Source organism: Chiloscyllium punctatum, chromosome 3 (assembly GCF_047496795.1).
Source record: "Chiloscyllium punctatum isolate Juve2018m chromosome 3, sChiPun1.3, whole genome shotgun sequence".
In the NCBI taxonomy this organism is placed as follows: domain Eukaryota; kingdom Metazoa; phylum Chordata; class Chondrichthyes; order Orectolobiformes; family Hemiscylliidae; genus Chiloscyllium; species Chiloscyllium punctatum.
In genome coordinates, this window is record NC_092741.1 from 120,171,719 (window position 1) to 120,315,897 (window position 144,179).

The window sequence follows — 144,179 nt, forward strand, 5'->3', positions numbered from 1 at the left end:
AGAGAAAGGCAGAGAGAGCATCATTTAAATGGTGATAGATTGAGAGAAAGGTTGATATACAAACACGGTGAGATTGTAAACCACTGGTGTACACAACTGCCCTGCATCACCAGTCATTGAAAGCAAGCATTCAGGGCAGGAAGCAGTTAGGAAGGCAAATGATATGATGGGCTTCATTACAAGAGGATTTGATTACAGGAGCGAAGAAGTCTAACTGCAGCAGTACAGAATCTTGGGTGAGACCAGACCTGGAGTAATTTGTACAGTTTCGGTCTCCTCACCTAAGAAAATCCATACTTGCCATCGAGGGAGTGTAGCAAATGTTCATCAGGTTGATTTCTAGGTTGGCAGATTTGTTGAATGAGGACAGATTGTGTCAACTAGGCCTGTACTTTCTGAAGTTTAAAAGATGAGAGGGGATCTGATTGAAAGTGTTTAACTCTGACAGAGCTGGGCAGGGATGCAGGGATGATGATTCACAAGCAAAGATGGTCCAGCACAACTGGTCATGTTTCAGGATATGGGGTAAGCCATTTCAAACTAAGATGAAGAAATTCTTTTCATTCAGAGGATATTGCGCCTGTGGAATTCGCTACCACAGACAGTTCTGGAGGCAAAGTCACTGAATATATTTAAGAAAGAGACAAGTGGATTTTGAGAAGCTAAAGTTGTCAAGGGGTATGGGGAAAGAGTGGACATGGGCATAGGGATGGACGTCATGATCATGTTGAATGACAGAATGGAATCATTGGACCAAATGGCCTGTTTCTGTTCCTATTTTCTAAGTTTTTATGTCTTAGCCTGTATTTTAGTGCACAAGGTCTTTAGTGCCTAATAAAGGGCAGCAAGTCTTTGCATCTTAGTCTTTTTTTTAGTGCAGAGGCACTTTAGCACTGAGTTACAAGTAGCCAACCTAGGTGGACTAGCTTAGCTTTTTGTACCGATGAAGAGGCAGGTAGTTTGTGGCGGTGGGTTCACTGAAGAGTAAACGTTTCTGTTAGATGGGGTGCGGGGCTGGGTCGTTGGGTGTTGGTGATGGTGGACGTGTGGCTATATTGCACTGTGCTATATCAAGGTCAAACTGAAGCTGAGAGAGCATACATACTGCATGTATTTTCAGTAAATTTCAATGTGTGGAAACTTTTTAAAAATTAGTTCACAGGACGAGGACAACATTGACTACACCAGTGTTTATTGTCCAGAGGGCAGTTAAGAGTCAGCCACATTGCTGTGGGTCTGGAGTCACATGTAGGCTAGACAAGGGTGGCAGTTTCCTTCCCTAAAGAATCAAATGAGCTTTTCCACCAATGGATTCATGGTCTTGGAGTCTTATTTCCAGATTTCTTTATTGAATTCAAATGCCACCATCATAGGATTTGAACCTAGGTCTGCCAGGACATTATACCTGAGTCTCTGGATTACCAGGCCAGTGACAATGCCACTAGGCAATCACCTGCCCAACTGGAGCTAGGGATAATGTTTAAGAACTAAACATGTGTCTATGGATCTTTGGACCATCAGGACCCACATAAGAATGGGAAGCAGAAAATTTATATTAAAGTTATTTCTCCCAAAACTATTGAGATAAAACAGTGTTTGATTCTTAATTTGACAGATAATATTATAATTAGACTTGGATTTGATAGTGATACAGTTATCAAGTGGAATTAGGATGTATTTCCACTCACATCACATGTGGTATATTTGATTGGGGGAATTGAATTATATCTTTATGGATGAACTGAAGTGAAAACTTGGATATTAAAAATTTCCAAAATTTAATCTAAATTCTTTTCAACTCTCGATTCCAAACAGAGGATTGTTTGAAGGTTTGTTTAGCCAAGACTGAAGATGCTTCATATTGAATGGAGTCTAGACCATTGTGCACTTACACTGTCAGTGGATGCCCAGCCTATGTGGCTCTGCCAAAGATGAGTACATTCTAAGTGCAGACATAGGTATTTTAAAACTGCCTTGAAATGAGCAACTTTCAGTTTCCTGCCAAGTGCTGACGAAACCTCAGATTTAATGATTCATTCTGGTTTGGTCATGTGCTTATGCAAGCTGTCTCCAGTTGCAGGAGCAGGAAGTTGAGAATTGTTTAATTCAGCCGATGAAATGAAACAAATCTTATGGTTGGAGAGACTGTAGAGAACAAAGAACAAATTAATGGATGTGGAAATGCCCCTTCCAACTCTGTCGCCTGCTGTCCCTGCCTTTGTGAAGCTGGGGTTGACTGTTGCTTACACTGCCTTTTACTCATTACTTTTTATTTTTGTGTATGTACAGCTCTGGCTCATTCTGCACTACAAACACAAAAGGTTTAGTTACCAGACGGTATTTCTCTTTCTCTGCCTGCTCTGGGCAGCTCTCAGAACTATCCTTTTCTCATTTTATTTCAAAGATTTTGTGCTGGCTAACTCATTTGGCCCCTTTGTTTTCTGGCTACTTTACTGTTTCCCAGTTTGCCTCCAGTTCTTCACCTTAAGTCTGATGAATCTATACTTCACTCAGGTGAGTACTGATGTCTTTGTTTTCTTACCTACAAAAGATTGCCAGTTGTTAAAATGGATGCCTATCAACTTTCTGTTGAAATATGTTTTTCAAGATTTGTTTTCTAAAATTGGTCTGTTGAGTGGGAAGAAATTAAAGTTGTTTTTCAAATACATTTTCTCTCTTTCTCATGACATTTCAAAAACTATCTCGCTCCTGTGAATCGGTTTGTGAGAAAGTTTGTAACTGATCAAGAGACAATAGGCATACAATGAGCAGTGTAACTGGTCTCACTGTGCCGGAGACTACGGGTTAAATCACGAGGCCCACAAAATTTATGCAACATGAGTTTGTGTCTGAAGAAAGTTTGCACTTCAATAGCACCTTTCGCAACACTTCCATAACACTGTGTAGTAAATTAAGCTCTTTTGAAATTCAGTTACTGTAGTAATGTTGGAAATAATGAAGCCAATTTGTGAAGCTCCCACAAACGGCAATGAAATAAATGACCAGATTCTGATTGAATGCCACCAAGAGAGTTAACCTTCTGACTGCAAATAATTGCATGGGATCTTTTGCCAGACAGGACCTGCCAAACATATGTTTAACGCCCCATCTGAAATATGGCATTTCCATTATAGTGCAGTGGAATAACAGTCTAGATTCTGCTCTGAAGTTTCTGGAGTAGGTGTTCAATAATTTTCCAACACAAAGGCCTGACTGATGCCATGAGCTGCAACTGCAGTCTTTCACCAACTGATAATTTCCAAGACTAGAGGTTGGACGGGAGATGGGGTGGGGAAAGCTGCAAGGTAGTCAAGAAGACAAACCCAGGAGACAACCTGCCCAGATCACCCTCTGAATATGAAACATCGTCTATAAATTTATTGATAAATATTTCCAGTCCTTCACCTGTGCTTCTTTCTAAGTTTGTGTCAGATGAAGGTTACCTTGCACTATATCCTCTCTGACTCCACATTTTTCCATGATGTCTCCAAATGAAGCTGCCCTTGTTAGCAGGATAGTGAACAATGATTCAGATGCCCACTGACATATACCATATCAGTCTGCTTTCATACCAACCTCACCCTGCCAGGTATGGATTCTCCAGTTTATTAGTTTTGTTGGTTGTTATGGTGAAAGTACGAGTGTCCGAAAAGTAAGCAAACAGATTTGCATCCCTGACCTTCCTGATTACTGAAGGTAGTAAATGGAGAGAATGTGTGATGTGACCACAGGACTGTAGGATTACAACATATTTCGTACTGATGCTGAGATGCAAAATGACAAGACGTTTGTGGTTTTTGAAAGATTGCATGTAACTAACTGCAAACCATTTCCAGTACTAAAAAAATTAAAAACTGGATTTTCTTTTAATTGGAAAGATAAAGACATGTAGATTGTGAAATTGATAAAGGTGAGGAAGACAGTGCAATAATAAGTTGTATTTAAAAAGCATTTCAAATTAAGAAAACAGCCTGAGGCATTTTCACAGGAACGTAATTAACAGGAGATGGCCAGAAACTTGTTCAGAAAGAGATAGGTTTTAAGGTTAAGTCATAAAAACAAATAGACTGAGAGGTTTAGGGAGGGAATCTAGAGCTTTGAGCCGATGCAGCTAAGACACAGCACTAATGGCAGAGTGAAGGATGTGGTGAGTATGCTACATCAACTCAAACTGGAGAAGCAGAGTTATTTCAGAGGAATGGGGGATGCAGAGGCATGGGGAGAGAGGTGAAGGGGGGAGGTGGTGGGATTTAGAGAGTTTTAGTTTATGGTGGTTGAAGGATGGGGGTTGCTGGCCTGGACAGCATTGATTACAAAAGTATGGTTGAGTGTTTCAAACAGCATATGAGATAAGGCAGGATGAAAGAGGAATGCTGTTACAATTCTGGTAGTCCTGGTGATCTAGGGGATATGGGGTTGGAACTTTAGACCGAGGTCAATAGGATGCTGAAATTGCTAGAAGTCTCAGATGAAGAAACAGTAGCTGGGGATGGATTTGGCTACAGAATAATTGTGGAGAGGCCACTAAATTGCTAAAAGAATAGTGTATAAATGTAGGAAATTGCTGCTGTGACAGAACAAGGCATTAGTGAGACTGCACTTGGTGTACAGTTTTGGTCCCCTTACTTGAGGAGGGATGTAGTTGCATTGGAGGCAGATCAGAGGAGCCTTATTCCAGATTGATTCCAGAGAAGAGAAATTAAGCAGTTTAGGCTTACACTCTGCAGAGTTTACAAGAATGCAAAGTGATCCAATTGAGGTACGTAAGATGTTAAAGGGAATTTACAAAGTAGATGTAGAGCAGATGTTACCCCCTATGAAGCAATTTAAGCTGAAGGTCATAGCTTTAGGTTCTGACGTAGCAGATTTAAAACAGAAATAAAGAGGAATTAAATTCCGTCTAAGGGTCATGAACCGGTGTAAAATTCACTATCTCAGTGGCAGTGGATGCTGGAACACTGAATAATTTAAGGAGAAGATAGACCGATTTTTAATCAGTAATGGGTTATTGGGGAATGGACAAGAAAGTGGAGTTGGGGCTGAAATGAGATCAGCCATGATAGTATCAAATTGCAGAGCAGGGTCAAGGGGTTGAATTTTCTATCCCTGCTCCTAGATCTTAGACAACGGCTCTGATCTTCCCAGTGTTGAAGTGACTCAGTGAGGGGAAGAATATTAATCTCTCAAAGCGAGAATACCTCACTTTTAACAAATTTTCACAGTTCCTGAAACTGCAGGAACACTTCTCTATTTCAAATATTGTATACATGCAGATTATACTCACTGTAGTAACATAATCTCAAACTTCCTGTTGTTTAGACTGAGGCCTACACTGTACTCTGAGAATAATATTTGAAGTCTGGTAGAGGGAATCTGGCACTAATAATGTCATCAATGGTAAACAGACCTGTAAATCTATTTGTTGTACTGTTAGGTAAAGTGGAGAGGAGCACACTTTGTTAAGGGCATGTGTATGCCTGCAAGAAAGGACTACCTAATTTAGAGAATAAAAGATTAATTTGCGCAAGCACAATGTTAAAGAATTTTCAAAGCCCTGTAGCTACATAAAACCAGTCTTTAATAGCTAAAGCTGATCCATGGAAGGAGAAAATATCACAAGAAAGTTATGGCAGGGTTGAGTGATAATGTTGTCTAGATTCAAACTTCCCACATTGTCATTCCTGCCAATAATTGGCAATTGCTACAACAAGGGCTATTAACATAGAAAGAACAAGCTGGGGTCTGCAGTCAGGTATAGAGGATAGTTAGCTTGGATAACTGGTTTGCAATGTAGAGTAAGACCAACAGTGTAGGTTCAATTCCCGCACCATCTGAGGTTACCATGAAGGACTCTCATTCTCAACTACATCTCCTCATGTGAAACATGGTGACCCTCAGGTTAAACCACCACTGGTCATCTCTTCTTAATGAAAGAGTAGTGCTATGATCTGCTAGGACTATGGCGACTTTACTTTTACAAGTATGTCAATATAATTAGAAGACCTGAAGATGTAAGTATGGAACAGGTTGAAAACGCTTGTGAAAATCATTAAAGAGCTTTGGTTTTATAAACAGACTCATATGGTATAAAAGGGTTAAAAAACACTGTGCCTCGGCTGGACTTTTGTGACCAGTTGGGCTATTGCACTTTGGGAAGGATGACAAAGCTCAGAGAATGTGTAGAAGAGATTTACTGGTATGATAGGGGACAGGTTAGACTTCAGTTATGTGGAGACATCAGTGATTGTTCTCATTATGGCAGAAAATGTGAGGGTAAATTGAGTAGAAAGTTATAAAAGGTTTTAAAAGGGAAAACTTGTTGTGAAGACAGATTTAAGGTAAATGTATTTTGGTGGAATATCACTTGGGGAAAGAAAGCAGAAGTTTAAAGTAGGTTTTGGCATTTCTCCAATGTCAAGTGATTTCAGTTCTGTTTTGTGTCTTCTGTAGTCTGTGGCGGACCTGTTTAGCTGCTTAACGTTGAAAATCATTTCTGCAGCTTGAGGACACCTCCCCTAGAGCCACTAGAGCTGGCTACTAATTCTAGTAAGCACGCAACAGTCCAAGTTGTTATTCTTAGAATGAAGTGTTGAACTCTTCCATCAGATAAATTCCCCCAGCACCTTTTGAAAAAGAGTAGGGCTTCTGGTCAGCTGACCAACATTGCTCCCTCAACAAACATCAGATGCAAGTTCACTTATCATTTTTCTCATTATTGTTTGCTACACATTTAAGACTATCTGTGCAATATCATTCATTTCATTTGAAATGCTTCTGGGGATTTTCCAAGTTAAATAATTAATGGCAGATATTCTTGGGGAATTCCACATTCATTGAATTCCATTTTACAACAGTGGTTCTGGTAAATAATATCATTTAATACTGTTGATTACATAGCTATATGTCACAATGGCAAAGGGATTACTGGGAATTTTGGTCTGACATTTCTACTGAAAACAGAACAGGAACCCAAATGAAAACCTTGTCAGAACCTTACTGACAACCAATGGGAGCTCCTAAACTTTAGTCACATGTCCTTGTGTACCTGGTTGCTAGCCTCAATTTCACATTACCCTTAACAGTTGATCAAAGGAGCCTGGCAAAGTAGATGACATTCCATAGGGCAGCTTGTCTTGATGTGAAACCCTTTTCATGGCCATCCTAGGCCATTACAACGTGTACATGAGGTGATAAAACCAGAGATTTATTGGTAAAGCCTTGATACAAACATTGAGACCACACAACCCACAGGCCAAACAAACTCTGAGAGTGGTCTAACTTATTTTGTGAATCAAGTGCGAATACCAAGCTTCATCAGCCTGGTTCAGTAGATAAATTGTCCTCACTGAGTCAGAAAGGCTGTGTACATTATCCAGGCTGTCATGTATAACTGACTAGATGAGAACAGGGAGAGTGGTTTTCTAGTTTTCCACTCATTTGACTGCAATAGATTTAAAAAAATTTTTTACTTCTATGAGAAGGTTATGATCATGATTCAGTGAATGCTTAATTGTTGATGTATCATTACAAAAGACACAGGTAGGTTTCTTGAGTTTCTTAAGAAGAATAGATAGGTTAACTCCAGGAAGGGTAAGAGAGGTAGGCAGCTAGTGCAGGAGTCTTTTGTGGATATACCCATTTCAAACAGGTATGCTGTTTTGGAAAATGTAGGGGGTGATGGATTCTCAGGGGAACGTCGCACGAACAGCCAAGTTTCTGATATTGAGACTGGCTCTAATGCAACGAGGGGTACGTTGGCTTACAAGAGATCAATTGTGTTAGGGGAGTCTGTAGTCCGAGGTACAGATAGACGTTTCTGTGGCCAGCAGAGAAAAAGCAGAATGGTGTGTTGTTTCCCTGGTGCCAGGATCAAGGATGTCTCAGAGAGGGTGCAGAATGTTCTCATGGGGGAGAGGGGCCAGCAGGAGGTCATTGTCCATATTGGAACCAACGTCATAGGAAGGGAAAAGACTGAGATTCTGAAGGGAGATTACAGAGATTTAGGCAGAAATTTAAAAAGGAGGTCCTCAAGGGTAGTAATATGGATTGCTTCCAGTGCTACGAGCTAGTGAAGGCAGGAATAGGAGGATAGAGCAGATGAATGCATGGCTGAGGAGCTGGTGTATGGGAGAAGGATTCACATTTTTGGATCATTGGAATCTCTTTTGGGGCAGAAGTGACCTGTGCAAGAAGGATGGATTGCACCTAAATTGGAAGGGGACTAATATACTGGCAGGGAAATTTGCTAGAACTGCTTGGGAGGATTTAAACTAGTAAGGTGGGGGGGGGGGGGGGACCCAGGGAGATAGTGAGGAATGAGATTGATCTGAGATGGGTACAGCTGAGAACAGAAGTGAGTCAAACAGTCAGGGCAGGTAGGGACAAGGTAGGGCTAATAAATTAAACTGCATTTATTTCAATGCAAGGGGCCTAACTGGGAAGGCAGATGAACTCAGTGCATGGTTAGGAACATGGGAATGGGATATCATAGCAATTACAGAAACATAGCTCAGGGATGGGCAGGACTGGCAGCTTAATGTTCCAGGAAACAAATGCTACAGGAAGGATAGAAAGGGAGGCAAGAGAGGAGGTGGAGTGGCATTTTTGATAAGAGATAGCATTACAACTGTGCTGAGGGAGGATATTCCCGGAAATACATCCAGGGAAGTTATTTGGGTGGAACTGAGAAATAAGAAAGGGATGATTACCTTATTGGGATTGTATTATAGACTCCCCAATAGTCAGAGGGAAATTGAGAAACAAACTTGTAAGGAGATCTCAGCTAACTGTAAGAAAAGTAGTCTAGTTATGGTAGGGGATTTTAACTTTCCAAACATCGACTGGGACTGCCATAGTATTAAAGGTTTAGATGGAGATGAATTTCTTAAGTGCGTACAAGACAATTTTCTGATTCAGTATGTAGATGTATCTACTAGAGAAGGTGCAAAACTTGACCTACTGTTGGGAAATAAGGCAGGGCAGGTGACTGAGTTGTCAGTGGGGGAGCACATTGGGGCCAGCGACCATATTTCTATTCGTTTTAAAATAGTGATGGAAAAGGATAGACCAAATCTAAAAGTTGAAGTTCTAAATTGGAGAAAGGCCAATTTTGATGGTATTAGGCAAGAACTTTCAAAAGCTGATTGGGGGCAGATGTTTGCAGGTAAGGGACAGATGGAAAATGGGAAGCCTTCAGAAATGAGATAACAAGAATCCAGAGAAAGTATATTCCTGTCAGGGTGAAAGGGAAGGCTGGTAGGTATAGGGAATGCTGGATGACTAAAGAAATTGAAGGTTTGGTTAAGAAAAGGAAGTAAGCATATGTCAGGTATAGACAGGATAGATCGAGTGAATCCTTAGAAGAGTATAAGGGAAGTAGGAGTATAATTAAGAGGGAAACAGGAGGGGAAAAACTGGGACATGAGATAGCTTTGGCAAATAGAATTAAGGAGAATCCAAAGGGTCTTTACAAATATATAAAGGACAAAAGGGTAACTAGGGAGAGAATAGAGCCCCTCAAAGATTAGCAAGGCGGCCTTTGTGTGGAGCCACAGAAAATGGGGGAGATACTAAATGAATATTTTGTATCGGTATTTACTGTGGAAAAGGATATGGAAGATATAGACTGTAGGGAAATAGATGGTGACATCTTGCAAAATGTCCAGATTACAGAGGAGGAAGTGCTGGATGTCTTGAAACGTTTAAAGGTGGATAAATCCCCAGGACCTGATCAGGTGTACCCGAGAACTCTGTGGAAAGCTAGAGCAGTGATTACTGGGCCTCTTGCTGAGATATTTGTATCATCGATAGTCACAGGTGAGGTGCCAGAAGACTGGAGGTTGGCAAACGTATGCTACTGTTTAAGAAGGATGGTAAAGACAAGCCAGGGAACTATAGACCAGTGAGCCTGACGTCGGTGGTGGTCAAGTTGTTGGAGGGAATCCTGAGGGACAGGATGTACATGTATTTGGAAAGGCAAGGACTGATTAGGGATAGTCAACATGGCTTTGTGCGTAGGAAATCATGTCTCTCAAACTTGATTGAGTTTTTTTGAAGAGGTAACAAAGAAGATTGATGAGGGCAGAGCAGTAGATGTGATCTATATGGACTTCAGTAAGGCATTCGACAAGGTTCCCCATGGGAGACTGATTAGCAAGGTTAGATCTCACGGAATACAGGGAGAATTAGCCAGTTGGATACAGAACTGGCTCAAAGGTAGAAGACAGAGGGTGGTGGAGAATGGTGGTTTTTCAGACTGGAGGTCTGTGACCAGTGGAGTGCCACAAGGATCGATGCTGGGTCCTCTACTTTTTGTCATTTACATAAATGATTTGGATGCGAGCATAAGAGGTACAGTTTGTAAGTTTGCAGATGACACCAAAATTGGAGGTGTAATGGACAGTGAAGAGAGTTACCTCAGATTACAACAGGATCTGGACCAGATGGGCCAATGGGCTGAGAAGTGGCAGATGGAGTTTAATTCAGATAAATGCGAGGTGCTGCATTTTGAGCAAGCAAATCTTAGCAGGACTTATATACTTAATGGTAAGGTCCTAGGGAGTGTTGCTGAACAAAGAGACCTTGGAGTGCGGGTTCATAGCTCCTTGAAAGTGGAGTCGCAGGTAGATAGGATAGCGAAGAAGGCGTTTGGTATGCTTTCCTTTATTGGTCAGTGTATTGAGTACAGGAGTTGGGAGGTCATGTTGCGGCTGTACAGGACATTGGTTAGGCCACTGTTGGAATATTGTTTGCAATTCTGGTCTCCTTCCTATTGGAAAGATATTGCGAAACTTAAAAAGGTTCAGAAAAGATTTACAAGGATGTTGCCAGGGTTGGAGGATTTGAGCTATAGGGAGAGGCTGTACAGGCTGGGGCTGTTTTCCCTGGAGCATCGGAGGCTGAGGGGTGACCTTATGGAGGTTTACAAAATTATGAGGGGCATGGATAGGATAAATAGACAAAGTCTTTTCCCTGGGGCCGGGGAGTCTAGAACTAGAGGGCATAGGTTTAGGGTGAGAAGGGAAAGATATAAAAGAGACCTCAGGGGCTACTTTTTCACGCGGAGGGTGGTACGTGTATGGAATGAGCTGCCAGAGGATGTGGTGGAGGCTGGTACAATTGCAACATTTAAGAGGCATTTGGATGGGTATATGAATAGGAAGGGTTTGGAGGGATATGAGCCGGGTGCTGGCACATGGGACTAGATTGGGTTGGGATATCTGGTCGGCATGGACAGTGTGGACCGAAGGGTCTGTTTCCATGCTGTACATCTCTATGACTCTATGACTCTAAGAGAATAACTTTGACGAAGGGTCAGTTAGACTCGAAACGTCAGCCCTTTTCTCTCCTTACAGATGCTACCAGACCTGCTGAGATTTTCCAGCATTTTCTCTTTTGGTTTCACATTCCAACATCCGCAGTAATTTGCTTTTGTAGAGAATAACAATTGTTGTAATTAACATGATTCAGAAAAATAAGAAAATGTTCCTCTTTCACAGACATACTCAGAGTTCACACAAAAGTAAATGATCGAGCAACAGAATTAGGTTAAGCAATATAAGGTCAAGTAAAATAAAATGGAATATAAAGAACATTAACAATAATTTTAAAAATCTTGAAGATCAGTGACTTGGCTGACTTCATGTTGAGCTCGGATGTCCTTCTGAAGTCAGCATCAGGGTGGTTTAGAAAAGATGTCGTCAAATGATTTATCTGGTTGTTTGAAGATAACAGTTTCTGGGTTGAGTGCTTTTTAAAAAATCTGTTTCGGCACACTTAGAGTCAAAAAAATAGCAAGCAGGGTGAGAAATTTTCAAGTTATAAGGAGAAAGAAAGTTCCATAGAATCATGATTTGGAGATGCCGGTGTTGGACTGGGGTGTACAAAGTTAAAAATCACACAACACCAGGTTATAGTCCAACAGGTTTAATTGGAAAGCTAGTGTGCTTCCAATTAAACCTGCTGGACTATAACCTGGCGTTGTGCGATTTTTAACTCCATAGAATCATATCATCATAGAGATGTACAGTATGGAAACAGAATCTTTGGTCTAACTGTTCCATGCCGAACAGATATCTCAAATTAATCTAGTCCCATTTGCCAGCACTTGGCCCATATCTCTCTAAACCCTTCCTATTCATATATGCATACAGATGCTTTTTAAAAGTTGTAATTGTACCAGTCACCACTACTTCCTCTGGCAGCTCATTTCATATACGCACCATCCCCTGTGTGAAAAAGTTGATCCTTAGGTCCCTTTTAAATCTTTCCCCTCTCACCCTAAACCTGGACTTCCCCAACCAGGAAAAATATCTTGTCTATTTACTCTGTCCATGCCCCTCATGATTTTATAAACCTCTGTAAGATCACCCCTCAGCCTCTGACCTTCCAGGAAAAACAGCTCCAGCCTATTCAGCCTCTCCCTATAGTTCAAACCCTCAAAACCTGGCAACATCCTTGTAAATCTTTTCTGAATCCTTTCATGTTTCACAACATCCTTCTGATAGGTGGGAGACCATAATTGTACACCATATTCCAAAAGTGGTCAAACCAATGTCCTATACATCCGCAACATGACCTCCCACCTGCTATACTAAATGCTCTGACCAATGAAGGAAAGCATAATAAATGCCTTCTTCATTACCCTATCGACCTGAGATTCCACTTTCAAGGAAAATGAATGCACTCCAAGGTGTCTTTGTTCATCAACACTCCCCAGGACCTTACCATTAAGTGTATAAGTCCTGCCCTGATTTGCCTTTACAAAATGCAGCACTTCACATTTATCTAGATTAAACTCCATCTGCCACTCCTTAGCCCATTGGCCCATCTGATCAAGATTCCATTGCACTCTGATTTGGCCTTCTTCACTGTCCACTACACCTCCAATTTTGGTGTCATCTGCAAACTTACTAACTATGCCTCCTATATTCACATTCAAATTGTTTATATAAATGATGAAAAGCAGTGAACCCAGCACTGATCCTGGTGGCACACACTGGTCACAGACCTCCAGTCTGAAAAGCAATCCATGATTTCCCATACACAAAGCCATTTTGACTCTGCCTAATCAGTCTTTGCCCAACCAAATCCATATAAATCCTGTCCCTCAGGATTCCAACAACTTGCTCACCATCGATGTCAGGCTCACTGGTCCATAGTTCCCTAGCTTGTCCTTACCACCTTTCTTAAATAGTGGCACCATGTTAACCAACCTCCAATTTTCTGGCACCTCACCTTTCACTATCGATGATCCAAATATCTCAGCAAGGGGCCAGCAATCACTTCTCTAGTTTCCCACAGAGTTCTAGGATCAAGTCCTGGGGATTTATCTACCTTTATGTATTTCAAGACAGCCAACACCTACTCCTCTATAATATGGACATTCTTCAAGATGTCATCATCTATTTCTCCACATTCTCTATCTTCTATGTCCTTCTCCACAGTAAACACTGATGCAAAGTACTTGTTTAGTATCTTCCCCATCTCCTGCAGTTTTACACATAGGCTGCCTTGCTGATCTTTGGAGTCCTATTCTCTCCTTAGTTACCCTTTTGTCGTTAATGTATTTATAAAATCCCTTTGGATTCTCCTTAACTTTTTTAATGCAAGAGGCCTAACAGGCTAACTTCTCCCCAATCAACTTTTAAAAGTTCTTGCTTAGTACCATCAAAATTGGCCTTCCTCCAAATTAGAATTTCAACTTTTAGATCTGGTCTATCCTTTTCCATCATTATTTAAAACTAATAGAATTATGGTCACTGGCCCCAAAGTGCTCTCCCACTGACACCTCAGTTACTTGCCCTGCCTTATTTCCCAAGTGTAGGTCAGGTTTTCCACCTTCTGTAGTATGTACATCCACATAGTGTATCAGAAAACTTTCTTGTACACACGTAACAGATTCCTCTCCATCTAAACCCTTAACACAATGGCAGTACCAGACTATGTTCAGAAAGTTAAAATCCCCTGCCATAACCACCCTGCTATTCAGGTAACTGAGGTCTCCTGACAAATTTGTTCCTCAATTTTCTGCTGACTACTGGGGGGATCTATAGTACCATCCCGATAAGGTGATCATCAGTTTCTTATTTCTCAGTTCCACCCAAATAACTTCCCTGGACATGTTCCGAGAAATATCCTCCCTAAGTACAGGAGGATATTTCTCAGAATATCCTTTATCAGAAATGTGACTCCCCTTCCTTTCTTTCTATCCTTCGTATTACATTTGTATCCTGTAACATTAAGCTGCCAGTCCTGTCCATCCCTGAGTCATGTCTCTGTAAGTGTTATGATATTTTAGTCCCATGTTCCCAACCATGCCCTGAGCTCATCTGCCTTCCCTGTTAGGCCTCTTGCATTGAAATAAATGCAGTTTAATTTACCTTGTTCTCTGCTTTGTCCCTGCCTGTCCTGTCTATTTAATTTGCTGCCTTTCCCAATAGTCCCAGTCTCAGACTGGTCTCTTTCCTCACTACCTCCCTGGGTCCTACCCCACCACCTTACTAGTTTAAATCCTCCTGAGCAGCTCTAGCAAATCTCCTTGCCAGTAAATTAGTCCCTTTCCAATTCAGGTGCAATTCGTCCTTCTTGTACAGGTCACTTCTATCCCAGAAGAAATTCCAATGATTCAACAATGTGAACCCTTCTCCCCTGCACCAGCTTCTCAGCCAATCATTTATCAGTTCTATCATCCTCTTCCCATCCTCACTAGCTTGTAGCACCAGGAGTAATCCAGATATTATTATCCTTGAGGACCTCCTTTTTAAAATTTCTGCCTTTGCAGAGAAAACAAGTTATGAAATAAAGGAGTAACTAACTTGTCACATGCCCCTCTCTCCAACTACTCAGTTACCCCAAATATGATAGTTGTACATTGAATTCCAGCTGTGCGGTTTACAGGATTAGATGAAGATTTGATAAATTCCTTCCATAGCAGGCATTCCATTGTCCAATTTGTTAAGTCTAATGTAGAGATAAAGTACAGCTGATCCTGGAGATCTGAAATAGCAACAGAAAGTGCTGAAAAAACTCAACAAGTCCAGCAGCATCTCTGGAGAGAGAAACAGAGTTAACATTTAAATTCCAGTATGACTTTTCTTCAGAACTGTGTCTAATATTTAGCCCTCCACCATGACATCCCTCATAGCTGATTCCAGCCCCATATTATCGTGCGCCATTCCTGAATAATTCCTCACTCAGTACATGTCCATTGAAAGACTGGCATCACTTGTGCCTGTGCTATCTTTAAAAGCCCACTGTGCACCTAGTCAAACACTATCAGTCTAGAGCTGCCCTGCATGGTTTTTGACATCTGCCCTCAACCTGGAAAAATTGTCCACTTTCCAGCCAGGAACCCAGAGGTCCTGCTGCATGAGGTAATGCAGAGGCTGGACTTCCTCTTCCCTGGGGACTGGCAGTAGAGATCACATGCAGATTATGTCAGCCTGGTCTGAGTTTACCACCTGGGTTAATGCAGTGTCAGCTATCTGGGGAAACGTCCAACAGTGTGAGAAAAAAAGCTAATGACCTTATCCATCTCACCAGGTTAAGTATCTTCTCTTCAATGTTCTGCAACAGTCGAGTTCTGCAACTGCACCCACTTGCCACCAAAGGCTGTGCTCTACCACTCTCACCATTGCCTGCAACATTTTTCGTCCCTTGCTCTCACCCACCCAACCCTGACACCACTAACACTGCATGTCATCTGCAATGTCTACTCATTCACTCAAGCATGTCACTTCCTTACCTGCCCCAAAGGTGACAGCTATGACACACTTACTTTCAACTCTCTTAAGACCTGCCTATCTCGTTCTAAGATGAAAACAGCTCACAATATGGCAGAATGGGTCACGGTGGGCATTGTGCTGCCCGACATTTATCTCTTCCTTATGTAGATAGGATCCTGACTCTGATGAGCTTAGCAGTTGTGTCACTAATACCAAGTTCCTGCACTGGTGTCTGAGTCTTCCCTTGACTTACTGTGCTGGGTGCAAAGCTTATCTCCTTTGACTTGTTTGACTGTAAGATCATAAAAAATAGGAACAGGAGTGGGCTATTTGGCCCCTTAACCTTGCTCTGCCATTCAATAGAATCATAGCTGATCCAACACCCCTCACATCCACTTTCCTGCCTTTCCCATCACCCTTGATTCCCCTACTGAACAAGAATCTATCTATCTCAGCCTTAAGTATATACAAGGACTCTGCTCACACAGCTGTCTGGGACAAGGAGTTCCAAACACTCTCAACCCTCTGAGAGAAGAAATTCCTGCTTGCTTCCCTTAATCCTGAGGCCTATACCCTCTGTTTCTCATGAGGGGAAATATCCTCTAAGCCTTTACCCTGTCAAGTCATTAAGAATCCTAAACAGTTCAATGAGACCACCTCTCATTCTTCTAAATGCCAGTGAGTAAACCTGTTTAATCCCTGTGTTCATAAGACAATTCCTCCATATCAGGGAATCATCTTTGTAAACCTTCTCTGAACTGCCTCCACAAAATAATATCTTTTCCTTAAAGAAAGGATGTTGCCAGGGTTGGAGGATCTGAGCTATACGGAGAGGCTGGACAGGCTGGGGATTTTATCCCTGGACGGTTGGAGGCTGAGGGGAGACCTTATAGAGGTTTACAAAATTATGAGGGGCATGGATAGGGTAAATAGACAAAGCGTTTTCCCTGGAGTTGGGGAGTCCAGAACTAGAGGGCATAGATTTAGAATGAGAGGGGAAAGATATAAAAGAGACCTAAGGGGCAACCTTTTCACGCAGAGGTGGTATGTGTATGGAATGAGCTGCCAGAGGATGTAGTGGAGGCTGGTACAATTGCAACATTTAAGAGGCATTTGGATGGGTATATGAATAGGAAGGATTTGGAGGGATATGGGATGGGTGCTGACAGGTGGGACTACATTTGGTTGGGATATCTGGTTGGCATGGATGGGTTGGACCGAAGGTTCTGTTTCCTTGCTGTACATCTCTATGACTCTCTGACTCTAAGTGGACCAAAACTGCTCACAGTACTCCAGATATGGTTTCACCAGAACCTTGTGCAGTTGCAGTAAGATTTCCCTACTCTGATAGTCTAACCTTTTTGAAATAAGGGCCAACATTCCCTTAGCCTTCCTGATTATCTGCTGCACTTGAGTGCTAGGTTTCTGTGTTTCATACACAAATGCCTCCAATTCACCTTGTGTTTCAACTTTTTACAGTTTCTCTCTGGTTACCTGATACTCTTCTTCTGTTCTCCCTTCCAAAATGAATAACTTTATATTTTTCCACATTATATTCCATTCACTAACTTGCTGCCTAGACAGATAACCTAGCAATATCTCTCTGTAACTTGCTTGTATCTCTCTCACAACCTGCCTTTCCACCTGTAAATGCGTCTTCTTCAAATTTGGCAACAGTACATTCACTTGCTTCCTCAAAGTCATTAATATATATTCTAAATAGTTGACATTTCAGCACTGATCCCTGTGGAACCATACTGGTTCCAGGTCATCAACCTCAAAAAGAACCCCTTATCCCCATTATCTGTTTTATGTCCATTAGTCAATTCTCTGTCTATGCTAATATACTACTTTCAATACTATGGAATATTTATCTTATAACTTAACTTTTTGTGATGAATGTTAGCCAATGCCTTCTGGAGTCTAAATACAACACGTCTACTGGTTACCCTCGATCCACTCTGATTCAGACTTCGTCAAAATCTCTAATAAATTAGTCAGACATGATTTCCCTTTCATGAAGCCATGCCTGATCTGCTTGATTAGATTATGATTTGCCAAATGTTCAGCTAATGCTTCCTTAGTAAGGAAACCTTTTCCAAAACGTTTCCAACAATAGATGTTAGGCTAATCAGCCTATAATTCCACACTTTTCAGCTTCTTCCCTTTTTGAAGAGGAGTGTCACTCTCTTAGAACCTTTCCTCCTTACTGGTTTACATTTTTCCTTAAATGTTTGCCATTGCTTGCTTACTGTCATTCCTGCTAATCTAACCACTTTAGCTAACACTATCCTTATTTCATTGTAATTCTCTTTATTTCAGTTGAACACAATTGTTTTCGACCCTTGTTTCTCACTCTCAAACGGAATATTAAAATCTATCATGTTATCAGAGAATCCATGCAGTGTGGAAAACAGGCCCTTTGGCCCAGCGTCCACACTGACCCACCGAAGAGTAACCCATTCAGACCGATTCCCTACTACTCTACATTTACCCCTGACTAACCTACAGATCCCTGAACACTATGGGCAACTTAGCATGACCAATTTACTTAACTTGTACATGTTTGGATTGTGGAAGGAAACTGGAGCACCCAGAGGAAATCCACGCGGACATGGGGAGAATGTGCAAACTCCATACAGTCGCCTGAGGCTAGAATCGAACGAGGGTCCCTGGCTCTGTGAGGCAACAGTGCTAACCACTGAGCCACTGTGCCACCCTAGATCACTACTTTCTAGGGGAAATTTTACTCTGAGGTTATTTATTAAACCTGCCCCATTACTCATCACCGGATCTGAGGCAGACTGCTCGCTGGCTGGCCCCATGACATACCGCTCGAGAAACTACACCTAATACATTCCATGAATTTTTTGTTATAGCCAAATTTTCCAATTCAATTAACACAATCAACATGAAGATTAAAGTCACCTATAATTATTACGCTATACTTTTTACATGCTCCTTCTATTTATTGTTTTATAGACTTTCCTACAGAGTGGCTACTGTTTGGAGGACTCTGTACATTACTGTTACCACTGTCTTCTTTCCCTTGCTGTTTTATATCTACCCAAATCCACATCTTCTGAGCCTAGATTGTCCTTCACAAGTCATTTCATTTCTTATTAACAGTGTTATGCCACCATCTTTTCCATCCCTCCTGTCTCTCTGAAAGGTTAAATATCTCCCAGTGTTAAGTGCCTAGTTTTGATCTCCTTGTAATCATGTTTCTGTAATGACTATGAGATAATATTCATTTACTTGAATTTGGGCCATCAGTTTACCTACCTTATTCTGAATTCTATTTGAGGTCTGCTGACAACCATGGCACGGCAAGATTAAAGTAATGTAAGGCAGAAGTGGGTACTGCAGATGCTGGAGATTAGAGTGGTGCTGGAAAAGCGCAGCAGGTCAGGCAGTATCCGAGGAGCAGGAAAATCGATGTTTCGGGCAAAAGCCCTTCATCAGGAAATTTCCTGCTCTTCGATTGTTGCCCGACCTGCTGTGCTTTTCCAGCACCACTCTTAAAGTAATATGAGCCCAGTATCTCAGGCTGAGGGGTAAAGTGCCCAAAGGCACGGCAAATCATATCAATGTTTAGCAAGGATATTGTGAGCATCCAGGCAAGCTGAGAGTGAGTGAGCTCTATGACAGCAAGTGAAGAGCCTAGGGATGCAGCTTGGTCCACTCTGTGCACTGGGTGCATGTCCCTGAGTGCACAGTGCCCTTGCTTCACCATTACAATAACAGTTGCTGGTGCAGCATTCAAATATAAAAGTGTACTACAAGTGGATCAGAGATGTACCATGATGCTTCTTGGAGGCTGGCACATGTCAGACGCCAATATTCATGAACATGGGGCACATATAGCCAGTGACCAAGTAGCATGCTCTGAGCTGTTGTGGCCCAGTGTCCAATATGAGGCCCTTTGGAGTAATTGGTAATCTGAAGTCACCAGGTGCCCACTCCTACTTTCAGGTCATGATTTCTTGACATCTAGTTTGTTTGATGTGTTAGGAAGATAGTAAGCTGAATATTAATAAGGTGGTTTGTGGCTTTAATAAGCTGTAATCTGCTTAAATGGGAACTTGCTGCTGCCTAAAGAGAAGCTCACCATGCCGCTCAACAAAAGCATAGAAGATGAAGCGAATGCACCTACCACCGAGATAGCCTTTGCTGGATTTCAAAATCTCAACATTGTCCACATTATTCACATCTTTGTAAGATTCTGTCTCTAGTTTCCATTTCAATGGATTTGGAATTAGAATGTGATGCTTAATGCATGGCCATCTTTGACTGTGATTCCAAGTAATTGAAATGGGGTTTGAGACCACAAGACATAGGAGCAGAAGTTAGGCCACTTAATCATGGCTGATAAGTTTCTCATCCTCATTCTCCTGCTTTCTTGCAGTAACCCTTGATCCCCTTGATATTCAAGAACCTATCTTTCTCAGACTTAAATATTCTCAATGACCCGGCCTCCGCAGACTTCTATGGTAATTAATTCCATAGATTCACCACTCTTTGGCTAAAGAAGTTTCTCCTCATCTCCGTTCTAAAAGGTCTTCCCTTTACTGTAAGGCTGTATCCTTGGGTCCTAGTCTCTCCTACTGATGGAAACATCGTTCCAAAATCTACTCTGTCGAGGCCATTCAGTGTTCGGTATGTTTCAATTAGATCCCCCTCATCCTTCTAAACTCCATCGAGTATAAACCCAGAGTCCTCAAACCTTGCTCATTTGTTTAGCTTTTCATTCCTGGGACCATTCCCGTGAACGTCCTCTGAAGACACTCCAGGGCCAGTACATCCTTCCTGAGATATGGGAAAATGAGGACTGCAGATGCTGGAGATCAGAGTTGAGAGTGTGGTGCTGGAAAAGCACAGCAGGTCAGGCAGCATCCGTGGAGCAGGAGAATTGATGTTTTGGGCAAAAGCCCTCCATACTCCAAATGTGGTCTGACCAGAACTTTATGGAGCCTCAGAAGTACATTTCTACTTTTATATTCATAGAATCCCTCCAGTTGGAAAGAGGCAATTCAGCCCATCATGTATGCACAAACCCTTTAAAGAGCATCTTACACTCTCCGAGTAACCCTGCATTTCCCATGGCTATCCCCCTGAACCTGCACATCTTTGAACTGTGGGAGGAAACCCATGTGTTAGTGAAGTAGGATTTAAAACTTCTGATTGCAGTCACAAGAGTGCTAACCGTAAAGTCAACACTGACTATCATTACCGAGTCTTCAGAAAATCTACCCATAACTTTGAAACATGAAGCACAGTTTTACTAAAATGGTTGCAGTATCAGGATAGTTTAGACAATCCAGTCATTGTTTTAATGGTCTCTCTAAAAGATCAGTTGTTGATTTGTACCCATCAAAGCATGATTTCATAATATCATGCAATGCTGAGGGAATCATGATCACCATTGGGGTCCTTCACAGTTGAGGATGACTCTCTTCCAATCTCAGGGTGAGTCTGTAGGTGGCTGTACAGACCGATGCAGCTACTGCAGACTTTGTTCCACTTGGGTAGAAGGTGGTTGAGGGAAAGGCTGGGTGTGGTGTTAGTGTGGCAGCATGTTCCTTTCATTATTTTTGCCTGGCTTTTTGCCGAGACTTGCCTGCTTTTTCCTGACGGCAAGTCTCGAGATGTTTGATGCTCTTCCTCCACTTTGGACAGTCTTGGACCAGTGATTCCCAGCTGATGGTGGGAATGCTGCATTTCAACAGTTAGGCCTTGAAGCATTTCCTCTGTCCAGCTGGGGATTGACTGCTGTTTTGAAGGAATGCTGAGGGAATACTGCACAGTTGCAGATACTATTTTTTTGGATGAAATGTTAAAATGAAGTCCTGACTGCCCTCTCAGCTGAATGCAAAATAAGTAATCTGTTCATTTATTGAATCAACTAGTTTGTGGAATTTAATACAAAATTTGTTCCACATGATTCAGTATTGACTATATTTCAAATATATAAAACATGCAAAGAGCTCTGCAATGCCCTGTCTTGAGAGGCACTATATAAACAAAAGTCTTTCTTTACAGTCTGATTAAAGATTGAGGTCTTGTTTGAGTATTTCCTGGGTAAACATGAACTGAAATTATTTAAGTGACTGAATTAACCTATTCAAACTGCTTCATGCTAATCCTTCTTTACAAAGGATATTTTGTGTTCCTTGCCATACTAATTCAGTTCAGGCAATTCAAATCTGAAAATAAAGCAGAATGAGAAACTGAAGTGAAAGAACAAAAAGACAAGTTTTTCAGGAGAGTTCCTGCACAGAACAGGAGCACTTGACAGGAAATGGGCAGAAATTTGTGGGTAATATAGAGATGATTTCTTGAGGCTCAGAAAACATAAAGGATTTGTATTTCTAAAGTACTTTTCACAACCACAGGACATCTTAATCTATTTTCCCTCTAATTTTTACTGCCGCTGCACAGACTGAGGTTGGTGCAGGGCAGCAACTTCCGGGACGGGCAGTCAAAGTGTCAGCATGCACAGAACCATACAGCATCAAGGAACTTTGCAGCCAATTCATTTCTTCTGAATTATAGTCACTGCCTTACTGAAGGGAAATGATGCAGCCAACTTACAGTGAGTTCCCACAAATACCAACCTGATAATGACCAGATAAGGTTTTCTAAGGGATGCTGTTTGAGAGAATAAATTTTGAGTCGGAAACAAGGAAGACTTCAGCTCAGTGGCTAGCACTACTGCCTCGCAGCACCAGGGGCCTAGGTTCAATTCCAGCCTTGGGTGACTCTCTGTGTGGAGTTTGTATGTTCTCCCTGTGTCTGTGTGGGTTTCCTCCCAAAGATGTGCAGATTCAGGGGGTTGGCTATTCGAAATGTAGAGTGCTCTTTGAAGGATTGGTGTTTACCTGATGGGCTGAATGGCCTCTTTCCACACTATAGAGATTCTATAAACTCCCCTGTTTTTCATAAAAATAATGCCATAGCATCTTTTACATTTACCTGAGTGAGCAGATGAGACCTTGGTTTACTGACTCATGCAGAGAAATAATTTTACGCAGGGAGTGTCGTAGATGAGATCTAGACTTGTGAGTGAACACACCCAGGCTTCATTGAACATCACTATATACAGACTTGTTAAGCAAAGATAATTTATTTGAAGTTGTACAAAACCAAGCTCCAGTTCCATGTGATTTGACATCTCTATAACAGCTCTAATACACCACAGCATTGGTAACTACATGCAGAGTAATGCTATAATTCTCTTTGCTGTGTATAGTTAGGAGCTGCAATGCACTGCCTAACAGTGTGATGGAGACAGATTCAATCATTTAATCAAAAGAAACTGGTTAATTACCTGAAGGGAAATGATGCAGGACTACAGGGAAGAGGTAGTTGAGTGGGACTAGCTGAGTTGCTCTTGCAGTTCTGAACTGACACAAGGCTTAGGGGATTGAGTAGCTTTCTTCTGTGTTTTACTCACTCTATGATTCTAAATATGATATCTCCAAAGGGGAGGGGGAGGGAATACCAGCTTACATTCTGAGCCCAAGTAAGTGAAGTTGGATTTAAAATCTCTGATTCCAGTCACAAGAATTCTAACCATAAAGCCACACTGACCATCATTAGTGAGTCTTCAGAAAATCTACCCATAACTTTGAAACATGAAGCACAGTTTTACTAAAGTGGTTGCAGTGTCAAGGTAGTTTAGACAAGCCATTCATTATCTTAATAGAAGTATATTGCAGTTCCTTCAGTGTCACTGGGTTGTCATTCCAGAAGTCTTTCCCACAAATACTGTGAGTCTAACTACTGCACATTGTCTGCAGTAGTTCAAATCGGCAACTAACCACTCCCTTCTCCAGGATAACTAGGGATGGCCAACAAACACTGTCTCAGCCAGTGACACCCACTCCCTGAATAAATTTTGTGAAAAGAAAGCAGCCAGAAGTGCCCATCAGCAACATGGCTGGACTTGAGTGGGTCTTCCCCCTTTAGTTTACATCCAGCAGCCCTTGAATAGACTGCCTATCCCGAGAGGTGCTGGTTCAATCAAAGTGGCAGCAGCTTAATAGGAGCCCCAGCAGCTCCAGTAGGATCACTGAAGAGGGAAGTAGGGATCCTGGAGTCTATACCAGGTAGCTTGAAGCCTGAATATCTATTCCACTCCAGCAAAGTGTGTAGGTCTTTTAATTGGTCATGATGAAGATCTCGAGCTCCAGGAGGGGTCTCTCAGTTCCGCGACCGGTCAAATAAACACGAGCAGTTTGGTCTGGTTCAGCAAGATTTCGCACTTTATTATGATGGCCGGGCTTAGGTTATCCAGCAACACGTGGGTTAAGCACCTCTGTGTACCCTGAATGAACTGTGTACTTCTTAAAATACAGACAACTTTTATAGGACTCGTAACATACAGTACAGCCTTAATTTCATAGTTAGTCCAATAAAATGAAGTAAAATAACAAATAGACATAAAATTGAGACAATGATATTTCCTGGGAACTGACTTGTTTTGCACGTTTTTATCTCTAGCCACCTGAATCCCAAGGCCAGTTAGAATACTTTAATAATGTCATATCTTGCTTAGTTAATTCATACTATGAAGAAGACATTGTTTGCTAATCTCTTTCAATTAGTTCAGGAATGCAGCTTTCAGCAGCGTTAGGTGCCATTTTAAACAGAATTGTTAGTTTGCAGCCTAGAAGCCATTTTGTTATGTTTCTTTAAGTTACTTGCATTAAGAAGCCATTTTGAAGTTAGTAAAGGCATGTATTAAATGGTTGCTCCTGACAACAGCCTAAATCCAGATTTTAGATCCTCAATGATGGTCAGTTCACAGACAGGCTCAAGCTAGATCTTCCTGCCCAGAATGTAATTCATGCAGAAGTATGAAGGTGATTGGGTTCTGGGTTTTGTATTCTAAGCCTGCCTGTAGTGTGGCAACCTTTGTGGTGAGGCCACTTTTGGAGTTCTGCATACAGTTCTGTCATCCTGCTGCAAGAAAGGTGCTATTAAATTGAAAAGGGTGCAGAAAAGATTTACAAAGATATTATCATGACTGCAGGAATTGATCTATAAGATGAGGCTGAATAAGCTGGCACCTTTTTTCCTTGAACATAGGAGGTTAAGGGGTGATCTGATAGAGGTTTATAAAATCATGGGAGACCTAGATAAGGTGAATAGTCAAGGCTTTTTCCCTCAGGTGGAGGGTGTCCAAAACTAAAGGCCATAGGTATAAGGTAAGAAGGGAAAGATTTAAAAGGGACTTGAGGGGCAATTAGATTAGATTAGATTACTTACAGTGTGGAAACAGGCCCTTCAGCCCAACAAGTCCACACCGCCCCGCCAAAGCGCAACCCACCCATACCCCTACATCTACCCCTTACCTAACACTACAGGCAATTTTAGCATGGCCAATTCACCTGACCTGCACATCTTTGGACTGTGGGAGGAAACCCACGCAGACACGGGGAGAACGTGCAAACTCCACACAGTCAGTCGCCTGAGGCGGGAATTGAACCCGGATCTCTGGCGCGGTGAGGCAGCAGTGCTAACCACTGTGCCACCGTGCCGCCCACTATGCCACCGTGCCGCCCACTGTGCCACCGTGCCGCCCAATGTTGTCAGACAGATGGTGGTACGTATATGGAATGAATTGCCAAAGGAAGTGGTAAATGCATATACAGTTTAAAAATTTCAAAGATATTTGGACAGGTACATGAATAGGAAAGGTTTAGAGGGGAATAGGCCAAATGTAGGAATGAGACTAGCTTAGTTTGGGAAACCTGGTCGGCATGGACAAGTTGGACTGAAAGGTGCGTTTCTGTTCTGTATGGCTGTACGACTCTAAGTAATTGTCATACAACCCCCACTAACTAGAAGGACAAGGGTGGCAGCTACTTGGGAGTACCACGACCTGCAAGTTTCCCTCAAAGGAGTTCACCATCTTGACTTGGAAATAGATTGGCAAGCCTTTACTCCTGCTGAATCAAAATTCTGAAACTTCCTCCCCTGAAGTACTGTGCAGTTACCTTCAGCACTGGTCTGCACTGGTTCAAAAAGGCAACTCACCATCACGTGCTCAAGGGCAACTAGGGATGGAGATGCAATGTTGACCTAGCCTGTGGTGCCCACATTCCATGAACAAATGAAGCAAAATGCCCTCTACTTGCAAGTATTTAATTAATCTTAATTTTTTATAATTAACAAGCTGCCTGCACTTTACCTCCTGTTTCAACACCTCCACTCCTGCTGTGATCCCACCTTGTGTAGACTTGTAAAATTCTCTGGTGGTTTCAGCACAGCACTAATTAATAAAAGCCAAGAAGAACTTGTGAGCTGACTGAATTCAGAATTACAGAAATAGCAGCATCATGCCTCTTATCAGTGCAAATTCTTTTATTGGAGTTGTTTGCTGGAATTCTAGTTTCTTGGCTTTTCTCCAAATCCTTTGTATGCTTCCTTTTCAAATGCTTATCCAATTCCCTTATAAATTTCATTGAAGTTTCTGCATCAATAGCCACTTATGCACTCAACAATTCAATATTTTAAGAACTCTGTGTAAAATATGACTGGAAGAGCACAAGATCACAAGGTAATTATGTAAGCCCCTTGGACTCATCTGAGGTAATTCATCCAAAAAGATGTTATAGCTGGAAGGTTCATTACCATGTCCAGTCAGAATCTATCGATCCTGTCCTCAATTCTCTCCAGGAGAATTTGGAGATCTGAATAAATTGTACATCTTTCTTTGGATTGATGCCACATCTTAAAGTCTTGTCTGTAGAGAATGAAATGCTAATCTCTTGAGCACCTCAACTTTGGTCTATTAACCCACCATTGGTAGCCATGCTTTCAGCTGTCTAGACCTAAGCAAAGGAATTTCCTCATTAATGCTTTGCTTCTCAATTCCATATTTCCATTTTTCTCTCTTAAGGTATTTTTTAAAACCTTGCTTTTGGTTATCTGCCTGTATATTTTATTTTGTTCTTTCACAGGATTAGGTTCCCCATACTGAAATGACCTTTCAGGTAGTTAAGTGTTGACCACATTGTTGTGGAGCTGGAGTCACATGTAGGCAGACTAGGTAAGACTTCCTTCCCTAAAGGTCATTACTGAGTCAGATGGGTACCTATAACAGACTGTTTACTGACACTAATTTTCTTTCTAGATTTTTTGAATTAATTAATTGTACTTATGTTCCACCAGTTGCCATGGCAAGGTTTGGATTACTAGTCCAGCGATGTTATAGCTCCCCTCCTTATGTTGGTTCCTTCCTATCAAATTTTGTTTCATAATATCCTTTATTATATTAAACATACTGTATAATTATTACAAGTTGTTACTTTTCTATTATCTGCTTATACCCCAGTCTGCCACTGAAATGTCTAAATACTTGCACAGAGATTTCCTGGTGCTTCAGATGCTCTATACCAGTTTTATAGCAATGGAGAACATAAAGTGACAGAACAAAAATCTCCCCCTAGAGGCCACTAGTGGATGCAGCATGTTTTAAAAATAATTTTTGAATTTTATTTTAAAAGATGCACATTACATTGACCCTGAAATTTTGATCAAGGACCGAATCTCTTTTCTGGCAGAAATGGAGCTGTTGAGTTGGGGGATTGCCAGATCGTGAAGGGAGCGTGTCAGAGATTGCGTTGGTAGGGTGTGGGGATGGAAGATGTTGGGCGAGGGCAGAAGGTAGGTGTCGGGTCAGTGGGTTTGGGGTCATTGGTTAAGAGACAGATGTCAGTCCAACAGGATAAGACCCAACAGTGTAATAGCAATCCGAACTTTATGAGATGCATTTTGGAGGTTCCAGACGGAAGTCATGGTCAATCAGAATTTATCACCAGCTAGCCAATTCCCTTGGAGCAGCAGTGTCAGGATTTCCAAAAGGCAACTCCAGTCTGTGTTGCTTCAATAACTGTCTGGACATCAGAATTTCTGGGCCAGCATATAAGTTCTAGGCCTTTAGCCTTGTTTATGAAGTGCATTTTGGTAAACAAAATCTAGATGACACCTTAAGATGATTAAAGGAATTGACAGATTAGATAAAGAGAAATTGCACATTAAAGTAACTAATATTTGGTAGCCATAATGGAGACATTATTGCAGATGTGAAGGATTGAGACCCGAGTATTGAGGGTGATATGACTTTCAAGAAAAATAGGAAGAACGGTAGTAGAGGAATTAATCCAGGATGACATTGTGCAATGGTTAGAAAAGATTTAGGTTCAGGAGGTCGGAATACAGAATCAGTTTGGATGGTGATAAGGAATAGTAAACAAGAGGTTTCTAGTGGAATGGTCTACAGGCCTTTTGACAGTAACCACAATGGTGGTGGTGGTGGTGGTGGTGGTGGTGGTGGTGGTGGGGGTGGGGGTGGGGGGGGGGGGGGGGGGCGGGGAGCAAAGAATATAAGCAGAAATATTGGACGCTTGGAATAATGGGATAATGATCATAGAATCAGGGTTGGAAACATTAGATTGGCAGTAGAAGCCTGGATGAGGAGGTTATATGTACTTTTGAGATAGCTTCTTAGAGCAGCATGTTTTAGAACTGACCAGAGAGCAGATTATATTAGATTTGGTATTGTCTAAAGTGACAGGATTAATGAATTACCTCAGAGTTAAGGTACCTCTAGATAGCAACAACAGTAAAATGTAACTGAATTTTACATGGAGTTTGAAAGGGGCTAAGATTGTATTTTTAAAGTAAATAAGGGTAACTATGTGGGCATGAAGATGAGCTAGCTGATGTGAAGTGGCATACCAGACTAGGGATCGATCAATTGCGTCACAGTGACAAATACTCCAGGAATATAGACAATACAATATATTCTAAAAGAAGACCTAATGTCTGTGGATAACTAAATAATTTGGGAAAAGCATCAACTAAAGGAAAGATCATCTAATTAAACAAAGGTATGCGGCAGGTCAAATGATTGGTCAGAATAAGTACGGTGGCAAAATATGACTATCCAGGAGGAAGAAATTAGAGTAAGAGATGAAGGTAGCTAGTAGTGTAAGAGTTTCTACAGATAGTTAAAAAGGAAAGGTATAATTAAAGTATGTTGATCATTTAGAAATTGAGAATGATGCGTTAATGTAAGATAATAAGAAAATGGACACAGAAACAGGTGATTCTGCGGCCACGAATATGCTGATGGTCAGGATTATGTGTTACTTGCCTGGTGCCAGGATTGAGGACATCTCAGAGTGGTTACAGCAAACTGTTAAAGGGAAGAGTGAGCAGACAGAATTGTATACATTGGTACAAATGATATAGGTAGGGAAAAGGATGAGTTTTTTTAGGAACATAGGAAGCTATATAGGAGGTTACAACTGTTATGGACTGAGCCAGACCACTCAAAACATTCTTAAGCAGGTAGCCCAGAACATAACAGGTCAGGTGAATTGGCCATGCTAAATTGCCCATAGTGCTAGGTGCATTACTCAGAGGGAAATGGGTCTGGGTAGGTTACTCTTCGGAGGGTCAGTATGGACTGGTTGGGCCAAAGGGCCTGTTTCCACACTGTAAGGAATCTAATAAAAAATCTAATCTAATAACTTTGCAATTTGTTTCAGTAATTTTCCAGTAAAATTACCTGGAGTGAGTAAGCGAGGTTGACTACCAGGTTTTAAAGCAGACAAAAACTTATTCACAAAATTACACAACGAATCACAAAGAACAGAATAAATAACCCCTACAGAACTCAATCTATTCAAACTAGACTTAATTATGCTGTTCCGAATAGACATAACAGTCCCAATAAACAAACCTCCTCAAAAAAACAATAAAAAATGGAACAAATGCTTACAAGTTGAAGTTAGAAGGGCAGAAGGAGAGGGAAATGGAGTTTGTTTCCACACAGCTCACTGTTGAACTCCTAACTAGTTCTGGACTAAAATGCTCAGCTAGAGAGCTGACCACTCCCCTTTCATTATACAGGTCACTTCTAAAACATGGCCACTTTGGCCTGACATCTTATCTCACAGAGTCATAGAGATGTACAGCATGGAAACAGACCCTTCAGTCCAACTTGCCCATGCTGACCAGATATCCCAACCCAGTCTCGTCCCAAAAGCCAGCACCTGGCCCTTATCCCTCCAAACCCTTCCTATTCATATACTCATCCAGATGCTTTTTAAATGCTGCAATTGTACCAGCCTCCACCACATCCTCTGGCAGCTCATTCCATACATGTACCACCCTCTGCATGAAGAAGTTGCCCCTCAGATCTCTTTTATTTCTTTCCCCCTTACCCTAAACTTATGCCCTCTCGTTCTGGACTGCCCCACCCCAGGGAAAAGACTTTGTCTATTTATCCTATCCATGCACCTCATGATTTTATAAACTCTGTAAGGTCACCCCTCAGTCTCTGACCCTTCAGGGAAAACAGCCCTAGCCTATTCAACCTCTCCCTATAGCTCAAATCCTCCAACCCTGGCAAAATCCTTGCAAATCTTTTCTGGACCTTTTCATGTTTCACAACATCTTTCTAATAGGAAGAAGACCAGAATTGCATGCAATATTCCAGCAGTGGCTTAACCAATGTCTTATACAGCTGCAACATGACCTCCCACCTCCTGTACTCAATACTCTGACCAATAAAGGAAAGCATACCAAACGCCTTCTTCACTGTCCTATCTACCTGTGACTCCACTTTCAAGGAGCTATGAATTTTGCACTCCAAGATCTCTTTGTTCTGCAATACTCCCCAGGACATTACCATTAGGTATATGAGTCCTCCTAAGATTTGCTTTCCCAAAATGCAGCATCTTGCATTTATCTAAATTAAACTCCATCTCCCACTTCTCAGCCCATTGGCCCATCTGATCAAAATCCCGTCGTTACTGAGGTAACTTTCTTCGCTGTCCACTACACCTCTAATTTTGGTGTCATCTGCAAACTTACTAACTATGCCTCTTATGCTCACATCCAAATCATTTATCTAAATGATGAAAAATAGTAGACCCAGCACCAATCCTTGTGGCACTCCACTGGTCACAGACCTCCAGTCTGAAAAACAACTCTCCACCACCATCCTCTGTCTCTACCTTTGAGCCAGTTCTATATCCCAATGACTAGGTCTCCCTATATTCTATGAGATCTAACCTTGCTAACCAGTTTCCCATGCGGAACCTTGTCAAACGCCTCACTGAAGTCCATATAGATCACATCTAGCACTCTGATCTCATCAATCCACTTTGTGACTTCTTCAAAAAACTCAGTCAAGTTTGTGAGACATGATTTCCCACGCACAAAGCCATGTTGACTATCCTTAATCAGTCCTTGCCTTTCCAAATACATGTACAGCAGTGCCTCGACTTACGAACTTAATCCGTTCCGGGACCCGGTTCACGAACTGAATCAATTTTTCTCATTGTTCAGTTAGTGTAAGAATACTTGGATGTAAGAACGAACGCAGTTCACAGTGCACGCGCCAAAGACGAACTGAATGAGATCACGTGGGGCCCGAGAGCTTTTGCGTTCAACAAGTGCGTAGCAAAGCAGAACAATGAAACCACGTGGTTGCACACAGGCTTTTTGCATTCGTATCTTCGTTTGTACCTTGAATTTCGTACGTACGTTGAAGCAAAGTTTTATGTACAATCCCGTTTGTAAACCGATTTGTTCGTGAATGGGGTCGTTCGTATGTCGAGGCGCTACTGTATATCCTGTCCCTCAGAATTCCCTCCAACAACGTGCTCACCACCAATGTCAGGCTCACTGGTCTATAGTTCCCTGGCTTGTCCTTCTTAAACAGTGGCACCACGTTAGCCAACCTCCAGTCTTCTGGCACCTCACCTGTGACTATTGATGATACAAATATCTCAGGAAGAGGCCCAGCAATCACTTCTTTAGCTTCCCACAGAGTTCTAGGGTACACCTAATCAGGTCCTGGGGATTTATCCACTTTTATGCGTTTCAAAACATTCAGCACTTCCTCCTCTGTAATATGGACATTTTTCAAGATATCACCCTGTATTTCCCTATATTATATATCTTCCATGTCCTTTTCCTCAGTAAATATTGATGCAAAATACTCGTTTAGTATCTTCCCCATCTCCTGCTGCTCCACACAAAGGCTGCCTTGCTGATCTTTGAGGGGCCCTGTTCTCTCCCTAGTTACTCTTTTGTCTTTAATATATTTGTAAAAACCCTTTGGATTCTCCTTAACTCTATTTGCCAAAGCTATCTCATGTTTCCTTTTTGCCCTCCTGATTTACCTCTTAAGTATACTCCTACTACCTTTATACTCTTCTAAGGATTCACTCAATCTGTTTACATATAAATAAAAACATAACCATTGGGTACCATCTGGCTTTGGTGTCCTGACTATGGGTGTACCAAACCAGTGTAATCGGACCTTGGAGCTGGTGTATGACCCCTCTGAAAAGAAAACAAGGACACAGCATCCTTGAGAAAAGGAACAGCTTTTATAAAAAAGGGACCAGCTTTATGACACCTCCCCCCTTAAAAAAAGAGCCATCAATACCAAAAGATGGCTTCATTTTAAAACTCTTCAAAAACAAACTGGTTAGTAATCTGAAACACACATATACACTATACTAACTAGATACATGCAAACATGCACAACCACATACAAATGCAGGCCGTGCCACACCTGTCACTGAATGCCTCCGGATCTCATTCGAGTCTTGATACCGCATCGGCAATCACATTTTCCTGACCTGCCACATGGACAATTGTCAAATTGAATGGTTGCAACAACAAGCTCCATCTAAACAGTCTGGCATTTTTATCCTTGAGTTTTTCCACAAATGTCAATGGGTTGTGATCAGTGTATATGATTGTCTCAGGTGCATTGCTGTTAATACAGACACTGAAGTGTTGTAACACCAACACCAAGGTCAAAGTCTCTTTCTCCACCATTGAATATTTCTGTTGATGAACGTTCAACTTCCCAGAAGATTACCCAATAGTTCCTTCTATTCCCTCATCATCCTCCCGCAGGAGCACTGCACCGACATCTACATTACTGGCATCGATAGCCACTTTGAAAGGCTTCGTGTAATCTGGTGTGGCTAATACTGGGGCAGTGGTTAACACAGTTTTTCGGCTGTCAAATGCCTTTTGACCGTCTGCTGTCCATAAAACTTCTTGCCCCTTTTATAACAATTCAGTGAGTGGAGCTAAAGTTCAGCACAAACTTTCGATAAGATCCACTCAATCCCAGGAACCGTAGTACTGCTTTTTTTGGTCGATGGTGTGGGAAATTCCCCCAAATACTTTCATTTTTGCATCCCATGGGGCCATTTGTCCATGTTCATTAACACGGCCCAGGAAGGTGACTTGGGCTTTGGCAAGTTCATTTTTAGCTAGGTTTACCACCAAGCCTGCCTTCCAAAGTCAATCGAACAAGTCCAATAAATGCTGTAAGTGTTCCTTCAATGAGTGATTAAAAATCACCAGGTCATCAATATACACCACACAGTTGGGTAATCCTGCAATTACCTTATTAGTCAGTCTCTGAAAAGTATCTGGAGCATTTTTCATACCAAATGGCATGACTTTGAACCGATATGGTCCATTGGGCGTTATGAAAGCTGACATTGCCTTTGCTCTCTCTGGCAGAGGTACTTGCCATTAGCCTCCGAGCAAGTCCAACTTCAAAATGTAAGTTGCTTGTCCCACCTTTTCGACTCAGTGCTCCAACCATGGAATTGAATATGCATCAGTCTTTGTAACGGTGTTGACTTTGTGATAGTCTACACATAACCATTGGGTACCATCTGGCTTTGGCGTCCTGACTATGGGTGAGCTCCAGTCACTGTAACTCACTTTGATTATGCTGTCCTGGAACATGCGCTCTATCTCCTTCTGAACCTGTGCCAACTTTAGAGAGTTATGCCTATAAGGATGTTGCTTAATTGAAACAGCAGCTCCTACATCTACATCATGCAAAATTAGGTTAGTACTTCCCAGTTTATTTCCACATTTCTCTCCATGTGATAGTAATAACTCTTTCAGGTCATTTCAATTTTCTTGTGACAGGTAACTCAATAATTTATCCCAGTTTTTGACAACTTCATCATTGTCCAATTTGGTTTGAGGAATGTTGTGGGAAAAGATTTGCTAACTCACGATAGGCGCACAAAAGCAAATTGGCCAAATTGTACCAGGACACCCAGAAGTCCTGAGCAGCTCACAAACTGGGTCAGACGGCACGCAGATAATGGAATACACTTTAAGCTCCCATGGACATGACAGAGATCTCAAAGCCCTAAGGGCAGTTTTACAACCCAGCAACACCAAGGCCACACAAGGAGCAGGACAGACAGACAGACAGACACCACAGGACAATGGAAGCACCTCACCACTTCAGAAAAGACTTTAACACCTTCCTGTAAGATGAATGGAACCATGATACTGTCAGGATGTTGCATTGTGTGAAGGAACAGGACGTTCATCCAATAAACTGTTTTCCAATTAGCATCCTTGCAACTAAATTACTCCACTTCCAGAAACATTGTAGTTTCCCATTTCTTAATCAGTGTCATTGTGCAGCATTACTATAAAACTGGTCTCATCCTCAGCTTTGGGAAGAGAAATCAAATTCTCTGTGCAGATTGTCAGTTCTGTGTCAGCTGGTCTGTGTTCTCCTCCAGCCATATCACTTGCAATAAACTGTTTGTCAATTTCACTTAGAGCTGTGTTTTGTGATCTCTAACCTACTGGGCAAATTTCTCCGACAGATGTCCAATTCAGAATCCTCTGAACTTGGTTCTTCCTTCTATGCTATAGTCATTAACACCCTCTCCTCTTGCTTTCCTTCCCTATCAAAATACCTTTTGAGCATATTCACATGACATACTCTGTGAGATTTCTTCCTGTCTAGAGTCCTTATCAAGTAGTTGACCTCACTCAATTTCCTCACTATTTGATACAGTCCACTAAGCCTTGCTTTTAAAGGCTCACCTGTTACTGGAAGTAACACCAATAACTTATCCCCAATTGTAAAATTATGAATTCATGATTTCTTATCCACTTCCTGTTTCATTATCTGCTGTGATATTTCTCAATGCTGTCTAGCCAACTCTCCAGCTCTATTAAATCATTCTCTAAAATGTGACACATAGGCCAAGTGGGTGGTCTCTGAATTCTGACTTACTAATTTCTCCATAATCAATTTTAATGGTCCTCTTACTTCATGCCCAAACATTAATTCAAATGGACAGAATTTGGTCGATTAATTCGGTGCATCTCTGATCACAAGAAGTACAAACAGAACTCCCTTATCCCAATCATCTGGATAATCCTGACCATAAGCCTTCAACATTGTCTTTAGTGTTTGATGCCATCTCTCTCATACTCCCTCTCTCACTTCCTTGAATAGTTTGGATGTGAAGTTTGATCCTTGAACTGACTGGACCTCTATTGGTAGTCTGTATCTAGTTAAAAAAAAACTTAAGTAATTCTTCTACAACCCTTTTAGCTGTGATGTTGTGTAATGGGATTGTCTCTGGAAATCTAGTTTACACATCCATTATTGTTAATAAATACTTATTCCAACTTTTTGTTTGAGGTAGGGGACCCACACAATCAATCAAGACTCTTGTGGAAGGTTCCTAAAATGTTGGAACAGGTATTAAAGGTGTAGGTTTTATTACTGCCTATGGTTTTCCAATTAGCTGACATGTATGACAAGTCTGGCAAAATTCAACTACATCCTTGTGTAGTTCAGGCACCTCCTTTCTATACCCTACTTGCAAAACAATTTGACGAATCTCTGCCCATTTTTCATCTGCTTGAATGTGTGATGGTCTCCATTTCCTCATTAAGACATAATTTGTTAAGTAATAACACACAAGGATGCATTCACACTCCTTCTCTGTAAATGCCTTTGGATACAACAGTTTTAAGTTCTCATCTTTCTGCTGTGATTTGATAAGCTTAGTAGAGCTAAAGATACTTGCATGTTTATCTACTTGCTACTGTTCTGTCCCACTTATCTGATCTAAAGAAGTCTCAGATAAAGCTAAGTCAGCTTCATTATCTGTGCCTTTTGATCTCTCCTGCTTCAGCTTGTGCCTTTGTGGTCTTGGGAATCAGGAAAAATTCCTGAATAAAGATCATACATTTCTTCAGTTGCCTGCGTCTACATTGGCTTTTCAACTAGAGCAGGCAGCACGCCTATTAGTGGATCAGCTATATCATTTGCAAGGACAAATTGTATTCCTGGAGCTAAGAGTTTGTCCAGTACTCCTACCACAATTTCTCCACTCTTCTCTGGACCCTTTAGCCTCACTTTACATAACTGAGCACTTTTTGTCTCACCATGAATTCCTGTTACCAGTAACTTTTCTGGCAATAGAACTTCAGGAGTGCATATCTCCTCATCATTCAGCATTACAGACTGAGAGGATCCTGTGTCCCTGAATATTGTAACCGCTTCACCTGCTACTCCTGGCCTATGTGAATAAACGTTACCCTTGCATGTATATTTCTAACCAGATCTGGCACTTCCTCCTTAATCAACCTCTGATCATCTTATACACTCTGAGGCAGTTGTGCTTTTTGTTACCAGTCCAGCAAAACTTCCAGCTTGTCTGGTTTTCCTACATCTGGCTTTCTCCTAGCCCACCAACACTGCAATTTTGTGTGGCCCACTTTATCATAATGAAAACACTGGAGCTTTTTAACTTCTTTGTCCCCCTCAAGGGTTTCTATTTTACTGTGTGGTAAGTTCTCCTTATGATCTTCACTGAGATCTACCGTTCCCTTTCCATGTGAGGAATTCTCTTTGCCCCAATTTCTATCCCTCATGGACTGAAATTGAGTCTGGAAGCCAAACCGTGTTTTATGGACCAGCTCATAATCATCAGCCCCTTCAGCTGCTAACCTTGCTGTTTTAACTCTGCTCTTCCACATGAGTTCACACTACTTCCTCACTAAAGTTACCTTCAGCCTTTAAGCTGACTTTCCTTTTTAAGTGTCAGTTTCTGAAGTTCAAAAGCTCTCTCTCATTTTCTCTCTGCTCTACTGCTCTCTCTTTTTCCCTCTCTTCTGCTTTTAATCTTAACTTAGACTGTTTCATTTCTGCTGCCTTTTCCCTACCTCCCATCGTTAACTTAAGCTGCTTCATTTGCAATTGAATTCTTGCCATCTCTATAGATTCTGATGGTTTCTCTGGCAAGTTTAATTGCTGAGCTACTGGTGTAATTATTTCTACTTTCCTCACAGAAGCAGGCAGTTCCAATTCCAGCTTGTCTGCTAATTCCTGCAGCTTGGTCTTATTCACCTTTTGTAAAACTTCCAAAGTCACAGCATCCATTTCCAGAAACTTTTTGACAACTAGAAAAGCCATTACTATCCCAAGCTCTGTCTACCCACCCAAACCGACACCCTAAATAAAGACACTAGCACCTATCACTCACTGTTTAAAATCCTGCAAAGAGCGCCAATCTGTTATGGACTAGGCCAGACTACTCAAAACATTTTTAAGCTGGCAGCCCCAGACCATAACTTTGCAATTTGTTTCGGTAAGTGTACAGTTAAAATTACCAGGAGTAAGTTACCGAGGTTGACTACCAGGTTTTAAAACAGACAAAAAAAAATTATTCACAAAATTACACAATGAAACACAAAGAACAGAATAAAGAACCCCTACAGAACTCAATCTATCCAAACTAGATTTGTTCTGGATATACACAACAGTCTCAATAAGCAAACCTCCTCATAAAACAGTTAAAAAAAGGAACAAATGCTTACAGGTTGAAGTTAGAAGGGCAGAAGGAGACAGAGTTTGTTTCCACACAGCTCCTAACGAGTTCTGGATTGACATGCTCAAATAGAGAGCTGACCAGTCCCCTTTCATTATACAGGTCACTTCTAAAACATGGCCACTTTGGCCTGACATCTTATCTGTTTATATATGAACAAAAAGACCTCTCAATACCGTTTAATCTCTGTACCAAACCTGTCTAATCAGAACCAGGAGCTGGTTTTTGACCCCTCTGAAAAATACCAAGGATACTTATAGGGATAGGTTTCACTTGAACTGGAGGTGGACCAATATCCTAGTGGAGAGACTTGCTCGTGGTACTCGGGAGGTATTAGCCTAGTATGGAGGGAAGGTGGCGGGAACCTAGTTAGTACTGAGAATAGAGAGAAAGCAGAGGATGATTCAGAAGTTAAAGAGAGCAGGTTAATCAGACAAGGCAGGCAAGGCAATGGCAGAGAACAAGGTAACTCAGAATTAAACTGCATTTATTTCAATGCATGAGGTAAGGTGGATGAACTCAGGCCATATATGGGAACATAGGTGTGGGACATCACTGCTACTATAGAACATGGCTGGTAGAGGAACAGCACTGACAGCTCAATGTTCCGGAGTTTAAATGCTATAGGATGGATAGAAATGGAGGCAAGGGGGGGAGGGGTGTTCTTGATTAGGGAAAATATTACTGCTGTACTTATGTGGATATTCCTAGGGATTGTCAGGTGAAGCTATATGGATGGAACTCAGAAATTAGGGGATAACCACCTTGATGGAATTGTACTACAGACTCCCAATAGTCAGCAGGAAACTAAATAGCAAATATGTAGAGAGATCTCAGGTATGTATAAAAACAATAGAGTTGCACTAACGGGGCATTTCGATTTTCCAAACATAGACTGGGGCTGCTATAGCGTTAAAGGCTTGGATGGGGAGGAATTTGTTAAATGTCTTTACGAAAACTTTCTTTATCAATATGTAGGTGTACCTACTACAGAAGGAGCAAAACCTGGCCTTCTCTTGGGAAATAAGGCAGGGCAAGTGTATGAAGCATTAGTGGGGAAGCACTTTGGGATCAGTGATAATCAGAAGTAGTTTTAAAATAGTTATGGAAAAGGATAGGCCTTATGTAACAAGTCAGGCCTGCAGTAAGGCCAATTTTAATGGTATGAGACAGGAACTTTCAAAAGTTGACTGAGGTAAACTGTTTACAAGAGACAACTGGTAAATTGGAAGCTTTCAAAAGTGAGATAACAAGAGTTCAGAGGCAGTCTGTTCATGTTAGAGTGAAGGCTAGATGTAGAGAACAATGGATGAATAGAGATATTGAGGCTCTGGTCAAGAACAAGAAGGAGGCAGATGTATAGACAACTGGGATCAAGGGTATCTCTTGAACAGTATAAGAGGAGTAGAGGCATTCTTAAGAGGGAAATCAGATTGGCAAAAAAGGGGACATGAGATAGCCTTGGAAGGTAAAGTTAAGGATAATCCAAAGAGATTCTACAAGCACATTAAGAGCAAAAGAGCAACCAGGGAGAGAGTAGGACTCCTTAAAGATCAAAGTTGTCATCTCTGTGTGGAACTACAGGAGATGGGAGGATATGAAATGAATACTTCACATCAGTATTTACTGTGGAGAAAGATATGGAAGCTAGGGAACTCAGGGAAATAAATATTGATATCTTGTAAATATTGCCTATTACAGAAGAGGAGGTCTCCAAAAACAAGGATAGATACATTTCCAGAACTTGATCTGATGTTGTGGGAAGCTACAGAAGAAATTGTGGGGCCTCTAGCGAAGATATTTATGAAGTCTATAGCCCCTGGTAAGGTGCCAGAAGACTGAAAGTTGGCTAATGTTGTGCCTTAATTTAAGAAAGGCTGCAAGGGAAACCTGGTAACTATAGACTGGTGAATCTGTCAGTGGTGGGCAGGTTTTTGAAGGGGATTCTGAGAGACAGGAATTACATATATTTAGAGAAGCAAGGAATAATTAGTGACAGTCAGCAAGACTTTGTACATGGGAAATAATGTCTTACAAACTTGACTAAGCTTTTTGAGGATGTGACCAGAAAGATAGATGAGGGCAGAGCAATAGATCTTGCTTACATGGACTTTAGTAAGGCCTTTGAGAAGGTCCACATGGTAGACTGGGTAGTAAAGTTAGATCACATGGATTTCAGGGAGAGTTTGCCAATTGAACACAAAATTCTTGAAGGTAGGAGACAGAGGGTGGTGGTGGAGAGTTTTTCAGACTGAAGGCCAGTGACCAGCAGTGTTCCAAAGGGATCGGTGCTGGATCCACTGTTGTCGATCATTTATATAAATAATTTAGATGACAATATAGGAAGCATGGCTATTAAGTTTATGGATAACACCACAATTAGTGGTAGAGTAAATAGTGAGGAAGGTTATCCTCAATTACAAAGTAATCTTGATCAATTGGACCAATGAGCTGAGGAGGGGCAGATGCAAGATAAATGTGAGGTGCATTTTGGTAAGACGAACAAGGCAGGACTTACACAGTTAATGGTAGAGCCCTGGGTAGTGCTGTCAAATAGAGAAACCTAGGGGTTCAGGTATATAGTTTGGGGTGGCACGGTGGCTCAGTGGTTAGCACTGCTATCTCACAGCACCAGGGTCCCAGGTTCGATTCCAGCCATGGGTGACTGTGTGGAGTTTGCACATTCTCCCAGTATCTGCATGGGTTTCCTCTGGGTACTCCAGTTTCCTCCCACATTCCAAAGATGTGCAGGTCAGGTGAATTGGCCATACTAAATTGTCCACAGTGGTAGGTGCACCAATCAGAGGGAAATGGGTCTGGGTGGGTTACTCTTCGGAGGGTCGGTGTGGACTTATTGGGCCGAAGGGCCTATTTCCACACTGTAGGGAATCTAATCTAATAGTTCTTTGAAAGTTGCATCACAGGCTAACAGGGTAGTTAAGAAGGCGTTTAGCACACTTGTTTTCATTTGCTCAAACCATTGAGTGAAGGATTTGGGATGTCATTTTGTGGTTGTACAGAACACTGTTGAGGCCTCTTTTAGAGTTGTGTATAGTTCTGGTTGCCATGCTATAGGAAGGATGTTATTAAATTGGAGATGGTGCAGAAAAGATTTACAAGAATGTTATTGGGACTGCAGAGTTTGAGTTATAAGGAGAGGCTGATTAGGCTGCAATCTTTTTCATTAGAACTTAGGAGGTTGAAGGGTAACTTTATAGAGGTTTATAAAATCATGAGGACCATAGATAAGGTGAATAGCAAAGGTCTTTTCCCTAGGTAGGGGATTTCAAAACTAGGAGGAATATTTTTAAGGTGAGAGACAAAAGATTTAAAAAAGGTCTGGAGGGGCAATTTGTTTTCACACAGAGGGCGGTTTGTGTGTGGAATGAACAGCCAGAGGAAGTGATGGATGCAGGTTTAGTTACAACATCTAAAAGATGTTTGGAATAGGAAAGATGTAGGAGGACATGACCAAGTGCAGGTGAGTGGAACTAATTTAATTTGGGAAACCTGGTTGGCATGGATTGAAGAGTGTGCTTCTATGATTTATGATTCAATAAGTGATTGGTGAAATAGCTATAAATTAGGAAGTGGAAAGGAGAGAAGAACTTATCAAAATTACAATCATGCAGGAAGTAGTGATAAGCAAACTGATGGAACTGTGAGCTGGTGAGAATCCAGGTCCAGATGGACTTCATCATAGAGTTTCAAAAGGATTTGCTCATGAGTTAGGATATGCTTTGGTGTTAATTTTTCAAAAGTTCCTAGATTCAGGAATGATTCTATTGGAGTAAAAAGTATCAAATGTAACACGCCTGAACAAGAAGAGACGGATGCAGAAAACAGGAAGCCATAGGCCAATTAGCTTGATATCTGCTATGGGAAAGTGTTAAAATGGATCATTAAAGCGATTGTAGCTGTGTGCTTAGAAAATCTCAAGGTAACTGGGAGGAATCAGCAGGGTTTTGTTAAAGGGAACTCATGTTTAACCAATTCACCTCTGCAGAATATATTAAGAAAGATACATCTCTGCGGAAATGTTCAGTTGTTGATTTTGAAAGGGAGAAGAACAGAGTTTTATTTGAATGGATAAAAATTGCAGAAAGTTGCAATACAAAGGAACTTGGGGGTACCTGAGCAGGAAACACAGGGGCAGCAGGTAATCAGGACGGCTAACAGTAGGCTAACAGAATGCTAGCCCTTATTTCAAGAGGTTTGAAGTTTGGAAGACTTACTGCACCTGGACATGGTGGTGGCGAGATCACACCTGAAGTACTTTGAGAAGTTTCATTCCCCTTATTTAAGGAATGGTATTGTTTCATTAGAGGCAGACAAGAGAAGGCTCACTATGATGATCCCTGATATTGAGGGATTGTCTTATAGCAAAGGCTAAACAGGGCAACATTAATGGCTCAGTGGTCAGCACTGCTGCCTCATAGCACCTGGGACATGGGTTCAATTCCACCCTCGATCAATTGTTTGTATGGAGTTTTCATGTTCTTCCAGTATCTGTGTGGGTTTTCTCTGGGTGCTCTGGTTTCCTCCTACAGTCCAAAGATGTGCAGGTTATGTAGATTGGCCATGTGAAATGAAGGGTTACGGAGAGAGGCTTGGGGAATGGGATGCTCTTCAGAGGTTCAGTATCGCTTTAATAGGCCGAATGGCATACTTCACATTGTAGGCATTCTGTGTGACTCTACTCATGGAGTTTAGAAGAATGAGAGGTAAGCCCATTGAAAAAAATAGGATCCTTAAAGAGCTTGACAGGGTAAATGCTGAGAGGATGTTTTGTTTTATGGGAGGGTCTAGGACCAGAGGGCATAGTCTCAGAATAAAGGGGTGCCAAGTTAAGACGGAGATGAGGAGGAATGTCTTCTTTCAGAGGATAGTGAATCTTTACAACTCCTTGGCACATGGAGCTATGGGCACAGAGTCCTTGTGTACATTTAAGGCTAAGATCAATATATTTTTGGTCAGTACAGGAATTAAGTTTATGGGGAAAAGGCAGGAAAGTGGAAGTGAAGTATATCTGATCAGCCAGGATGGATGGACAAAACACCAACTCCTGGTCCTATTTCTTATAGTCTATCTTGCTAGTGGACCACCACTAGTTAGACAATTTAAAAAATTTGGTGTAATTTGATTACAAAAAAGGAAATTCTCCAAAAATCTACTTGTTGTAGTTGTCAGCTCTTCAACAAATGAGCAAAGACATATGACTCTATGATCCTGAATTAGCTTTATGCAACAAAGCAAGTAAAACTGCTAACAATTCCTGTCAGCAACTTAACCATGAACAGCATTGCATGTGTTTAAGCAAATGTGTAACTGTCAGACCATATTCCAATTCCAATGCATTTGTGTTAATGTTAATAACAGTATGTGACCAAAATAAATTCTGAATATTGGCAAGTTTAAATAGCTAAACAGTTTTTTTTAAATTCCAGGTGATTTTCAAAGCAAAATCTAAGTATTACCCAGACCTTCAAAAATACAGGTATAGTCTACCCTTTATTGTCATTTTATGATAGTCCTAACTATACTATTACTATTGTATTACAATCAGTTTGTACTCTATTAAATAGAGCAGTAACAATCTGTATTTTATTACTATTATATAGGACAATTGCAATTTACACCCTTATTAGAGTTATATACTAGTCACAATATAGACTCTATTGCCATAATATAACAGCCTATATTACCATAACATAGTTATCACACTCTAGAATTAATGTTATACAATATGGTTAGTCTATTGTACAGTCACAGTCTGTATTACCTTTACATTGTACAGTATAGTACATTGTATAGTTACTGTATAACTTTCACAGGTCAGATCCGCACGCTGTGAGGAGATATTTAATGTTATTGTGAAGGAAATAACAGATATTTGTTATAAAATGATAAACATGAATATATGATTATTTTGTAAATATTGCATATTGAAAACTCATATTTACAGGGTGACCCCAAGGAATGTGTTAATATTTACAGGGTGTCCTGGGGGTGTCTTAATATTTACAGGGTGTTCCTGGGGAATGTGTGTTAATATTTATAGGGTGCCTCTGGGGAGTGTGTGTTAATATTCACAGAGTGTCCCCAGAGAGTGTGTTCATATTTACAGGGTGTCCCTGGGTATGTGTTAATATTTACAGAGAGGCCCCGGGTAGTGGAGTAACAGGAATATAGAGTACTGGGCTAATGGTAAGATTCTTGGTAGTGTGGATGAGCAGAGAGATATTGGTGTTCATGTACATAGATCCCTGAAAGTTGCCACCCAGGTTGATAGGTTATTAAGAAGGTGTACGGTGTGTTAGCTTTTATTGGTAGAGGGATTGAGTTTCAGAGCCATGAGGTCATGTTGCAGCTGCACAAAACTCTGGTGCGGCCACACTTGGAGTATTACACACAGTTCTGGATGCCATATTATAAGAAGGACGTGGAAGCATTGGAAAAGGTGCAGAAGAGATTTACCAGGATATTGCCTGGTATGGAGGGAACGTCTAATGAGGAAACGCTGAGGGACTTGAGGCTGTTTTCATTACAGAGAAGAAGGTTGAGAGGTAATTTAATAGAGACATATAAGATGATCAGAGGATTATATGGGGTGGACAGTGAGAGCCTTTTTCCTCGGATGGTCATGGGTAGCGCAAGGGGACATAGCTTTAAATTGAAGGGTGATTAACATAGGTCAGATGTCAAAGGTAGCTTCTTTACTCAGAGAGTAGTGAGTGTGTGGAATGCCCTGCCCAACAGCAGTAGACTTGCAAACTTTAAGGGTGTTTAAAAGGTCATTGGATAAACATATGGATGATAATGGAATAGTGTAGGCTAGATGGGCTTCAGATTGGTTTCATAGACTGGCGTAATATCAAGGGCCAAAGGGCCTGTTCTGTGCCATAATGTTCTATGCTCTATCTTCTATGTTCAAGTTTATACAGAGCTAGTAATGTTGCAAACCATCTCAAGGTGCTTCAAAGGAACAAACATTTTGGCATTGATTCACATAAAGAAATATTAAGACAGCTGACCAAAGGTTTGGTCAAGTGTTAACATGGAGAGAGAATTCCAGTGCATAGGACCCTGATTGATGAAACTATGACCACCAATAGTGAGCGGTGTGATGAAAATTGGGATGTACATGGTGGCTAGAATTGGAGAAAAGCAGAGAACTGCAGGGCTGGTGAAGGTTAGAGGATAAGAAAGGGTGAGAACATGGAGGAATTTGAACATAGGATGAGAATTTTAAATTCAAATTATTGCTGGACTGTGGGGCCAATGTGGTACAACCAGCCCAGTGATGATGGGAGGTGACTGAGAGGTGGTGAGATTTAAAGTATGGGAGGTGAGGTTTAAGATGAGGGGCATGGATAGGGTGAATAGACAAGGTCGTTTCACCGAGGGTGGGTGAGTCCAAAACTAGAGGGTATAGGTTTAAGGTGAGAGGGGAAAGATTTAAAAGGGGTCTGAGAGGCAACCTTTTCACACAGATGGTGATGCATGTATGGAATGAGTTGCTAGATGGAGTGGTGGAAGCTGGTACAATTACAGCATTTAAAAGGTATCTGGATGGATATATGAATAGGAAGGATTTAGAGGGAAATGGGCTAAATGCTGGCAAATAGGACTAGATTAATTTAGGATAACTGGTCGGCTTCGACAAGTTGGACTGAAGGGTTTGTTTCCATGCTGTATAGCTCCATGATTTTATGTTCCCAAGTTTACAGAGTGTGTCAGATAAGAGGCTTGCCAGGGCTTTGGAGTTGCTGAGTTTGGGAATAGTTAAAGTGTGGATGAGGATTTTAGCAGCAGATGGGTGAGGCAGGTTCTAGCAACGTTTAAATACTGTTAATTAATGTTTCTTTTCCAATTTAGGTTGCCTCTTCGGCTAACTTTCCTGCTGGCCAGTCTCCTATTCCTTGTGGTAAACCTGACTTGTGCATTGCTTGTGAAAATCACACATATCGAAACGAGGGCTGTTGTGTTTGTCCGTGTTGCAATCAACGATACCCTCTTTGTGTTGTGTGCAATCTCACTATCTGTGAGCCTCTACAAGATTGCTAAAATGTCCCTGGCCAATATATATTTAGAATCTAAGGTTTGTTTTCTCATGCAAAGTTATCGGTTAGAAATGACTTCATTTTCCTGTTAAGACTTTATGGAACATTTTCTTGTGATCATTTCCTATCTGCTCAGAAGTAAAGTATCTACAGAAACATTAACTCATGGTGTTCCAGTAGAAATAAAATGATTGGTAACATTGGTGACGTCTAACATGGGGAGGGTGGGGGTGGAAGTGGTGGTACAGATGAAAAATCACAGACACTTGATCAGTGTAGAATCTAATTGAGATAGTTCTAATTTCAGTACCACAGTTTTACAGCTACTGCAGTAGGATGATTTAACCAGAATGAATTCAAACAAACTACTAAAATAAAATAAAGAACCATGGATTCTGGAAACAAAAGCAGAAATTGCAGAACTCAGCAGGTCTGGCAGTACCAGTGAAGTTAAAACAGAGTTAACATTTTGAGACGAAGGGTCACTGGACCCAAAATGTTGACTTTGCTTTCTCTGCACAGATGCTGCCAGACTTGCTGAGTTTGTCCAGCAATTTCTGTTTTGTTGACACAAATTGCTACTTGTTTCAGAATCAACCTAACGGAATTAATACTGAGAACATTTTTTATGGCAGGCTAATGTGTTAGAACTTCTAATTGGTGTCCTATGCCATCTCTTCAGATCACAATGAGCTTCAGTTTTATATCTGGCTTGTTCTCATTGAATTTATAACTTCAAACGTGAGAATTTTAAATTCCCACTTTCAGACTGTTAAGAATTACAGATCATAGGAATAAATTAGAAAATAAAGAAATGAAAAGTTTAGAATAATGGTCCTTCCAACCTCGTCCACATGGGCACTTAGCCTCCAGTCCACATGGGCACCTAGCACCTAGTCAGTGCCTCGCTTCACCTTAAGACTCCCAAGGCCTGGAGACTTCCCAGGAATCACATCAAGACCGGAAGTCTAAACAAAAATAAGGGTGACGATGAGATTAGTAAAGAAATAGAAGATGTACTGGAGAGGTGAATAGTTATTTTCTAAAATCAAATCAACATAAACTCAAAGGAGAAATAAGAGAGAACTTCAGGAAAAAGAAACCCAATGGGAAGAGATTACGAACACGATGATTGAAAGAGTTTATAATCTGAAATTAGTTAACACAATGTTGAGTCCAGAGGCTGTGAGGTGCCCATTTAAAATAAAAGCGAGATATTGTTCTTTACATTTGTGTTGGGACACTGTAGGAGACCAAGGTGAATTACATTAACAGGTGACTAGAAGCTCAAGACAACACAAAGCAGTCATTCAAACTGCATTTGTCTCCCCAACAGCAACTTATTGGCCTGTGGTACAAATAAATAGTTGTTTCAGATGGAAGGAATGGTTGAGGCCTCAAAGTGAGAAGATAAGAGTAAAGACGTTACAACTCCTTTATTTGGATGAAAGAGTGTCATGGGAATGTTGGGCATGACAGACGAGTTGACCAGGCTATTGGGAAATTTGGGAACAAATATCCAACTGGCTTTACAGAACTATCACTCCGATACACCCATTTCATTGCTAGGTTCAGGAAACATTTCAAATCCATTTTACAGTAATTTCATCGTGCCAACAAGCCAGAGCATGTTCGCCTCCTCTCCTTGATGCCTTCAGTCTAATGGAACCGTATTACCTCCTCAATTTCCCATTCTTCCCCTGAAGAATATTTCCTATTATCCCAGAAAGTAAAACAAGTATGGCTTGCAAATGACGCATAGTGGTCTGATTAATCTTGTATACCTCAAAAATGGAGTTCCAGAATGACAGCCATTTCATTCATTTCCAACTATTGCTGCCTTAATTTCACTGTTTTTGTCCCATCTGGGATATCATTTCATCCTGATGGTTTTTTTAAACTTTATGCACATTTTAATACAAATTATTTGACAACCCAGCTCAAGCACCTTCTGTCCTTAGGAACACCAGGTGCGGAATTCTTCTGTATACCAGGCGATTCAAAATTGATGTGTTCTGTATTGTTCATGCAATTGGTTTTCAGTTTTCAATAAACATACTACAAGAGAGCAGACTATGCAAGTGCCATCATTACTGGTCTACAGATTCTACATCCTCATAACTTGAGGTCTGAGGAGCATAATATTCTACTTGAGCATGGTGGCTTTTTGTCCCATCTGTGATATCATTTCATCCTGATGGTGTTTTTTTTAACTTTATGCACATTTTAGTATAAATTATTTGGCAACCCAGTTCAAGCACCCTTCTGTCCTTAGGAATACAAGGAGTATGCTTTCTTCCTATAGCCACCATGCTCAAGTAGACTATTATGCTCCTCAGTCCTCAAGTTATCATCTCTTGTGTCTAAAGACCATCTAGTTTCTAAAATTCAGTTAGAATGGTGGGTTATTAACAATTCCCAACAATTATTCTGTCCCTTGTAACTTGAGGGAGAGTTAGAATAAGTCTTCCACCTCCTTCACTGGATGTAGAATCTGTAGACCAGTAATGATGGGACTTGCATAGTCTGTTCTCTTCTAATTTGTATATGTTTATTGAAAACTGAAAACCAATTGCATGAACAATTCAGAACACATCAATTTTGAATCGCCTGGTATACAGAAGAATTCCACACCTGGTGTTAACATGCTTCATCTTGATGCATACCGATCAAAACAAAAGTTCTCAGTTTTCTCTTTGAATTATCAAGCAATGTTGAAACCAACTCAGAATCAGAGTTATTGCTTATTAAAATACTTCACTGTATTGAATGTCAAGACTCCAGATCTGCCAAAGAGCTCCAAGCATTATTGACCACAGTATGAAGGAAGCAATGATAATTTGTACATTCCAATGAATAAAATGCTGGGTGCTGAACTATGAAAGAATGTCAAAATGAGAGATAGCAACGTGCATCAGGATGATTCCAAAAGTAAAAATTGGAATTATGGGGAGAGATTTGGAGATACAGGGATTTTTCCCACTGGAATAAAGATAGTTAATAAGCAACTAATGCTTTGCTTGGCTGGATGGTAGGAAGACTTTTTGATTTTATTTATTGTCATATGTGTTTGGTTATAAACTACAGTGAAGAGTATTGCATAGTGACACCATCACCAGCAACATCCTAAAACACAGAAAGAAAAAACTGAAACATTGGATATGAAGGCAGAAAAACGAAGAAAAATAGAAAAAAAAGTGTTCAACTTTACAGTCCTTCTTAAGTATTCCACCATGGGCCATGGAACTAGTGGCCAGGCACAAGTCCTCTTCATCGTGCTGACCCTGCTGGAATGAAAGTCACTACTCTTTGGTGTCAACTCGCCTCTACTAACTCCCTCGCCAATATGTGTCCTTGCTGGACCTCATTAATGCAGATGCCACCAAGGCTGTAAGTTCCATGCCAACCCAAACTCAACTCTGCAGCTGCCTCCATGAATCAGTGCTGTAAGCAGACACTGCCAGGAGTCCAAACTTGTCTCCAACGCAGCAGTCACGAGGAGGAGCTAGAACTTCAGAAGCTGCCAGGAACCCAAACCTGAGTGTGGCACTGGAAAAGCAGAGCCAGTCAGGCAGCATCCAAGGATCAGACTTGAAACGTTGACTCTCTTGCTCCTCGGATGCTGCCTGACCTGCTGTGCTTTTCCAGCACCTCACTTTTTGACTCTGATCTCCAGCATCTGCAGTCCTCACTTTCTCCTAGGAACCCAAACTTGCCTCTGATGCCACCAGCCACGCTTCTGGGCCTTCTCGCCACATCAGTGACTGAGCTCTTCCTAAGAGGCAAGAAAAATAAATCAGGGAAAAAAATGAGGAAAAAAAATAAGTGCACAGAACAGATGATCCCCAGGCTCACAATCCTTACTCTACTGCTATCTTACCAGATTTGTGTTTTGTGTGTCAGTGACAAGGATCCAATTTAAAATTATCACTAAGAGAAGAGAGTCTGGGAGGTTTTTTTTATTCAAGACAGTTATTAGTTTCTGAAATATTTTACTGTAGGATGCAATTTTACTGTAGGATATGATTGAAGCAGAGGCAATTCTTAGAAGACTATTAGTCCAACCTGAACAATGCAAACTAATTTCAAACGAAGATGGAAGTTGGGGGTTTGCTTTTATTCTGTCAGTTTAAACTGGATATAAATGCAGATTCCAGAGATGTCAGCAAGGAGCTTGCAAATCCACTGTCACCAATACATAATATTTCAAAAGAGAACACATGAATGCATTTTCTGAAAGTTATTTGTTATCAAATATTTGTCTATTTCAATGTAGATCTAAAAAGGAGGATATTGGATGTTGAAGATCCTCCACTGTATTTGTATTTTCAGGGGTCATCTCTCTATCAGACTGTAGCGGTGGGAGTGGTAATTATATCACTGTACACATCAAGAGCCTGCTACAACTTTGTTGCGATTGCACTCACCTCCAATAACCACATCAACACATTTGATTATGACTGGTACAACGTGTCAGACCAGGTCAGTACTTATTTGGGTCAGGTAAGTCTGGAATTTGTATGAAAAGTTTTCATAGAATCATGCAGCACTCTTGAAGGCCATTTGGTGTATTATGCCTGTTCAGCTCTTGACAAAATCTATTTAGTTAGTCACAAGCTCTCGCTCTTTCATCATAGTTTTACATTTTTCCCCCATTGAAGTATGCAGGGGTATATTAAATCCCCTTTTGATAAATGCTAATGATTCTTTTTCCACCACACTTTCACATAGTACATTCTAGAATCTAGATCATAGCAAATCAATGTGTAATACAACATTGTAACATTACAGCACAGTACAGGCCTTCGGCCCTTGATGTTGCGCTGACCTGTGAAACCAAACTGAAGCCCATCTAACGTATACTATTCCATTAAATCCACATGTATATTCAATCACCATTTAAACACCCTTAAAGTTGGCAAATCTACTACTGTAGTAGGCAGGGCTTTCCACACCCTTACTACTCTGAGTAAAGAAACCACCTCTGATATCTGTCCTATATCTATCACCCCTCAATTTAAAGCTATGTCGCCTTGTGCTAACCATCATCATCTGAGGAAAAAGGGTCTCACTATCCACCCTATCTAATCCTCTGATCATCTTGTATGTCTCAATTAAGTCATCTCTCAACCTTCTTCTCTCTAACAAAAACAACCTCAAGTCCCTCAGCCTTTCCTCATAAGACCTTCATCCATACAGACAACATCCTGGTAAATCTCCTCTGCACCCTTTCCAATGCTTCCACGTCCTTCCCATAATGCGGTGACCAGAACTGCATTCAATACTTCAAGTGCAGCTGCACCAGAGTTTTGTACAGCTGCAACATGCCCTCATTGCTCTGAAACTCAATTCCTCTACCAATAAAAGCTAACACATCATACACCTTCTTAACAACCCTATCAATCTGGGTGGCAATCAGGGACACTAAGATCTTTCTGCTCATCCAAACTACCAAGAATCTTACCAAGAACCCAGTACTCTTATATCAGTAATTTGGATGAGAATATAGAGTTGTTTAGTAAATCTGCGGATGACTCCAAAATTGGAGGCAGAGCAGACAGTGAAGTTGGTTTTCTAAGGTTACAAAGGGATCTTGATCAAATGGGTCAATGGATTGAAAAATGACATGGAGTTCAATCTGGATAAATGCAAGGTATTACATTCTGGTACAACAAACAAAGGTAAGGCTTATAAAATTAATCATAGGGCCTTGGATAGTGTTATAGAACAGAGAGACCTCTGTTACTCCTTCCAAAATGAATCACCTCACACTTTTCCGCATTAAACTCCGTTTGCTACCCCTCAGCCCAGCTTTGCAGCTTACCTATATCCCTCTGTGACCTGCAACATCCCTTGGCACTTTAGTGTCATCTGCAAAATGCTAACCCATTCACCTATGCCCTCATCCAGGTCATTTATAAAAGTGAACCTGTCCATGTCAAACATTATCCCAAACTAAACTAGTCCCACCTGCCTACTTCTGACCCATATCTCTCCAACCTTTCCTATTCATCTATTCATCTTTTAAACATTGTAATTGTACCCACATCCACCATATCCTCAGGAAATTCATTCCACACAGGAACCACCCTCTGTAAAACAAAACTTGCCTCTCATAACTTTTTAAAATCCCTCTTCTCTCACCTTAAACATGTGCCCCCTAGTCTTGAAGTCCCCTATCCCAGGAAAAAGACAATTACCAATAACTCTATCAATCCCTTTATATTATACACTTGTATTGGGTTGCCTCTCAACCTCGGATGCTCCATTAAAAAAAGTCCCAGCCTTTCTTTATAACTCAAACACTCCATTCCAGGCAACATCTTGGTAAATCTCTCATGAACCCTTTAATAACATCCTTTCTATAACTGGGCGACCAGAACTGGACACAGTATTCCAGAAGAGGGCTCACCAATGTCCTAGACAACCTCAACTTGGCTTCCCAACTCCTATACTCAAGAACTGAGCAATGAAGACAAGCATGCCAAACACTTTTTTTAAAATCACCCTATCTATATTTCAAAGAACTTCAAAGGATTGTGTACCTGCATCCCTAGGCCTCTCTGCTCTATAACACTATCCAAGGCCCTATCATTAATTGTATAAGCCTTACCCTTGTTTGTTGTACCAAAATGTAATATCTTGCATTTATCCAGATTGAATTCCATGTCATTTTTCAACCCATTGACCCATTTGATCAACATCCCTTTGTAACCTTAGAAAACCAACTTCACTGTCTGCTATGCCACCAATTTTAGAGTCATCTGCAGATTTACTAAACATGCTTTCTATATTCTCATCCAAATCACTTATATAAACGACAACCAAACGAGGATCCAGAACCGATCCCTATGGAACACCATTGGTGATAGGCCTCCAGTCCAAAAAGTAATCCTCCATCAGCACTCTGTCTCCTGTCATTAAGCCAAGCTCACCCTGAATCCCATGTGACCTACCTTTACTAAATTAGTCTACCATGTGGAACCTTGTTGAAGGTTTTACTAAAATCCAAATAAACCATGTCTACTGCTTTGTCATCATCAATCTTTTTGGTAACTTCCTCAAAAAACTCAATCACATTTGTGAGACAGTTTTCCTCACACAAAACCATGCTGATGACCTCTAATCAACGAGGACAAACTGTTAGAAAGAATTGTTCTGATCAGTCTTTTTGTTTGCTGACCTAGATTCACTAACCTGGTTCACTAACATCTTGAATTTAAAATTCTTATTGTTGAGTTCCAATACCTATACCTCACATTCCATTTACTCCATGTCCTTTTCCATAAAACCAACCTGAATTCCTCCAATGATGGCACTTTATATCACTCCATTATCGCAAGCCAGATTTACGGACATCTTAGCTGCAAGTTCTAAAACTCTCCCTCGCTTCTGAAAAATCCTCCTTAAATGACATCTCACTGGGGAATCATCGCAATCAAAACAACGTCTTAGGTACAATTTTGTTTTGTCTGATTACATTCTTGTGAAACACCTTAGTGTATTTCATTATTTAAAAGCGATATTAATGTCAGTTGTTGTTGAGTTACTGATATACTAGTTATCTCTCACAGGCAGATCTACAGATCCAATTAGGAGATAAAGGATACCTGGTTTTTGGGGTGATTCTATTCATCTGGGAACTGTTGCCCACGACTTTAGTTGTCCTCTTCTTTCGTGTAAGAAGACCCATCCGAAGTCAGGTAAGCATATTAGAACTCGATATTCAAGTCCTTAGCCCCTCCAGAAATGTGTTGTGTGGCAATTTAGATTGCACAATTTCTAGTACCAGAACTATAAATCAGACACTTGGGTGTAGGAGCTGTATGATTTGTCAAACATTCATTGCTGTACATACAAGGGAGGTTCAGAGGAAGTATAAATAACAAGGTCATTCATTGCACCATTGACAGAACAATTTGGAACACAGGAACACAGAAACAGAAATAGCCTATTCAGCCCTTCTGGCCTCCTCTGCCATTCAAGATGATTATGGCTAACTGTGGCCTAACTCCATATGCCTGCATTGGGCATATATCCCTTGATACCGTTGCTTGATAACACTTTATTTATCTCAGATTTAAATTTAACAGTTGAATTAGCATCAACCACTATCCGAGGCAGAGCGTAACAAAACTCCACTACCCTTTGCATGTAGAAAGTAGATTCGCAGGTAGATAGGACAATGAAGGTAGCTTTTGGTATGCTTTCCTTTATTGGTCAGAGTATTGAGTACAGAAGTTGGAAGGTCATATTCCGGCTGTACAGGACATTGGTTAGGCCACTGTTGGAATATTATGTGCAATTCTGGTTTCCTTCCTATCGGAATGATGTTGTGAAATTTGAAAGGGTTCAGAAAAGATTTACTAGGATGTTGCTAGGGTTGGAGGATTTGAGCTATAGGGAGAGGTTGAATAGGCTAGGGCTGTTTTCCCTGGAGCGTCGGAGGCTGAGGGGTGACCTTATATAGGTTTATAAAATCATGAGGGGCATGGATAGGATAAATAGACAAAGTCTTTTCCCTGGAGTGGGGGAGTCCAGAACTAGAGGACATAGGTTAAGGGTGAGAGGGGAAAGATATAAAAGAGATCTAAGGGGCAATTTGTACACACACAAGGTGGTACATGTATGGAATGAGCTGCCAGATGAAGTGGCGGAGGCTAGTACAATTGCAACATTTGAAATACATTTGGATGCGTATATGAATAGGACAGGGTTTGGAGGGATATGGACCGGGTGCTGACAGGTGGGAATAGATTGGGTGGGATATCTGGTCGACATCAGCGAATTGGACTGAAGGGTCTGTTTCAGTGCTGTACATCTCTGACTCTAAGTGCTTTCTAGCATCTCTCCTGAATGTCCTTGTCCTAATTCTTAAACTATGTCCCCAGTTCTAGAATCTTCAACCAGTGAAAATAGTTCATCTTTACCTATCCTGTCTTTTCCCATTAATATCCTGAAGACTTCAATAGATCACCCCTTAGCCTTATAAATTCTAAAGAACAAAGGCCTAATTTGTCTAATCTCTCCTCATAATTTAACCCCTGAAATTCAAGTATCATTGTGTAAACCTGCATTAACCTTCCTCCAGGGCCAAAACATCCTTCCTAAGGCGTGGTGCCCAGATCTGCTCTCAGTACTCTGTGTGGGGTCTAAGTAGGATTTTGTATAACTGCAGCATAACATCTGCACCCCCATATTCGAGCCCTTTAGATATGAAGGCCAGTATTCCATTAGCTTTCTTGATTAATTTCTGCACTTGTTCATAGCATTTTAAAGAGCCATACACCTGAACCCCCAAATCTCATTAAATATCCACTGCGCAACTTTGTGCCTTTTAAAAAAAACTACCCTGGTCTATCTTTTTTCAGTGCAAAATGGACTTGCTTCTACTAATATCCATCTGCCATAGCTTTGCCCATTTACTTAATCTATCAATTTTATGCTGTCTACAATGCAACCCAATTTTGTCAACAAATTTAGATATTTGGCTTATTATGCTGTTAGGAGAAAGTGAGGACTGCAGATGCTGGAGATCAGAGCTGAAAAATGTGTTGCTGGAAAAGCGCAGGTCTGGCAGCATCCAAGGAGCAGGAGAATCGATGTTTCGGGCATAAGCCTGAAGAAGGTTGAATCCATTCCTGCAGAAGGGCTTATGCCCGAAACATCGATTCTCCTGCTCCTTGGATGCTGCCTGACCTGCTGCACTTTTCCAGCAACACATTTTTCAGTTATTATGCTATTATCCAAGTTGTTAATGAATATTGTGAATAATTGTAGCTTCAACACAAGTCCCTGCAGGACAGCACTAGTAATATCACTCCATTATGTAATGTCCTGCCAATTTGAACATTTACCCATTATTCCAATTCTGTTTCCTGCTACTCAACCAATTTCCTATCCATGTCAGTAGTTTGCCCTGAATTCTGTGCACTTCCATGTTAGCTAACAGTCTTGTGTGGGATTTTATCAAAAATCTCTGGAAGTCCATATTATCGACATCCATCAACTTACCTCTGTCCACCCTTGTCGCCTCTTCAAAGGTGTTTGAGGTTTGACAGGCACGATCTACCCATCATGAATTGATGCTGACTCTCCCTGACTAACTGAAAGCTGTCAAGGTGATCAGCTATCCTATCCTTGATTATATAGAGTGATAGGAGTCCTACAGGAGACAAGCCCTTTAGCCCAAACTGGTCCATGCCAACCAAAATGTTCATCCATGCTAATCCCATTTCCCTGCACTTGGCCTATATCCTTCTAAACCTATGGTTACAAACTGCTTCTGAAGAGCATTATATGTTTATTTAAAAACCCTCCATTGTTCCTCAGATATTTTACCTATTAGTAGAGCTTCCCAGTTTACTGTGGAGTCTCTGACCCATCCCATCAAAATCTGCCTTACTCAAAATCAAATTTATAGTATTGGATCTATGCTTATCTTTCACAAATGCTCCATGAAACTCAATTGTGTTACGATCAGAATTTGACAACCAGGTCACTGAATCAATCAATCTCATTGCTCATTACTAGTTCCAATATTTTTGTTCCTTTGTCACATCCAAGACTGTAGGAAACTATCCTGGACACACTCAAGAAATTCACAACCTTTCAGGCAGGTGCTCTTCCAATTTTTGTTAAGATTAAAACCTCCATTAACACTATGATTCTATGTAGCAAAGGCAGTGTAATATTAATTCCCACCACGCTCCTTAAGGCTCTACCATTCACCATGAAACTCCTATCTTGATTTGACTTTTCAAAATGCAACACCTCACACTTTCCTATATTAATCTCCATTTGCCATTTCTCAGCCCATTTCTCCAGCTGATCAAGATCATGCAGCAATTTCTGATAACCTTCCTCACTACCCACAATACCACCTATTTTAGTGTCATCGCCAAACTTATTAATCATGCCTTACACATTCTTGACCAAATCATTGATACAGATAACAAACCGTAATTGGCCCAGCACTGATCCGAAGCACACCACTAGACACAGGCCTCCAGGCCCACAAGAAACCTTTCACTATTACCCTCTGCTTCCTACCATCAAGCCAAGTTTGTATCCAATTTGCTAGCTCACCCTGGATTCCATGCGATCTAACCTTCCAAAGCAGCTGACCATATAGAACCTTATCAAAGGCCTTACTGAAATCCATATAGACTATGTTTGCCACCCTGCCCTCATCAACCTTCCTGGTCACTTCATCAAAGAACTCTAACAAATTTGTGAGGCATATCTCCCATGCACAAAATGATGCTCACTAATCCTAATTTACCCTGTCTTTCCAAATGCATGTATATCTTATTCCTCAGAATATTCTCAAGTAACTTACTTACCACAATGGCTTACTGACATGTAATTCCCAGGATTTTCTTTGCAGCCCTCCTTGAATAAGGGCATAACAGTCATTACCTTCCAGTCTTCTGGGACCTCACCTGTGGCTAACGATAATGCAAACATATCAGCCAGGGCCCACACAATTTCTTCTCCGGCCTCTTGCAGTGTTCTTGAATATATCTGCTCAGGACCAGGAGATTCATCCACCTTCATGCATTTTAATACATCCATCATCACCTTTACTGTGATATAGACTGTCCCTAAGATCTGACCACTAACTTCCCCAAGTTCCCAAGTCTTCATATCTTTCTCCACGGTAAACACAGCAGAGAAATATTGCAAGGTTTGTAGCTCAGGTTGAGGTTTAGGTGTAGGTTTGCTCGCTGAGCTGTAGGTTTGATATCCAGACGTTTCATTACCTGGCTAGGTAACATCAACAGTGGCGACCTCCAAGTGAAGCAAAGCTGTTGTCTCCTGCTTTCTATTTATATGTTTGTCCTGGATGGGGTTCCTGGGGTTTGTGGTGATGTCATTTCCTATTCGTTTTCTGAGGGGTTGATAGATGGTATCTAGATCTATGTGTTTGTTTATGGCGTTGTGGTTGGAGTGCCAGGCCTCTAGGAATTCTCTGGCATGTCTTTGCTTAGCTTGTCCCAGGATAGATGTGTTATCCCAGTCGAAATGGTGGTTTTTTTCCTCCGTGTGTAGGGCTACGAGGGAGAGAGGGTTGTGTCTTTTTGTGGCTAGCTGGTGTTCATGTATCCCGGTGGCTAACTTTCTTCCCAACACACACAAACAAAGCTGTATCAGAACACTATTCCAATGAGCCACATCACACTGCAGCACAGACAAACTTCAGAAAACAGAGGAGAACCACCTATACTACGTATTCAAGAAGAACGGATACTCAAAAAATACAGTCCACAGATTCCTCAAGAACAAACCATGACAAGTAGACCAAACACAGCCAGAAACCCTAACCACCTTACCATACATCAAAGAAGTTTCAGAAATGACAGCCAGGCTACTAAGACTCCTCGGAATCCTAGTAACACACAAACCCACCAACACTCTCAAACAAAAACTAACAAACTTAAAAGACCCAGTACATCCCATGGACAAAACCAACGTCGTTTACAAAATTCCATGCAAGGACTGCCAGAAACACTACGTAGGACAAACAGGAAGAAAGTTAGCCACCAGGATACATGAACACCAGCTAGCCACAAAAAGACACAACCCTCTCTCCCTCATAGCTTTGCTTCACTTGGAGGTCACCACTGATGATGTTACCTAGCCAGGTAATGAAACATCTGGATATCAAACCTACAGCTCAGTGAGCAAACCTACACCCTAGAGAAATATTCTTTGAGGACCTTACCAATCTCCTGCGGTTCCACACACACATGTCCCCTTTTGTCCTTGAGGAGTCATATTCTACCTATTATTCTTCTTTGTTTAATATACTTAAAGAATCTCTTTGACTCATCCTAATATTCTCAGCCAAACCTCTTCAACCTCTTAATTTCCTTTTTCATTAAACTCCTGTATCTTCTATATACTTCCAAGGATTCCTTTGATTCCAACTGTCTTGTACCTGAGCTACACCTCCTCCTTTTTCTGGTCAAAGCCTCAATATCTCTGGTCATCCAGGTTCCCTATTCCTGCCAACCTTGCCCTTCACCCCCACAGGAACATATAGACCTTGAAGTCTAGCTATCAAACTTTTAAGGTCTCCCACTTGCCGGAGATCCATTTGCCTGCAAACTACAGAGGAATCTCGACTATCGGGCAATCAAATATCAGATTATCTGACAAGATCGCAAGGTCCTGATGCTTGGCTAACCTATGTTATCCAGCATTCGAATATCTGGCATTCGATTAACCGAAGGAAATATTCCCTGCCTGTCCCCTACGGATAATCAAGGTTCCTTTGTACTCCAATCAACACCTGCAAGCTCCTGTCCAATTCCATCAAAATTTGCCTGCCTCAATTTAGAACTTGAAGCTGTGAACCAGTTTTGTCCCTCTCCATAACTATTTCAAAATTAGAAGAACCAAGGTCACTGGTCCCAAAGTGCTCCCTTGCTGTCATCTCAGTCACCTGTTCTGTCTATGTCCCAACAATAGGTCAAGTTTTGCCCCCTTCCGAACAGGGCCCTCTGTATACTGATTGAGGCAACTTTCCTGAACACTACCTTTACAAATTCCAGGCCATCTAAACCATTAGCACTATGGCAGTTCCAGTCTATGTTTGGAAAATTAGAATCCCCTACTATGATAACCCTATTGCTCCTGCAATTCTCCCCAATCCCCCTGCATATTTGTTCCTCTAATTCTCATTAACTATTTGGGGGCCTATAGTACAACTCCAATAACACCACCATCCCTTATTTCTTAGCTCCACCCACAAAGCCACACTGGATGATCCCTCAGTTATATCATCTCTGACTATTGTCGTGGTACTCCCCTTAATCAAAAATGCAACTCCCCCTCCCCTCTTTTCTCCACCTGTCCCACATACCTAATTTTGGCATTTGTAAAGTCTAACACATCTCACCTACTACCAGGTGATCTACATATACCTATTGTGGTTTAGTTTATATATGGTTCCTTGGTTTCCACCCATAAGATCTCCACTGGGTGCTTTCCTTCATTACATTCCACATCACCAGAGAAATCTGCTTCTCCACCAGTCTTCTGTTTTCTCTCTCTCCTGTAAACATTACAACCTGGTATGTTTAGTTGTCAGTCCTGACCATCCTGCAGCAATATCTCTGTCATGACTACTATGCCACAGTTTCCAAATGATCTACACCTGCAGCTCATTTAATTTGTTCTTTACATGACCTACATTTTGTATAAAGAACTGTAATTTTGCCTGTACACTCTATTCTGTCTTTCAGCATCTTTTTATTATTTCTCCCTCCTGTCTAAATACACTTTTTGTAGTCCTTGCCTCCTTGTTCATTAAATTCACCATTTTTGTTCATTAAATTCACCGTTTTTGTTCATCCTAACAACATTTACGTTCTCCTCATTTGCTAACCTGCTTCTCTGGTTTCCATCCCCCTAGTTTAAACCCTCCCGAATGGCACTATCAAACCTTCCCTCCAGTTTAAGTGCAACCCGTCCTTTTTCAAACCTGCCCTGGAAGGGATCTTAATGCTCCAGATATCTGAATCTCTCCCTCCTACACCAGCTCTTTAGTTATGTATCCAGTTGTATTATCTTCCTAAGTTTGGATAATAAATCTTCCAGAATGGCCACCGTTCTCACCAATTTGTTTAGTGATTAAAATTATGTTTAAAAATGAAGAAAAAAATAAATTGAACTTGTGTGTTTCATGATATGGATGGCTTACTATTCTGCTACTCTTACTGCTCAGGTTTTTCTGTTGTTGCAGGCAGAGAATGGCATGCCACGCGCTCATGGATTCACCTCCAGGGCTTTTTTCTTCGATAATCCTCGACGCTATGACAGTGATGATGACTTAGCCTGGAATGTCACCTGTCATAGTGCACTCAGCAGGTAATTACTTAAAACTCTAGAACAAGAGAGGGATGGATGGTACAGCATTTAGCCCACTGTACCTCTACCAGTTGGGTCTCTGAAAGACCATAAGATACAGGAGCAGAATTAGGCCATTCAGCCTATCAAGTCTGGTCTGTCATTTGATCATAGCTCATATATTTCTCAACCCCATTCTCTTGCTTTCATCCTTATTCCCTTACCAATCAAAAATCCATCTGTCATTAAATACACTCAATGACATGGTGTCCACAGCCTTCTGTGGCAATGAATCCCACAGATTCATCATCCTCTGGCTGAAGAAATTCCTCATCTCAGTTCTAGAGTGTCATTCCTTCATTCTGAGGCTTTGCGCTCAGGCTCTAGTTTCTCCCACTAGTGGAAATAACTTTTTCATGCCCACTCGATCCAGGCCTCACAGTATTCAGTAAATTTCAATGAGATTCCCCCATCCTTCTAAACTCCAATGAGTACAGACCCAAAGTCCTCAACCACTCCTCACATGACAAGCCTTTCAATCCCAGGATCTTTGTTATTAATGTCCTCTTAAACCCCTCCAAGGCCAACACATTAAATATACAGCCCAGAGTGGGTCATGTTTCAAATGCTACCCAAGACCTTTTTAATTCTACTCCTCTGCACTTCAACCATAGGCCTGTGCATGTCTCCTTTTCAAGTGTGTATCAGGCTATCAATGGGGGTAAAGTCAGGAGTGTGACTTGGTGAGTTGCTCTTACAGAAAATGGGGACAAGAGGCTTTGAAGGGCTTCTTTTTGCAATTCTATGGCCACTGTTTAAAAGAGTACTATTGAAAAGCTGATAGAAGCAGATTCAGACAGTGCATTTCAGATAATAATACCCTGCATTAAAACAAGATCACTTCCTCTTGTTCTTTTGCCAATTATCTTGAATCTTCATCTTCTGGTTACCAACTATCCTGCATGCGGTAACTCTTTCTCATTAATTACTCCATCAAACTCTTTCATGACTTTGAAAAATTGTAAAATTTCCTCTTAACCTTCCCTGCTGAGAACAACTGTAGCTCTTGTATCACCTCCATTGAAACTTCTCATCCTTACTTCTATTCTAGTAGATCTTCCTCAAGTGATGTGCCCAGAAGTAAATACACTGTGGTTGAGACACAATAGATGAAAAGCTAAATACTCCTTGAAATTTTCTTTTAAATTTCATTCCGTCCGGTCCCTCCCAAAGACAATGGGCAAACATTAACAGTTTTGCAGCTGTTTGCCATATCCAGTTCTTGGAATCCTACACAGCCCAGCCCAGCCCCTCTCATTGTTCAGAACTGTATAGAGCAGCAAACCTTCCCAGGCACTGCATTCCAGATTCCCACTACCCGAAGTTAAAATGTTTCTTTTTTCTCAAATCTCCTGCCCCTTACCCTAAAATTATGCCCCCTCATGATTGACTCCTCAACCAAGGAAACAGTGGCTCACTACTCTCCCTATTCATACACAATCTTAAACACCACAATCATGGTCCCCCTGCTCGAACAAAAACAATCCAAGCCTAAAATATTCTCTCTTTATAGCTCAATTACTCCATTCCTGATAACAGCCTGGTGAAACCCCTTTGTACCCCCTCTATAGTGCAATCACATCCTTCCTTAGTGAGGTGACCAGAACTGCACACAGTACTCCAACTATGGCCTAACCAATGCACTTCCTGCCGTTAGCCCACTGAAGACCTCTCACGTTAGAGTTGATCTTTCTCCGCACCTTTTATGAAGTTGTAACATGATATTCTGCATTCTGTTCGAGTACCTTGGTGTAATTATGTAAGGTATGATTTATCTGGTTAGCATGCAAAACAATACTTTTCATGTGACAATAATACATCAATTTACATCAAAATCAAACATTACCTCCTTGCTGTTATACTCTTAAGCCATGACTAACAAAAGCAAATGTCCCAAATGCCTTAACCATACTACTCACATGCTCTGACTTCAGGGGTCTGGAAATAACTACTCAAGATCCCTGTTCCTCTGAACTGCCCAGTGTCCCACCATTCATTAAAATACTCCTTCATCTTGTTTCTTTTTCCAAGTGCATCCATCACCTCCCATTTATCATTGTTAAATACCATCTGTCACTGCTCTGCCCATCTGACCAACCCATTCATATTTTCAAATTTCTAACATACAACCATCTTCCTCACTATTTATTACCCTACCAATGTGTTACCTACAAAGTTGCTTAACATCTCCCCCTACATTGTCATGTGTCATTTATAAGAATCGCAGTACTGATCTCGGTGGTACACCGTTTAACATCAGCCTCCTACCATTACCCATTGCAGCCTATTACAAGGTCAATTTCTGATCCATCTTGTCAGGTTAACCTGAATTTCCTCATCCACATACCCGATCACATTTTCACAAGATCTAAAAGATTTGCTAGGCATGACCTCCCTCTGACAAAAAAGTGATGACTATCTCTAATTAACCTCTGCTTTTCCCAGTGGATATTAATTTCCTCCTCCAGGATTTTCTCCAATAGTTTCCCTACCACTGATGTTAGACTCACCAGTCTGTAATTTGTGGGTTCATCTCTACCAACTTTCTTGAAAAGTCAAACCACATTTGCTACCCTGCAGTCCTCTGCCACTTTCCCCATGGCCAGAGAAAATCCTGCCTTGCTTCCCACAGCAGCTTGGGATGCAATTAATCTGGGCAAGTGAATTTGTCCATTTTAGGTTCAAAAGAGCTTTCAATACCTCCCCATTTCATCACAGTCCCTTTTCCTGAATTCCGTACCCACCTCTTCAGTCCTTACTCTGGAAAAAGTAGTAGTACTCATTTAACACCTTTTCAATATCCTGCAGCTTCACACAATTGCCTCCTAACAGGTTCTACTGTTTCCCTGGTTAACTTCTTCCCCATTAATGTATTTATAAAATATCTTGGGATTCTCCAAAATCCTGCTCACAAATCCTTCTTCATGCCCCCTTTTTGCTCTTCCAATTGCTTTCTTAAGTTCCTTCTGGCACTTCCTATATTGGTCTAGGGCTGCAGCTGAATTGCTCCCTATGGATTTGCTAAGAGCCTTTATCCTCTTCTTTATTCCGTCCTGAATTGTCCTAGACATCCACCTCATCCTCAGAAGATCAATTCAGAATGTGTGTGGGTGTGTGAGAGAGAATGTAGTTGCTAGTCAGATGGCATCCGTTTTGGAAATGGTAATGCTCCCATACATTGGCTGTGCTTATTGGATAAAGGTCGTAGGTTTGGAAGATACTGTTTAAGAAGCCATCTTAAATTGTTCCAGCACATCTTAATAGTAAACACTGCTGCTACTGTCTGGCAGTGGCAGAAAGAAGATTGTTAAGGTGGTGGATTGAGTGCTAAATCAAACGCACTACTTTGCCCTGGATATATCAACCTTGAGAATCGTTGGAGCTACACCTATCCAGGAAGATAGGAAGTATTTTATCATGCTTTATTTTGTAAGATAGTGGACAGACACTGAGGGGTCAGAAGATGAGTTCGTCATCAGCGATCCTGGCCTCTGTATTTATATGGTTAGATACAGTTTCATTTCTTTGCTAAGTCCAAGGATGTTGATAATGGAGGATAACAGTAATGCCTCTGAACGGCAACAAGCGATGGCTAGATTCTCTTGGAGATGGTCATTGCCTGGCTCATTACAAAATGTTACTACTTATCAGTTTAAATCTGATTATTTTCCAAGCCTTACAGCATATGGGTCCAATCTGTTTTGGTATCCAAGGGTCACAAATGTTGTCAAATATTGTACGGTGAACATTCCCACTTCTGACCTTATGATGGAAGGAAGGTTACTAATTAAGCTTCCTTAATTAGTAAGTTACTAATTGGAAGTTACTAATTAATTTACTAACCTGAAAATGGTTAGTCTAAAGGCCACTGTTTTGAGGGACACCCACAGTGATGGCCCTAGGAAAAATAGATGAAGTGCCTCTAACAACCATAATCGCATTACTCCAAGCACAAGATAATTGTACTGTAGACTCAAACATCAGGTTAGAATTGATGGTGTTCAAGGATGATGTAGAGACCATTCACACCACCTCAGATACTGAAGTAGTCTGCAGTAAGACCTGGACAACATTTAAGCTAGGGCTGATAAATAGCAACCAACATTCACAGCACGCAAGAGCCAGCAATGATCACATCCAACAAAGAATCAATTTTCCCCTGTTGAAATTCAACTGCATTAGTATTGCAGAATTCAGCACCAATGGTCCAAGTCAGGACTTTACAAACTGGGTGCAATAACCCCCAGTGAGGTGGCTTGCATCCCAACCCCCAACTCCACAAAACCTGTTCATTATCTATGTGGCATGTCAAAACTATGCAGAATACTCTCCATTCGCATGGATGGGTGTAACTCCAATGACACTCAAGAAACTCAACATCAATGGCATTAAGACAGTTTGATTGGCACCCCATCACTCACATAAAATATTTAATCCCTCCACACCAGTAGGAGCATCGCATAGTATCTCCAAAATCACTGCAGTAACTCTCCATGGATATTCTGCAGCACCTTCCAAAATCTAATCTTATTAATTCAGACAACAGGGGCGATACACACATGGGAAGCCGACTACATGTAAGATGCCACCTAAATTATACACCATTGTGTAATCTTATCACCATTCCCTTACTGTGACTGAATCGATTGTTTATTTATTGAACAGAACACCATATTCTAGCTCAACAGCCTGGTTAAGAGCTGGTGATATAGGGATCTCTGATGAACGATCTGTAACATGAATATTATGTGAATATGGAGTGCTGAAACCAAATTTTTCACATTAATGGCTGTTATGGGAGCTGAAATCAATTGTTTTAACCAAAGACCACAGAGGTTAAATTTAGGACTTGCCCCTAGTCTGGCCAACTCAGTGACTTTACTGTTTGTACCCCGTCAGAGTTTTATGAAAGATTACTTCACAAAACTTCAACAAAAAACACTTAAAATTCACAGCAATCTATCTTTTTAGCTCATCAAGCATCTCTCAAATAACCGATTACTACGGAACCAAGAACCAAAGTTACAGTTATGAAGAATTTGCTTCCTTTGCTTCAGATGCCCATTTATCAACACACGTAGAGATTCACTCATGAAACTTTCCTTCACTCATGATCTGAAGAACGATCATTTTTCAATAAGCTGATTAAAGACTATGTAACTGTTAAATATTTCTAAAACAACGACAGTTAAGAATGGATGACAAATTGGTTTGTACAATGTGAGAAAAGTAAAATTTTGCACTAAATACTATTATTGATGCAATGCTAACTTGGAAAGATTTTTTTTAAAAAAAGAAGGCTGTCCACATCTGTAACTGAGGAATAGCCTTTTCAGAGAAATGTGATTAGAATGTTTCTGTAAATATTGTACAGCTAGCACTTCAGAGTCTAAAGTGCAATGAATCATAATAAATTTTAGTTGGTTGATAATACCTTTCTAGACTTCATTATTTGTTTTATAAAGACCTGTAAAATCTATATTCAACTGTCTCTATGACTGCTCTTACATTTTGTTAATGATTGGACACCAACCCAGAAACAAACTTCATTTAAAAGATGCTGAAATCTACTGGATTGGAAACAAAACCCACATCAGAAAGAATATGAATTTGCAGAGCACCTATCATAACCGCAGGACATCTTCAATTACTTTACCACTCTTTTGCAAATAGCAACACGGCAATAATCAAATTTTACTTTGAAGATATAGTGCTTTTGAGAAATAAAGAGTGGGAAGAACTTCCTTGTTCACCATTCAACACAGCCAAGGGTGTCTTCAACAGCATCAATGAGATGGGATCTCAACTTAATGCATCGTAAGAAAGAAGGCAACTTGAACAGTACACTAGTCCATTAGCCCAGAGTCTCTGCTGAAATTCTTGGAGTGAGGCTTGAATCCGCATCTTTTTGACAGGGACCAGAATGGTACACTGACAGAATGAAATAGCCTTGAGTTATTTTGTTGTGGTCTGCAGTTGGCACATCCAAGACGTGTAAATGATATATTGCATTTGGGAAACTTTGCATGATAATGGTAGGCTCATAAAAGAAAGAACAATGGGTGCTCCAAAGTCCATAGTCACGGTTCAGAGGATTGGTATGTTGGTCAAATTTAAATTTTCTTCACATTTTCCAGTAATACTCCAAATTGCATGTTTATTAAAGACCTCCCATCTTCCTGGATAAAGGAAGTTTATATTCTGAGTACTGTGACTTGATATTCTTAACTACACCCTCTCTCATGTTTCTTCCAAATCACTAAAATCTTCCAGAAATTTAACAGAGCTTCATAGGCATTGACTCAATCTTTTCACATTAACAAGCTTTCCATATTTTATTCTTTACCACTATCATAGGAAAATTATTTATGAACATACAAATTGATAGGCACAAAAGGACCAACCAGTATATCAATCATACCCCCCAAATAATTAAAACATTGAACGAGACGAGCAGTGATGGGGGGAAAATATTCAGCAAAAAGGCAATCAAAACCAGTTTGAATTCACATTTCCAAATTATGACTACAAAAGTGCATTATGTAAATTGGCATCTTGTCTCAACCCTAAACACTTCACAAGGAAATTAACCTTTGATTATTTTTAAAAATGCTGCAGACAGTGATAGTTGGATGAGCAACATCTTAAAAATAAAGATAAATTGCTGGCTGGGCTGAATTCCTCTTTAAGTTATGCAATTAAGACAGCTGATTGAAGTGTCAGGGGTATAAGGCAGTTTCAGACTTGATAAATATATTTATATATATACACACACACACACACACACACACAACTTTCCAGTTTATTACTGCAAAGGAACAATATTTACCACTATATGAATTCACAAAGTAACATTCATCTCTAAATGAATGATGAAATGTCACAATATTGCTTGTAATACAGATCCTTCAACAGGCAGTTGTTTAGACAAGATATCAGTTTTCAAAGTGGATAGTGAGGAAAATTTATTTTTCTTTTTAAATAAATACATCTGACAAGTGCAGTAAACATAAGGGGTGCAATTAAATATTTTCAAAACAATTCCCATTTTTATGCTGAACAGACATACAGTACAAAAATCTTGTCAAGACTTGGAACACAGGCAACTAGTGATCAAAGATTAAAAAAAAATACAATCAGTTTTGTCACATTGCTTAAGGCAGGATACAGATACACTAAAATATTAGTGCTGATCATGCAAATGAAAGTCAGGGAAGTCAGAAAGAACAACTTGGTGCAGCATCTGCAGCTAAAGGTGATAGCTTTTTACATTTCCTTTCAGGAATTGTGAAGCAGTAGTTGCACAAAGGAAACGAAAGCTTGGTTCACAGTGCTCAGGTTATTCCAGTCAGCATTTGCAAGTATTCAAAATAAATTACTGATCAGTTTGTTTTTTATACTTAGAGGAAGTATATGCAATTTTGTTACTCAGATTCCTGCTCTTCTCCAAGGAATTGCAAGTTGATAAAAACTGCACACTGGAGAAATTACAATGTCCTTGTATTGTTGCTGAATCTAAATGACGCAGAAGATTGCAGTAAAGGATGTTTCAGTATCTGATTTATTCCTCAAATTGATAACTTAAGTAAACTAAATTAACATTTGTTTGTTTCATTTACATGTTGAAAAATATAGTGCATGTAATATTAAATTGTTTAGGTGCTCCTCAGTACATTGCCACCTATTTATATTATCTGCCAACTATTAAATTTATAGATTACTTCAGCAACTTATTTCTCCAAATAGGACAAGATATTTTTCACATTACAAACCATAACTGATCATTTTAAGGATTGCCATAAGTGATTAATTGAATGATCTAGGATAGATGATCGTAAGTGGAGAAAATGGATACTTCCAATTGTAGCCTGAACCGACATGAATTCTCCAGTTCTTTAGTATCAATCTGTGCCAGTAGGAAAAGAGGAGATTGGTTTAAACAACTTGTTTTAGGTAGATCAAGAGTTGTAATAAAGGAAGTATTACAAAGATAAACAATTTTTGGAACAAAATTAGTTAAAAACATGGATAAGCTAATTATTATAGACAAGCACTGGAGTTCAATTTAAAACTTGAGATTTTTCTTTGATCTTTCTGGCTGTTCAAATTACTTCTGTTTAAGAGCAGACTTTTGCCGTTCTTAGTGCACTATTCTCGAATAGAGGTCCTCCCTGATTGGCTACACTTCCTAGATGCAGCAGATGTATGCATTTATGAAGGATATCAAATTAGAAACAGGAAATATAAGATGATCACTGATAAAGGAATTTCAGCAACCTCTTTAACCAGAATGTGGAACTCACTTTCAAATGGAATAACTGACGTTAACAGCATAAATACAGTGATGGAGAAGTAGACAAGTACCTGAGGAAGAAGGAACATGAGGAGAAGTAGGCTTCATCTCTCATTAATCATGCTTCGTTCTATGTCAACTTCCACTTCATTAGGACAACCTTCTATTAGTTGTCTAGCATCCCCTTAAATACATTCACGCTATTCACTTTGATTGCTCACAGAGCAAAATCTTGATTAGAAAGATGTTGCACAAAGTCCTTTCTTCTGAATTCATTATTGAATTTAATAATGACCATCATATTCATACTTCTCCCAGTATAATGAACTAGGTTTAGCATATGATGGACATTAACACCAGATAATGGGTTGGTTGTATTTGTACTAGTGCAATGATTATAAAGCAATGATAGAATTAGAAGAAAAGAGAAGGAGGCTGGTTTGCTGGGGAAAAAAAGACATTGATTAGATGGGGAAAATAGCCTGCTTCATAGAATTATCGGTTCGTGGGCATGATTAGCCCAGAGTAGATGAAGTCAGATTACGTTTTATCTCCCTGTGGCAGAATGACTCGGCTTTACTTATTACCAACCAATAATGTGGCCAGATTTAAGTACACTCAGTTCAACCAATAAAGCTTGTAGTACTAATTTACTGATTGAAAGGATTAATAATCTCAATCAACAAATTCTTTAAAGAGTAATAACTTATGAACAGCATAAATCTTTTCAAACTTTTATAGTAGACTGCAATGTTTTGAGCATGTGTTCATGTGAACCAGGCAAAAGTTTCATACCAACAGAACAAAGGATGAACATTTTCAGCAACCATCAAGAGGTTAAAACACAAACACATAGGCAGAAAGTACAGGTTACATATCAAAGTATGGTCACTATTATTTGTGCTATATATATGACATCCTTGCTGCAGATGATCCAACAATAACTTGTGTTATATCCACAAGTAGCTTTTAAAACAGTCACATTACTCTGATCCTTGCTTCCTTGATTACCGCTCATCAAGTACGCCAACAGATTAGGCAGCTATATTTGGTCAATTCAGAGAATAACCTACTCAATAGAGGATACTAAAATATAAAAGTAAAACAGTTGGAAACAAACTACATGATATCTATATCTACTTTATGCGGAAAGCAAATACGAATCATACAGGTTTTCAATTATTGCTTTTTGATTTGGAAAAGTATTGTAATTTAAGTACCAAATTGCAACAGCAATATTTCTATTTTACATCTGAAGAATTCCAAAGATCCCTATGACACTCAATGTTTTCAGAAGTGGTCTTAAAATCTTCTTACTTACGCAGATGACCAACATGTAGAAACTGCTCTCATCTCTCCACAGGATTTGTTTGTACACTTAACCTACACATTTTGCTGCAGTTGAAATTACATTTTTCAAATAGTTGCTTTTATTTTTAAATTACAAAAATCTTGTCCTCAATGTAAAAATGATAATAGACAGTCAGGTAGACTTGAATAACAGGCATCATTTTAGAAGGGAATCTGATCACTTTAGCAAGTTCATTAAAATTTTTAGACATTAATCAGAAATAATGAAGAACTGTCCATGAACATTCAGTTTGCAATACTGACACAGTTAAGCTCCAGGAAGCTCCCTCAAACCATTGGAGTTAAAAATAAAATTCTACTTGAATTTTAATAGATTAGTGCAGACAAACCTAGAACTGTTCAGTTTATAATCTTCTTGATGAATAAGGTTTGATACTATTTGAAATCAAATAAATTTTTAACTAACTAGAAAAATTAGACAAACACTTAAGATTTGGGAATAATAAAGAACCTTCAGAGCACTTGTATCACAATCACAAAGAAATGCTATCAAATGAAATGCAGCAGAGGGTTGACTATTACCAAACCAAATTCACCTCTATCTTTTATTTAATGTCCTTCAAGCCAATGCAATACTGTAAAGTATGTAACAGTTAGCTACTAAATCCCTGAAGAGTCTGATTTTTGTTGAGTGCCAGGGGCTATGACAAAATTAGAGTCTCTACCCAGCACCCATCTTTGTTGTCTCCACAGCATTTGTTACCTCTTGTCCTTTAATAGCATTTTGAAGTTCTGTAATTCTTGAATACTTGTTGAAAGCCTGAAAGAGCAAAGTAGCAATATAAGTTAGCTACCATATATAATTTTTGTTTTGGGAATGGCAAAAGGAAAGATAAATGGAACACTTCATTAGAATCATATAGTCATAGCGATGCACAGCATGGAAACAGACCCTTCAATCCATCTCGTCCATGCCGACCAGATATCCTAAATTAATGCAGTCCCATTTGCCAGCACTTGGCCCTTATCCCTCCAAACCCTTCCTATTCATTCACCCATCCAGATGAATTTTAAATGTTGTAATTGTACCCCTTAGCTTCTGACCCTCCAGACAAAACAGCCCCAGTCTATTCAGCCTCTCCCTTTGGCTCAAACCCTCCAACCCTGGCAACATCCTTATAAATCTTTTCTGAAACCACCCTCCACTTCAGATAAAAAAAAAACCAAACAATTGACAGTATAATCAACAGTTGTGCATTGCCTCCCTAAAGGTGAATGAACACATGAGCACAGAGTGTAGCAGGAGGGATATCACATCATGGCTGTACAGGACAGTGCTGAGGACACTTTTGGTCTACAGTGTATAATTCTGGTCACCCTGGTATAGGAAGGATATTATTAAATTGGAAAGGATGCAGAAAAGATTTACAAGAATGTTACCAGGACTGGAGGGTTTGAGTTATAAGGAGAAGATGGGACTTATTTCCCCTGAAGGGGAGGAGGTCGAGGGGAATCTTAAAAGAAGTTTATACGATCATGAGGCATAGATGAGATAAATAGCAAGGGTCTTTTCCCTAGGGTAGGGAAGTTCAAAATTAGAGGGCATAATTTTAAGGTGAGGGGGAAAGATTTGAAAAGGACATGATGGGCAACTTTTCACACAGAGATGGTTGTGTATATGGAATGAAGTATTAGTTGCAGGTACAGTTGCAACATTTAGAAGATATTTGGACAGGTACATGAATAGGAAAGGTTTAGAGGGATACAGGCCAAAAGCAGGCAAAATGGAACTAGTTTGGCTTGGGAAACCAGGTTGGCATGAATGAGTTGGACCGAAGGGTCGGTTTCTGTGCTATAACTCCGTAATTTAAATTATTTAACAAATATTTAATGAATATAAAGATGCACATTTCTTAAAAAAAAAACTGAACCTTGGAAGAAATAATGTTGGCGTTTCTTATACACGTTCCCTCTTCCCAACATGTTACTATTTGAGTAAATGGTCATTATGAAATTGGCTTCTGAAAATTTTGTTACATCCAGAACACTGTTCAACATAAGATTAGCGGTGTGACTAGTCTGAAATAATCCACAGTTCCAATTTAATAACTAGACAAAATTATTTTAAATCATCGATATAAATTGTAGCATATTATCTCATTTCAAAATGTCAGAAACAAAATCCATTTAGGACAGCATGCTGAGTCACGCAAATGCGTTCAAAGTTAGTGATCAGATTACTGCCTATAAGTGGCATTACAACAGCCACATACACAATGATGTATGGAAGTAAGCAAATATATGTTATCTGTTTTTTAACGCTAATCACCATAAACCTGTAAGCTTTGATCACTAATTCTTGCATGGAAACAATTTCTCCTTACTTACACTATAACTATAAACAGCGCTACTAAAGCTCTCCTTAACCTTCTATTCAAAGAAGAACAATTACAATGTCTACGGACTCTCAGTATCACTGCTGCTTCGAAACTGACTTGTGATCAGCAGATCAATCAAATCTTAAAATAATATTAAAATATTATGTTACATGAAACTTGTAGATAATGTTTTGAGTGGCAGACTGAATCTTGAAGTCTACATAAGATGGCCATTTTAAAAAATAATATTCCTGCTCTCCAGAAAGAAGTTTTTTTTTTAAAAACAATACAACAAGCCTCTAAATAAATAAAAAAACAAAGGAAATTTCAGATTAGGAATAGTTCATCTGTCAAGCTGTTAACTGGTCTTGTTGTAAGTCACTATTTTAAATCAGACCTACCAGTTTCTAATTATTTTTTCAGATGCAAGAATACTTTCAGGGGTGTGAGGAAGAGATCGAACAAGCGTACTTCAGTGATAATATGAAGGGTCCTCTCTCAGAAACCTTACAAGTTACTTACAACATTAACAGAGAAGCACAATTTCCTTAGTTTTGTATGAATTGCCTATTACCTCTAAAGCAATTAAACAAACAGGCTTTATGTTGCTTCAGGATTTTGAGCTGGAGTCAGCTCCCTCCCTTTCCTGAAAGGAAGTTTGCAAAACAATCAATACATTCATTTTAATGGAATTGAAAATGTATTGTCATCTAGATTTATTCTTTTATTTTTCCTATAGCACTGGAGAGGAAGCTAAAAACAGGACAGAAAGCAAAACAACTTACAGATTAAAACTGCATGCTACAGATTGCATTTGAAGGAGTGACTGGAGTGATAAATTGATATCTTATTGAAGACATGGTTCTCTGCAGACTGCTTCTAAGCTGAGGATTGACCAATCTGCTAGAAGAGAGTGCACAATTTCTATGCAGATGTGGACATGCAAATCCTCAGCAGCAGTGGGGTTTGTAATCATAAGGCTGTGCATCTTATGATGTTCCCTGCTCTTTTGTTGCTTTAAGAAAAAAACTTAAATGTTCTGATTTGTTTTTCCAAAAAATGTATTTATGGTTTATGGTTTATGTACCAAAACATGAATGAGCGAACAAACAAACTTATTTGAAAGTAAGCATGGTATATGATGGCACCTGGTGTTGCTGTAAAACTAACCAATGTTGATCCTCAACCATAAGGTTGAATACTCTCATTCAATTCTATTCTGTTGACATCCAGATTTCCCTGGTCATGCCTGTTGCTTTAGATTCTCAAATACAGGAGCAGATATCAATTATGCCACTCCTTTCTTCTCTTCTCAAAGCTGGATTAGGTTGTGATGAGAGTCTGCTGCTGCAACTCCAAACCACTAGTAACACGAGGTTCAATTTCTTTACATCATGGCAGCTTAAGGTCTCAGATCAGCTTGGAGGAAATAATCCAGTCTGCTGATGGTTTTTCCAAGTGGTGGAATACTCAGCTGGCAATTGTTAAATTTATATCAGGATCACAAATGAAATCCATATTTAAGGACCGCTCCTTTCTAAGACAGCAATCATGGATGGTGCAAATCCCACAAAGGCAAGTAGTGCTCTGGTAACAATGGCAGGCATGTCCTGATTTTAAATTTCTTATGTGACTTGGAGAATAAATAACAATCCCTATTAGTCAACCTAAACTATTCATATCTTTTCTGTTGGCCTTCTCACCTTGGGCATCTGGTTTAAGCATTACTTAAATGGAAACGACTATATAATGCTGAGGTGCAGAGGGATGGAGGTTTTCTAGAGCATGAGAGGAATTGGACTAAAATTATGGTTTGCTTCATTTATATATGGCATTGGTGAAACTACTATAAAGTCATAGAGTAATACCGCACTTGAACAGACATTTTGTTCCAACTAGTCCATGCCGAACATAATCTCAAACTAAACTAGTCACACCTGCCTGCTCCTGGTCCATCTCCCTTCAAACCTTTCCTATTCATGGACTTATCTTAATGTCTTTTCCAAACCACTTGCTCCTGCTCCTGTATTCGAGAACCAGAAACAACAGTTATGGCCAGGGAGATCTGGATGTCAATAGAATAAAATTGAATGAGAGTATTCCACCTTATGGTTGAGTATGCCTGCATCCAACACTTCCACACACAAACCACTCAATGTAAAAAATTTGCCCCTCATGCCCTTTTAAAATCTCTCTTCTTACCTTAAAAATATGTCCCATAGTTCATTTGCAGCAGCTGCGGGAAAGGCAAGAATGAGGACTGGGGGCTGCTGAGAAGGTAAATTGCCCTTTTAAAAAAGGACTTACTTCGAGCATCAGCGGCCTTTATTTTGCAGCTGTGGGAGCGGTGTGAGCGAGGAACTGAGTGGGAGCAGTCGAATTGCACTCTGGGAAGGTGAGTGAACCATTATATTTGGGCAGTGGCTGAACCTGAGACAATACACATGTAGTGTTTCCCACCTGCTCTCCTCCTCTAATCAAAACAAATCTCTGGTGTGTTGATAAGGTAAGGTTTTCTATTTTCATCATGTAATTGGTAAAAACTTTTCTTTTTCATTTATCTAAGTTAAGTCTAAGTTAAGCTTAAGAGTAAAAAAAGGCAGGTGTTCTCACACCCCTGTTATGCTCGTCGTGGGAGCTCAGGGTCACGGTCGATATCCTTGACTCCTTCGCGCGCAGGAATTGTGACCAGCTACAGCTCTTGTTAGACTGTATGACTGCCCTGGAGCTACAGATGGACTCACTTTGGAGCATACACGATGCTGAGGAGTTTGTGGTAGCCTGTTAAGTGAACTGGTCACACCGCAGATTAGGATTGCTGAGGGAGAAAGCGAATGAGTGACCAAGCAGAGAAAAAGCAGGAAGGCAATGCAGGTGTCCACTGTGGTCACCTCCCTCCAAAACAGGTATACCGTTTTGGATACTGTTGGGGGAGATGGCTCACCAGGGGAAGGCAGCAGTAGCCATGTTAATGGCACCGTGGCTGGCTCTGCTGTACAGAAGGGCGAGAAAGAGAGTGGAAGAGCGATCGTCATAAGGGATGCAATTGTAAGGGGAGTAGATAGGCAGTTCTGTGGTCAAAAATGAGATTCCCAAATGGTATGTTGCCTCCCAGGTGCACGGGTCAGGAATGTCTCAGGTCAGTTGCAGAACATTCTGAACAGGGAGGGTGAACAGCCAGTTGTTGTAGTACATATAGGCACCAATGATATAAGTGGAAAAAAAAGGGATAAAGTCCTACAAGCAGAATTTAGGTAGTAATTGTTACCAGTGCTGCATGTTATGTGCTAGGCAGAATAGAAATGAAAGAAAAGGCAGGGTGAAAGTGTGGCTTGAGAGATGGTGCAGAAGGGAGGGGTTCAGATTTTTGGGATATTGGGACCGGTTCTGGGAAAGATAGGACTATTACAAATTAGATGATCTACACCTGGGCCAGACTAGAACCAAATGTCTTTGGGAGTGCTTTTACGAACAATATTGGGGAGGGATTAAACTAAGGTGGCAGGAGGATGGGAACTAAATGAAGAGTGTAATGGACTAGTAATGAGGTAGTAATTAAATCCTGTAAAGAACTAGATAATGAAGTCAACGTGACTAAGGGTAAGAGTAGGCAGGAAACAGATAATGAATGCAAAGGGACTGGTGGTCTGAGGTGCATTTGTTTTAATGCAAGAAGTGTAGTAGGTAAGGCAGATGAACTTAGGGCTTACACTAGTACTGGGGACTATGATGTTATTGCTATCACTGAGGCTTGGTTGAGGGAAGGACATGATTGGTAACTAAATATCCCAGGATGCTTCAGACGGGATAGAGGGAGAGGTAAAAGGGATGGAGGAGTTGCATTACTGGTCAGAGATGATATCATAGCTGTGCTGAAGGAGGGCACAATGGAGGACTCAAGCAGTGAGGCAACATGGGCAGAGCTCAGAAATAGGAAGGGTGCTACAGGCGAGTTGTACTACAGGCCTCTGAACAGGGAGTGCGAGATAGACATACAAATATGTAAACAGATTATGGAAAGATCTAGGAGCAACAGGGTGGTGGTGATAGGAGATTTTAATTTTCCCAACATTGACCAGGATTCACTTACTTTAAGAGGTCTAGATAGAGCAGAATTTGTAAGAAGCATCCAGGAAGGCTTTCGAGAGCAGTATGTAAATAGTCCAACTCGGGAAGGGGTGTTACTGAATCCGGTGTTGGAGAATGAACCCGGCCAGGTAGTAGAAGTTTCAGGAGGAGATTAATTTGGGAATAATGATCACAATTCCCTAAGTTTTAGAATACTCGTGGACAAAGACGAGAATGGGCCTAAAGGAAGTGTGTTAAATTCGGGGATGGCCAATTATACAAAAATTTGACAGGAGCTGAGGAATGTAGATTGGGAACAGCTGTTTGAAGGTAAATCCACATTTGATATGTGGAAGGCTTTTAAAGAAAGGTTGATTAGAGTGCAGAAGAGACATGTTCATGTGAAAATGAGGGATAGAAATGGCAAGATTAGGGAACCATGGATGACAGGTGAAATTGTGAGACTAGCTAAGAGGAAAAGAAAACATACATAAGGTCTAGGCGAGTGAAGACAGACGAAGCTTTAAAAGAATATCAGGAATGTAGTACTAAGCTGAAACAAGGAACTAAGAGGGTTAAAAGGTTTGCTAAAATATCTTTAGCAAACAGAATTAAGAAAAACCCCAAAGCCTTTTATTCATATATAAAGGAGCAATAGGGTAACTAGAGAAAAGGTTGGTCACTCAAGAAAAAAGGATGAAAGTTCTGCCTACACCGTCAGAAATTGGATGAGATTCTTAAATGAGTACTTTGCATCTGTATTGACTGATGAGAGGGACATGACAGATGTTGAGGTTAGGGATAGACGTTTGATTACTCTAGGTCAAATTTGCATAAGGAGGAATTGTTGGGTATTCTAAAAGGTATTAAGGTGGACAAGTCCCCTGGTCCGGATGGGACCGATCCCACGTCACTGAGGGAAGCGAGAGAGGAAATAGCTGGGGCCTTAACGATATCTTTGCAGCATCCTTGAACAAGGGTGAGGTCCTGGAGGACTGGAGAATTGCTGATGTTGTCCCCTTGTGTAAGGAGGGTAGCAGGGATAATCCAGGTAATTATAGACCAGTGAGCTTGATGTCAGTGGTAGGGAAGCTGCTGTAGAAGATACTGAGGGATAGAATCTATTCCCATTTGGAAGAAAGTGGGCTTATCAGTGATAAGCAACATGGGTTTTGTGCAGGAAAAGTCATGTCTTACCAACTTAATAGAGTTCTTTGAGCAAGTGACCAAGTTGATTGATGAGGGAAGGGCTGTAGATGTCATACACATGGACATCAGTAATGCGTTTGATAAAGGTTCCCCATGGTAGGCTGATGGAGAAACTGAAGTTGCATGGGCAACAGGAGACAGAAAGTTGTAGTGGAAGGGAGTTTCTCAAAATGGAGAACTGTGACCAGTAATGTTCCACAGGGATCCGTGCTGGGACCATTTAAGGTTTGTGATAAACATAAATGATCTGGAGGAAGATATAGGTGGTCTGATTAGCAAGTTTGCAGATGACACTAAGATTGGTGGAGTAGAAGATGGTGAAGGGGACTTTCAGAGAATGCAGCAGAATAAAGATGGATTGGAAATAGTAGGTGGAGGTCAATCCAAGCAAATGCAAGGTGATGCATTTTGGAAGATCCAATTCAAGAGCAAACTATATGGTAAATGAAAAAATCCTGGGGAAAATTGATCTGAGTGTTCGAGTCCATTGTACCCTGAAGGTGGCAATGTAGGTCAATAGAGTGGTTAAGGCAGCATATGGCATGTTTTCTTTCATTGGACTGAGTACTGAGTACAAGAGTTGGCAAGTGATGTTACAGTTGCATAAGACTGTGGTTGGGCCACATTTGGAATTCTGCCTACAGTTCTGGTTGCCACATTACCAAAAGGATATGGATGCTTTGGAAAGAGTGCAGAAGAGGTTCACCAGGATGTTGCCTGGTATGAAGGGAGCTAGCTATGAAGACAGGTCAAGTGGATTAGGATTATTTTCATTAAAAAGACAGAGGTTGAGAGGGAATCTGAGTGAGGTCTACAAAATCATGACAGGTTTAGACAGGGTAGATAGCAAGAAGCTTTTTCCCCCAAAGTAGGGGACTCAATTACTAGAGGTCACGAGTTCAAAGTGAGAGGGGAAATGTTTAAGGGAGATGTGTGCAAAGTTCATTATGTAGAGGGTGCTAGGTGTCTGGAATGGGTTACCAGCAGAGGTGGTAGAGGCGGGCATGATAGCATCATTTAAGATGTATCTAGACAGATACAAGAATGGGCAAGGAGCAGAGGGATAGAGATCCTTAGAAAATAGGCGACAGGTTTGATAGGGGATCTGGATCAGCACAGGCTTGGAGGACAAAGAAAAACAAATTTTCTTTGTTCTTGAAATCGCCCATTTGACGGAAAAGACACCTACCATTTTAATCCTACCTAGACTCCTGATGACTTTATAAACCTCTATACAAGTCACCTCTCAACCTCTTACACTCCAATGATAAAGTCCAAGCCTTTCCAAACTCAAATTTTCCATTCGCTGCAACATCCTGGTAAACCTCTTCTGAACCCTCTCCGTCCTGTAACAAGATCACCAGAACTGGAAACAGTACTCCAGAAGAGGCCTCATTGTCCTGTACAACTTCAATATTTCAAAGACAGTGTGTAGCCTTGGTCTCTGTACTTAAATACATATGTTAATACATTGGCGGTAGTTCAGAAGTGCACTAGATTGATAGCTGGAATGAGTGGGTTGTTTTATGAGGTGAGGTTAAATAGGCTGGGCATATTTCTACTGAAGTTTAGAAGAGGAAGGGATAACTTGATTGAAATGCTTAAGATTCAGAATGGTCTTGACAAAGATGGATGTTTCAGAACCAGGAGACACCGCTTTAAAACTAGGAGTCACACTTGTGACAAAGCGGAGATTTTTTTAGATACCTTTGAGAGTTGCAAGACTTTGGAACACAATCTCAGAAGGCAGTGGAAATGGGGTCATTAAATATAGGTAGAACGATTCTCCTTAGACATTGGAGTCAATAGTTATCAGGGCTGGTTGAAAATGTGGAATTCGAAAGACAAACATATCAACCATGATCTTATTGAATGCTCTACCTCTGCTCCTAATTCATTTTGTTCACCATACCTTCACATTGTGACCTGGAATGCAAAAAAGTGGCAAAGCTGCACTGGGTTAAAAGTTCCTGCTTTGTATATTTCTTTACTTAATGCATTTACAAGTCTCAAAGTTGTGTTCACGCCAGATGCTATATTAGTTAGGTGCAATGTCTGAAATCTCATTACATGCTTTGGATAATAAACCCGAGTATTTGATCATGATTTGATAAATTAGAACACAGGATTGAATGATCACCACACCTGCAACTTGAGACCACCACTGGAACTCAGATGAGGTGGTACAGTTTTTCTATAGACTTGAAGATCTTAATGGAATACACAGAGAAATACCTGGCAAGGCACTGAACTAACAGTATATTAAAATAGAACACATCAACTTCCAGGTTACATACAGGGCAAAATTTGACTTAGAAAAGCAGGTTTAAATGTTTAAAAGTCCAGGGTAATATTCGACATATAGACTGCATTGTTGACAGATAACTTGCTTATGCACTGATTGACAGCACACATAGTTTAGGTCACACATTACCTGTACATTGGAGGAAAGATCACTATAACAAGTCAGTGGAGGGAACTCTATGAACCCACTTTACATTGAAGAGCTTTCAGATATAAACTTTGCTTCTCACCTTTTGTGAATAAAATAAGCTTATTGTTGGAAGCCCTGGCCTGGAGGTGGTCTCCATCATCCCAACGTGGCAATTATTCATGAGCACTTCACAGTAAATACCACAAGTCAATCAACTGTTGATGCATCACAGTCAAGCTGATCAAGTCTTCATTAGATGCCTATACGCTACACTTGTAGCAGCTATTACAAGAAGGCACTAGTGTCCACTTTTTCCTGTGGCCTCTCAGTGCCATTTTTAAACTACTCTGCAACTGACCTGTGGAAGATCAGGTAACCAACAGCGACCATTCGCAGATCAACCTAGGTAACTGCTCACAGGGTCAGTAAAAAGCATGACTGCAAATTGATAGGTTGGATAAACCAGATTATTTTGATAAGTAAATATATGAAAAATTATTTTCATTACCTGCCAAACGCATTCAAAAGAGCAACGACCTCCTGTCGGGTGAGCTGAAAACCTGATGAAGGACTCCGCTCAGGAAGATTCTTGATTTCCCGTTCAGAAAATAAAATCTTTAGAGCTGCACCCAAACCCTGAATCTGAGGAGGAGACCAGTAAATAAAAGTATTACATCCTAGTACCCTGCTCTCTTTCCTAAGATGGTTGTGCATTGGAATATTTTCCACATTCTTAGTTTGATTCTGGATTTTTCACTACTTTTTCAAAGAAATTTAGCTTTGACATAATTTGATCCAAAATATAAACGCATTCATCCATCAAAAAGTTCATCTGGTTAGGCTGCATATTGGTTTTTGTTCTTATTCCATTTTGAAATACAAGTAGTTAAACATTTAAGCAGCGTTTTGTTATTGGTTCAATGAACATTCAATACTGCATTTAGGTTATATGTTGTTCTATATTGAAGATAACACATCTCTAAGTAGATATTTTTAAGGTTCTTTGAAAGGATGACAGTTTAGCTGGCAAGACCATCACTTGCTTGACCATTGAGCAGACAGTTAAAGAATTCTGGATTAGTGGTGCTGGAAGAGCACAGCAGTTCAGGCAGCATCCAACGAGCAGTGAAACCGACGTTTTGGGCAAAAGCCCTTCATCAGGAATAAAGGCAGTGAGCCTGAAGCGTGAAGAGATAAGCTAGAGGAGGGTGGGGGTGGGGAGAGAGTAGCATAGAGTACAATGGGTGAGTGGGGGAGGAGATGGAGGTGATAGGTCAAGGAGGCGAGGGTGGAGTGGATAGGTGGAAAAGGCACGACATGGTTGAAGAGCTTCAGGGCAGAGGAAGTGACCTGGGAGTTGCAGTGGGAGAGGGACTCCCTGAGATTCTTGTAGAGAGAGGAGGAAAACTTCTTCAAGGCAGGCATCCTTGCAAGAGGATTCGCAGTAGGGTTAAAATCAACAAGGTAAAAACAATGATGCAGATGCTGGAAACCAAATTCTGGATTAGTGGTGCTGGAAGAGCACAGCAGTTCAGGCAGCATCCAACGAGCAGTGAAATCAAGGATGCCTGCCTTGAAGAGGTTTTCCTCCTCTCTCGACAAGAATCTCAGGGAGTCCCTCTCCCACTGCAACTCCCAGGTCATTTCCTCTGCCCTGAAGCTCTTCAACCATGTCGTGCCTTTTCCACCTATCCACTCCACCCTCCCCTCCCTGACCTATCACCTTCATCCCCTCCCCCACTCACCCATTGTGCTCGATGCTACTGTCTCTCCACTCCCACCCTCCTCTAGCTTATCTCTCCACGCTTCAGGCTCACTGCCTTTATTCCTGATGAAGGGCTTTTGCCCGAAACGTCGACTTCACTGCTTGTTGGATGCTGCCTGAACTGCTGTGGTCTTCCAGCACCACTAATCCAGAATTTGGTTTCCAGCATCTGCAGTTATTGTTTTTACCTAGACAGTTAAAGAAGTCAACCACATTGCTGTGGATCTGCTGTCACACGTAGGCCAAACTAGTGAAGGAGGGTAAAAGTCCTTTGCAGAAAGATATTAGTGAATCAGATGGGTTTTTAATGTCATTTATTATCATGATCACAATTGTTGAGACTAATCTTACATTCTAATTAGTAATCTAACCATCAGAGTATCAGCCTGGGTTCTCTGGATTACAATATCACATTATGATATCTCCCAAGTGAATAATTTAAAAACTTTCAGTTGTCTATTAGAATTCAGGATTATGCTTAATATCATGGGTATAATGCAGAATGATTATGATTAAAATGCTAGCAAAGAAATATTTTCACTATTTTTTAATAATTATACCCAATACCTTCAATAATTATAACATAAGATTTGACAGAATCTGTTATTTAGACAACACAATGTGAGGCAGATTGGAGATTCCACAGTTGATACACTAAGATGTTCTACTTTGTGTGTTAAACTGGCATGTAAATCTTTCATGCCCCCTGATGCTTTTTTAATATTTTGGAAGGACTGAGAGCCATTAGGGTTTGAAACATGTTTAACTCTTTGCAGTCAGCTTCAATTTATGAGCTCCTCACTACAGGTGAGATTGCTAACACTGAGTCAGGACTGACAGCATTGGACAAAGGTTGTCATTCCACAAATGTTTAAGTAATTATAATCACACTGGTCAAGTGCAATTACAGAAGTTAAAAGTTTGAGATTGAAAAATTCTACAATGCTAAATTAGACATTTAAACTACAGAGGTAATATATACAAATTTGATATTTCCTTTTCTTGTAAAGAAAAGGCCGAGGGACAACCTTAAAGGAGGACTTTGAAATGTCTTATTAAATTAGGCATCGTTCCATAAAGTGTCAGACTCCATTAATATTGGGACAGCAAATGCAGAGGCTATGACCAGATTAAGACAGTCACCAAAGAAATCAACTAGGAAATTAAGATGACTTTTTCTAACCCAGAGATGAGAATGTAGAAATCACAAGCAATAGAATGCAGAGCTCACTTGCATTATTCCCTTCAGAGTGCATGGTCTGACAACAAGTTAAAGCACATGCCATGCTCAAGCCAAACCAATTAAGATAATGAGCATGTTTGACTATGTAAAATAATGTTAAAGGTAACAAGCAAATGAATGGACTGCACATTAAAAAAAAGGCATTGTTTGCTGCTACAGGAAGTAGTTGAGGTGAATAACATTGATGTAGTAAAGACAAGCAAGGAAACTGATGGAATGTCAATTAATGCTGATAACATTAGTGAGGGAGGAAGCCACATTTAATTGGAGTTTGGACATATTGATGTAGTAAAGACAAGCAAGGAAACTGATGGAATGTCAATTAATGCTGATAACATTAGTGAGGGAGGAAGCCACATTTAATTGGAGTTTGGACATATTGGATCAAAAACCCTATTTCCACACTGCATGTTTTATATAATTGCATGCAACAGACCAAATAATTCTGAAGGCAGCTCCATTTCAGTCTTTAACAAATGGAATAAAAAGTGCTGTTAATTCTCCATAGTCAAATTTGAGAGTTACTTTAGGAGAAAGTCTTCCCACACATTCAAATGACTGAATTAAAATTCAAATGACTGAACAGTATAGTAGAGTGCTTGTCAATAGTGTGTCAACTTCAAGTTGTTAATATTTTGCAAAAAGTAAACTACATGTTCACTAGGAGGCCCCTTTATCAGTCACATATGAAATTCGGACGTGGCATAAAGGAACAAAAAAAAATTCCACTATTTTTCAAATAACAGCATCTCAAAGTCTGCATTTTAGTTGTAATCTCAGGCATATTTATTTGAATAATTGGTGCAGAGGGTTTTGATCTGCTCCGTTTCTCATCTGTGTCCCTCAGAAATCTCTGAGGAATATTGATTTGTCACAATAAAAAAAATCCACTTGCTCCTGCAGTTTTTTTTTAAAAACAGCACAGTTGCTCTCCAAATTGCTTACATTACTTGGAAATATTATTTGAAACAAACCTGAAGTTTACCCCATAACCTGCACTTGTCACATCCAACACAGTCCATTATACGGGAGATATTTTTAAAATGAAGTCTGAACTCTTCCTAATAAAAAAGATTAAAAATCATAACTCATTACTTGAATTTAACCTCATAAACAGTAAGGCATGATTGATTTAAGTTAGCACAAGTTAAGCAGGCATTATGAAAATGCACCATACAATATATATATGCCTTTGATCTCCGATGTCTTGCTAATTTTAAATAGGAATGCATCTATTCAGTAGAACCTTAAATCACAACTTGATTTCTGCTATACACCACTTCTGAGTCTAGTCTTTACTTTTCCGTTGTTTTAGTTAGACACACAAGAGCCTGCCTATAACTGTATGCTGTCCCAGACTGCATGAACTGTTTAGAATGCTAAAATGTAATACATGGAGTAATTGGCAACAATAACATTTATAGTACATAATTAACTGAGAAGAGAGTCCAAAGAAGCTTCACAGTGATTAATCAAATAAAAACTGACACCAAACCAAAGGAGCAGATATCAGAAGATGTGAGCAAAGCATGGTCAAAGAGGTAGATCTTAAAGGAGTAAAGAAAAGTGGATAGGTGAAGACATTTAGAGATGGAAGTCGAAAGCTTACAGCTCAAACTGCTGAAGACGAAAGAAAAGGGGATGAGGGCTTTGGAGGGAAAAACCAACAGATATGAAATTAGAGAGAGGATCAAATGGTCAATGTTTGATGGTATAGTTGTGTGTGTTGTGGCACAGTAGGAGTAAAATTGATTTGGAAGATAGGAGAAACCAGGTGTTAAAAGATACAAGGAAAAGATAAGAGAGTAGGAACCCCAGGCAAAATGGCAGAGGGGCTGACCATATATATGGTTCAAAGAGTTTACATAGATGGAAAGAGAGTTCAGATTGAGAGGGATTAAGTAAACAGAAATGGATAGAAAGCGTATGAGGAATTCCTCAGCGCAGAGGCAGAGAGATATTATGTCAAAGAGAAACTCAACAGTGGATCTTGGATGGTAATACAGAGTTATTTTGTTTAAAAACAGGAAAGGTCATAGGGGGTCGAAAAAGATGAGGTGTTCAAAAGAGTCAGAGTAACAGAGGTGCAAAGGGAAAGTCCAATCAGTGATAAAGTGACATGGAGCACCATTGTGGTTTAGGTTGGTCAGGTGATGGAAACTAGTCAGGCAGGGAGAGAGGCAAAGAAGGAAGCACTAGGCTATCCAAGAATTGAATCCAAACTTGAGATAGTGGCAGTAGAACAGGCAGAAGAATAGAAAAAAGCATTAAGTCGGGAATCGAGAGGGAGTTTTGGCAGAAGACGCAAGAAAAACAACTCTGTGCAATCAGAAAAATTCAGCTAAATGATAACATTTGCTTGGAAACCAAAATGCAACAGTAATATATAAAGATGGAAAATCGAAGAAGAAAATTTTTCCTAGGTCAGTAATTGGAGCAGAGTAGACCAGTTGGCCCTTTTAGCAAGATCATGACTGATCTTCTACCTCAACTCCATCTTTCTGAACTCTTTCTCGCTTTGTACCCAAAAGTCTATTGCCCTCCTTCTTGAAGATATCAGGAAACTTGGTAAACATTACACAAATTTTATAACTAACAAAACTTTTTGAAAAGAAACTTCAGAATTATTCATTATAAGCGATACCCTAAATAGGCAAAACACTGTTAACATTTTACCTTTAATGTTTTAGCCTCTTTCTTGTCGCCTGCAAACATTGACTTCTCATCAAAATGCATAGGAAATGACCTATTGTAAAGGAAAATTATATGTATTCTGAATACCGTAAACAAAGTATAATTTGAATTAAACTGTCCAAGTTTTGAACATGCAGGTCAATTAATGAGACGAATTAGAAAAACGACCAACTTCTCAAGATTGTAATTTAAAAAACACTTTTGGAAAATTTTTAAACAGGAATGTAGTAATATTGCTCTTTAAGCTCTGCACATTACAGATTTTTAAATGAAAAGCTTGTAAAGTCAAAATATAAATCACAATCCTGAAACAAATTCATAAAGCTCTGCATTAATGCATCACAAATATCAAAGACACAGTCCAAGGGATGCATGATTGTAATTTTCAATGTTTGAGAATCAGGAACTTGACAGAAAATCAAGGCGCCATTATTAATTTCCAAACAAATTGTATTTTCTAGAAAATAGGCAAAATAATGCACAAAATAAACTTTAATAATTTAAGGAAAACAAGAACAACAACAATCTGAATTGGGATCCCTGGTGTCTTTCTCTGTGTCCCCCTACCACACTAGCCTATCCCAAAGGAATACAGAGCCCTACGTAGGGCTAATTGCTCTAAACCAAACATAATAGAAATTAGACATTCAAGCTTCTAATCTTGATGCTCGAATCAGACCATTGATCAGTCTAGCTAGTGGATTGGAATACAAGAGAAAGGCACTATTGCTTTAATTGTGGCAACGTCATTCTGACAAATTCAATAAAAGTGATTGCACTAGGAATGTACACACACTTCAAGTAAACACCAAAGTTGCTGAGGTGAAAGAAATGAACCTAGTGAGACATAGATTATGAGTTTTATACTCAGTTTAGAATCAAGAGCAATTTAAGATTATGAAGACGAAGGGGAACAATGAAGGCGCCAGTAATAATCAATTTAGTACTTGTCCATATAACTTTTTAAGAACAGGCAGAAGATAGTGGCTGTTCTAAATTTGGGAAATGCTGGTGGCCCACAATTAACAAAAGCTATACTTAATCAATGGCAGGGAATTCCTACAATGTCTTCTCTACTTTCGCTCATGTTAATCTTCTGATGTCCCAGGTTTCATCCTCTGCCTTCAAATTTCTCATTTGTGGGGTATCCCTTGGTGACAATGTCCAAAAACAGTGTCAGCTTCTACATGTATACTGCTGACATCCAGCTCTACCTCACCACCATTTCTGGCCTTCCTTAAAAAAAATGTCTCACTGCCAACCTGATATCTGGTACTGGATGAACAAAACTTTCATCCAATTGAATACTGGGAAGACCAAAGCTATTGTCTTTGAATTCTGCAACAAACTAAAATTTTCTAAAGTGAGCAGACAGTTGCATATCAGTGTCATCACTAACAGGGCTCATTTCCACCTCTACATCATCACTTGATTCCAGCTATATTTCATTCATTTATTTTGTTAAAACATCCCTCATAACTATTCTAGTACACGCCAGGCTAACCTTCTACACTGCAACCTCCAAAAACAAGGTCATCCTAAATTCTGTTGCTTAAGTGGTACACCAAATTTAGCTCATTTATCATAGTAGCTGCTTGCTGATCTACACCGTCGCCTAATTAAGGACAGCCACTACTTTTTGTGGACTTTAGCAAGGCCTTCGACAAGGTTCTGCTTTGTAGGCTGGTTAGTAAGGTTAGATCACACAGGATCCAAGGACAGCTAGCCAACTGGATGCAAAGTTGGCTTGAAGGTAGGAGATAGAGGGTGGTGGTGGAGGGTTCTTTTTTGACTAGTGGTGTATCACAAGGATCAGTGTTGTTCATTATTTATATAAACAAACTGAATGAGAATATAACAGACTTGGTTAGTAGGTTTGCGGATGACATCAGAAGTGGTGGTATAGTGGAGAGTGAGGAAGGTTATCTAAAGAGTACAACTTGATCAACTGGGCCAGTGGGCTGAGAAATAGCAGATGGATTTTAATCGAGATAAATGTGAGATGTTGCACTCTCAAGACAAATGGTCAGAGTTTGGGGAGTGTTGTTGAACAGAGGGAACTAAGGGTGCAGGTACATAGCTCCTTGAAAGTGGTACCACAGATACACAGCATGGTGAAGAAAGCGTTTGGTACACTTACCTTCACTGTTTAGAACATTGAGTACAGCAATTGGGACATCATGTTACAGCTGTACAAGACATTAAAAAGTCCACATTTGGAGTACCGCATACAATTCTGGTCACCCTGCTGCAGGAAGGATGTTACTAAACTTGAAAATGTGTAAAAAAGATTTACAAGGATATTACCAAGACAGGAAGGTTTGAATTATAAGAGGAGGCTGGATAAGTTTGGACGTTTTTTTTACTGGAGCATAGGAGCTTAACAGGTGACATTATAAAAGTGTACAAAATCATGAAGGATAGAGATAATGTAAATACATTCACAGAGATGTACAGCACTGAAACAAACCCTTTGGTCCAACTTGTCCATTCTGACCACATATTCCAATCTAATCTAGTCCTAAGTAGCCAAAGTCTTTTCTCCAGGGTAGGTGAGTCTAAAATTGGAGTGCATTCGTTTAAGTTGCGAGGAGAAAGATTTAAAAAGGGACCTGAGGGGCAACTTTTTTTTTTACACTATGCATATATGAAATGAGCTGCTAGAAGAAGTGGTAAAGGAGTGTACAATTATGACATTTTAAAAAATTTGGACAGGTACACAGAATGGAAAGTTTTAGTATACAATGGGCCAAACTTAGGCAAACGTGACTATTTCAATTTAGGAAACCTGGTCAGCATGGACAAATTGGGCTGAAGGGTCTGTTTCCATGCTGTATGATGCCTTGACATTCAATTCCATCACTGAATTCGCCACTAACAACATCCTTGGAGTCACCATTGGCCAGAAAATCAAAAGGACTTGTCACATCAACTGTGGTTACAACAACAGCTCAGAGGTTAGGAATACTCTAGCAAGTAACTCACCTCCTGTCCATCATCTATAAGACATGAGTCAGGAGTGTGGTGGAATACTCCCTACTTGCTTGGATGGGTATAGCTCCAATGACACTTAAAAAGCTTGATGCCATTCAGAATAAAGCATTTACTCCCTCCACCACTAGCAACAGTATGTACTATCACACGATGCACTGCAGAAATTCAAAGATCCTTACAGTATTTTCCAAACCCACTACTACATCCATCTACAAAAGATATATGCAGATACATGGGATCACCATCACTTGCTTGTCCCCCTCTAAGTCACTCATCAACCTGACTTGGAAATATATCGCCATTCCTTCACTCTCACTGGGCCAAAATCGTAGAATTCCCTCCCTGATGGCATGTGGGTCAACCCACAGCACATGGACTGGCATTGTTCAAGAGGGCAGCTCATCAACACCTTAAGAGCAACTAGGAACGAGCAACGAGACCAGCCAGTGATAACCACATGCCATGAATGGGTAAAAAACCCTTCACTTATCGTACCTTTGTCCACTCACTTAAACTCCGTAACATCTTTTGTAACCTCCATGTGTTCTTTAGCCCTATATTTCCTATGGCTCAGGGATCAAAGGATATGGGGAACAGGTGGGAATATGGTACTGAGTTAGATGATCAACCATACTCATGTCCTATGAATGAATTTAGAGAAAAACCCTCTGGTGTGACACCTCATCAAACGTCTTCTGGAAATCTATGTTCAGTATACCCAACAGCTTCCCTATTCACCGCTCATGTTACTTACTCAAAATACTCCAATAAATTTGTCAAAGATCATTTCCTTTTCACAAAACCAATTCTGCAAGATTACCGTGAACTTATCCAAGCGCCTGATATGATGTCTTTAATAATTTTCTGCATCTTCAAGGTGATAAACATTAACCTGTAGTTTCCAAGTTTACCAGCTTTCTGTCTCCTTCTCCATTTGTATAAAGACATTATATTTGCTATCATCCAATCTAGTAGGCCTGTTCCTGATTAAAGAACAGTTTAGAAAATCAAAATCAATGCATCAAATATCTCACTAGATTCTACGGTGAAGTCCATCAACACCCAAGATGCTTGTCAGTCCACAGCTCCAACAATTTACACATACTATCTCTGATGATTGTAATTTTCCTGAGCTTTGCCCTTCTTCCATTTCCTGATTTCTAGCTTCCCCGGAATTCTCCTAGTATCCTCTAGGGTGAAGACAAATGCAATACATTTGTTCAATTAATTTGTCATTTCCTTGTTTTCCATTAAGTGTCCAGTTTGACTTTCTACAGAATCAACACTAACTTTTAAAAAAATTACGTAAAGTTTGTTTTTAGATTTCTGGCTAGCCTTCTCTCGCACTCCAATTTTTCCTTATTAATATTTTGGTTATTCTACGTTGTTTTCTTATATTCTGCCCAACTTTCTGGCCTACCAACTGTCTTTGTAGAATTATATGCTTTTTTGATATGGAGGTACCAGTGTTGCACTGGGTTGGAGAAAGTTAAACATCACACAACACTAAATTATAGTCCAACAGGTTTATTTGGAAGAACAAGCTTTCGGAGGGCCACTCCTTCGTTCAAAAGCTTGCACTTCCAAATAAACCTTTTGGACTATAACGTGATGTTGTGTGATGTTTAACTATGCTGTTTTTAAAAAAAATGTCTTAGATTATCTTTAACACTCCTAGTTAACCATGGATGGTGTCTCCCTTGAAAATTTTCTTACTCGTTAGAATGTATCTATTCTGCAAATTCAAAAATATCCCCTAAATGACTGCCATTGCACCTCTACTGATCTATCCTTTAGACCAATTTGTCCACTCACTTTACCTAGCTCTGCTTTCATACCACAAGAATTGCCACCATCTAAATTTAAAGTGAGTTTTGCATTCATTTTTTTTTTCTCTCCCTCAAACTGAATGCATGACGGCTGTTGTGGTGCAGCAACAGTATCCCTACCTCTGAGCTAGGAGGCCTACGTCCAAATCCCACCTGCTTCAGAAGTACGTTCTAACATCCCTAGACAGATTGATTAAAAAAATACATCAGACTAAATGTAAAATTTCAATCCTATTATGGTCACTGCTACTTAGGGGTGACTACACTAGAAAATTATCGGGATGGCACAGTGGCTAGCACCGCTGCCTCACAGAGCCAGGGAACTGGGTTCAATTCCAGCCTCGGGGTACTGTCTTTGTGGAGTTTGCACATTCTCACCATGTCTGTGTGGGTTTTGCCAGGCGCGCCAATTTCCTACCACAGTCAAAAGATATGCAGGTTGGGTGGACTGGTCATACTAATTTACCTGTAGTGTTCAGGGATGTGCAGGTTAGGTGTGCTGGTCATGGGAAATGCAGGGTTACAGTGACAGGGTAGGAGATGGGATCTGGGTGGGATGCTCTTCAGAGGATTGGTGTGGACTTGTTGGGTCGAATGGCCTGCTTTCACATTGTGGGGATTAAATAAAAAAAGACATTAGTTAATTCTCTCTCATTGCACAATACCATGTTTAGTATAGCCTGCTCTCTAGTTGCCTCCAGAACATACTGCTACAAGATACTAACAAATATTGTGAACTCAAAGCTATATTTGTCCATTTGCCTTTCCTTGTCAATGTATAGATTAACATCTCCCAGATTATAGCTGTGTCTTTCTGACAAATTCCCATTATCTCTTCCTTTATATCCTACACCAGTGTGTGGCTACTGTTAAGGGCCTAGTATATCACCCCTACAAATGACTCAGTTTCATTATCATTTCTCCTGAAACTGTTTCTATATCTTGTTTCCTGTGCTAAAACCGGCATTTATGCAACATAGCTACCCCTCCACTTTTTCATACTTGCCTATCCTTCAAGATTTGGTCCATATCATTCTACAGTCATTTCTCTGTAATAGCTAACAGATCTTACTTATTAATTTTTGTTTGAACACACAGTTCAGACATTGCGTTCTAAGGGTTATTTCCATTTGGATACATAACTATTAAGTTTTATCCTTTTTTTTCTGCAAATTCTGGTCTTACTGACCCCAAGATTAACTCTTGGATTCGTGCACTCTATTCTTCCCAAACACAGTCTGTTTAACATTTTCTGTTAATATCTTTTTCACAATCCTTGTCTCTACTCCTTGATTCCAAAAACTTGATCCCTTGCCCCCATTATTCAGTTTTAAATCTTATCTCCCCCCTAGTAATGTGGTTGGCAAGAACACTGGCTCCAGCACAGTGGAGACTTTCCCATCAGGACAGATCCCACTTTCCCAGTACTGGTGCCAGTTCCCACAAACCAGAACCACTCAGAGTCATGCATTCACCCCTCTAATCTGATTTGTCCTGTGCCACCTTTCACATGGTTCAAATAATAACTGACAGATTAAACTGGAGGTTTTTGCCTAACTCTTCACAAAGGCTATGCAAGACCTCCACCTTTGTCCTGCTTGTGTTGTTACCTACATGAACCGTGACAACTGGAACCTCCTCCTCCTGCTCCAAATTCCTCAAGCCCAGAGCAGATGTCCCAAACCCTGGCATTGGACAGGCCTCATATTTGCCTGGATTCAAGATCTTTGCTGCTGAGAACAGTGTTAATTCTTCTCACTATACTGCTCTCTACTACTGCTACAGTCCTTTTTAATTTCCTCGATTTTGTGTACTATAGTGCTGTGATCAGTTAGGTCATCCCCTGTAGCCCTCACTCCCAACTAAATAAGGTGAAAGAACCTCAAAAGTGTCAGCAATTGCAAAGGTGGAGACAGGAAAAGATGATAAGCACAGAATTCTTTTAAGCAGGTAGCACACAAATGTGAAGTAAAAAAGAAGAACTGATCAGAAATAGGTTTCTGAAGAATACAGATCAGAGGTATCAAGACTGCTTGGAGTAAGCAGCATGTGATTAAGAAGGTTTATGATAAGTTCAAAGTTCACTTAGGACAAGAAGTGAAACATAAAATGAACATAGATGAGATAGTGCAGCAACTGAGAAAGGACAGGATTTAAGAGATTACAATTTTGAAGTTATTAGTGAAGTGGGACATGGGGTGCTAATGTAATCCCAATATTTAAAAAAGGGGATAGAGAGAATAAAAGAGAATAATAGACCAGCGAGTCTGAGGTCATCTGTGGGGAAGATGCTAGAGTCCATTACCACGGATTTTATAACCGAGCACTTTGAAAACAGTGGTAAAATCAGACACAGTCAGCATGAATTTACAAAAGGGAATCATTCGAAGATTATTAGAGTTGATTGGGGGAGCCACTGGATGTGGTTGATTTGGACTTTCAAAACTCTTGACAAAATCCCACAAAGAGATTGATAATATGTAAAGTTAATGTGCGTGGAATGGGAATGTAGTGGATTGCAATGGACAGAAAATTGATTAGCAGACAGGATTAAATGGGTCTTTTTCTGAATGGCAGACAGTTGTTATTGGGGTACCTCAGCGATAGGTACGAGGACCCAAGCTGTCCACAATACGTGTTAATGATTTAGACGTGGGAACTAATTATATCGCAGAATTTGCAGATGAGCCAAACTGTGTGAAAGGGTGAGTTAAGGAAAAGCAGAGATGCTGCTGGACAGGCTAGCTGAATGGGCAAATGCATGGCAGATGCAATATAAAGTGGATAATATGAGGTCATTTATTTTGGTAGCAAAATAAGGCAGATTATTATTTGAATGGTTGTAAACAGAGAGGTAAATTTTCGAGATCCGGGTGTCCTTGTGCACCAGTGAAAATGTGCAGATGCAGTGGGTAGGAAAGAAGGCAAACTGCACGTTGGCCTTCATTGTGGGAGGTTTCAAGTACAGAACAAGAATGTCTTGCTGTAATTATACAGGGCATTGGTGAGGCCACATCTGAAATACTGCGTGCAGTTTTGATCTATTACCCGAGGAAGGATGCTCTTGCCATAGACGGCGTGCAAAGGTTTACCAAGTTGAGTTCTGGGATGGCGTATGAGGAGAGATTGAATTGGTTAGGATTTTATTGGCTGAAGTTTAGAAGAATGAGGGAGGATTTTATAGAAACCTATAAAATTCTAACATGACTAGATAAGTTAGATGCAGAAAGGATGTTCCTGATGGTGGGTGAGTCCAGAATAAGGGGCTGGTTTAAGGATAAGGGATAAACCTTTTAGGATTGTGATAAAGAGAAATGTTGTCACTCAGATTGATGAGCTTGCGGAATTCACTAGCACAGAAAATGATTGAGGTCAAAATATTGCATACTCAAAAAAGTGATAGATAAAGCTCTTGTGAGTAAAGGGATCAAACGAAATAGAGTATTAGAATATTGAGCTTGATGATCAGCCATGATCATGTTCAATGGCAGAACAGGCTCAAGGGGTCAAATGGCCTACTCCTGCTCCAATGAATTATTTAAAATAAAATTGAATGAAGAATACAATAGAGAGATGCTGAAAAGACTATGGTAAGATGTCAGGTCAAATAAGACTTTCAACAAGAAGCACACCTGCAGTATCAAACTTTGGTACTGTCCCAAACTTTGTTAAACTGAACTAGATTATGGATAACATGCACCTCACTTTCAAGGAAGAAGTGTACATTTTTAAGAACCTGATATAGAATGGCAGGAACCTCTCAGATGGTGGTAGACCAGCAGAAAGGTTGTGGTCCAATGTCAAATTTTGTCTGATTATTGATTGCTGTGAAAATTCTCGGAACATTTTGCTATAATGAAGGCTCTATATAAAAGCAAATTGTTCCCTTTATTGAATGGTTCACTTATAGGATAGCAAACTGTAGGTCAAATCCTGAACCTATCTCCATTTTTGATATTACACGGAATGTCTCAGTACAAAACCAGCCATTCAGTTCGACAAGTCTGTGTTGGTATTTCAGGTCATAGCATGACATCAAATTAACCTCAGAAAAAACATAATTCAAGTCTCATTGGCTAGGATTACAAGCTAGCAACATGGAAGCCCATATACTAAGTCAGTATTCCCACCTACAAAAAGGAATGCATGATATCACAAAACTATGTTTTAAAAATAAAGTGCTAAATTTAGTCATGGAGGGCAGGATAAATATTTGCTGCAAATTTAACACTCATCAGCAAATTATTGTTCTAAAACAACATGGGAGATCAACTATCTCCTTGTCAATTCACTTCCATAGTTTCTGAAAGAGTTTTAAAATTTCAGTTATCAATAAATAATTTTGTACAACCATTCTCGTGTCACATCCCATGAAGTATTTTTTCTTACTTGGTTTCCTCGAGAACTTCCAGCAGCTGCTTTTTGGTAATTGCATCTTCTGTTGCATTTCCAGTGTATAAGTCGACAATTGAACGTTCAAAATATAGAGCTACTTTAGACAAAGCTCTTAGTTGAATTAAGTACAAAAAATAGAGGTTTTTCAACCTTCTTGGACCTTCTCCTTTTGTTTCAGTAGGATGAAACCGAAATTGGAATTCTTCTAAATTTGGTCCCCATCTATGTCTTCCCCACCCATCTGAAACAACAGGTTAAACAATAGGTAAAGTGACACATTAGAATGATACTTTCCATTAATACATTACAACTGGTAATACCTAGATTTATAAGAAAAGATTGTTACTGGTCAATGAATGCACATAATTTTGTAGTACAAGACGACAGTTATCATCTGGTCAGACAAAACACATTCTCTACATACAGTCTAATAATCCTTCAGTTCAGCAAAATACATCAAATAAAAGGCACAGTTTCCATCAGCTAGTTATTGCTCTTTTTTTTAAGCTTGTAACAAATCCAGTTCTAAAACACCACTGTGGCAAGACTGAAAAGATATTCATTTCTTGTGCATCTGCAATTCAGTAATAGCTGATCTGACTGGAGTCAGTTTCTCACTCCTGACTGCTAAGTCTTTAACTAACGAGAATCAAAAGTAACCTACAGGCTCCTTAAAAAATATTAACTGACCCTACATCTACCTCTCTCTGGGAAAGAATTTCAGTGACTTGAAGCCTCCAAGTTATTTTCCTCCTCTATCTTAAATGGAAAATCTTTCACTTTCAAACTGTGCCCCACAACCATCCTATCAAGTTCCCTCAAGATGATCTTGGTCTCACTATGATTATCACAAGTTCATTTAAACTGCAATAAAAATGGCTCTTATCTGACCAGAAACTTTTCTTAAAAAGGTGGTGGGAGGGTGAGGTAATCAAAATCAAGTGAACCTTCTTCAAACTGCTTATAATGCAATTACATAACTGCTTAAATAAGGAGACCAAAACAGTACAACTGTAGCAAAACGTCCTTACTTTTCACAGAATCATAGAATTGCCACAATATGGAAGCAGGCCATTCAGCCTATCAAGTCCACATTGAGCCTCTGAACAACATTCCACTGAGATGACCCCCCCATAGCCAAGAGAAATGCAGTGTTACAGCAACAGGCTAAACCACGCAGCCTTTTACATTTCATTCTCCCAGCACCAGTGTTCCATTTGACCTTCTGATCACTTGGGTTACTTACATTAACTAACAATCTGACTTCTTGTGTGAAGTATGAACCAGAACATGTACCTCTATACCCTCATAGTTTGAATATAATTTCAATATGATTGCTGTACTTTTAGTAAATTTGTTAAAGAAACAAGCAAAAGTGGTATGGCCAGCATAATGCCAAGCAGCATTTGAGAAAGTGAAGGCCATCTTAATAAATGAACCAGTATTGACTGCCCTGATTTTCTAGACCTTCCAAAATGGCAATTAATGTTAGCGATCTAAGTACAGGTGCTGTCTTGTCACAGAAGGACAAGTCAGAATAGAAAAGACAGTGGGTTGCTCCTCTAAGAAACTAAACCAAGAGTAAAACCAAAGTCCAACCAGACCATAGCACTGCTTTCTCATGAGAGAGATGGCTGTTGGTGGTTTAATCTGAGGGTCATCGTGCCCCAGGCAAAGGGACAAATTGAGAAAGAGTTCCTCATGGTAATCTCAGCTGGTGCAGGAACTGAACCCACAGTGTTGGTATTACTCTGCACCGCAAACTAGTCATCCAGTCAACTGACCTAACTGATAACCTATCAAAAACAAAAGTACTCTGCTGCGGAAACAGACACTTTGCGGTTGTTGTTAGCTCTTCAAAACTTTAAAGTCTGCATCCAACAATGAAATAAGGAAATGATAACTTACACTGATTATAATCCACCAGCCTTTATTAAAAGGTTTAAAAATCAGGATGCAAGACAATTCAGTTGGGAGTTTTCTGTTGCAACGATTGTATGTAAAACAAATCATATTACAGGGAAAGATAATATAATCCCAGATTCTTTATCCTGACAGTAAAATGTCAGAATAACTTAAAGGCTTAAGGAATGCTAAGATTGTGTAAACGTTGGGGAGCGGGGGGGAAATTGAATGAAAGTCTGGTTTTGTTTTTTGCCACATGCTTTATAATCAAGAATGGGGATATGTAAAGAGTGTCTCTTTATATTTTATGCGCTTTGTAAAATTGCAAACTAACGTGAGAATGAGCATGTTTTGTAAGGGTGCTGTATGGTTTGAAATGAACTAACCAGACGTCCAGGCTAAGCATTGTGTAAACAACTATTTACACAAACAGTAATTGATGCTTGGTTGGAGACAAATTGAAACGGAGGGAATGTACAGATGCATCTCTGGTTGGCAACAAGTTGATTGGTATATGGACTAATGGGTAGATACCAATTAGAGATTTTTTGCCTGCTAACAACTGAGATTGGTTCATCAGCATCTAAACAGCTTTGATATGGGCACAAGATACACAGAGGTGCTCAGTTCTTCCCCAGCTCGAAAACAATCTCTCTCTTCTCTGCAGTCAAAATGAATCTTAAATCTGAAGAGTAACAGCATAACTTCCCTACAACAGTTGTTTTAAGGCAGAGACCTTTTATAAATGAACCAGCCATCTCTCTTACAAATGATTGGCAATGATCTGAGAAAGACAACTGAAGGAACACACTGGCAAGCAGAAGAGTCATAAGAATCATCTCAGCAACAGAATCAGAGAACAAAATCTACTGAACTGTCTTTCAGCATTTACACTCTAGTAATAACCTGTTTTCCCTGTATGTTTGTCTATTTCTGTGCTTGTAAGGGGTGTTTATAATGGGATTAGAACTGTTACATTCTGGCAGTTTATAACTGTTTATCTTTAGCTACAGTTTAATTACTAGCAATGAATAGTTCTTTTGTTAAGTTCAGAAATTAGGACTGTGCTTTCTATTAACCTTGATTTGAAAATCAAGTAAATTGGAAGACTGCATACTTTTTAAAATCTTTAACTTTTGTGACAACTCTGGGAATACTAAGGCTCAATCACCAGCACACTACTTGAGTCTGAATTTGATTTATTGGTGTCATATGTATCAAAATAGAGTGAAACATGTTGTTTTGTGTGTTATACAGGCAGGTCATTCCATACAAAGTGCATCAGGACATAGAACAGGATGCAGAATGCAGTGCTACAACCACTGAAAAGGTGCAGGGAGAGAGAGATCAGAATTAACATTTGAGAGGTCTGTTCAAAAGTCAGATAACAGTAGGGAAGAAGTTGTCCTTGAATCCATTCGTACTTTTATATCTTTTGTTTGATGGGAGAGTGTACAACTGGGCTGGGATGGGTCTTTGATGATGTTGGTTGCTTTCTCAAGGCATCAGGAAGTATAGGTGGAGTCAATGGATGGAAGGCTGGTTTGCATGTTGGACTATGGTGCATCTATAAAAATCGGTACGAGTACTTGTGGACATGTTGAATTTCCTTAGCATCCTGAGGAAGTACAGACGTTGAATGTCGTAACACAAATGTCATTCAATTATGATCACTGCTATCAAGTGGGTGCCTTCATTATGAAGTATAAATTAATCTTGTCTGATTGAACATTACCAGATCTGAGAAAAATTGGACACTGAACGGACATCTTAATACTCCAACAAATGGATACTTATTGCAAGTTAACCAGTAAATAACTCTCTGATCTGAACAAGATGTTCTGAAGTTTTAAAGTAGGAAATTATTTGCACTTACCATCAAGTAGATACTTTGCACTGAGGTGTAGATTGATACTGGCATGAAGCCCAGAAATCAACCTATAAAATACTCTCTTTTCAAGGCACAGACCTACAAGCATGAATGTTCACATAATCAGTAAAATTAGAGCACGGTTAATTTATTTTACAGTGCAGAAAAATATATAATTTTACAGAATATACAAATTTACCTTCACATTAAATTACAAAACGGGGTAAAAACAATGACTGCAGATGCTGGAAACCAGATTCTGGATTAGTGGTGCTGGAAGAGCACAGCAGTTCAGGCAGCATCCAAGTAGCTTTGAAATCGACATTTCGGGCAAAAGCCCTTCGTCAGGAATGATGAAGGGCTTTTGCCTGAAACGTCAATTTCGAAGCTACTTGGATGCTGCCTGAACTGCTGTGCTCTTGCAGCACCACTAATCCTGAATTAAATTACAAAATGTCTAATGTTTCATTTCAAAGGAGCTCTGAAGGATGCTTTGAAGTGATTAAAATTGCTGTTCAGAATTATTCCATCAATCCTTTCACTAACTCCATAAAACCTCTCCTTATAAACTACTGACTAATATTCCTCTGCATTCTTGTTCCTCAAGATAGTTCACACCATTTTACTTTTTGAACATTAGACAGCATACACTATAACTGTGACAAATAATCATGGCCATAAGTTTAGCCTTTTCTCCTTTTTGAATCATAAATTAGGTGCTTACACCCTTCAGTGGAGTGGGTGTTTAGTGAGGGAGATGATGTCTCACTCTTACATTTACCAAAGGTTAATGCTAAAAAGTCATGGCCTATGGAATTATGTGATAAACAGTGAATTTTGCTTTCAAAATAAGATTGATGCTCAAAATAGATGATGATGATGTGCAATTAAAAGTGCAACTAATAATAAAATGGTGATAAGATTTCAATGTTTCACAGCTATTTGAAACACAGGAAACAGGAGTGGATCATCCAGCCACTTGTCCCTCCTCCATAATTCAAAATAATCATGGCTGATCATCCAATTCAGTACATTGTTCCAACTTCCTCCTCATACCTTTTGACCCCTTTGTCGAAAGAAATATATCTATTTCCTTCTTGAAAATATTTCACGCTCTAGCCTCAACTCCTTTCTGTAGCAGAGAATTCCACTGGCTCACTACTAATCTATCACCATTTACAGAATAATCTGTTCCTGTTTTACTGCCAAAGTAGATAACTTCACATTTATTCATATTACACTTTGTCTGCCATGCACTTGACCACTAACTCAACTTGTCCAAATTATAAGTATCCTTGCATTCTTCTCAACAGTTCACTCTCCCACCCAGTTTTGTGTCATCTGCAAACTAGGAAATATGGCAAGCTTTAGTTTAATCAGCATATTAAGAACCAGCACTCTCGATAAACCTGGAAAAACGTGTCTAAAATATCAGGTTTTCTCTGAAAAGTCCGAACAGTCAGTTGAGCATGAGTGAGAAGGCTCTCTGATGGCAAGTTTTAAGGCAAAGTTACATTATTATTTAAGTGATTTATGCTGTAAATTAAGTATATCAGTGACAATGTATACACCCAAATCATGTTTCTATTACTTAATGCGTGCGTTTTACAAATGATTATATAAAATATCTTGATCAACGGAATACTTGTTCAACCAGCACAGTCTTAGCTACTGGTTAATAAAAATATCTAAATCATTTATATATATTGTGAATAGCTGGGTCCATGCACTGATCCCTGTGGTACCACTACTACTAGCCTACTGCTCAGAAAAAGAGCTGTTTATTCCTACTCTTTGCTTCATACCTACCGAGCAGTTCTCTCCATCCATATCAGTACATTAACCCCAATCTCACCTGCTTTCGTTTTACATGATCTCTTATTTGGGACCTTGCCAAAAGGCTTCTGAAAGTACACATAAACCACTTCCACTGGATCCCCCTTATCAACTCCAAAGTTACGTCCTCAAAATATTTCAGCAGGTTTGTCAAGTATGATTTCCCTTTCACAAATATACACCGACTGTCGGTCCTGCCATTGTTACTAAACTTTTTATAATGGACTCCAGCATTTTACCTACCATGTCAACATAACCTGTAAACAGTTCAATATTCTCTCTGGTTGTTTTCTTAAATAGTGGAGTTATGTTGGCCATCCTACAATCCATAAGGATTGTTCCAGAGTCTATAGAATAGAGTCATAGAGATGGACAGCACAGAAACAGATCCTTCAGTCCAACTCGTCCATGCTGACCAGATATTCTAGACTAATCTAGTCCCAATTACCAGCACTTGGCCCATATCTCTCTAAACCGCCCTGTTCATATACCCATCCAGATGACTTTTAAAATGTTGTAATTATACCAGCCTTCACCATTTCCTCTGGCAGCTCAGTCCATACACATACCGCCCTATGCATAAAAATGTTGCCCCCATGTCCCTTTTAAATCTTTCCCCTCTCACCCTAAACCTATGCCCTTGGGTTCTGGACTCCCCCAACCCAGGGAAATGTACCCTATCCATGCCCCTCATTTTTTAATTGATCTCTAGAAGCTCACCCCTCAGCTTCAGACACTCCAGGGAAAACATCCCCAGCCTATTCAGTCTCTCCCTATAGCTCAAACTCTCTAAACCCTTGTAAATCTTTTCTGAACCCTCCCAAGCTTCACAACATCCTTCCGATAGGAGGAAGACCAGAATTGCACTCAGTATTTCAAAAGTGGCCGAACCAATGACCTCCCAACTCCTATACTCAATGCTCTGACCAATAAAAGTAACCAAACACCTTCTTCACTATCTTATCTACCTGTGACTCCATTTTCAAGGAACTATGAAACTGCGCTCCAAGGTGTCTTTGTTCAGCAACACTACCATTAAGTATAGTGATTTACCTTTCCAAAATGCAATATCTCACATTTATTTAAATTAAACTCCATCTGCTACTCCTCGGCTCATTGGCCCACCTGATCAAGATCCCATTGTATTCTGAAGGAACCTTCTTTGCTGTCCACTATACCTATAATTTTGGCATTATCTGCAAACTTACTATGTTCACATCCAAATCATTGATATAAATGACAAAAAGCAAGGGACCCATTACTGATCCCTGTGGCACACCACTGGTCATAGGGCTCCAGTCTGAAAAGGAACCCACCACCACCACCCTCTGTCTTCTATCTTGAAAGATTACCAGCAACGAACCCACTATTTCTCGTGTATCTTCCTTAAGTATTATGAGGTGAAGATGATCAGGCTATTTATGTATTGGTCCTTAATCCCAATTTCCCCAACATCATTTTTCTACTAATGCTGATTTCCTGCAGTTCCTCCCTCTCACTAGACCCCATGTTCCCCAATATTATTCACGTCCTCACTTGTGAAGGCCAAGCCAAAGTTTATATTTAATTGGACTACCTGTTTGTGTTCCCCATTACCTCCCCGTTTCTGACTATGTTTGTACGTGTTGATCTTCTCTTCACGCACTAAAAGAAACTTTTACAATCAGATTGTATGTTCCCTACAAGCTTATTCTTGCACTCTATTTTCCCCCTCCTAATCAATTAATTTGTTCTCCTTTGCTAAATTTAAATAGTCCCAAAACCTCTTTTCAATGGTCAGTTTGTATGCACCACCTTGGATTTAATACTATCTTTAATTTCATGGTTAGCTATTGTCAGGCCACCTCTCCAGTTTCATTTTTGTGCCAGACAAGAATGAACAATTACTGCAGTTTCTCCATGCAAGAGTGCAGTAAGGTTTAAAATCATAAAGCTGCAGATATTAATATTAAGGCAATGACTATATCAAGACTATTTATAAAGTGAGGGCTGTACAGAAACAGTAATGCATCTGAGGATTCCTTCGACCCTTACTACAACTGATTTACAGTAAATCACAGGCACATCAACTAGTGGCACTGAACTGAAATCCAGCAAAGACCTTTAAAACTTACAATGATTAACAAAATGTGATTTATTTTTGTCTTCATCATCTGTTCCATTATATTAAGAAATAATGATCATAAAAGATATTGTTACTCTCACATTTGAGCACCCAGCGAACCATGGAAGCTCAGTGTTAGGTATAAGTGGATTTGGAAACCACTCAAAAATGTTGGCTGCATTTCTTTATTTACATTTCCAATTTGCTGATCAAACAGCTCAACTAGGCTGTTCCAGATAGCTTTAACTAAATTGATTTTTAAGCATTTTGTACATGTATTCAGTTATTACCTTCCAACCACTTGTAGAAAGACTCGCCTGTGAATATAAAAATATTATTATTTATGGCAAAATATGAAATATCCCACCACATTCAACATAAACAAAATATAACAATAATTACACCATTTTTCTGCACCCCTCCCACACACAAAAGGTGCTAATTTACACTGGAGTGTGTACCACCTGCACCAGCAGCTCTTTGGAATCTTACCAATAAGCTCATTTATAAACCAAAACAAAGTGCTATAATGCTATTTGTTTTTATGCATGAATGCAGGCAATGATAACTGTGCTGGCACAGTTATAAGGGGATTCAGTAACGCCAATGTCATTAAATGGCAAGGGGCAGTGGTTACATTGTCTCTTGCTGGAGATGTTGATAACCTGGTGTATTACCTGTCAGCCCAAACTGGAGGTATTATTTACACCCTGCTGCATTTGGACTGGACTGCACAGTACTCTGGAATATCATACCTGTTCTTTAAACTTAGAAATGTATGCAGTATGTATCCTACAATACAAGTCACTGAAACCAATTAATAGAACCGTAACTTTTCACACACAAAATCAAAGATAATGAGATCAATTGTAATATCACCAATGACATCCCAGTTGAGATTAGCTAACTAAACATAATTCAGCTATCAAACTAGTAATTTTTCTCTTTCATACATCTTTTCTAACTCTAGCTGACATATTTCTCCAAGCCATGGTAACCCTGTAAGATATATTCATACTTTTCCTTTAAAAGCTGTCAAGGGTGCAAAACTGGCATATCTGTTTAATCAATTTTGCAGTGCTCTTTGCCCAAGACAATACATATAAATAAAAAGGTAACCAACTGAATAAATTCCTTGTTTGACAGCTGATTCTTTTTAAACTCAAGTTAATGACAACGTTTATCTCTGATCAGAAGCTATTAAGAAATAAACTGTAAGCAAACTTAAAAACTACAAGTTCCACTCATCCCAAGTGAAACTTCTTTCATGTTGCATTTTGAATACTTTTTTTTCTGATTAAAACTAATTTAAGATAACTAGACCCACTCCTAAAGGGATACTTCTCTTTTTTTAAAAAAAAAGAACAGTAAGTGCTTTACACCACATCTAAACTGCAGAGGTTGCATTCTAAAATAGTTCATACATATTTGCATCCATCTCATCTGCTCTTACCATCATCGTTTCCTGAGGAGAGAAATGAGAATATTTAAGATTAAAAATCATATCAATGCATATTTATTATTTACACAATCAATATACACAAACTAATATTTTAAATTTTATATATGTGTGGAGTTAGACCGGCTTAACTGGTTACCTCAGGTTAGAGGTTTCAGTCTCACTGTGACCTGAGACTACAATCTAGATTTGCCTTCCAGTGCAGTATTGGATATGTACTGTAATATTACAGCAGTCATTAAACTGATTCCAGTAATCTATGGGGAAATAGAAGTCCCATGACACTACTTGAGGAACGCAGAGTTTGTAGAGTGTTGTGGCCAACATTCTTCCCTTGAAGTGACTGAAAATAAATTAGCTGATCATTCATCTCATTACCATTTGTAGAAGCCTGCTGCAAGAAAAATAATGCCATGCTCTTCTAAACATTCAGTGCACTTAGAAGCAACTGGGTATATGTGAAATATTTTGATATAGACAACTAGGGTACTTCATCTTAGTGCATTAGGTTGTGGTTTCTTTCTATGCTTCCATAATTTTTTTAAAAAACAAAATTAAACTTTAATCACGATTACCACCTTTTCCTTTTCTTATATCCCAAATTAATTAACTACAAAAGTAATTCAGTAAAACACCTAATGATGCCACTTATGAGCTAAACATTAGCAAGCATTTAAGTAGTGGATCAACAGCAAATTGCATTCATAATTCTTCAAAACTCAGAGTTTTCCACTTTATCTCTACTTTATCTCAAAGTATAATAGCCTCATGCTGTCATAGGGTAAACTTCAGAACTTTAATACCGGATTGAGAGAATTGAAAAAACCAGCAATAATTCTGTCTCAAATGAATTGTTCAGGGACAAGGATAAACTGTTATACAGAAACGAAAAGAAATTAGCCATGTCTGGGAAAAGGAGAAGAAGGGTCGAGAGTGTGTTGCTGCAAAAGTACAACAGGTTCAGGCAGCACCCATGGAGCAGGAGAATCAACATTTCGGGCATAAGCCCTTCATGAGGAATGAGGTGTAGAAGCTAAATGAACAAACATGTTTTAACACCTGCTTTGTTAAATGGCTTATGCCAAAATGACACAACTAATTTCCCTGCAGAAGAACTTCAGGTGTTAATCACATGAAAGCGGTGTCTTCAAACAGACAGTCAAATGTTAAAATATAATAAGGAATATGGAAATTACTTCTGATAAGAAGGGAAGCTGCAGACCTATATTTTGGAAGAATCTAATCAATAATGTCATGACACAAACTTGAAATAGAAACCTGTATACAAATTTAACTCCAAGAATCTTCATGAACAGAACTTTGGAGATCAACAGTACAGAAGTATCAAACTCTGGCCATTCAGAGACACACACAGTTGGTTGGAATCATAGCTAAATTCCACCATTAATCGGGTAATCACCAAGTTGGATTGTGAAGCTCTTAACATGCTTACTTGAGAGGTCTTATTTTGGTTGTGACATACAAGTTCAAATCATGGTTTCACTATTTGATTGAGAGATTTCTTAATAAGTTAAATTAAAAGGTAGCCTGTAATAATTTAGCCACAGCAATATTCTAGTATTGAGAATATTAGGGATTCAGTTATCGGAAAACTACAGGTAAACTGTTTCTGCTTTTTCATTTAAGTTCAAACAAACAGAAAATGGAGAGTATCACCTTCTGAGTTTCTAATATATGGCCTGATCTGCCCAAAAAAGTATCACAATCAATTTCTCAGGGCAACGAGAGGTGAGCAAGAAATATAACTTTGTTAAGAAATGGATTAAAACAACTTCTGATCTGCCGGAAACAAAGTCATGGGTGAGCAAGATATAATAATATAACAAGCCAAAACAGATTTTGCACATTAACTCACTTTTCCTAGGTGCAAGTGGATTCAGAGGACGATATACAGATCGAGGCCTGCAAAAGATATTCAAAGTTATTTGCTAATAAAAAAGTAAGTTTCAAAAATACTGTAGTGTTTTGGGAAAAGCTGAATGGCAGACATACTTCAGTAATCATAGCAAGTACCTCATTACATGAGATGCTTAGATTACAGAATTAATTCTACATAAAAAAAACGAGTAACTAAAGCACGATAGTTGAACAGTTTGGGCAGATAAGAACAAAAATCATAAACGTTTATGGAAAATGAGATTCAGGGCCAGACAGGAGACATTCAGCAATGGAATGCTAATGCTAGAATTTTACTGGATTTTTTCAAGAATGGAACGGTTTAGCTGATGTTCTGAAAGCAAATTGGATTGGATGGCGGATTTGCAATACAGAATGATGTTGATAGAGCGGCTTCAGTTCCATTTCTGGCTGCAGCCATCAGAAAGGGTACAATGTTTTAACATTGGGCTTTGCCTGTGGCATGACAACCTTCAGGTTAAAGACACCAACAGTCACACTTTTCTCTCTGATTTGAATTTTTTTTAGTCAGAATAAGCCAAACAAACACTCAGAATGAGGGATAAATGCCAGTGAGACTGAGCCAAAGTAACTAGGAATTTGGATCAAAGTTGAAATTTGAACGAGAGGGGGGGAAAAGATGTGCTTCGATTAAAGTTTATAGCAAGAACTGATGATGTTATCCACTATGGTGACGAAACGTCTGAAGACAAATGTGCCAGCTTAGCGAGCTAACTTACATACTTATCATCAACCTGCACTATAAATCCTCTCAAAAATTGCTAGCCTCCAGAGTGTCAGGACTGAGACATCACCAGTGCCTAGAAAGCTGCTAAAGTAGGTTTTTTATTTGTATTTCAAATCTTTAAAGTGAAAGGTGAGTACTTAAAATACAAACTAAGTCTCTACACTTGATTTCTCTCTTTCACTGATAAATAGCTTGTTAAGTTTTCATAGTAAATCTATATTTATTCTAAAAGGTAATAAATTATTTTTAATTGTGACAGAATGACAGGTCAGAAGGGCTAAGTGGAGTTTATATTTTATGGTATGCGTGAAATCATGGACTGAGAAATACAACAATGCACAAAGAGGTTTCATAAAACTTGGATTGGACAAGTCACATGCCTACTATACACAATATGAAGAATGAAAGAAACAAGAACAGTCAACTTGAGAAGCTGAAGTGTGGCTGTCAATATCAACATGTAAAGTAAGGCCAATACAAAAGATTCCCAAGCTCAGATAGTGGAGAAATGCTTTAATGTCCATGAGTCACAAATGAAAATAAAGACCATCAAATGTTAAAAAGTAAAAACACATGCATGTATTTCTTTTTAAACTTGTAGCAATTCTAACCACAACACCTATTGCATGGCAAGAGGAATCTAATTAGTTTCAGGGAATAAAATGCAGCAAAAACAAAAGAAAAAAAAATACTTGAAGCAGTTCTCTTCATAGATGCTGTTCCACACCCTCCAAGCTGATGATCCCCTATATCCAGTGTAACGTTCTGGATTCAGGAGGAGATCCACATATTCAGCATCAGGAGATAATTCATCTGCAGAGACAGAGATATTATCTGTCAGTTTCAGAGAATAGCCGTTATCTTATTTATAAACAAAGTAAACATCAATTTAATCAGCATCTATGAATGACAGCATTATAATTTTGGTACTGAATTGGGGAGGGCTGCTTTTATAAGTTCTGCAGTAAACTTACTAAGTTTGAAAAGAGAAAGCAAATCAACAGAAATATGAACAGTGGCAACGTGGTTAAATATATTGAACCATGTGAAAACAGTTTACCAAATACAAGTGGGGAAATTTGGAAAATAGAAAAGAATATTTAAAAGCACCAAAAATGTAAGTGGAAGTTAAACAGTAAGAAGGGGAAAGTAAGCAGTAAAAAGGCAACTTAGAAACATGTTTAGTCATTCCCAACTATTCCCATCTTCATTTGAAAGGAACACAACCCAATCCATCTTTTCTCATTACAGACATTGACCTCACTAAGCTAATTTCCTTTGTTTTGCTTTACTTCACTGTGCAGTTTAGAAGAGAATCAGTGTTCAGTTAATTTTGAAACTCCATAGATAATGAAGCAGTTCATGTCAGCATGTAGCAAAATGTGCACAATGAGAGGTTGGGTTAATAAATGCTAGGCAAATGACCCTTTCCAACAAGCAAGTCTGACCACTACCGAATGACATTTAATGACATTACCACAGTCGAATCTCTTATCACCTTGGGACATTACCAGTGACAAGAAACTCACTGGACTCAATTGACTGGGTGCAAGTTCAGATGAGAAACAGCACACTGAAGTAACAAGTAACTCATCCTCCAACAACCTAAAACTACTGATTTCGTCACAGGACATGAACACCACTGGCTCAGCCAGCATTCAATGGAGAATCTGTTGAACTGCTGTAGTCTTTGCGGGAGGGACACCCATAGAGGTTATAAAGGGAGTGCCATATGTCTGATCCAGTGAAGGAAAGGCTCCACGTCAGGAGGTGCATTGTTTGGAGGAAATTTTCAGGTTGTGATGCTCCCATTATTCTGCTGCTTTTCACCTGCTAGGTGGTAGAGGTTGAGAGTTTGGAAGATGCTGTCAAGAGCCTTGATGAATTGTGACAATCTTATAGATGGTATACAATGCTGCCATCATACAGTGATGATGGGAATGAAGTCTGAAGGTGGAGGACAGGGTACCAATCAAGCCCAATGCTTGAAGGTCTTGAGTTTCTTCAGTATTGTTGGAATTGCACCCATCCAGGCAAGTGGGGAGCATTTCTGATCTTGTAGCTGGAGGCAGCGAGGATAAGAGAGGAGAGTTACGCCCTTGAGAATATTGATAATGAAGGATTCAGTGAAAGCAATGCCCTTGAAGATCAAGTGGCACTGGTTAAGTTCTCTCCTGTTGGAGAGAATTGTTGTCTGGAACTTGAGGTATTACTATTATTTGGCACCTACTGGTTGAATTCTGAGTGTTGTCTAGATCTTGCTGCATTTGGACATGGACTGCTTCAGTATCAGAAGAATTGCAAATGCTACTGTATATTGTCCAACCAGCAGCAAACATCACTCCTGTTCTTATGATGAGAGAAAGAACTAATGAAGCAGTTGAAGGTCTTTTTATTGCAAAAATATACTTTATTCATAAATCTTTTGGTACGTGTACAGTTAATGAAGCTATTCAGATCTACACTCTTTACTTCAAGAACTAATTAAGCCTTCGATGTTCACCATTCTCTGTATTTACAATCAATCTTTTAGCATTTTGGCGAGGTGTCAGCAGGGTCCAATTACTGAATGGACCTGTTATTCTTTGGCAGAAGGACCTTACAGAGTGGTGTTTTCTCACTGCATGTTCTTCAGCATGTTGTCCTGAACCTTGGAATGTACCAGTTTGTAACACACAGTCAGGGTCAACTCCTTCAACTGGAAGACCAGCAAGTTTCGGGCAGACCAAAAAGAATCTTTCATTGCGTTGATGGCCCTCTAGGCACGGTTAATGCTCATCTCGGTGTGTGTGCCGGGCAACAGATCCTTCTCACCACCAGCCAAGCGATGTCCTGGCGCTTGTCTGAGTGTTCTAGCAAGAAGGTATTCTGCCAAATGATTGTGACAGTCTGCACAGGGAACTGCTCTACAGGATCTACCCTCTCCTTTTCCCTGAAGGGTCTCAAGGATGCTTTGTGCTGAACACTTTCTGATGGATTTGTGGTCAAAGGTGCTTACCTTCACAAATTTCTCTATGAAGGACAGGTGATATACAACAGTCTAACTACGTGGAGTATTCCACGGCAGTGAGGCCAGGTCCATCCTTCACAACATCAGGGACAGGTAGAATCGCAGTATGTAATGACACTTGGTATTTGTGTACCAAGGATCCATGAAAAACTTGATACGGCCATACGCAAAGGTGGCCATCAGGTGAGGGTAGCATTGTGTGCATATTTTACCCCTCGGTCCAGATCTTTGTATACAATGCCCCGTCAGACACAGTACATCATTAATCTCCACATGAAGTGAAAGATGGCCCAGGTGACTGTCACTACCCAGGGTCAGGGAATTGGCCAGACCTGCACCACATACAACAATAGAGTACCTCATACCAGATGACCAGGTTCTGACCCATGATGAAAAGCAACTGGGGCTCCCATTTGTCCAGTTTCTGTTTCACCTCAGTGACATGCTCCTCCCAAGACTTGGTACCGCCCCAGCCCATCTGAACCAAATACCCAGCACCTTCAGGTGGTCTACCCTGACAGTGGTGAAGGGGTTGAAGAATTTCCAAACAGCATGGCCTCACTCTTGTTTCAATTTACCTTGGTCCCGTTCCGAGACTTGTTCAAACTGGTCACAGATGGACAGGAGTCTGGGCATGACAGTGAATCTGAGCAGGAAACAGCAACATCATCCATGTACAGGGAGGCCTTAACCTGTAGGCCCCTGCTGCCAGCTATAGTCACCCCTCTCAGGCTTCCTGATTGACTCGGCAAATGGCTTTATACAGCACACAAAACAGAAGAGCTGCCTGATACCAGATCTATCCGGAAAGCTTTGATTCCCAACTATTGATTGAAACTGCATTCATGATGTTGGTATTCAGCAGTCAGGTCCAATTACAGATTCCCTTCCAAGCCCATTTGAGAGAGAAAAGCTCTCACGTGTACACGATATCCTGTCAAAGGCTTTCTCCTGGTCCAGGCTGATGAGGCAAGTGCCCTGTCCCTGCCCTTTACGTAGGTGATTGTATCCCTGAGGAATGCAAGACTGTCAGCAATCTTCCTGCCCGGTACAGCACAGGTTTCGTCAGGGTGAATCACTGATCCCAGAGCAGACCTTTGGCTGGATTTGGTAGTCCACATTTAAGTGGGATTGGTTGCCAATTTCTAATTTCCTCCCTCTCCCCCTTCTGCTTGTAATGAGTGTGATGATATCTTTGTACATGGATTCACTCATGGTATCTGCCAGAAGCATACAGTCATAGACCTCCAGCAGGTCCTGGCTAATCAAGTCCCACAGAGCAGAATACAACTCAGCCGGTAGTTAGATCACTTCCGGGAGTTTTATTCTTTTCAAAGGACTCAAGGAGAAAGTGAGGGCTGCAAATGCTGGAGATCAGAGTCGAAGAGTGTGGTGCTGGAAAAGCACAGCAGGTCAGGCAGCAAGATGATGTCGAGAACCGACATTTCAGCATAAGCCCTTCATCAAGAATGTGAGGGGTTTTTTTATTTCAAAAATACACTTTACATCTATCAAAGATTTCTGAATACAGTTGATTATGCCATTCAGATGTATACTGTGTTTACATTCAGAGAACAGATTGAGTCATCCATATTTACAATGCACTGTTAACCGTCCAACCTCTTGGCATTTAGCTGAGGAGTCAGCGAAGCCCAATTACTGAATGGACCCTATTATTCTTTGGCAGAAGGTCCTTACACAGTGGCCTTTCCTCAGCACACCGTGGTAGCAGCAGCTCAGAGCTTCAGTGCATCCCTCAGTACACAGAGCTGGACCTTGGAATGTGCCAGTCTGCAATACTCAGGTCGGGGTCAACGCCATCAACTGGAAGACCAGCTGGGTTTGGGCAGACCAAACAGCGTCTTTCACCGAGTTGACAGTCCTCCAGGCAATGTTGATGTTCGTCTCAGTGTGCATCCCGGGGAACAGACCATAGAGCACGGAGGAGTCCCACATCATGAAGCTGCTCGGGATGAACCTTAAACTACTGCATTTCTCTCCGGACTTACTTTGCATAGGCACATTCCAGAAGGTGGTGTGTGACAGTGTCACCCTCACCACAGTCACTTCAAGGGTAGCATATAGTGGTGCAGAGTGTTCAGGCATGCATAAATGATTTCACAGGTAGAACCCTTCTTACCACCAGCCAAGCAATGTCCTGGGGCTGGTTTGAGAGTTCTGGTGCTGAGGCATTCTGCCAAAATGACTTTGACAGTCTGCACAGGGAGCCGCTCAACAGGATCCATCCTCTCCTTTTCCCAAAGGGGCTCAAGGACACTACGTGCTGACCACTTGCTGATGGACTTGTGGTCAAAGATCTTTCTTCGCAAATATCTCCGCAAAGGACAGATGATAACAAATGGTCTAACTACTTGGAGCGTTCTACGGCAGCAAGGCCAAGCCCATCCTTCGCAATTTCGGGGACAAGTAGAACCTCAGTACGGAGTGACACTGTGTTCGCGCACCAGGGATCCATGCATAGTTTGATGTAGCCACACACAAAGGTGGCCATCAGGGAGAGGGTAGCGTCCCTCTTTTGCTTTGTCCCCCTTTTTCAAGATCTTTATATATTGCGTGCCTTCGGACATGGTCCATCTTAGATCTCCACGTGAAGTGAAAGATTGCCCGCGTGACTGCGATGGCGCAGCTTCAGGGAATAGGCCAGACCTGCACCACATATAACATTCAGAGTACCTCACACCTGATGACCAGGCTTTTCCCCATGGATGGACAGCAACCGTTGCTCCTATCTGCTCAGTTTCTGCCTCGCCTTAGTGACATGCTCCTCCCAAGACATAGCATCCACCCCAGCCCCTCTGAACCAAATACCCAGCACCTTCAGGTGGTCTGTCCTGTGTAGGGGAGAGAGGATTGGTCGGCCCAGTTTACAAAGAGCATGGACTCACTCTTGCCTCCGTTTACCTTGGCCCCTGAGGCCCATTCAAAACTAGTCTTATGCACATGAGTTTGAGACGGTCTGTGGATCAGAGCAGAAAACAGCGACATCATCTGCCTTAACCTGTAGGTTCCTGGTGCCAGGAATAACCATTCCTCTCAGGCTCGCATCCTTCCTGATGGACTCAATGAATCGCTCTATATAACACACAAACAAGGCAGGAGAGAATGGGCAGCTCTGCCGGACTCAAGACTGGATTAGAAAGCTGGCTGATTTCCACCCATTGTCAACAGTGTCTCAATCAATGTTGGTGTAGACCTGTAGGATTCAATTGCAGATTCCTTCCCTCAAGCCCATTTTAGAGAGAACATTTCTCATGTACGTGTAAGAAATACTGTCAAAGGCTTTCTCCTGGTCTCGGCTGATGCAGCAAGTGCCCACCCCACTGGCCTGCATATAGGCAAAGGTATCCCTGAGGAGTGCGAGACGCTGAGCGATCTCCCTGTCTGGTACAGTACAGGTTTGGTGTGGGTGAATCACCGATCCCATAGCAGACCTGACCCAGTTGGCAATGGCCTTTGACAGGATTTTGTAGTCCACATTTAGCAGTGAGATTGGTTGCCAATTTCTAATTTCCTCCCTCTCACCCTTCTGCTTGTAGAAGAGGGCCATAATAACTTTCCTCATTGAACCTTCCTGAAGAATAATGACATACATCTCTAGTAGGTCCTGGCCAATCAAGTCCCATAGAGCAGAATAGAGCACGACTGGTAATCCGTCGCTTTGAGGGATTTTATTCGATTCAAAGGACTCGTGGGCTTTCGTCAGCTTGTCAAGGGATAGCGGCTGGCCAAGTCTCTTCCCTGTGCTGTCGTCTAAGAACTCAGTGATAGAAGACAGGAATGACAGCGCGGCCTCGCAGTCAGTCAGTTAGTGGGCTTCGTGTCATACAGACTGGCATAGAAGGATTTGCTGATCCTCATTACGTCAGATTGAGATAATGTTATCGAGCCATCTCCCTTCAAGTTACTGAGCATGGAGCTCTCCTTCTAGAAGAAGGAGGAACGTGAGCACATCTCATCCTCTCCATGGAGCGGACCCCTGACTATAAGATTATCTTGGAGGCCTCTAAGGCAAAGAGTGACACATGCTGGCCCTTCACCTCCTGGAGGTCCTCAGTGACATCAACCCCCATCATCTGCAGCAGGAGCGAGTTCTGCATACTTTTAGAGTTTGGACAGTTTTCTCCGCCTCACTCATGTTCTGAACACCTTCGAGGATAAAGAACCTCGATGTTCTCTTTTACCGTTTCCCACTAGTCGGTTGGAGTCTCAGACAGGCTTCATGGGTCTCCAACCTGCATAATCAGTCTTGAGCTCCTCAAATGATTTCTGTGTTCAGCTCACATGCTCTCTTGCCAGCCTGCTGCTCATCCTGTAGGTGACAGTTGGCCAGCAGGAGGCAGTGGCCAGAGAAGAACACCAGCTTGACGTCAGTGGATCTCACCAAGAATGCTCGGGACATAAACAGGTCATCTATCCTTGAGTGGATAGACCCGTCTGCCTGTGACCAGGTGTAACTACGCTGTGCTCCATCTGCAGGTGTGAAGACGTCGTGCAGCTTGGCATCCTTGACCTGATCAGGACTCTGGACATGCTGCCCAGCTTACTGTCCCCCTCCCGAATCATCCATCTACATCAATGATACAGTTGAAATCTCCGGCTTGGATGTGGCCAGCAACAGTGGAAGCGGCTGCAGGATGGCCAATCGCTCACGCTTTTCCACTGGGGCATACACATTAGTTGGTTTCAGGGGAGCATTTATGCGCATGACATCTGTTACAAGGAGGCACCCACCCACCATCTCCTTAACATCAGAGATGAAGTTGCCTCCTTGCAGCAGGATACCCAGGCCAGATGAGTGATTACGATTGCTCCCTGACCAAACTGACAGCCCATGGGCCCGCAAGCTCAACCATCTTTGGGAAAACCAACATGAAAACATATCAATGTAGAAGATTTAACGCTACGCACATTAATGCTGGCAATTTTAACACCCATTTAAAGTTTGAGGCTACTAGTGCCCATTTACCAATGGTCCTGTCCCTGAGGCAGCTGTCTGAATCCCTGTGGTGTGGGCGAACAGTTGGACTTTCGCAGGGTTAAGGTAGCTGTCCAGATTCTCCCACTCTGGTATCATCAGTGTGAGCCCAGGGACTGCCGAGTCTAGTTTTGACTGTCAGACACAGAAACACGGCTGTCAGTTACCTGTGGGGCAGTGGATACCCCAAGTTTTCACCAGGTGGAGGCTGTGCTTTATCAGTCTCTTTGGTGCTTACATCATTTCCGGGTTGGGGGTACTCCTTTTCTCCAATGGCACTCTCTCTCTTCTGGTGATGACCATCCTTCTGCCCCTCTTTGCCATCACAGGAACTGCTGGTGTCATCCTTGTGTAGCTGTTGTTTCCCACTTTCCTGGGAAGATTTGGGCATGGCGGGTTTTCCTTTTCCTGTGTATCTACTCCCCCACCTCTGGTTTCCTCCTCCTCCATTGCCTCCATCTGGAGCCTGGGTCAGTTGCTGTGCCTCCACGTTGGCTGCCTTCTGTTCCACTCCAGCCTGTCCTTGTTTCTGCGAGCCTCTTGACTCAGCTCCCTTGCTGAATGGAAGTGCCGCACTGATCCTTGGGGGTCCATGGCTCACATTGCCTCCTGACTGTGTTCTAGATTCCCTGGCCTGGGCTGCAGGTGGCTGCTGAGGCCATAGTTCTAGATTGGCTTTTCCTGAATTGGCATTAGGCTGAAGTCAGCACAAAAGATTCACCAAGAGCAGGTCAGCTCTACCAAACAGTCTTCCAAAGTCCAATCATGATCCAGGATCTCACTAGCTCTGACGATTCGCAACTTGACACCCATTCTTAGCCAAAAAGGCAGAGTAGGGGCTTATGCTTGAAACGTCCAATCTTTGCCTTGGTACATTCAATTCAACTCCTACTCCTCAGACGCTGCCTAGCCACTGTGCTTTTCCAGCGCCACACATTTTGACGTCCTAGGAAGAGAAAGTGAGGACTGCAGATGCTGGATATCAGAGCTGAAAATGTGTTGCTGGAAAAGCGCAGCAGGTCAGGCAGCATCCAAGGAACAGGAGAATCGACGTTTTGGGCATAAGCCCTTCTTCAGGAATGAGGAAAGTGTGTCCAGCAGGCTAAAATAAAAGGTAGGGAGGAGCGTTGGAAATGCGATAGGTGAAAGGAGGTCAAGGGGAGGGTGATAGGCCGGAGTGGGGTAGGGGCGGAGAGGTCAGGAAGAAGATTCCAGGTTAGGAAGGCGGTGCTGAGTTCGAGGGATTTGACAGAGAATGTGGGGGGGGGGGGGGGGAAAGAGAGGAAATGAGGAAACTGGAGAAATCAGAGTTCATCCCTTGTAGTTGGAGGGCTCCTAGGCAGAAGATGAGGCGCTCTTCCTCCAGCCATCATGTTGCTATGGTCTGGCGATGGAGGAGTCCAAGGACCTGCATGTCCTTGGTGGAGTGGGAGGGGGAGTTGAAGTGTTGACCTACGGGGTTGTTGGGTTGGTTGGTCTGGGTGTCCCAGAGGTGTTCTCTGAAACGTTCCACAAGTAGGCAGCCTGTCTCCCCAATATAGAGGAGGCCACATCGGGTGCAGCGGATGCAATAGATGATGTGTGTGGAGGTGCAGGTGAATTTGTGGCGTATATGGAAGTATCCCTTGGGGCATTGGAGAAGTAAGCGGGGGGGGGGGGGGGGGGGAAGAAAGGGTGTGGGCGCAAGTTTTGCATTTCTTGCAGTTGCAGGGGAAGGTGCCGGGAGTGGAGGTTGGGTTGGTGGGGGGGGGGGTGTGGACCTGACGAGGGAGTCACGGAGGGAGTGGTCTTTTCAGAACGCTGATAGGGGAGGGAAGGGAAATATATCCCTGGTGGTGGGGTCCGTTTGGAGGTGGCGGAAATGACGGCGGATGATACGCTGTACATGGAGGTTGGTGGGGTGGTAGGTGAGGACCAGTGGGGTTCTGTCCTGTTGGTGGTCGGAGGAGCGGGGCTCAAGGGCAGAGGAGCGGAAGTGGAAGAGATGCAGTGGAGAGCATCGTCGACCACGTCTGGGGGAAATTGCGGTCCTTAAAGGAGGAGGCCATCTGGGTTGTACGGTTTTGGAACTGGTCCTCCTGGGAGCAGGTGCGGCGGAGACGAAGCAATTGGGAATATGGGATGGAGTTTTTACAGGGGGTAGGGTGGGAGGAGGTGTAGTCTAGGTAGCTGTGGGAGTCGGTCGGTTTATAATAAATGTCCGTGTTGATTTGGTCGTTTTTGACGACCTACCTTTATGCTGTGTATGACTGCAACAAGTAGAGAGATTTTCTTCCAAATTCACACTAAGCTCCGTTTATGAGTGCTTCTATTTACTACAGTTCATGGAAATGCATGTCATTAACAGGTAATTGACAGCACTAATCAACAATGTCAATAAAATCTTTTATAATGCAGATAATCACTGACTCAAGAATTGTGCGCGAATCAGCCAGATTGGATTTGCTACTTTCTGTTGGGAGAGGACATACGTCAACAATTTTCTATATTGCCAGGTAGATGTTAGCGTTGTTATTCTAAATTTGGCTAACTGTACGGCTATAGCACATCTTCAGTGCTACTGCCCAGATATTGGCAGGGCTCATAAGCTTTGATCTATGCAGTGCCTTCAGATGTTACAGGATATTCTGCAGACTGAAGTAAATTGACTGAAGATTGACATCTGGAAGAGATGGATCATTCTGAGCACCTCTAGTTGAAGATGGCCACTGAAGGATATGGGATTCTCAGGCTGAGCTAGCATTTTTTGGCCATCCCAAAAACCCCTGAAGAATGAAGAAAATCTGCTTTCTTGAGCCACTGCAGCTCACTTATACTTCTGGTATATTCTGCACTCCACAAGTGGCAGAGTGAGGGATGTAAAATCTAATGGCCCAAAATGACTTATGTACATTTGATTTTGAGCTACTAGATCTACTTTATTTCTAAAACAACCTTGCACTGATAGTGCTACCCCAATAAACGGATGCATCCTCAGCGTGAAGACAGGGCTATGGTGGTCAGGCCTACTAATATGGTCACAGATGAATGTCCATTTACAAAGTTCGCTGATAACACCACCATAGTTGGTCAAATCTCAGATGGTGATGAAACACATCACAGAAGGGAGGAGGAAGACCTGGAAAAATGGTGCACTGAGTACAACCTAATTCTCAGTGCTGGCAAAACCAAGGAACTCATTCACTTTTGGTGGAATGTTATTCATGCTTCCCTACACATTAACAGCACAGAGGTGGAACGAGTGGAGTGTCAAGCTACTGAAAAGCTTTCTTGGTCTCTTCACGTGGATGCACCGATTACAAAAGGCCCAACAACGTATCTTCTTCCTCAGGCAGCTGAGAAAAGTTGGCATGGTGGCTAATACCCTTGCCAACTTTTATAGGTGCATCATCAAGAGCATTCTGTCTGGATGTATCACTACCTGGTATGGCAACCGTACCATTCAAGATCGGAGACGGTTACAGAGTGTGGTGAACTCGGCCCAGACAATCACAAAGGCCAACCTCCCATCTATAGAATCCATCTACCAGACCCAGTGTCAAGGAAAGGCTGCCAACATTCTCAAAGATCCATCCCACCCAGGCAATGCTTTTCTACAACTTCTACCATCAAGGAGAAGGTACAGAAGCCTGAACACACTTACCAGTTGGTTTGAAACAATTTCTACCCTACTGTTGCTAGAATACTGAATGGACTCAAATTCTTAACATTTGCCTATACCTGTGTTTTGGCTTTTGTTGGTTACCTATTATTTACTTATCTATGCTATTTAGATGTGATCTGCCTGTATTGCTCGCAAGACAAAGCTTTTCATTATGCTTCGGTACACATGACAATAAATTCAATTCAATTCAATTCTAACTGACAGCTACATTGCTGAGAGTAAGGTCTAGTAGGTTTACCCTCTTTACGTTCTGTCACAGAGCCATAATGGCAACTACATCCTTAAGGATCAGGCAGTGCATTCAGTAATGGTGCAACTAAGCCGCTCTGGGTAATAGACATTGAAGCAGGATACATTCTGTGCTCTGGTTGCCCTGAATGCTTCATCCAAGTAATGCTGAACATTGAGGAGTTGTGATTCGTCAGCTGACAAAGGATAGTCATTAGCACAAGGATCCCCTGCCCGTGAACCTAATGGCATGAGATTTCCTACAGTCTGGGATGGATGTGGTGGATCCCCAAGGCATCTCCCTCCCAATTGTACAACCCTGTGGAAGCTAATACAGGATCTGTTTAAAATGGGAAAACACTCAGAGCACACACAAAGATAATACTTTGATTTTCAAAAAGCTCAGCTGAAAGATTTAACTGTGTATGTAATCTTTCGGCAAGTGGAATGAAAAGTAAACAATAACTGAACCAAATTATATCAAAGAACTTCATATTCCGATTTAAAAATCAAATTTCATGTCTTTACTTTCATATAGTGTTTTCCACATGGATATATATATGCATATCTAGAATAGAAATTACATACAGAAGACACTAGAAACATACCATGCTACTAATGGCGCTGTTGATTGCTGTTCTCTGGAAACTAACAAATTATAGGAACCAATAAGGGAATTTTTTTTAAATTATTATTGAGCCCTTATAATACTTTGCTTAAACTTAATTTAGTCATTAAATTATTTATATCGAAATATCCAAGAACTCTTAGACACAAAATGTTGTATCAGAATTTCACAAGGTCCTCACCATCAAGTTCACAAAAATGGTCTTGTGCATCATCATATCTTGCCCAATCAATGAAAGCTCTCTTTGTTTGGTTACTAAGGATGAAAGAAGAGTGATTTGGTAAAGGAATACGAGCATTAATCAATCAAGTACCATATTATATTTCTACCATTTGTATTGTTATGGGTTAGGCCAGACCACTCAAAACGTTCTTAAGCAGGCAGCCCAGACCATAACTTTGCAATTTGTTTTGATAAGTGTACAGTGAAAATTACCCAGAGTAAGTTAGCTAGGTTGACTACCAGGTTTTAAAAACAGACAAAACTTCATTCACAAAATTACACAATGAAACACAAAGAACAGAGTAAAAAGCTCAGTCTATCCAAACTAGACTTAATTATGCTGCTCTGAATATATGTAACAGTCCCAATAAGCAAACTCCTTAAACACAGTAAAAATGAAACAAAGGCTTATAGGTCAAAGTTAGAAGGGCAAAAGGAGAGAGAGTCTAGCAGCCTATTTCCACAGGCTGCAGCTGAACTCCCTAACTAGTTCTGGACTGAAGTACTCAGCTAGAAAGCTGGCCACACCCCATTGAGTTATACAAGCTTTGGCCTGAAGACTCATCTGTTTATGTGTAAACAAAAAGGCTTTTCATCTCTGTACCAAACCCCAGCTGTTGTTTCGGAGCCCGGCCTGTTTGCGACCACTCGACAAAAAACCAAGGACACAGTATCCTTTAGAAAAGGACCAGCTTTTAGAAGAAAGGACCAGCTTTGTGACAATATATAACAGTACCTGTGGCATTGATAGATTGTTTCTGATGTTGCAGAATTTGTTGAATGTGAGTTTTTTGTTTAGAAAGTACTTTTCCCTTACAAACTTTAGAAGCTTACTCCATAGAACTACCTAAAAATGGCCAATTGAAAGCAGAATATTGTTCGAGAAGTAATTTATAAAATCTCAAAGTATATTTGTAGACAGGAAGCATGTATCTTATGGGAAATATTTCAATAACATTGACAAAAAGATATTGAATGTCAGAGACAATGACAGGACTGTGGATTCAGCAATGGCTAAACAAAATTTTGAATGTAACATTAAATACAAATTAACAGTAAATTAAACATTAATACATAGCCCCTTTAAATGGGCACCAATTACTGCAGATGGTTTATAATGCAGAGTAATGCCAACAATTATGATGAAGGACTCTCCTGCTCAACCTCTCCCCTCAGTTTAGTGATGCCCAAGTTAAATCAATCGTTTTGCTTATGAAAAGCAGCTCTATGGCAAAGTAGACCTATAGCAACTTACTTTTTGTTTGTTAACTATAGGACAGAGAAGCGGACAGAGGGAGCTGAAGGGAAAGTGGAATAAGATAGGAGACGATCAAAAGGTGGTGATGGTGAAAGGGCATGGAGAACAGGAGAACAAAAAAGGAGACAAAAACTCAATGATGCTTTAAGCACAAGTATGTTCTGCAGAACCACTTTCCGGAATGCGCCGATCTGCATTGTACAAATTCAAAGTCATCTAATGTTGTTCACCAATACGAAAAGTGAGGACTGACAGCTGCATGTTTCCTCCAGGCTCCCTTTCTCCAATAATATGCAAGAAATACTGTTTCAAGAAAAAAAAACTTTTCCTTAAACCTAAAATATATTTAAGAAGGGTGGTAAAGACAAGCCAGGGAACTATAGACCAGTGAGCCTGACCTCACTGGTGGGCAAGTTGTTGAAGGGAATCCTGAGGGACAGGATGTACATGTATTTGGAAAGGCAAGGACTGATTAGGGATAGTCAACATGGCTTTGTGCGTGGGAAATCATGTCTCACAAACTTGATTGAGTATTTTGAAGAAGTAACAAAGAGGTTTGATGAGGGTAGAATGGTAGATGTGATCTATATGGACTTCAGTAAGGCATTTGACAAGGTTCTCCATGAGAGACTGATTAGCAAGGTTAGATCTCATGGAATACAGGGAGAACTAGCCATTTGGATACAGAACTGGCTCAAAGGTAGAAGACAAGAGGGTGGTGATGGAGGGTTGTTTTCAGACTGAAGGCCTGTCACAAGTGGAGTGCAACAAGGATCGGTGTTGGGTCCTCTACTTTTTGTTATTTACATAAATGATTTGGATGCAAGCATAAGAGGTACAGTTAGTAAGTTTGCAGATGACACCAAAATTGGAGGTGTAGTGGACAGTGAAGAGGGTTTCCTCAGATTACAACAGGATCTGGACCAGATTGGCCAACGGGCTGAGAAGTGGCAGATGGAGTTTAATTCAGATAAATGAGAGGTGCTGCATTTTGGGAAAGCAAATCTTAGCAGGATTTATACACTTAATGCTAGGGTCCTAGGGAGTGTTGCTGAACAAAGAACAAAGAGTGCAGGTTCGTATCTCCTTGAAAGTGGAGTCACAGGTAGATAGGATAATGAAGGCGGCGTTTGGTATGCTTTCCTTTATAGGTCAGAGTATTGAGTATAGGAGTTGGGAGGTCATGTTGCGGCTGTACAGGACATTCGTTAGGCCAGTGTTGGAATATTGCATACAATTCTGGTCTCCTCCCAATCGGAAAGATGTTGTGAAACTTGAAAGGGTTCAGAAAAGATTTTTAAGGATGTTGCCAGGGTTGGAAGATTTGAGCTACAGGGAGAGGCTGAACAGGCTGGGGCTGTTTTCCCTGGAGCGTTGGAGGCTGAGGGGTGACCTTATAGAGGTTTACAAAATTATGAGGGGCATGGATAGGATAAATAGACAAAGTCTTTTCCCTGGGGTCGGGGAGTCCATAACTAGAGGGCATAGGTTTAGGGTAGAGGGGAAAGATATAAAAGAGACCTAAGGGGCAACTTTTTCACGCAGAGGGTGGTACGTGTATGGAATGAGCTGCCAGAGGATGTGGTGGAGGCTGGTACAATTGCAACATTTAAGAGGCATTTGGATGGGTATATGAATAGGAAGGGTTTGGAGGGATATGGACCGGGTGCTGGCAGGTGGGACTAGATTGTGTTGGGATATCTGGTTGGCACGGACAGGTTGGACTGAAGGGTCTGTTTCCATGCTGTACATCTCTATGACTCTTTATTCAGGATTTGAAATCTTGAAAATCAGTGATTTTTTTTGTATCAGTCCACTCTATGCAATTATATAGCATGAAATATTCAGAACATTATCTTGATGTCTGCTGCCTCATTTGTGCTGAAGTAAGATCCAGATTTCTGACATTCCAATGTGGAACTGCAAGTAAAAGTTGCAGGACAACTCATTTTGAATTGCTCAGCAGTAAAACATTGTAACAGTACAACTAGTTCAGAACCAGAAGCTTGTTTTGAGGTTGGGATGATTTGTCACTTTGGTAGCATTTTGCCTTCTGTTTACTGAAAAAAAATATTACAGTCATACAGCACAGAAACAGACCCTTCAGTCCAACCAGTCCATGTCAACCATAATTCCAAACTGAACTAGTCACACCTGGCTGCACTTAGCCCATATCCCCCCAAACATATCTTACTTATATACTTAGCTAATGCCTTTTAAACATAGTTGTACTCACATTCATCACTTTCTCTGGAAGTTCATTCCACATATGAACCACTGCAAAAAAAAAAAAATTGCCCCTCAAATCTTTTTAAAAATCCTCTTCCTCTCACCATAAAAATATGGCCCTTAGTCTTGAAACTCCCCACCCAAGGAAAATACACCTGCCATTCACCTTTATACCCCTCATGATTTTATAAACCTCTAAGGTCACCTCTCAACCTCCTACGCCTCCAGTCAAAGTCTCAGCCTGTCCAGCCTTTTCATAACACAAACCTGTCATTCCCAGCAATATAACAGCTCCTATAACAGGGAAACTGGTTCAAGACAAGATAACTCAGAAGAAGTCTACCAACACCTTGTACATCATTAACATAAACATCCCAACTCCTCTGCTCAAAGGTCTGAGCAATAAAGGCAAGCATGCTAAATGTCTTCTTAACCAGCCCATCTGTGCAATGCAAACTTCAAAGAATCATGTACCTGAACTCCTAGATCTCTGTTCTACAACACCACCAAGACCCCTACTTTTAATTGCATAGGTCTTGCCTTTGTTTGTTTTACCACAATGTATTACCGCACACTTATCCAAAGTAAACTCCATCTATCATTCTTCAGCCCATTGACCCAATTAATCAAGTTCTCCTCAATCTTAGATAACCTTCTTCATTGTCCACTATACTATTAATCTTGGTATGACCCGCAAACTTACTAACCATGCTTTTCCATCTAAACTATTTACATAAATGACAAACAAAAATGGACTCAGCACAAATCCCTGTAGATCACCACTGATCACAGACCTACAGCCTGAAAAACAACCCTCTATTACCATTCTGCCTCCTGTCATTAAGCTTATTTTGTATCCAGTTGGCAAGCTCACCCTGAACTCTAGTAAAATCAGATTGCATAATTAGTCCATCATGTGGAACCTCATCACAGGCTTTACTAAAGTCCAAGTAAACAGTGTCAACTGCTCTGCCTCAATTGCCTTGGTTATTTCCTCAAAAAACTCAATCAAATTTGCGACACACAATTTCCCTCACACAAAGCTATGCTGACTATTCTTAAATCATTCCTTCTCCCTCCAAATACTTATACACAATGTATATTCTACTTTTTTTTATATAAAAAGAAAAATAATTTGAGGGACTAAAGGAAGGAATTCCACAATGAAAAAACTTCAAAGAACACAAACTATTAACATCCTAACATACCTAATTGTATTGCATCTGCTTACAGAAAAAAAAGAGTGGGCTACATATATTCCTAAACCATAACCAAGTTTTCTTAATGATTACCGCACGTAGAGAATTCCTAAAGAGTAAGAAATAGGAGCGGAGAGGTGAAAATAACTAACTCCTGGTTCTGTTTCTTGAGAGTTCAATGTTGTAATAACACAATAAAACAAGTAAAAATACAAAAGACTAAAATCACTTAAAATGTGTGTCACCTCAATGTACTGTTCACAGCTCCAAGCTTATTTGCTTCCTCACAGTCTTGCAAATCTTCATCTGCATTTGCTTCTACAGAAAACTAATACAATATCAAACAAAAGCAGTAAAATTAACTATGTACCTTAAAGTAAAACATTAATTGACTATAATAACAGCAAAAATGGCAAACATAATAGCAGAATCAGTTTATGTGCATATTTTCATTTTAAGTCAGGAAGAGTACATAACCTTCACAGGTCGAGATTCAAAGTATAAATACACAAATTAAAATATTCTTTGCTTAGTTGGAACTTCTGTAGATTGATCATTTATTATTTTGAATGTGTTAACAATTTATTCTGCATTGTCTTATGTAACCAGTTGTCTAAACAGATGGTTGAGCAAAACGCTAATTCAAATATACTTACAGAAAATATTTTCAGGTATTGACTTACTTTGTTGAAATTAGCTGCTTTAATCCCAATTGGAACCTCACTCTAAAAATGAAAACAAGTGTGCGATAAAATAGATAACTGCTCAAATTGAAATCAGCAATTCAACAAGTTATCTCAAATGTCCCATAAATAACTGAATTAAAATTTTCATCCATGTGAAAAATAAATCAAAACGTTACAACTTATAGTATCAAGACAACGGAGTAACCACACTCTCAAAACAGAACACTTAGCAATAATAGAAATATGGAAATGTTTTTAAGAATGCTTGTTATAACTGAAGGAATTAAGGAACGTAGCATTAGCAAAAGAAAAGCAGTTTTAAAGTTAGTTTAGAAGACTGCAGGATAATGTTACTTTTCCTTTACATAAAACTGGTATGATTATATTTAAATACATTGTTCAATTCAATTTAATTGAAGATCTATTCCAAGGACGTTTGCCAGCTGTCCTGCTACCACCTCCTCTTCAGCTTAAGTGTTCACCATGTCTGCTGGTCAGCCCCTTCAGGTCCCTTTACGTTTGCTTCCCCTATGTTGCTCAGTTCGGAAGCTCAGTTTCATTAATATACTATCTTCTTGCTTCCACGTTTCTGGAGCACCCAGACGGCCAGTAACTGATAAAAATCAGATTAAGAATCTGTATGGAAGGGCCTGTCATGTGACATTTGTTAAGTGTTTATATTCATGTGTAATAGGTAAATCTCACAATGACAGAACGGGCTTGAAGACCTTAAGTGCCTACTCCTATTACTAGACTTTGAAAGCTGTTGCAACACAAATACTTCAAGATGTGCAAGTCAAGTGTTCCTTGGCTGAATCACATACAACAATTTCTATTTAATACAAAATATTGATATTACTCAACCAACTTCTGTAAAACAACTTCAGACACTTTACCTCAGAACAAGGTTTGACATGGCAGTCCTTAATCGAGCAATGACCATCATCCAACCAGAAGGGACAGGGTCTCTTCAAATTAACCTATTGAATTGAAACATACATTGTAATTTAAGCACAGCACATTAAATTTAAATATATTGGAAATTAGAAAATTTACAAGACCATAGGGAAACAAGGAAGGAGTTTAATTAGATCGGTCTTTCAAAGACCACCACGGATATAATGCCCATTCCTTTCAGGCCATTCCAAAGTATTGAGTTAGCCTGATTGATCAGCTTAGCTCAATGGCTAATGCTTGCAAGTCCAAGTTAAACGGTTTTAGACTCAAGTTCCACTTCACAGATGTAAGTATAAAGGAGACCTAGATCAACAGCCCCCTCAGTCCTAGGTTTTTGACCCAGTGACAGCAAAGGAACAGCAAAATTATTCAAAGTCAGGGCAATATATAACTTGAAGGGGAGCTTGCAGTTTGAGGCGTCCCATTTGCTGCCTTTGCCCTTCTACATGGTGAAGATTTGGGTTTGGTAGTTTAGCTCTTGAAGGAGCCTAGTTAAGTCGTTGCACTGCATCTTAAAGATGTGCACATTGTTGCTACTGTGCATCCCTCACTGTACCTTCTGAAATCTCTGTGACAATTAAAATCATTCAGTGGAGGACAGAGTAAATGCTGAAGGTGTTCAATATGTGACAATCAAGCGTGACAGACAAATTTATAAGAACGAGGTCAAAAATATTTTTCCATTTTGTTCATTCCCTCACCATCTGCTGCTCAGCCAGTGCTGTAACTATGTTCTTTAGGACTCAGTCAGCAGTGCACCACTAAGCCACTCTTGGTGATTGACAATGAAGTCCCCCACCCACAGTACATTTTACACCACTTTCATCATCACAGAGTTCCCCCAAGTATTAAATTTGGACGAACATAGATTCTTAAGCTGAGGAGAGAGGGCAGATGGTAATCAGCAGGAGTTTTCTTTGCCCATATTTGACCTGATGCTATGAGACTTCATGCTGAACAGAATCAATTTTGAGAACTTCCACAGCACTCTGCCTACAATTGTATTGCAGTGTGTCACAACCTCTGATGGATCTGATCTGTCTGTGGTATAGGACCATCACCAGGCTTGGGTGTGCCCTGTCTGAGACATATCCGGCCGGTATGATTCCGGGAGAACAACATTGGCTATTGTTTGACTATTCTGTGCAGAACTCTTCCAATTTTTGGTACACGACAAGGTTATGTGGATTATGGCTGTTTCTGACGTCTCAGACTGGTCTGTCTGGTTTCATTTCTTATGACAGATTTTGTGGAGGAGAGATACAACTGAATGACTTTCAAAGTCAAGAACATTGATGTGCATCTGGAATCACATGTAGACCACACCAAGTGACAATGGCAGACTTCCCTTCCCCAAAAGGGCACGCGTGTACCAGAACGGCTTTTACAATAATCAACAATGGTTTTATGATCACAATTAGTTAATAAATTTGGATTTAAGAAAACCAGACTAAAACCAAATTTCACCACCCTCATGATGGGATTTTAACCCACACATTTAACAGCATTAGCCTAGCTCTCTAGATTAGTAGTCCAGTGGCAATACCAGCATTTATTCCAGAACGTACATTTAACATAACCAGTTGAAGGATTAGCAGGGAGTTCAGCATGGTGGACATGTAGAACTCACCACCTGAAGGGGCTGAAGATAACAGGCTATTTACATATTACACAATTTGAAACAATTATAAACATATTGCAAAAATGTATTATTTCAACTATCCCACCACAGACCTTGACACTACACAAAAGAATTTCCTTCCTCATTACTTCTATAGGTTTACCTTAACTGTTTCTTTCAATTGCCAGTCTTGAAAGCTATCTTTTTTGGAGTATTCACACAATGGAACTCACTCTCTCAACTTCAAATCATCATCCAGGGCTCTAACCTAACACTTCTGGTCTGGAATTTTCAAACAAGATCCTTACACTAAGCTTATCTATTTCTGAAGCTTTCTGAATGAATACCTTTCTCTAACACAGTGGTCTTACATTTAACTCCAACCATGACTTCTACAAATTACAATTAAAAAGATTTCTTGTAAATAGGATTTTCCTCAAAAATAAAATCCTGATCTTTCTAACTAAAGCAATTTAATGCTGTTCAATATTCACTCTGCTTGTAAAATGCCCACCTATGCAAACAAATTCCCAGTAGCACTCAAGTGCCTCTCTAACAGTTGTTTTAAGAAATAGTTTGAGAAATACTGACAAGATAATCATTAAACTCCCTTACAGAGACCAAAACCAACTATTTCAAAATTCAAATTCTAGAAAAAAAGTTTTACTTATTTTCGTATGTATTATGAAACCTGATACCACATGATATTTTGTCACAGAATGAATGTAATACTACTTTAAATCTTACCAAAGTCTCAAAAGAAAAAACTGGTCCAGAAACTCTGATTGGAAGACAATCATAGATTCATACAACACAGAAACAGACGCTTCGGTCCAACTCGTCCATGCAGACCAGGCATCCCAATCTAACCTGGAGCCTTTTGCCAGCACTTGGCCTATATCCTTCTAAACCCTTCTTATCCATATGCCTATTCAACTGCCTTTGAAATTTTGTCATTGTACCAACCTCTACCACTTCCTCTGGCAACCTGCTCCATATATGCACCACCTTCAGCATGAAAACGTTACCACTCAAGTCCTTTTTACATTTTTGCCCTCTTACCTTAATCTAATGCACTCTAGCTTTGGATTCTCCAGTCTAGTTAAAAGACTTTGGCTACTCACCCTATCCATAATCCTCATGATTTTATAAACCTCTTTATAGGGTCACCCACTAGCCTCCAGTGTTCCACACAAAAAAACCCAGCTTATTCAGCGTTTTTATAACTCAATCCGTCCAATTCTGGCAACATAGTTGTAAATCTTATCTGCATCCTTGCATTTAACAACAGTTTCTATAGAAGGGAGATCAGAACTGCGTGCAGTATTCCAAAAGTAGTCTCACCAATGTCATGTATAGCTGGAATATGATGTCCCAACTCCTATACTCAACGCTCTAACCAATGAAGGCACACGTGCCAAATGCCTACTTCATCATTCTATCTACATGTGAATATACTTGAAAGGAAATATACACCTGCTCCCCAAGGTCTTTATTTGGCATCATTCTCCCAGGTTGCTACCATTAATTGCTCAAGTCCTGCCTTGTCTATCTTACCAAAACGCAACAATTCACATTTATCTAAAATTAAACTCCATCTGCGACTTCTCAGCCCATTGACACATCTGATCAGGATCACATTATATTTTGAGATAATCTTCTTCAATATCCACTACACCATCTATTTTGGTACAGTCTGCTAACGATGCCTCTTATTTACATCCAAATCAGTTATCTAAAAATGACAAAAAGCAGTGGACCTGGCATTGATCCTAGCAGCACACCCCGATCACAGGCATCAGCTCTGAAAAATAACCCTTTATTGCCATCCTGTCTCCTACCTTCAACCCAATTCTGTATCCAGTTGGCTAGCTCCCCTAGGTCTCATGTGATCTAACCTTACTAATCAGTCTACCATGCCAAACCTTATTGAACAATTTGCTGAAGTCCATATAGATGTTTAACACTCTGCTTTCAATCTTCTTTGTCACCTCTTCAAACAAAATCTCAAATCAAGTTAGTAAGTCATGATTTCCCATACACAAAGTCTGTTTACTATCCTTAATCAGTCCTTGCCTTTCCAAACGCATGTAAATCTTGTCCCTCAGAATTCCCTCCAACAATCTGCTCACCAGTCAATAGTTCCATTGCTTTTCCTTACAAACCTTTGTAAATAATGACATTACATTAGTTAATTGCTAATCTTCCAGCACCTCATCCCTGGCTGTTGATGATACAAATATCTCAGCAAGGGGCCCAGCAACTTCTTCCCTAGTTTCCCACAAAGTTCTAGCAAAACATTTTATCTACCTTTACGCATTTTAAGACCTCCAGCAACTCATCTTCTGCAATATGAACTCCTTTCAAGACAAGACTATATTTCCCTAAGTTCCCTAGCTTCCATAGTAAATACTGACATGACAAATTAGTTTAGTATCTCATGCATTTCCTGTGATTCCACACTGATCTTCAAGGGGCCTTATTCTCTCCCAAGATGCTCTTTTGCACTTAATATATTAGTAGAATCTCTTGGGATTCTCCTTAGTTATCTCATGTCCCATTTTTGCCCTCCTGATTTTCTGTCTACTGCTACTGCCCTATACACTTTCAGGGATTCGCTCAATCTCAGTTGTCCATACATGGCAATATGCCTCCTTCCTGACCACAGCCTCAACTTCTCTAGTTACCCAGCATTCCCTACAAGTACCAGTTTTGCCTTTCACACGAACAGGAGCATACTGCCTCTAGCCTCTTGTTATCTCATTTTTAAAAGCCTCCCACTTCCCAACCACCCCTTTACCTGCAAATAGCCTCCCCAATCAACTTTTGAAAGTTTGTGTCTATCATCAAAATTGGCTTTCCTTCAATTTAGAACTTTAAAATAGTGATGGAAAATGATTGACCTGATCTTAAAGTAGAATTATGACCACTTGCCCCAAATTGCACCTCCAATGACACCTCAGTCACTTGCCCTGCCTTATTTCCCATTATTCATAATAAGGTTTTTCTGTACACACTTAAATTCCTCTCTACCTGATCCCTTAACACTATGACAGTCCAGGTCTATGCTTGGAAAGTTAAAATTCCCTACTATTATGACCCTATTATTCTTACAGATACTGGAGATCTCCTTACATATTCGCTTCTCAATTGCCTGCTTACTTTTTGGAGGGGGGGGTGGGGGGTCTATAATACAATCCCAACAAGGTGATCATCCCTTTCTTATTTCACAGTTCCATTCATATAGCTTAACTTAGGTCAATGGCTCGAACAGTGCAGAAGAGTTGTATGTGGGCACCATGAGAAAGCCCTGACAGTTGACTTAGTAAGAAATGCTTGGTAAGTTGAAACTTCTGGTTAACTAATAAACTGATTGCCCTCCTTTCCCAACAAGCACCCATTCTACCACACCAGATCACAGTCATTACACTAGGCCCAACGTGACCACACAATCCCAACCTCGCACCTTTGAGGCCTATTAAAGCCCTTTCTCCCCAGCTCAAAGAAAAAATATTTCTTTGGATCAGAACCAAACAAGAGCTGAGCTACCATTAATCATTTATTATTTTAAAAAATTTTAAAGAACCTTTATAAAAAAAACACGACTGGATGCTCTTAAAATGTTTTATGCAAGTTAGAGATCTTACTTTATAATATCTGAAGTAATCCCTTTCTAGCAGTTGCTGTAATTTAGGGAAGATCTTGTAGCTGTTGAAATCATCAATGCTTTCTATGTCACAGAAGCAGTCATCCAAGACACCTGTCAGCTAAAGCAAAAAAGATTAGAGTTCATTTCAAACATATAAAATCAAAATATAAATTTATTGAAACATTCCAGATAGTAATAAACCAAGTGGACAACTAACATTGAAAATGTTGGAGACATAACTGGTTGGCCGGTATCTCAAAACAGATCTTATACCTATATAAAATACTAGGTATATATAATCCTTTTGGGAAATTCCAAAACTACTTTTCAGCAGTGACTCATCTGATTCTGAAATTAGATACTTTTTTTTCCCCCCAAGAATGTTTTCATAATTTATCAAAGCTGAAAACCTTTATGATTTGGTGCAAGGGTGGTAAAGTCACACAAAAAAAAAACGAAACTTAGATGTGCCACTTGATTCGGCCCATATTATTTACTATATTGGAAATATTTAGTCATTTATAATGCAACAAACCAGTAAGACAAGACAGAAAATGACAGCTTCACGTGCATTTTTAGTCAAGACAGATCCTGAACTTTGAAATATTTCAATTAAATGAAAAACAGTCAAAGATTGCAAAACTAATTTTGGACAACTTAAATGAAACTTACAAAAGTCTGTTGCTAGTCAAAAGGAGGGGTGTATATTTTACTTCTGTCAAAACTACAAACTTATATTAGAGCTTCCACACAAACTAGAAAAAGGGATAAAATGCACACAATCCCGTTCTAACAATACAGAAACATGACAGCAACTGGGTTATCAGCATCAAGTTCCCAAACCTTTGAATTTCTTAGTCATCGTACTCCTAAGAAAGCTGCTCCTTTTTACCATTACGCATTAGAAAAGTATTGCTGTAAAGTATTGCTAGAAAAGTAACAAAAATCATTACTAGATATCAAATATTTGTATTGAAAGTTATGGCCAAATCACGACAATTTCATTCAACGTGGCAAGTTTACTGATAAATTCTTAGGGTGCTTAGCACTTTGGAACTACTCATCACAGAGAGTGATATGAGCATTTCAAAATGCATCTCAATACAATATCTTTGTTCGTGCAATCAAATCACTTGTTCTGTGCCAAAGTTGATAAATACTTAGATGAGCTCCTCTTCTTTGATTCCTTCCCAAGGACCAAAAGGATAGAACCAGGACCTACCACTGTCCCCTCAGGCTAATAAGGGATGGGTAATAAACACATTCTGCAACAACCTAAGAATGAACGATAGAAAAGAGCCCTCTTCTGTCTCCCACCATTTGTAGTATCAGTAAGATCTCTTGTATCAACTAACTCTATCCCACTTTTCGCTGCTAACCTAACAATAATTTGTGCAGCCTGAAGTCAGTTGATAGTCAGTGAACACAATATTTATTCCTCTGAGGCACTGATGATCTAGGTATAAAGATGTGAAAAGAAATTAAAAGGACTAATGGAATGGTGTTTATCTCAAAGAAGCTGACATTCAAAACTCAGGAAGTGATGCTTTAGTAATACATTATTGGTCAGATTTCATTGCACTCAACTTTGGGTGCCAATTCTCAGGAAATATATTGCCATTGGAGTGGCAAAAGTGCAGTCACCACACAGCAGGACTAAAGGATTAAATGGAGGACAGGTTCTGAAAACTCACTACACTTTTCATGTTTATATAATTGAGGGTAATTAAATTGAAATACTCAAAATGATCTGGAGATTTACTACAAACATTAACAAAAATATTGCGAGTACTCTGTAGATCACGTATAGGGAGAAACAGGGTGAATGTCTGGATCAATAACCCAGCTTTTAACAACTGGTAGCCAGAGCATATCTTAAAGAAAGGTGATACAGTCATTGGCCGAGCTTTGCAGATGTGACCACTGTTCCAAAACATTGAATGCATGCTCAAAATTAGTCAATATTATAATTCATGCATAGCAGTTTAAACTGGAAAGTCTCAGTGACTGTTTTGGTTTTACTCAAAGACATTTGCAGATCCTCTAAAAGGGATTGACCGATACAATAAATTTAATATTTAAAAGCAACCATATATAATCTTTGGCCACTTCAAAAGATTGATTAAAAAGTAATTTTAAGTAGATGCATCATAAAAATACTTTTAAAAAGACCAAGCGCCTAAGAATGTTTTACAATTACTGTTTTTGTGCATACATTATGACAAATTGCACAATGCACAAAGTGTTTTTTAAAAATTGAAGAAATCTCTCAGAATTTATTACCATCCATGTATTTTAAGTGGATTAAAGCTGGCACTACATGATGCAATCAGGAAGTTAGGTGTTTTGTTGGAGAAAGGTTTCACAATGGAGAACAAAATCTTGTTTAACCTAGAAAGTGAATGCTCAAGCAAAAGCGAAGAAATACTCTCTTTCAAACTTGGTAGATCTTAAATTTGTTGTACATTATAACCTGAATTACAGCAAATATTTAAAATTTATCACATGGAAAATAAACATCTGAACTATCATTTCCATGTAAGAGAAACATTTGTGAGGGTCTTATAGTAGAACGGAAGATGGCACGAGTGGAAGAGATGAGTGCAAAAGGTACTCGACATCTGAAGGGGCAGCTATTGGACAGTCTTGATGTTGATACAACTGTTCATATTTAGAGAAAGGATGGAAATATCATTCATACTCTATGGATTATCCTAGAATAGTAGAATGTCACAGAGGATAGGAAGAAACATTACAGCTGGAGGTGGACAAGCCAGAATCGGCACAAGAGACCGATCAAAGCTTTAGTGTTTCAGGTTAATGGTCTTTCATCGGAACTAAAAGCAGAAAGTGCTGGAGCAACTCAACAGTTCTGGCAGCATCTGTGGAGATAGAAAAAACAGTTAGTGTTTCTGTCCACATTCAGTTTCTCTCTCCACAGATGGTTCCAGACTCCAGATGGCTTCTCCGGTATTTTGATTGTATTTCAGAACTCCAAAGATTGCAGTACTTTGCTTTCACCTTTAGTCAAAACTAGTTTGTTTCTGTAAACATTACCAAATTGAGGTATTGCCAGCATTTTGTTTTTATTTCAAGGTTGCCAACACATACAATATTTCACACACATGTGCAATATAACTGTTCTGCTTTATGGAAACTTATGACCAAAGTGTTGTATCCTTTAAAGATTGCTGAAGTGTACACATCTGTTGTTATTTTATCTTATAACATTTCAGTAATGACAAAAGTACCCACTTCACTATATACCAGGATAAGATTCCCCAAGGCAAGTTTATCAACTGGCGCTTGTGCTCCAAGTTTCCAAGTGGTGACAGCAGTGTGTGTCCCAATGCAGTTATACACGATAGGATAGAGCAAACAAAAAACAGTTGATAGGAGAAGGCCTTGGGAATTATTTCAACCCGTGTACATAAACAAGAGCACATCTCCACCACCACCTGCTGTTTTTGACAGTCAATTATAAATAGCAGTTAGTCAATTGCACTAACGATGGAACAGACAAATAGCAATGTCTTGGGACATCTAAGCATAACCTGAACAATAATAGTTCCCATTCACCAGGTGAAAAAGTAACTTATTAATAAGCAATATATTAAATTTTCCATGTGTAATATATACCAAGATACAAAGTACTAATGAGCTGATGTTTAAGAGAAGGCAGTTTGGCCAGAACATTTCATGCGAGTCCCTGACTACGTCACATTAACTGAACTCAACCTGGGTAGCAAGTAAGTTGCGATGTTAAAATCTTTTTTGGTGGAGGCAAGGGGGGTGAAGGAGAACGAGAGCACGAAGGACGGGGAAGAAAGAGATGGGGGTAGGGGAAGAAATAGGGTGGTCACCATTCCTTCATCTAATCAGTGTCTACTCACCCTGCCTATAAATTACATAAATATATATTTGGGTAAGTAGTGCTGAGGATCCTTGAGCAGTGGAGAGGACAGTAACCAAACAGCATATTAAGACATGTGAGTTCACAAGATGAAGGGCAATCTCAACAACATACTTGTCAACACCAGCAGCTATATACAAACATTAAAAAAAGGTGATATAGGCCACTTGGTTCCAGTATCCTGCTACACTATTCAATAAGATCATGGTTGATCTGTTTGAGATTCTGTTTCCATATTCTCATTTACCCCAGATAACTTTTGATTCCTCACCCAGTAAGATTTTTTTTACCTTGGTCTTAAAAGCATTTAATAAATACACCTTCACTGCCTTGTGAGACAGTGACCCAAAGTCATGGTGCGATGGGAGGGGAAATAGGATATGTTGGAGGAAAAATGAGAGAGACGGACAGCGGGGTTGTTGAAGAAAGATGTAAGGGAGGGATGGATCGAAGAGAAGTGCCTTGCCCCTCCCCGCTTTATCTCTGTTTTTACTCCACAACCCAACTCTTCCCCTCCTGATTAACACCTATTACTGGAATAAACACATTCCAAGTAGAAGTCAACATCACACGAGAAGAAATATTTGGGTGAAATAACCATTTTCATTACTAAATTAACTCAGTGCAGCAACTCAGTCACTAGCCGTTACATCAAAGATAAATACATTGTTTCTTACACATTGAGAACAAAACTCGAAAAGCAGCAAGAAATGAAAACTCAAAGTCAAAGTCAAACTATCCTTTTACAAAGTAAGCAGTTTGCTGTTACTCTCTTGCAACACTGGTCATTTTCAAATTATGTTTGATGTAAAGTTAAATATTATCCTAAGCACTTCTAAGATCATAATAAATAGAAAGAGGAGTTGGCCATTTTGCCCCTCTAGCCTGCTTCTCCATTCAATCGGATCACACCTGATCAGCCATTCCTCAGGTTTGCATTCCTACCTTTTCTCTGCAACCCGATTCCCCTGTTGCAGAGGAGGAGGGAGCGAAAGAGATAGGTGGAGGCAGCAATTACCAATGTATAAATTTATTTGTGACTTTAACAAAGAAAAAAGGGTTCCTGAAGTCAGGAGTCCTATAATTAAAGTAACCAGCAAATTAACTGCTAAAATAATGGGAAGTGTTACAAAAAGGTGGTTAGTGATCAAATTTAAGAAAAGGTCTTTAAATAAAATGGAAAAGTTGAGAATTGCACTTCTAGAATGAGGAGTCCAAGTAGGGCCAGAAAGTCAACGAAGTAAACTTTAGGTTGAAAATAACTCTTTCCAAGTGATTGGGCTAGTTAAAAATAACTATGGATGTAAAATTCTGTGTATTTTGCATTAAGTTTACAGAATTCAGCTTTAAATCCTTATTATTCAGCTTTATTACAAAGCAGAAAATACAAAAGGAAGTCAAATTGAAATTCACACAGCATTTTTTTTATTTATGGAATATTCAATATGTATGAAAATAGACATTTTGAACATACAACAGTATAGTCCTTAATCCAGTGCAACAGCTACTTGAACACTAGTATATTGACTTCGCAACACACGTATCTGATAATACATACATTTAAGAACATTATGAAACATTTGTAAAAAGTTGCTCTTGATCACTTTCTATAGTATTAAGACACTCCATTTAATATTCCGGACTCTACACGTTTTGGCTAAAGAACTGACGAACAGGAATTGGCATCAACGCTTGAGCGATTCCCTATGCCTTACATCAATAATTAAAACGCATCCAATTTAAGATCGTCAATAAGCATAAAATGAACAATCCGAATTTTCATTGAAAATTATTTCAAATAAACCTCCACAATCGCCTTCACAACGCCAAAATGTTCTTAGGTTAAGATTATTTATGCACAAGATATACACCAATTCTTGACAAATTTACACAATATTGAAAACTATTTCGGTTTGTTTCGTGCTTCAGCCGTTACTCTCGATATTTTAGTTTAAAACAAATAATACAACCCCTCCTTTGACTCACACTGGATTATTTTGACAAGATAAAACTAGATCCATTTGACAAAATTCGCACACGTTTACTTCAGAAGTACGTGAGATTAAAACACTAAACAGCAATTTTCTCGTTTTGGTTACGATCAACTCATAGGATTTACTTTTAAATCACCCGAAGGGAAGGGGGAACCGTCGCTTTCGAAGCAGTTGCTGACTGAATGGAATCAATAACAGTCTGTTCATACAGATATTCCGCGGACAGGGTGAGACCTCACTCAAAGTCTCTGTACCTGGTTGGCGATGGCGATGACGCTGCCGCTCTCCGAGAGCGAACACAAGCTGAAGACGGCAGCCAACGCCGCCGGCACCGCGCTCATCACCGCCGTTACCATCAGCCCGAGCTCGTGGCGTTAATGAAGTCAGAGGCAACTCCTCCGAGAGCAACTCGACAACAGACCGGCTGTCAAGCTTAGATGCTCAACATCATCTCCTCCTCCTGTCTGGTCCTGCCTCCTCGCTGAAGCTGTCCAACACCTTCTTGCGCACGCTCCACCAGCTCCTCGCCCATTTCAGCGCTCTCTCCCCTACCAATTCACTGCGCAGGTGCGCACTCGGCGGTCATGGGAATTACAGTTGTTTTACCCTCGTGCACCCGTTCCAAGGAACGAAACTACAGTTCCCAGCATCCTACGCGCAGCGCCCCCCCCGCAACTCCCCAAACAAAAAAAACAACTCAGGCTCGGCGTTCACGCGACGAACCAACGTCTATTGGCCACATCTACGTCGCACGCGACGATACAGAAGACCCCCCTCCCCCAAACAAAATCTACCTGAGGCTGCGCCGATCAACCTGCGTGACAACCCTCCCCCACCCCGTCTCCAAACACCCAGGGGTGCATGAATGACAACATCGAAACAACTTATTGACTTAAGAGTCAATCTTAATTTAAAATGAGAAAATTCTAGTAATACCGTGTTCTGATCAAACAACAAGGAGACTGGGATGAATTGGACAGTATTACGGGTTGAACCGTCTCCTTCTGAAAAGTACTGTAAATTTCCCCGCAGATTGGTCAATCTGCATTTAAAACTAATAATAGGCAAATGCTTGAGGTCGACTCACTCTGCTCCCTTACCAGAACTTGCCTTAAAAAAAGCAAAGAAACTGACAAATGAAGGAAAAGTTGGAATAAGAAAGCCAGAAATATATATGTTTAAAAGTTCTTATAAATTCATTGTAGAAGACAAATAGGATCCCAGAAGCGACGATAAATCAGGACATGGGGGGGGGGGGGGTTGGACTCAAGAAAAACGACAAAATCAGAGTAAATTGTTGCAGTTGTGGGTTCACAACTCTTGGACTTCATCCTAGGGTCTTAATATCTGTCAAAGGGAAAATGTTAGAAGTTAGGCAGCATGATAGGTCAGTGGTTAGCAATGCTGCCTCCCAGCACCAGGGACCCAGGTTCAATTCCTGCATCGGGCAACTGTCTGTATTGGATTTGCACATTCTCCCAGTGTCTGTGTGGGTTTCCTCTGGGTGCTTCCTCCCACAGTCCAAAGATGTGCAGGTTAGGTAATTGGCCATCCTAAATTGCCCATGGTGCTAGGTGCATTAGTCAGGGATACCTACAAGGTAGGGGTGTGGGTGGGTTATCCTTTGCAGGGTTGGTGTGGACTTGGGCCGGAGGGCTTGTTTCCACACTGTAGGGAATCTAATGTGACAATACTTATGGCTTTAAGAGGTGTATTGTGTCCTTTTTTTTAAATGAAGAAAGGTTGAGACAAAGGTACAGAACAGTTTGTGCCAAAACCAGTGAACTAAATAGCTTGTGAGGCCTTAGATTTTTTAAAGTTGGAACAATAGAAGCAGCCTGAATGGGTAGGGTCAAGCTCCCACAGAACAAGTGTTTTTTTTAGTTTTAGCCTTCAGTAGCAGTTAGTGAGGTCTTGTAACTGAATAAGGAAGCTCTTATTCCTCTCTCTCCAACAGCTAAAAGCTTGGGTTCTCTTCCTGCTGCAAAATAATCTAATTTGTTAAATTTACCAAGGGTGTGTTAATGGGATGTTACTACATTGGAACAGTAACTTTTCAATATTCAAACAATCTATTATTGTTAAGATTTCCAATAAAGTTGTTATCGAGTTTTGAGAAGATTTGTAGCTCAGGTTGAGGTTCTGAATGTAAGTTTGCTTCCTGAGCGGGAAGGTTCATTTTCAGACATTTCATCACCATACTAGGTAACATCTTCAGTGAGCCTCTAGATGAAGCACTGCTGATGTTTCCAGCTTTCTATTTATTTTTAGATTGAAATCCAAACATATAAATAGAAAGCAGGAATCATCAGCAGTGCTTCGTTCGGAGGCTCACTGAATATGTTACCTAGTATGGTGACGAAACATCTGAAAATGAAACTTCCAGCTCAGCGAGCAAATGTACATCCAAAGTTGTCATTCCAATTCTTTCTTTTGTTGCTTTGTAATTATAATGTATGAATAATATTTGTTTTGCTTCAACACTGGTAGTGTATCAATCAAAATACATCTGGAATGCAACACCTGGCATTGCGTGGCCTTGACAATAAGAAAGTTATCTTCTTCATATATTTTGAAGGGGTTTGATCTGGTCCATGATATTATTATTGAAAGAAATTGTAGGCGGACTCTATGATAAGTTCCAAGGTATTCAGGCCAAGTCCACATGGTTTTGTGAAAAGGAAGTAATGTTTGACAAACTTATTAGAAACAAAAACAGAAAGTGCTGGAAAAACTCAGCAAGTCTGGCAGTTGCTGCTTCACCTAGATGATGTGTATGGGCATTAGATAATGAGGAGCGAGGAAGTAAACAGACAAGGGTTACATTTTCTGTGATTGCCAGGGAAGGTGCTATGGGGTGTGGAGAGGTATTATAAGTGGAGGAGTGGTGGACTAGGGTGTCCTGGGGAGAAGACGCTGCAGAAAGTTGACAAGGAAGGGGAGGAAATGTGGTAGCGGAAATGGCGGTTAATGATCTTTTGGAAGGGGTTGTTGGTGGGATGGTAGGTGAGGACAAGGGGAACAAAGCAGGTATATTGACAGGTACTCTTAAGCTGAAATCTTAACACCCAGACTATACTGTACATCATTTGATGTAATCTGCAACTTGTAATGCAAATTGTGAAACAAGAGGCTATGGCACAATAAAAAAAAACTATATCAGAAAAACAAGGAAATATAAGCAAAGTCTTTACACAGTTGCTCTAAATTTTCCTTTTCACACACGTACTTTGGATAATACTGGTTCTAATATGTTATTTGGCTCAATGTCAATTGTTATCTGGTAATGTGACATGGGATACTTTACTACATTAAAAAGTGTCAAATGAATGCATGAAGTTGTTTGATAAAAAAAATCATTCAATCATAGAATTTGTATTTTAAACAAATAACCTCAAAAACAAAAGTAAGGTATTGCTACTGAATTTCAATATTGTGAATGTGAAAACGTTGACCCTTACGTCACTTTTAAATTTTTCCCCTCTCATCCTAAACCTATACCCTCTAATTCTGGACTTCCACACCCCAGGGAAAAGGCCTTGTCTGTTTATCCTATCCATGCCCCTCATGATTTTATAAACCTCCATAAGGTCACCCCTCAGCCTCTGATGCTCCAGGAAAAACAGTCCCAGCCTATTCAGCCTCTCCTTATAGCTCAAAACCTCCAATCCTGGCAACATCCTTGTAAATCTTTTCTGAACGCTTCCAAGTGTTACAACATCCTTCCGATAGGAAGGAGACCAGAAACTGCACACAACATTTCAAGTGGCCTAACCAATGTCTTGTCCAGCCGCAACATGACCTCCCAATTCCGATACTCAATGCTCTGACCAATCTAGGAAAACATGCCAAATACTTTCTTCACTCTCCTATATAGATTATTTATTTGATGTAGTCTAATCAGAACCACACCCAATTGTGTGTTTATACAAATATCCTAAAAGATTTCCCAATCATATTTAAATCAGGCAAAAATTGACACCAAGCTAAAGAAGGACATATTAGCACATCTGGTATTTTTTAAGGGGGCAGATCTGGAGAAAGCAAAGATAAACTGTTAAATTAAATCAAGAAATTCAAAATATTGTAAACATACATATAAAAAAATGAAAAAAATCATCTAGAGATGTTCAGGGAAGTAAACAATAAATGCACATATGAAGCCAGTGAAGTGGCAGAATCATATCTTTCATTCGTGGGACATGGGCATTGCTGCCTGAACCAGCACTACCCATTCCCAGTTACCTTTGAGAAGGTGGTGCTATGCTGCCTTTTCAAATCTTGCAGTCCATGTGCTGCAGGTAGACCCACAATGCTGTTAGGGAGGGAGTTGCAGGGTGTTGACAGGCAAAACTGAAGCAACAGTGATATATTTCCAAGTCAGGATGGTGAATGGTTTGGAGGGCAACTTGCAGATGTTGATGTATCTGCTACCCTTGTTCTTCTAGATGGAAGTGGCCATGGATTTGGAAATATTCAATAATTATTTTGTCCTGCAATATACCAAGGGTCAGTAACAGGTTGGGGTCACTTAATTCTTTTTAATCTTTTCTAATGATATTTAAGATAGAAGAAGGAATGAGGAAAGAGATGCTTGATAAACTAATCATGTGGATTGTATCCACAAAAATTGAAAGTAGTATGGAAAAGGTAATAGTGCTTCTGCTACATGTACATATGTATATGTGGAAATGTCTGCACGCAGATTTGTACTCAGGATTTAAAAGTACAATTTCAAAATTTCTAGAAGGTGGCAAGTCAGGAGTTGTAGTTATGATAATGGTTGTAACACAATAACAAATAAATTTATAGAATTGTGTAATTGGTAGCTGGGCTACATGACAGGTAAATTTAAGGTGATATTTTTCATAGCAAAATGTAAGTCCATCATACATTGGAAACTGTCTCTTGAAATGAGGAAGGGGAACAGAGGGATATGAAATACAGATACATCAATCACTAAAAGTAGCCACGTGGATTAATCATACATATAAAAAAAAACCTAAAGCTCTAAGGTTAATTTCTGGAATGTGACAGACAGAACTTAAGTTCCTTTTCCTATCTGTGTTTCATTTTCTTTATTGTCTCTCTGGCTCGCCTTACCTTATTCTTGGAGAATGGATCCCAACTGAAGTAATTTCAGCATCAAGCTTTTGTGATTTTAAAAAAGGCGTTATTATTCTCATCCAATAATCCAAATTTATGTCATGTCATACACTTCTGGGCACATGGATACACAAAAATTGATTTGAGGTAAAGATTACTGTTATAATTATGGTTAACACAGTCTCTGAGTTACAATCACATGTCTTACATAGGAGCCCTAGTTCCTGAAGGAAGTTGATGCTTTACAGGTAGAGCATGGGTCTTGTAAAGTGAAAGATTCTTTTGAGACATAGGGAGTGGCTTCACCCCACATAAAACACCTTTGGGGACGGCCATACTTTCCAACTTTTTGTGTCAAATTTTAAAATTAGCTGAAAGTCCGTAACATACTGGGGCAATGACAAGAACAGAATTAAAGTAGTAAAGTTAAGTCATTCCTGTATCGAAGCTGGTTTAGACTGCACTAAAGAGAACTGTGAAGAATTCCAATCTTCAAATTGTAAGAAAAATGTAATGGCACTTGAAATAATACAACAAAAGAGAATTACTAGGGTCACACAAGAACTGAGAGATGATACCCATCAGGAAAGATTGAACAGCCTGGGGCTTGTTTCTCAAGAAAAGTGAAATCTGAAAATTGACCTGATACCACTCTTGGTTGAAAGTCAGGTAGGAAGAAATCAGTTTAATGGGGGAGGATCAGGTTGAAATGAAAGATCTTCCAGGTCAGTTCTGTTTGTGGATCTTGGAAGAGGAGGGAAACAGACTGTATGGCTTTGGGGATTGTAAGGTCGAAAGCTGTAGAGGAATAAACTCCATGGGATGTCCATGATAATCTGGGAAACAATGTTTATTGATGTTTGATAGTGGATTCAAGGTCCAGGAGAAGTAGATGGACAGCTATAGAATTGGCATTCAGCCTTTGATCAGTAGAGACCAGCATGTCAGACATCATCATCACAGTTGTTAGCAGGTTTGATAACAATGTTACTATTGTACCTGTGATCAGCAAATTCAAAGGGAGGCAGGATATAGTGAGGGCAGTCGAGAAATCAAGACAGCTGATGTCAGATCAGCAACTTTTTTTCCTTATTCTATGAGGAGATAGTAGCATTGCTGGCAAAGTCAGCCAGTGTCCTTGTCAGAGGGCAGTTAAGAGTAACCATGAGATAAAGGAAGTTAGTGAGTCAGATGGGCTTTTACAACTTTGACAGTTATGATGATCATAATTACCAAAACTAGCTTAAATTCCAGATTTATTTTGTGAATTCAAACAGCCGTGGCAGAATTTGAACCTGTCCCCTCATGCCATTAGCCTTTATTACAAGTCCAGTGATATTATCATGATACCCTTTAAAATGAAAAGGTCAAGAGACGAAGAGAATCTTTTACTTCTTTTCTTGTCCCATTGCTAATTCCTTTGGATTCTGCCCCAGAACATTTTTCGTCACTTAATGTCTCCTGTCTTCCGCCTTATCCCAGACATTTCCTTTTCATCTTTTTCCACCTTCTCCCACTACACAACTTAAGATCCATCACATTTCTAACTTTTCCCAGTTCTAAGGAATGGCACAACCACAGTCATAGTTATACAGCAAGTAAACAGACTCTTCAGTCCAACTTGTCCATGCCAACCAGATATCCTAAATTGATTTAGTCCCACTTCACAGCTTTTGGCCCATATCCCTGTCAACCATTCTTATTCATATACCCATCCTGATGTCTTTTAAATGCTGCAATTGTACCAACCTCCAACATTTCTTCCAGCAGCTCCTTCCATACATATTCCACCCTCTGTGAAAAGGTTGTCCCTCAGCTCCCTTGTAAATCTAACCTTAACCCTAAGTCCTCTAGTTTTGGGTTGCTCTACACTGGGGAAAAAAAACTTGGCTTTTTTTTAAAACTGTCTGGGAGCAGCGGGAGACAGAGTGGAGG

The 144,179-nt window shown here is 40.2% G+C and overlaps 2 protein-coding genes across 2 annotated transcripts in view; one reads left to right on the top strand and one right to left on the bottom strand.

Annotated features, from left to right (window-relative positions):
- Window positions 1-2,105: 2,105 nt before the first annotated feature.
- Window positions 2,106-65,865, top strand: LOC140464472 (G protein-coupled receptor 137Ba-like). Its single transcript, XM_072559563.1, has 7 exons — window positions 2,106-2,514; window positions 42,901-42,950; window positions 45,332-45,554; window positions 49,849-49,998; window positions 53,091-53,219; window positions 60,269-60,393; window positions 65,404-65,865. The coding sequence occupies exons 1-7, from the start codon at window positions 2,170-2,172 to the stop codon at window positions 65,525-65,527; spliced, it is 1,146 nt and encodes a 381-aa protein (XP_072415664.1). The 5' UTR covers window positions 2,106-2,169; the 3' UTR covers window positions 65,528-65,865.
- A 1,506-nt stretch (window positions 65,866-67,371) lies between these two features.
- Window positions 67,372-144,179, bottom strand: part of ero1b (endoplasmic reticulum oxidoreductase 1 beta) — an 83,881-nt gene continuing 7,073 nt past the window's right edge. Inside the window, exons 2-16 of the mRNA XM_072559579.1 lie at window positions 131,230-131,349; window positions 125,901-125,984; window positions 125,002-125,043; window positions 124,564-124,646; window positions 119,592-119,665; window positions 107,577-107,697; window positions 106,096-106,142; window positions 104,214-104,225; window positions 103,051-103,077; window positions 98,827-98,919; window positions 95,040-95,286; window positions 85,810-85,879; window positions 84,108-84,194; window positions 80,634-80,767; window positions 67,372-70,856 (exon numbers count right to left, since the gene is read on the bottom strand). Of these exons, the coding sequence (XP_072415680.1) occupies window positions 70,796-70,856; window positions 80,634-80,767; window positions 84,108-84,194; window positions 85,810-85,879; window positions 95,040-95,286; window positions 98,827-98,919; window positions 103,051-103,077; window positions 104,214-104,225; window positions 106,096-106,142; window positions 107,577-107,697; window positions 119,592-119,665; window positions 124,564-124,646; window positions 125,002-125,043; window positions 125,901-125,984; window positions 131,230-131,349 (1,302 nt within the window). The 3' untranslated portion in view covers window positions 67,372-70,795. The remainder of the gene's footprint in view (window positions 70,857-80,633; window positions 80,768-84,107; window positions 84,195-85,809; window positions 85,880-95,039; window positions 95,287-98,826; window positions 98,920-103,050; window positions 103,078-104,213; window positions 104,226-106,095; window positions 106,143-107,576; window positions 107,698-119,591; window positions 119,666-124,563; window positions 124,647-125,001; window positions 125,044-125,900; window positions 125,985-131,229; window positions 131,350-144,179) is intronic.

Bases quoted from the DNA above. Each gene is read 5' to 3' on its own strand.
- LOC140464472 (XM_072559563.1), top strand. From the start codon at position 2,170: ATGGATGTGGAAATGCCCCTTCCAACTCTGTCGCCTGCTGTCCCTGCC. The intron at 2,515-42,900 runs GTGAGTACTGAT...TTTAAATTCCAG, and splicing joins TGAATCTATACTTCACTCAG to GTGATTTTCAAAGCAAAATC. The intron at 45,555-49,848 runs GTTTGTTTTCTC...TTGTATTTTCAG, and splicing joins ATATATATTTAGAATCTAAG to GGGTCATCTCTCTATCAGAC.